This window comes from Cricetulus griseus, chromosome 4 (assembly GCF_003668045.3).
Source record: "Cricetulus griseus strain 17A/GY chromosome 4, alternate assembly CriGri-PICRH-1.0, whole genome shotgun sequence".
Classification (NCBI taxonomy): Eukaryota; Metazoa; Chordata; class Mammalia; order Rodentia; family Cricetidae; genus Cricetulus; species Cricetulus griseus.
Window position 1 is genome coordinate 85,700,461 of NC_048597.1, and position 144,179 is coordinate 85,844,639.

Genomic DNA, 144,179 nt, shown 5'->3' on the forward strand with positions numbered 1-144,179 from the left:
TCCCTGACTGGAGGAAGGCAGAAGTATGTAGCCTTCTGGGTTTTGCCTTTATAAGCATTAGACTAAAGTAATTCATGGCCATTCTATGGGAATCCCCTGGTATTTAAATACCTGGCCAGTATTTTTAAAAACTTGCTTTAAATTTGGTTCTTTTTCTCATCCAGTAGGACTAACACAGGGTTTTCTCATTTGAGATATTCCTAGAGACTGGTGGGTTGGAAAACCAAAATGCTGGCTCCTTGGTTGTGATCTTTTCACAATGATCTGTCCTCCGAGAATCCGTCTTTCCTTCCTGTGCCTCCACCAAGTGGATGCTGCTTTCCACCCTGTCCTTCCCACACCCAGTTTTGTAACTGGAAACAATTACCTATGGTGGTTTTGGTAGTGCCCGAAGTATTATGCTTTTAAGTTTGCCAGTAACCAAGACAATGTCTTACTTTCTACATTTCTAACTACCATGTCTTGTGAGCTGGCAAATTTGGGATGTGTGTCTGGAGACTGAGGTGTTAAGATTTGCTAACCCCAAAGCCTGAGTGCTCATCACTGAATAGAAGAGCACTGTCTGACCTCATCTTGCAAGATCCCTTCCTTTGGAGCATGAATGGAACCTGCCAAGTGCCTCTCATCAATGAACTTTGGGTGTCTGACTGAGAATGGTCTAGATTGGCTCACACATTTCAATGCTGGGTCTTTAGTTGGTGAAGGATTAGGAGGTGAAGGATTAGGATCTAGTCTGTTTGGGGAGGATTAGGAGGTGTGGCCTTGATGGAGGAGATGTGTCACGGGCTTCAAAGTTCCAGCCATTCCCAGTTAGCTTTCTCTCTGCCTCATGCTTGTGGATCAAGATGTAGGCTCCTCACTACTGCTCCAGTGCCATGCTTGCCTGCCTGCTGCTATGTCCCTCACTATGTTGGACTCTAATTTCTGGAACCGTGAGCCCAATAAAGCCTTTCTTCTATAAGTTCATTGGCACAGAAATAACTAAGACAGAACTGTAGCAAAGTTGGTGAGTTCTGTGTGATTTTTGTTACACCTTATATCATATACTCATCTTGATGAATTTTCTCTCATTCCTGGTTCTGTGAATGAGGTTCCCTTGTGAATTGCTTAGGTACCCACAGTGTGCCTCATATAGAGAATGGTTAGGAACCCATAGCATACCTCTGATAGACAGTGAAACACTGAAGTCCTCAATTTTTCCACTATAAGAAAGTAAATTATGCTTAAAAAACATGAATAAAACATAGCTCCCTCTCTCCATCTCAGTCTCAGGTGAGAGAACAGCTGTAGCCTACACCTTCATTTCAGACTCAAGGGTACGGACTGCCTGACCTAGATGCTGGAAGCCAGATTTGGGTCCTCTGTAAAAGCAGTATACACTGTTAGCCTCCGCGCCTCTCTCTATTGGTAAGATTGTGTGTGATGCAGGTGTGTGTGTGTGTGTGTGTGTGTGTGTGTGTGTGTGTGTGTGTGTCTGCTCATGGCAGAAGACAATTTTCAGGAGTTGATTTTCCACTTCACACCCTTGCGTGTGTTTGAACTTATGCAATGCAACAATGCTTCTAACTTCTGAGCCATCTCACTGGCTCCTTAAAAGAGTTTCAAATCAATATAACAGTTACACACATTTGTGAGGTATAGTGTGATGATCCAGTACATGCAAGCAGTGTGTGATGACTGCATCAGGATAATCTGCATTTCTGTCTTTCTCAAACATTCACCATGCATTTATATTGGGAATCTCCAAGCAACTCCCTCTGAGTGCTCAGTATAACATACGGTGGTTTTTGCAACTCCTGCTGTGTGTCAGACTCTGTATTTTTCCGAACACTGTGTTTGCTGAAAGACAGGGCAGTGAAACATTCCCCTTTCACTTTATCTTCTTTCTCCCGTATTGTTCATTTTCTACGGACATACATCATTTACTTTGTTGAATTATTAGTATTAGATGTAAATTATCAAATGTTTGTGTAACTCTTAGGTATTGCACTAGAGCTATAAAGAGAGAAATAGAAAAAAAAAACACAGCAGCGGACTAGGGAACTGCACCTTACTCTATGTACAGTTGGGGATCTGCCTTCAAAATGTGGGCAGCAGGGGTGTGAAGGCAGAGTTTGTGTCTGCCTGGTCCCACAGCTGTTTGTTCCCAAATAAACACACATAGGCTCATGTTAATTATAAACTGTTTGGCCAAGGGCTCAGGCTTCTTATTGGTTAGCTCTGTCTTAATTATTAACCCATTTCAATTAATCTATGTATCTCCACATGTTCTTGGCTTACTGTTGATTCCAGGACTTCTTGCTCCTTCAGCAGCTACATGGCATCTGTCTGGTGGCTCACTCTCTCCCTCCATCTCCCAGAATTCTTAGTCTGGCAGCCCCGTCTATACTTCCTGCCTGGCTACTGGTCAATCAGCATTTATTCATCAACCAATAAGAGAAACATACTTCACAGCAAACAGGACCTCCCTCATCAGAGGTGGGGTAAGTACCCTTATCCAATTCTCATGAGAACTATTCTACTTTAATTAAATGAAATATTTGGTTTTAAGATAAATGTAAAACATTTTTAGCTGGGCGTTGGGGGCACACGCCTTTAGTGCCAGCACTCGGGAGGCAGAGGCAGGTGGATTTCTGTGAGTTCGAGACCAGCCTGGTCTACAAGAGCTAGTTCCAGGACAGTCTCCAAAGCCACAAAGAAACCCTGTCTCAAAAAAACAAAAAAATGTAAAACATTTTTAGATTTATGTTACATTTTATTTTATGTGCCTGAGTATTTCCTCTGTGTGTAAGTATTGCACCATGATTTTTTTTTGCAGTGCCTATGGAGGCCAGAAGAGGGCATCAGATGTCCTGGAGTCAGAGTTATAAATGATTATGAGCCACCATGTGGGTTCTGGGCACCAAAGTGGGGTGCTCTGGAAGAGCAGCATGTGCTCATAACTGCTGAGCCAATCTCCAGCCCGGAATCAACTGTATTTAGCTTCTTCTGCAATCTGTCCTTGGCTCCTAGCACTTACTGTAGCATCCTGCCCTATAGTTTCATTTGTTCTGTGTTGTTTTAAGCTACCAGTGTGACCATTTGTCACACAGCCACACAAAGATAATACAACCACTGACTTCATTTTCTGATGAAGAAAGTTCTGCTTACTCAGTCTGAACAATACATTTGAGTTTGTGGTGCTGGTAAGGGGCGTAGGCCCTGGGCAATGCTGCCCATCCAAAGTAAGTTGTGAGAACAGTAGAATTTCAAAGAATTTGAAAGGCTTTTACAATTTTCTCTAGTAATACATTATCCTTGGGTTTAACATTGAATATATTTTGTTTAGTCTCCGATATGTTTGTATTTATTTGTTTACGGGCTTGGGCACTTTAATAATTTTTGTCATTTTACTTCCATAAGACAGTATTCATAATAAGATTCAATAACACTAAAACATTGCCTTTGTGTGCTGGGAGTATAGCTCTGTGATGGAGAGGTGTGTACAAGGTCCTGGGTTCAATTTCCAATCCCCACAAATGAGTAGCAATAATATGTTCATTGGACAACAAAATGAATGCTGCTCCCAAATCGAACAGCCAGAAGGTCTTGAGTAGACTCACTGTAACTCCAGAGGGAATAAAATTCTGATAGTGTTTCCATGCTAAAGAATGGAGGCTCAAAAGCCCGCAGTCGCTCCCCTTGCATACAGAGCCGTGCTGTCTGCTCATCTTCCACAGTATACATTTACAGCCTTTTTAACTACTCATCTTCACCAGCCACTCATGGTTCTCAAATGTCTACCACCCTGTGTATCTGTGCCTCTCACACCACATTCAAATGAGAGGATCTCTGGCCTCATCTTGGCCCTATGACTTGAACTCATTCCTCTAAGCAAGGCTATAGGTTTTCCACAAAGCTGTCGGCTAACACACATCCCTTGCCTTTGTCTGCACTGCTGTTTGCTATCCATGTAAATTCATCATGCATTTTGCAGAATTATTAATATTCAGCTTAACTCCTCAAGTAGCTGTGGAATTTTTATACACTGCACCAGCCTCTCAAGAGAAAGGCTGCCTAAAATACAGACCCTACCTTCAAAGAGTCATTTCTCAACCGGGTGATGGCTATTGGAGTGACGGACACCTCTCTAAGACACCCAAATACATTCGTGAAACTTAATAGACATTCTCAGCCTTTCAACATTTAGCATGAATAGTAAAGACTTACTTGAAAAACAAACATTAAATCTGAAACAAAAATGGAATTCTCTGCTACAAAGGCTCTCTCCACCACCCCTCTCCCCTTGCCAACACTAATGCTTTTCTTTTTCACTGGTGGCACCACCTCGTTTCAACCGTGTTGCTTTTGTAATAACTATTTCACACAGGCAGTAAAAGCTCTGCCACTCTCTACCCTCTTGCTCACTCTACTGCTGGCTCTGATACCCTGTTACCCACTTTCCTGGGGTTGCGTTTCTTTTGTGAGACACAGAAAAGTAATCTCAAAGAGAGATTTATGGAACCGAGCTCTGCACAGTGAACCTTTGCCTTCTGCAATTTCAAAGCTGCCTCCTAGCCGTGTGATTCTTAAAGGGAATTCTCCCTTTTGGAGAAGAGGTGCTTTTCTTGTGTCCAGAGCAGATGGCAGACTGCAAAGCAATTTCACTGCCACCCACTGACCATTACACATCTTAATTACTATCAAGATGAACAACGCTAGGCATGGTGACACACATTTACAGTCCCTTTAAGCAGAAGGCTGAGACAGGAGGATGACTTAAAGTTCAGCCTGGGTAACATAGTGAGATCTCCTCTCAAAAATGTTAGAACAAAACAAAACAAAACAAAACAAATTTCCTAAATATTGATGGTCCATCCAACAGCTTGTATAGTAAATATTTGTCATATACATGCATCTGTATACTCTTTTTCAGGGTTTACATAATTAAATTCTTACAAGCACTATCTCAAGTAAGTATTGATACATTGTTGATTTTTGTAGATGAAAAAAGTGGGGCCTGGGAAGGACACTAACAAAGTCATAGAGCTAAATGGTAGGTAGTGTGGGTATGACACCCAGTTAAAGCTCAAACGAATTTTATTCCAGAACATCCTACTGCTTCTTATTTATTTTCCTGCCCCATTACCATCAAATCCACCCAGTCATCAACTACACACAGGCTCCACATCCTGGAGTATCTTAGACCGTACTTTCTCTTTCCTCTTCCATTGCATCCATTCCCACATCCAGGGAAAGGAATTTCACATTAGTGGGCTTATACAGGTCTGTGATTGCATGCCTGGGCTACCCAAGACTCTGCCTCAAAAATAGGGAAAAATAAAATGACAAAGAAGAAAGGCCTTTAATTAGCTCCAAATCCAACTTGAAGCTGTTGGCTTTACTTTAGCATGATTTCATGTTACCTGGGATGCAGGCGTGTTTGTTCTCACGTTTCCCGACTGTATTCATATTTTGGTACTTTAACCATAAAAACCAAACCCACCAGGAAAGATATTCAGTCCTTTGAAAAGAAAAGATCCAAGACAAGGCAGAGAGCTTTGCTGGCTGTGGGATCGTATTAGATTTGACATTGCATTTGAAAGTCACCATAGGCTGCTGCGTACATTGCCCAAGTCACTATGCTTGACTACATTCCTCACTCCGGTAAAATAATAAGATTCATTTCATGTTGTTGTGAGCAACCTCTTTTAGCTATTACAGAAGGAAAAACGAGACAGAGTGATCCAAATTCATGATCTAAACTGATAGTACATGTAAAATCATGGTATTTTACATGAACTTGTTTCCATAAATTTTTTTTTTGGAGACAAGATCTCACTATGTGGATCTGAAACTCTCTGTGTAGACCAGACTGGCTTTGAACTCACAGAGATCTAGCTGCCTATGCCTCCTGAGTGCTGTGGTTATAGCTGTATGCTACCATTTCCTTATGACTCTTTACTGGGGTAGACATGACCACACAACTGTAAGATAGATGCTTAAAGTAGAATGGGTGTGTGGGACAGAGAATCTGTGTGTCCCTCTTTATTAAATAATATCAAATTGCTTTTCAAATTAGATGGACCAATTTATAGATTCATATTATTATTATTATTATTATTATTATTATTATTATATGTGTACAGGTGTTTGTCTGCATTGTTTGTGCACCATGTGGGTGCAGTGCCCCCAGAGCCCAGAAGAGGGTGTCATATCCCTTAGAACTAGAGTTTCAGATATTTTTGAGACAGTGTGCTGGGAACTGAACCTGGGTCTTCTGCAAGAGAAGTCAGTACTCTTAACCTCTGAGCCATCTCTCCAGCCCTGTGAGATGGACAAATTTATATCCCACACATTTCAGTAATACGTGAGGTCTCCTGTTATTCCAGCAATTGGTGTTGCCATTGGTGCTTGAAGGAGCCTCTCATTTAATGACAAACTGGTATTTATGGCACTCCCTTCCTGCATGCCTACTGGAAGACCAGCTTTTCATGCCTCTCCAGACAAAGTAGCCTGCGTTATAGCTTTATAGCTTTATAGCTTTATAGTGTCTACTCAGCTGACCTCTTGCAGCTTCACCTTTGCAGGTCACTTCTTGCCAGTGTCCATCTTCAAGGAACTTCAGAGCAAACACCCTAAATGACACTTTCCCAGTGGGGGTATTGGTGAGGATCTTGCGAGAGATAGGGCTATGGAGGTGTTCTAGTTGGCTTTCTCTTGTTGAGATAAACACCATGATTAAAAGCAACTTAAGGGAGGGAAGGGTTTATTCACCTTACACATCTAGGTCTTCTAGTCACAGTCAATCACTGAAGGAAGTAAGGACCAAAATTCAAGGCAAGAATCTGGAAGCAGGGACCTTGGAGGAATGCCACTTACTGGCTTGCATTCTGGATCTCCCAGCTAGCTTTCTTATATAATGCAGGATCACCTTCCTAAGGATGGTACCTCCACATCAATTAACAATCAGGGCAATGCACACAGACACAGGCTAATCTGATGGAGGCAATTCCTCAAAAGAGTTTACGTCTTCCCAGGTGATTCTAGGTTGTGTCAAGTTAACAGCAAAACTAACACAGTACAGTGGGTAAAGAATAATTGAATGAGATCTAAAAGTTGTGACATAGCCACAAATCACCAAGCAATGGAGGGTGATGTCTTAATCAATATACTATTGCTATGAAGAGGTATCATGATCATAGCAACTCTTTTTGTTTTGGTTTGGTTTTTTGTTTGTTTGTTTGTTTGTTTTTCCGAGACAGGGTTTCTCTGCGTAGCTTTGGAGCCTATCCTGGCACTCGCTCTGGAGACCAGGCTGGCCTCGAACTCACAGAGATCCGCCTGCCTCTGCCTCCCGAGTGCTGGGATTAAAGGTGTGCGCCACCAATGCCCGGCCAACCATAGCAGCTCTTATAAAGGAAAACATTTAGTTGGGGCTGCCTTACAGTTTCAGAGGTTTAGTCCATGATCGTCATGGTGGGACATGGCAGCCTGCAGGCAGACAGGGTGCTGGAGAAGAAGCTGAGTGTTCTACATCTGCATCTACATGCAGCAGGGAGAGAGAGACAGAGACAGAGAGACAGAGACAGAGACAGAGAGAATGGGCCTGGCTTGAACATTGAAATCTCAAAGCCCACCCCCAGTGACATACTTCCTACGACATGGCCACAATTGTTCCAACAAGGCCACACCTCCTCACACCTCCTAATAGCACCACTCTCTGGTGAGCAAGCATTCAAATCCATAAGCCCATGGGGGCCATTCCTATTCAAACCACCACAGATGATCAGCACTGAACTGAGTATCTTCGGTTGATGTATGTGGGACTTTTGCCTCCCATTTCCACACTCAGGTCCTCTGACTCGCTTAGGTTCTCTGGCAAGTGGGCATTCTTCTTGTCGTTGCTGCCATTGAATTTGGGTAACTGCCCCATTCCTAGCCCTAGTCTCCATATCCTGGCTCCCCTCAAGCTGTGCAAAGGAAGCTCAAGTTCCATATGACACAGCCCCTTCCAGAACATTCTCTAGGTCACGATTACCTTACCAAACAGGCTCAACTCCTCTTGGAAAGCATGTGCAGGTTCTTCTCGGGGCCTGCTGTCATGAAGATATTACCTGTGTGTGCATATGTGGGCCCAAATAGCCGTGTGGTTGCCTTGTGCATATGAGGGCATCAGGGTCCCCAGGCCTGTGTGAAATCTGTTTCTTCTTTTGGACGTAACAATGAGTGAGAACAGAGAAGGCAATTTAGAGGAACCAGGAGCTTGGACCAGCTCTCTGTACTACTGTGTGCTAGTTTAAGATTGAAAGAAGTTGAGTGTCATGCAAGTCACTAGTCAGGTAGAGGAATAAGACATCTTTTAGGCCAGGTAGTGGTGGCACACTCCTTTAATCCCAGCACTCAGGAAGCAGAAGCAGAAGCAGAAGCAGACAGATCTCTGTGAGTTCGAGATCAGCCTGGTCTACAAGAGCTAGTTCCAGGACAGCTTTCAAAGCCACAGAGAAATCCTGTCTTGAAACCCCTTCCACACACACAAAAAGACATCTTTTAGTCAGGTAAAGGGATAAAGCATCTTTTAGTTAATTGTTTTATTATTTTTGTTTGTTTACCATGCTTGCACTTGAATCCAAGGCTTGGCTCAGTCAATTGAAGTAACATTTCAAATGTTTCCCCTTGGGTGCCATTCTGACTCCCAGCTCCAGCATCTTCTTAAACCTTATGGGTGTTGGTTCTTTCCTGGAAGAGTTCCCAAATCCTTCTAGGATCTTCTTTGCTCCCACCTTGTCTAGGAGTCTAATGGTTGAGGTTGTAGCCCTGTACTTTAAGCCTCATAGACTCTAGCAACCATGGCTCTTGATAATAATAGAGAGGAATACTTGCTTCAGTCTCCTCCACTAACCACTGAGGATATCGCCATGGGCTTTCTGATTAAGCAAAGAATTATCTTAGATTGGAAGATGAAGAATTATTCACCTCTTTAATGACTTGGAGAAACTGGGACCAAGCAAATGCTTCTATTACCAGGAATCTTTCCCAGATAACACCCTACAATATATTCTCAAAATCTGGGCAGTCATTACTCAGTGAAACTGGTTATTAGAGAAAAAAATCTGTTGACTTTTAGGACAATTTAGACTTATGGAAGATATGGGACATTTCTATGCATAGAATTGGGGCTCTGTGATCTAATCTCACTACAAACAAATGATTGTCTACTGGCTTCAGGCACCTGAAAACTTCAGCAAAGTGGCTCTGAATCCACCGGCATTCACTGTGATGAGGGAAAGGCAAAGAATTCTCATGTGAAGGTGAAACAATGTTTGGGGGCTGATGACAAAATCTGTTGTGATCAGAAGGACACACAGAACACTGGTGACTTCTTTGTGCAGCTGGACGGTGGCTTGGGTCGGTGTTGGAATACATTGCTGGCTGGTTAGAGGTTTCAGTCTGCCATAGCTCAGCAGCTTTCTCTCTCTCTAAGCTCGGCAATATGAAAATTCCCTTCCTCCCCAGCAAGGCCTCCGGTTCTCTACCTGTCCTTATCTGGAGAATGTCCCTGGGCCTGGAGGGCTGACCTTACCTAAAACCAGATGCCTGGTTCATCCTTCACTTTACCCTTGTTACATATCCCTGCGCTGGGGGCTCTGCTATAGGACCCTGATGCCACATACTAAGCCTTGTGATAGGAGCATGACGCTTAATGCAAATTAGGGTTTGTCCCTAGTCTCCCTAATCCTATATATTCCTTATACTCTGGAATAAATTTGAGCGGATGCACGGAAGTCTGTCTCCAGGAGGCTCTCCCTCCGTCTGTGCTTATGGATCGCATTCAAAGCTTTCTGTGGCCCCTTCTGCCTCTTTCCCCTCTTGGACTGATGACTGATTGGTCAAGAGAAAGAGGACCCCCCACAGGTTGGGGTGAGGAAAATAGGATATTAAGCGAGAGGCAGCCTTTGAAGGGAGAATTGAAAATCCGAGGACAGCCATCTGCAGGGATCGTGGGAGGGATGAGAGATGATCAGGGCAGGATGGATGGGGATTGCCAAAGGCTGAGAATGGATTTCAAATGATGTCTGATTCCTTCCCTGCCTTGAAGAATGACGGGTTAGAACACCTGTACATAGAGTACCTCATAACAACAGTATTTGTGGCAATCAGGAAAGAGACACTGTGGGTGCTTGGGTCGGAATAAGACGAAAACCTATCATAAGAGAAATGCAAAGGAGATGGAAAATTCTACACAGGCAAGAAATAAGAATGCCGGACACAATCCCTGGAAACTGGTGATGATGTCATTTCATCTCACTTTCGGACAAGTAGATTTCAATGTAAACACGGAAGGTGAAAGATGTGGTTACAGTCACTTAATGGCACCAAGCCATCTTTTCATGGAAGGCTTTCACAAAATGCAGGATTTACAGAGTTGGTTAAAATCGTTTCATTCATTATTGAACACAAAGCTTCAAAGTTAATAGATGTGCAGACTGAAGGCTTTAAGCTACCAATGACGTTTATGTCCCCGACATAATACCTGTGCTGTGAGGATACCTGTGTCAGGCAGAGTTGCAGTTCTGCAGCGGGTGACAGAAACAAATCGTGATGCGTGACCGGGTCACTTGTTCAAGTTTGTAATGTGGCAACAGCTGAAATTCAGAGAGAGAGGTAACAGGGAAGATTTGGATACTCAAAATTCTTGCAGTAAGCTAGGCTGCAGGAGGAAGCTAGAACGATGCCCCAGTGTGTGCATCACACATATGTGGGGACTCTACATGCACAAAAGGGTGTCCTATTCTCATGAAATGAACTAGTTGTTCTGGGATCTTCCCCAGAGTGGCAGTTGGGTCTTGAGGTGCTTTTGTTCGTGGGGCAGGGGTGATAAAGAACACTTTGGAATATTGGATAAGGGTCTAGGGAAGTAGTGGGGAGCCACTGTATGATACATCGTAAAGGAAACTGAAGAAAGGGAATTCTTGGAAGACAGTCTGACAGCAGGCTGCAGGATGGCTACATAAATGAGAGACTGGAGGAGGTGACAAAAGAGTGGCTCTGATCCAGGCAGGAGTGGCATATGATGGGACCAAGATTATAGCTCAGTCAGAGGAGCAGGAGAGATTTTTCACACTTGCAGCCCAGTAGACTTTTAGCATCACACCTTTAAAATCTTCTGGGGACAAAAATAAAACATGAGACAGAGATGTGGCTGTCACTGCCGTCTTACAGAGCCAACATATTTTAAACTTCCTTCAGTTTGGACAAATCTTTCATTCAACTTTATGACAGAAGCCTATCTAGAAATGTCACCGTTCATTTTTGTTAACTTTCATGGTCACGCAGTTTTAGAAACTCAAAATGCCTCCTTCCTCCAGCTCTCCTGCATCGCAGGCCTTTGGTAGAGAAGACTGACAGGCAGTGCTTTATCTGTGTGGCTTCTGTGAGTGGTATCGATGGGTGTGCGGGGCTGACTTCGAGCTCTCTGTTGCATTAGAGTTGTGAGTGTCAGAGTTGGTGACCATTCTGTGGCTTTGTTGTGATATTTAAAGCTTGATGGATGGCCACAGAATGCCTGGCTGGCATTGTGTGAGTGATTATGGTGTAATTTATGCTCCAAATGTGAAACCCCAAATAAGCCAATAAATCCAGTGTCAGGGCAATCCCAGATGTCAGGCCACTCTGCAAAGTGAGTATACGGGCCTCCGTGAATTTATGAGCATTGGTTCTCACCCCTCCTCCCATTTGAAGATTGGTTCATCTTTTTAACTCTGTGCTCTGTGCTGCAAAGATGTGGAGGTTACAGTTGCCTTAGGACTTTCCTACTCATTAATCTTGGGATTCGCCTCTGCATTGAAAATGCTAAGATGCCAGAATGCAAAAAAAAAAAAAAAAAAAAAAAAAAAAAAAAAAAAAAGAGGCATCGCCGGCTATTTTGTTCATCACTCATATCTTTGTTCCTAGAGATAAGTGCAGCGTTCCTAAGAAATTCAGGCAAGACTTTCCCATGTTGATTGAAATGAGTTTCTGAAGTCATTTTTAAAAGTATAAGATGCTTGTTCATTATGGTGCATTTACTATTACCAGAGGATTATTTCTCAACTTATGATCTTGTAATTCAAGCTATCATTTTAGTCCTTAATTAAAAAGGAGTTAGGAAATAGGCAGATATTCACTATAGAAAAAAAGGCCTTAACTCTATTTACATGAAATTGTTTTTCCAAATGTGAACAGAATTTAGATGAAGGCAGAGAGCTAGAAACTACTTGACAATATGCCCAGAGCAACGGATATGTGGAATAACAGGCTCTTGGAGATGCTGGTCTGGCCCCTATGTGTTTTACGTCTAACAAAGCTAAGCCTCAGAGCGCTGGGTATTTTGTTTGTTTTTTTCAGCCATGAAGCTTGCAACTTAGTATTTGTGTCTGATGAATGACAAAGAAGCCAAGGTTTCCATAGGTGCCTTGGTTGGAGTAAAGATGATTTAACGGATATAATCTCACTCAAATAGCTCAGTGTAAGCAATTATCTCTAATTACTGATAGAGTTTCCCTCTCCTTCCTAATGAAGAGTGCCAAGGGAGGGAGTTTATCTCCAGGCACCAATTTCATTTCAGAGTTAATGGGAAGAGTTCATTCCGCCTGAAAGATTTTGATGAATTTTCATTTCCTCCAACCCCTTTCTAGCCAGGAACTGCTGATGTCATTAGGCTCCAGCTTTTCTGAGGCCCTGTCTTTCCTGAGGCTCTCTTCTGGGCATGTTTTAGTCCTTACTACTATATGCAGAGCTAAGTGGATCAGAAAGCTCTCGTAATCGGTGACAAGTGCCTGGCAGCAGGTTCTGGAAGACAGCAAGATTTAGCTTCTCAAGACTTCAATCAAGAATTCAGCACATCACCAATCTGAGGCACTGCTGCTGCTGCTGGTGGTGGTGGCGGTGGTGCTGGTGGTGGTGGTGGTGGTAGTGTGTGTGTGTGTGTGTGTGTGTGTCCCAGCACTCAAAACAAAGGCCTGTTAATGCTTAATGAGTTTCCTCAAAGAAGGGTCAATGTGAGGTTTTTTTTTTTTTCCTAACTTTTTTATTTGAATTAGAAACAGGATTGTCTTACCTGACAATCCCAGTTCCCTTCTCCCACACGTCCTCTCCAAACACCCCCCCCAACTAAAACCTTATCTGTCACATATCCTTTCTTCTCCCCTTGGATGGTGAGGCCTTCCATAGAGTGTCATCAGAGTCTATCGTATCCTTTGGGATAGGGCCTAGGCCCACACCCATGTGTCTTGGCTCAGGGAGTATTCCTCTATATGGAATGGGCTCCCAAAGTCCACACCTATGCTAGGGATAAATACTGGGCTTCTACAGGAGGTCCCATAGATTTCTGAGGTTTCCTTACAGAAACCCATGTTCCTGGGGTCTGGATCAGTCCCATGCTGGTATTCCAGCTATCAGACTGGGGAGCAAGAGTTCCCGGATGATCAGGTCAGCTGTTTCTGTGGGTTTCACCAGCCTGGTCTGGACCTCTGTGGTCTTCACTGGTCCTTCTCTGCATCTGGGTTCCAGTTCAGTTCGGTGATTAGTTATGGGTGTCTGCTTCTACTCCCACCAGCTATGGATGAAGGCATATAAGTCAGTCATAAATCTCATAATCAGGGGAGGGAATTTAAGGTAGCCTCTCCTCCATTTCTGAGATAGTTAGCTGGTGTCATCTTTGTAGATCTCCAGGCATTTCCCTAGTGCCTGCCTGATTTCTCTGTAAACCAAAAATGTCTCTCTCTATTATGCTATCTCCATTCTTGTTATCGTGTATTCTTCCCCTGACTCATATTTTCTGCTCCCTCATGTCCTCGGCATCCCTCCTCTTCTCCCCTTCTCATTCTCCTAGCTCCCTCCCCGCTCTTCCCGTGCTCCCAATTTGCTCAGCAGATCTTGAAGTCTCCCCTTCTCCAGGGGACCATGTATGTCTCTCTTAGGGACCTCCTTGTTTATTAGCTTCTTTGGCAGTGTGGATTGTAGGCTGGTAATCCTTACTCTATGTATGTCTAAAATCTGCATGTGAGTTCTTAATGTGTGTTTGGATTTGGGAATTTGGGTCATTTCTCCTCCTCCTCTCCTCCTCTCCTCTTTTCCTCCTCCTCCTTCTCCTCTTCCTTTTCTCCTTCTCCTCCTCCTCTTCTTCTTCTCCTCTTCTCTATCTCTTCCTCCTCTCCTCCTCTTCTTTCTGTTCACAGGAAGAAGAGGGTTTCTCCATGACTAGAATAATTTGACACATAAAAACTGGCTGAAAACAATGATATATAAAATTGTCTATGGCTCCACCCACCACCACCAAGGCCACCTCTGGCCACATGAAGGAGTGTTCCAAGTTCTGAGGCACCATCCATTCCTGCCCAAGGCCCCGGGGGGTTTGTGGTTAGATTCTTTATCTCCATAATTTTAATCTTCACTAACCTCCTGCCTGTAGCACAAGAAAAACCATCTTACAGTTTACTCACAAGCCAAGAGAAGTGGGAAGAAAGACGTTTCAGAGCCTTCTAGTTCTAATGATCTCCTTAGTGAAGGTGTGTGTGTGTGTGTGTGTGTGTGTGTGTGTGTGTGTGTGTGTGTGTAAGAGCACAGATCATGTCCCGCCAGAAGAGGGAGTGGCCCTAGCTAACGACCAGTGCCATTACAAGACGGTGCTGGGAGGAAGGTACAGAGGTGAGGCTTCAAGTGTTTACTAAGAAAAACAATTGGCTGCCCAAACTCACAGCAGATGAGGTCATCACACTAGCAGACCATGCCCAAGAGAGGATAGGACACTGGATACATAATAGGAATACCTTTAAAATTATTGGGTAATACTTTTCCCAACCTATGGTTTTTTACTTTAAGAGGGCTTTGCTGCTAAACAATAAATGAGATCTTGCTTGACTCGACTCCTTATTGCATCTGGTTGTCTCCAGGTTTCAGGGAGGCTGAGGGACAGGCAAACAGCACACTCTACTCTCTCCGACCTCGACCCAGGGGCCCCCTAGAGACTTCAACATGTGTGTGCCTGTGTGTGTGTGTGTGTGTGTGTGTGAGAGAGAGAGAGAGAGAGAGAGAGAGAGAGAGAGAGAGAGAGAGAGAGAGAGAGAGAGAGTGTGTGTCTCTGTGTATGTGCATGGGGTGTGTGTGTGTGTGCTTTGACAAAGTTGAAGAGAGACATACATACAGAGCAGGAGGGTCAGGAAAGCAAAGTCAAGGGCTTGAAGTAGTTTAGAGCACTGGCTGCTGTTTCAGAGAACCTGGGTTTGGCTTCCAGCACCCTAGAAGCTCACAACCGTCTGTAACTCTAGTTCCAGGGGATCTGATGCCGTTGCCTGGCTTCCTCTAGCACTGTATGCACATGGTGTGCAGTTATACATGCAAGCAAACACTCATACATGCAAAAGAAAAGTAAATAAATCTTTTTTTAAAAAAGCAAAACATAGTAAAGAAGAAAACAAAAAGAAAAAAGCCAAAACACAACAGAAAACTTGGAGACACAGCTGTTCTCTGAGACACAAGTGAGTTAAGTTCTCTGAGTTCCTCATTTGGCAATGCAGATGATAACCACTAAATTCCAAGACATCACAGAATGAAATGGATGCACGTAAAGTGCATAGATAACTCTTGGCACATGGTGTGTAAGTATCAGGCAGTGGGTGTCATAAGAGGAACAGATGCTGAGAGAGTAATTCATTCCCAAAGAACTGCAGAATATCAATGGACGTGGGTACACTGTTCTGGAAAATCATGCAGGAGACTGACGTTCAATAACATATGTTAGAAAAAGGAAGGAAAAACATTTTTAAAAGCTATAGTTACTGAATTTTAGTGTTCCCACATGAGAGAGAATGATAGCATGCTGAATTGAAGAAAAGAAGATTCAGGGAGAGTTAAAAAAAATACCAGGATTTAGGATGGCACTTTACAACCTTGGTTCATGAGAGAATGTAAGCGAAACTGATGAGGTTAAAATAAAAGGTCCTGTTTCCTGGGATCAGACCCCATATAAGTAGACATCAAGGTTTCCTCAAAACTTGATGATGAAAATGGAAATTCCTTTGTACAGAGAAACTAAGGATATTATGGAGGGAATTTGGCACAGGGCTTACTTTGTGAAATTTCGGAGAGAATGAGGGAGAGGGTGGGAAGAGCTGGGAGTTGAGGACCCTGGATCCTTTGGAATTTGCTCTTGTCAAATGCTCTCCAGGAAATGATGTTCTGGTGACTCCCCTGACTCCTCTAGGTCCTCAGTGCTTCCCGGCAAACCTCTATGTCATCCATTCATCCAACTAAAAACTCCACCACAAATCTTCAGCTAGCTTTTGTTCTTCTATACAAACAAGCTATGGAGATTTACATTGTTTATTAGAATTCACTTTACAGTTAGGCTATCCCTGGGTTATGTAATTTGTGACAGAGACTAATCTTTTGTATCAACATCTAGTTTGGAAATTGTATTTCTAGAGCACCTGGCAAGGCAATATCCCTGGCTCCCTCCTTTAAAAACTTCCTGGCTATGACACATCCTTGCAGACCCATCATTTCTTTACAAAGGCACTTGGAAACAATTTCCTTTTGAGATAGGTTCTCACTTGGCATCCCAGGTTGGCCTGGAACTCACAACCCTCCTTCTCAGCCTTCCGGGTGTTGGAAATAGGGCTCTATTCTCATGCCTGGCTGTTTCTCACTTATTTTATTTTGGTTGCAAGCCCAGCTGTTAAGGGGTGAGCCATCTCTCCAGCCCTATCACTTATTTTAAAAAATTTTGCTGATGCCTGGTGAATACACGAAAGTTGTACATTGTTTCGATGCAATTAATTTTTCATGCTCACAGTCAAAGAACATACACACCAACCAGTTTCTCAGACCTCTTCCTCAGCCAAACTAGAAATTCCATTTTCTTGTTATTTAGTGGTTACTTGGTGAGTTTTAGTATTAAAACAAGTAGAACTCTGTGTCATAACTGATGTAAATGAGCTCATCACCTAATGTACAACCATGCCATTTGGAAACAGTTGAAAAGATTTTTCCTATTAATCCATTTACTTCTGAATTTAGTTTTGTGTCAGTCATCAGTTGACTCTTCTAGAACATGCCAAATAGTAAGATTAGAGCAGTTACCTTGACTTTACACACAGTTTTTTTGACTGGCTCCAGGTGACTGAATCCTAAGACAATGACTTTACTGCACCTTCTGAACCACCCTTGAGCAAGAACATCCCTCTAAGCCACTCCTGGTTCTGTGGCCCATTAAAAACTCTATAAATTAGTAAAGGCCTGTTGTTTCAAACTGCTGATTTGGGTAGGGCAATTTGCTACACAGCAGTACACAAGGATCACACTCTCAAATTTGAATTCAGAGATTACATTGCAGTTATGCGGTTGAAGATGTAATTCCTATGTGCACAGGGCCCTGTACTCAGTCTCCAGAATCACTAGATAAACAGGTAAATAACCTTGTTTGACCATTAAGGCAGCTATCACATTGAACATAACACTTGGGATAGGACTTTTTCTCCATTTATCTGTCATGTGCATCATATGTTGCCCAGGCTTGTCTTGAACTAGTGACTCAAGCTCAAATAAGCTCTCAGCATCCTGAGTAGTTGGGATTGCAGCTATATGTCACTGCTCAAATCTGGTTAGATTGTTATTTTAATAAACTTCATGACTGTTGCCAGGCATGGTGGCACACTCCTTTAATCCTAACACTCAGGAGGCAAAGACAGGATGATCTCTGTGAGTTCAAGCCTAGCCTGCTCTATACAGAGAGTTTTAGGCCAGCCAGAGCTACACAGTGAGAACTTGTATCAAAAGAAGTAAAACAAAATTCTTTGATTTTATAGTCTAGGACTCTTTTTTGGACTTTTGTGTATGATAATCACCAAGATTGACTTGTGACTTTCAAGTTACTGAGACTATAGATAGCACTTTTACAAATTATGTGTTTTTTCCCTATACTTGGAATCCAGAAAGAATCATCTATCTCTTAGAAGCTAAAGGAACTTTTATCATGTGACCCTCTTAGCTAGGGCCTTTGGGTTGAGCTCTTGTTGACAATTTTCTTCAATCCCTTCACTGCCATCTAGTCTATCTAGATTTTCTGCTTGAATCAGCTTTTCAGGTCTGCTAGACCTTAAAGTCAATTAGGAGGTATTTATGAAATTATCATTCATATTATTAGCCTTTTGTTTTCCTTTTGTTGTGAGTTTAATTGTTTCACAAATCTAGTTGAAGTAAGATGAATTAGCAGAATTAAGCATATAGGGGAGGAATGGCTATTTAGTGTGTGTGTGTGTGTGTGTGTGTGTGTGTGTGTGTGTGTGTGTTCCACATGAGTGCAGTTCCCAAGGTGGCCAGAAGAGGGTGACAGATCCCTTGGGGCTGGGATTATAGCTATTGCTGAGCCACCGATGTGGGTGCTGGGAAATGAACACTGTTCCTTTGGGAAAGCAACAATCACTCTTAAGCACTAAGCCAGCTCTCCAGTCCCCGTGGAGGTGACAACTGCCTGATGCATGCTCTATAGTAAGGCCTAGTCCACTTTACCTAAATGATGATGTTGTCAATATATAGTAGAAAGACTTAATTTCTTAAATTGATCAGTAGAATGTTAGGAAAACCTTGAATCTAAGTTATTAAAGAAACATGCTCATACATTTTGCTTGTCATTCCCAAAGAAATAATGCTTTGTTACTGATAGTTAAACAAAGTTATATGGAAATATGGAGGCCCTGGCAATGGGAATATATGCATGATAGTTGTCATGCTTGCTAGCACGAGGTAGCAAAGTAAAAGGAAAGTTGAATGTATTAACAGGGACTTAGCAAGAATTTTCATTGTATGGTATTTCTTCTTATCCATGGGGAATTCTAAGAACCATATGAATGCCAGAAACCATAGAGGTACCAAATTCTGTAGTTATTTTATGTTCTTTATGTGCATGCTACAATAAATTTAACTTATAAGTTAGGCACAGTGAAACATTAATGATGGCTAATTATAGAATATACATGACAATTCATTGTAACAGAAGTTATGTGGAGGTGATCTATGTATGTATATATGCATGCACATATATAACTGTATGTTGTAATTTTAAAAAGCAGCCTACAAGAGAAAGTCACCATGCAACAGAGCTTGGGGTGAAGGTTTCTTTTTATTGGAGGAAAGTGAACAGGAAAAGGAAGGAGGGGAGGGGGACTGGCCTCTGGGGACAGGAACAGCAGAAGAGACGGGGGGGGGGGCAGGGCCTTTTAAAAGGGAACATAGTGAATGTGCACAGGTGGTGCTCTTACTGGCTGCAGCTAAGGGTATATCCTGTCAGAACCCCAAGGACAGGCCAGTACAGATGCCTGAATACAGATGCCCAAATACTGACACTGTATGTATAATCTTTTAGGTCCTCTTTGTGGTTTACACTCATCCTTCTTCTTGTGATGGTGTGTGTTAATACAATGTTTGTGTGATAAGATGAGGTAATGTGAAAGACACATTGTGATGTTAGGTGACTGTACAAGGGTTATATGGTCACAAGTACCATGAAACAGCAGTAGTCTCAGAGCAGAGATGACTAGAGTGATTAGCAAGAGGGCAACATATATAGTGTGGATGAACTGAGTAGAGGTATGCTTATACTTTGGGTGGAATAAGGCAGGATAGTGTGCAATTTCATCATTCTACTCTGAATACCATAAAATTTAAAACTTATAAACTATTTATCCATAGAATTTTCCACTTAGTGTTAGGATCACTGGACCACGAGTAGGGGACAATGTAAGCCATGCCTGCTAGAAGCTGGCTACAGGTGTGCCTGACCACACCTGTCAGGGCATGGTCTAGGTGATGTCAGTGTGATTCAGGATATGGTTTAAAGGGCCACAGAAGGTACAAATTAGAAAGGATTGTTATCAAACTCTTAATAGTCTTCAGAAGCTGCTAGGGGGAATTTCTCAAATACAGACGATTATTGGTGTAGAAGGATATGACTTAAAGTATTTAAAAATGGCCTTTAAAGGTGATAAGAACATAAACAGTCCATGAATATTATCTTCTGAGGCAGAAAAAAATTACAATGGGTAGAAAACAGAATATTGGATGTGCATGTAGATCGGATAAACCTTGATTTAGACTGTATTCTGGTTATCTTGCCATCCAGAGAATACCCTTTTGGGATTCTGATGTAGAGGGAAGGCACCATATTGGAGTGGATATTTCTGCCACATAAAAAGAATAAAAAGTTAAAGACATACATAGAAAAGATTTCTGATTTGATTTTAATGGGCAAATTAAGACTCCGTCAACTGACTGGAAAAGATCCAGCAGAAATTATAGTACCTTTAACTAATGAGGAAATTTCCTCATTATGGAATGATAATGAATATTGGCAAATAGCTCTTACTGAGTTTTTGGGAATGAATAGCAACAATTATCCCAAAACTGACACAGGAAAGACAGTCTGGATTCTTCCATGTATTGTAAGACAAACTCCCATTTCTGGAGTTCTTACCTTCTACACTGATGCCAACAAATCAGGTAAGGCTGGTTATAAAGCAGGTGATGTAAGTAAAGTAGTTCAAAATCCGTATACATCTGTTCAGAAGGCAGAATTATATACAATTCTCATGGTGCTTATGGATTATACAGAACCTCTTAATATAGTTGCTGATTCTCAGTATACAGAGAGAGAGTCATCTTACACATTGAGACTGCACAATTCGTTCCTGGTAGTACAGAATTAATTCACTGTTTACACAATTACAGGAAACAATCAGAAACAGAAGCAATCCTCTATACATTACACATATCAGATCCCATATGGGTCTGCCAGGCCCACTAGCATAAGGCAATGATGAGATTGATCATTTATTAATTGGAAGTGTGCTAGAAGCCTTAGAATTTCATAAGAAACATCATGTAAATAGCAAAGGTTTATAAAAGGACTTCTCCATCACTTGGCAACAAGCCAAGGAGATAGTGAGAAACTGTCCTACTTGTTCCTTTTATAACCAAACTCTATTGCCAGCAGGCTGTAATCCTAAGGGCATTTGGAGGAATGAGGTTTGGCAGGTGGATGTCTTTCACTTTGCAGAATTTGGAAATGTGAAATATGTGCATCATACTATAGACACATTCTCAGGGTTCCATTGGGCTACTGCTCTCAACTCTGAAAAAGTTGATTCTGTTATAACACACTTGCTAGAGGTGATGGCAGTTATGGGTGTACCTGCACAAATAAAAACTGACAATGCTCCAGCATATGTATCCACAAAAATGGAACAATTTTTCAAATATTATAACATAAAGCATGTCACTGGTATACCACACAATCCTATGGGACAAGCAGTGGTTGAGAGATCTAATAGAACACTTAAGGAGATGCTTCATAGACAGGCTGGGAAGACTAAACCCCCCAAATATAGGTTGCATAATGCTTTATTGACACTAAACTTTCTTAATGTCAATGAAAACGGACAAACAGCTGCAGAAAGACACTGGACTACGGAAAAAACTGCTGAACTAAATCAGCCAGTATACTTCAAAGATGTACTAACCTCTGTATGGAAGCCTGGACATGTGTTACGTTGGGGTAGGAGTTTTGCATTTGTTTCCACAGGAGAAGAAAAACTTTGGATACTATCAAAGCTGATCAAGATTCGAGTTGAAAAAGACAAACCTCTCGATAAGGACAAGTGACAGGTAATTTACTAAGGTATATCTCATAAACTAAATAGAAACCTCCCAAAGGAAAGGGAAGTGTTTTGCTTTTTATCTTCACAGGAAAGCTCATCTCCAGAAAGCAAAGGACACTGCATGGGTAGACACTTAAGAAAGGACGGTAGCTATAACCATCAAACAAAAGGAATGTGCCATACAGTAAACTTTACAGCTGTCTTTCAAAGAACTCTATTTCTCTTTATTTTCCTAGTCACCATTCAATTAAATCAATGCTGGATTTAGAGGTGGATTTGGCTTTCCTCCTCTAAAATCCAAGCACGTTGTTCAACTAAACTTTAGAGTTTCTATATTGTGTCAAGAAGCCAATTGATGTAATACAGAAGAGAGAAGAATTTGGGGACTGTCTTTGTCTTTTCTCGGCTCTTTCCTTCAAGGTATACACCATCTCATAATTGTTATTTTTCCATGGTTGCCTTTCCTAGTTAGCATACACATACAAGCAAACATTTCTCTGCTAACACTTATGTTTGAGTCTCACACAGCCAATGAAGACCCGCCTGACAGCAATCCCTGGACACTCCGGAAAGAAATTGGGTCATACCTCCTAGACTGTACTGGATCCAACTTACTCTGTTTCAACTGACATTCCGACCAGAGCTTTGGGTACTGACTTCAATCAACCTGAGGATTTCAACTTAGATCTTCAATCAAGCAAATCTCATCTAACATGGACTGGATATAATCCTTTCGAGACTTTCACTATACTAACATTTTCTTCCTACAGGATGCCACGAGGCTATCGCCATCCCATTTCAGCAGGCAGTAACTTGGAGAATGCTATGCCCCCTTCCCCCATTATTGTCAATTAGGGTAGTGTAAGCCTAGTTAGGGATAGCTTACTATTGTTTATGGTTGGGATTGGAAGGAGGTGTTCAGGCTTGGACACCTCTTTTCAGATGACTTTAGGGTTTAGCTGATGTAGACATAGTTAGGATGTGTCATAGCAGATTATTGTATCTTATTGTATTTCACCTTTATGATTACACTGTTAAGTTTTAATCCTCTTTTAGACTAAAAGGAGAGTTGTAGGGGACAATGTAAGCCATGCCTGCTAGAAGCTGCCTACAGGTGTGCCTGACCATGTCAAGGTGATGCGGGATAGGATTTAAAGGGACAGACAAAGCACATGGAGGCCCCTTCTCTGTGGCCTCCTTGCCTTGCTGCCCCTGGCATGCTCTGGCTTGCATTTGGCTGATGTTTATCTAATAAAAGATATCTTAACCTTGCAGATTACATATCTTCTCTTATTAACCACGGGCAACTGAAACTACAGAATGCCAAGGCATGGGTAAAGGGTGGTTACTGCATTCCTTCATTGGAATAGAGGCACTTGCCTTATTTCCTGTCCTAGTGGGATTCTACCCACAGCTCCATGCTGGCCACAGTTTCTCTTCCCACTCATTATTCTCTCTGACATCTCAGCTGATGTGAAATAAAGGCTTCCCTTGGCCTCTGACGTTTAGAGCTATTTTTTATGGGATGGCTTGAACTAACTGAACTCTGCTGCTTGCTCAGCACTTGCAGCTACATCCAGAGAGAGGGTTTTGATGGTCGGTCCAAGTTTTCCCTTTCTTAAGATGTCTCTTAAAAATTCTATCTAAGGAGAGGTTCAGTTTAGACATACGTTTTGACCCCACACTCTTGTAATTAATCAGCACTTGGAGAATCCTTAGCTTCACTGCTACACTTTATCCCAGCATGTGAAATTCCACATGAGCTTCCTGGTGGACTATACACTGCAAGGACTCCTGCAGGGGGAGGGTCTTCTCAATCATGTCCTGTGGCAACTCCTTCCCCTACCAAAATAGAAGTCAAGAGAGACTGTCACCTTCTCAGTGGCTGGGGATATTGAAGGATGCGCCACTGTTTCCCAGAGAGGTCAGAAATCCAGAGCCTGGACTTTCTGGGAAAATATGTTTTTGAAGATCTCTCTCTCTCTCTCTCTCTCTCTCTCTCTCTCTCTCTCTCTCTCTCTCTCCCTCCCTCCCTCCCTCCCTCCCTCTCTTCCTTCCTCTCCCCTCTCTTGAAGATTTTGTTGACACATTCAGCTTTCTGCTCACACCTGCAGAGGAACTGCAACACCTCCTCCTTTGCTGAGTGTTCTCCTAATCCCATGAGTCATGGCAATCTCTGCTCATGACTCCCAGGACCATATAACAATTCTCACCATTCTACATCAGTGGATGTTTTAAAAAAATATCACCGATGCACGGGACTCATCATAACCACATTAAACTAGAACTAAAAATGCAAGCCTCTTCCATCTAGAAGAACTTTCGATGCTGACACTTGGCATCAGATACGAGGTGGGGCTCAGGGCCTCTGTTTTCTTTATTGTCCTGTGACCATCAGACTGGCTGACATGGTTTTGGAGGAGCTGTCCTTTGTAAGGACAAACTGTGTCATGTAGTTTCTCTCTGCATTTCTTTGTTTGGGTTCAAATCACCTACCTCATTATGGGCTATTAACATATTTACTTGTCAATGAAGATGACCTTAGAGATGGCCCTGTGAAGGGCTCTCCAAGTTACAGGGAAACTAATCAGGAAGGGTAAGCTATATGTCACCAAAGCAGAGGTCAGGACTTTAACTCCTTTCCAGCCTCCATCACTGTAGGACAAGTGTCCTTGGGATTGTGGGGGTGGGGGTATTGACCTCCTCCTGGTTTCCATCGTGGTAAAATGGGATGGTAATTATAATACCTTCCCGGTTTGCTTTTTAAAATAGCAAATGGCATAACATCCTCAAATGTGTTTTATGAAGTAAAAATATAGGGTGTTGCAAAGTCTCTCACCCTCTGCCCTTGCAGAGGCGTGTGGAAGCATACAGCCATTGTTGATGGAGATTCTGCACCTGGAGAAGGCTCCAGAGATAAAGCAGCCTAGCCATCAGCATCACTGTTGTAACAGATACCACTGCTCCTATCCCGTGTTTAACTATCTTCTATTGCTGTGAACTTGCACTGTTACCTGTTGCTTAGAAAATGTAGTCCTAAGATGTTTTCTTTAGCTCTTGGCTTCCTGGCTGCTCTGAAGTGATGCTCCTGCTGTGAGGAACTGTGATGTCACAGACGCAAAATCTCCAGACATTGTGGCCTCCCCAAACCTCTGACACCATGAGCCCTAACAAGTCTTTCCCCATTTAAAGATGGTTTATCTTGGATTATTGTTAGGGAAACAGAAAGTCGACTAGCAGGGGACGATACCAGTAGGGGAGGAGAGAGGCTTCCTTTATCATGGGGACTTTTACTCCAAGACACCATGCTGCTGACCCAATTGCAAGTGGAGGGACCTCAGCAGCCTCGCGGGTTTCCTCACATTGTGCTTGTATCATTCTGCATGCTCCGACACCGACTAACCTTAGAACCCATAGCTGCATGAGCTCCCCCTTCCCCTCCCCACTCCCTCTCCCCCAAGCCCCGCTCCCCGACCCGGCCATAGGCACATCCCCTGTTTGCTTCCAGAATAGGGAAGCCTCTCAGATTCCTCCACCAAGAGAAGCTCCTGCAGTTGTTATTCTCCTGGGAAGCCGCTTCCACAGCTCCACCGGAGGAAAAAGACCATCTCAGATCCTGTACTGAGGTGTGAACATACCTGGGAACTCTGAACTGAACGGAGACTTTACTGTACCCGAATCGAGTAGCACAATGCGGTAGTTAAAATGATTCTACCATCGCTTGACCCCTGCCTGGAGACAGACAAGAGACCCAGAGTAAAAGCATTTCGGCGGGGGGAGGGGGGTGCATACAGAAGTTTGGAGCTCAGCTCCACCAGGCCGCTCATCGAGTTCACTAGTCACTTACTAATGATGTCTTTTCCATCCACTGTGTGTCAGGCAAGGGGCCTGACGATGGGGCTACCGCATTGAGTAACGGCTATGAAGATGACTATGGCAGCTTTGGGTGATGGAGAGAGATATCAGGTTTGATGGGCACGGGCTGCAGGGTGTGGGATATCTGGGTGGGTATGATGTGTATGGCCTGTGGACACTGTGTCAGCATGGGTGAGGCAGATTCGGTGCCATCTCATCTCACCCAGAAAAGACTTTCTGAACCCTGCGGTGTGGCTCCATAGCGATGCCTGACTGCGGCTTGCTTACTGAAGATCTGTGACTGGAAATGTCAATTCCGGCATGCCGGGAGTCTGGCTTCCTTTGTCACTGCCTCTTCTCAAGAAAGACCCCGAGTAGAGAGACAAAGCAGCCAGAAACGCTTCCTAGAGAGCACATCATTGCACAGTGTTAATTCTCCTCCAGCCACGAGACAAAAGCCCTTGGACTTCACCTGAATTAAAAAAATAAGTTCGAATAATACACTTGGTACAAACACAGAAGTGCCTGTTGGCAAAATTCACACCATGTTTCTAAATTAATTTCCAATCCACCTTTGCCTTAGAAAAAGGAAAAATGGCCTTCCTTTTCATTCTTTAATTTTATTTGACTATTATAGGAGGAAATTAGAGTGTATGGAATAGAGAAATTGAAATAGAATCCAGTAGAATGAACTTCTCTTTCCAGAAAGTCAAATGCTGTTTGCATTTAAGCTGACGTGTTCCTTTGGGATTTGTATAAAGATTTTACCCTTTCTTCCTCATATACTCCTCAAATTAAATTGTCGAGACTTAATTCGACTTCAGCCATTTTCTCTTTGTACTGACAGGGCTATTACAGTAATCAGGCTCTCCAAGACAAAAGTGGGTCATGCATTTCCAAAGACAGTTTAGAGTTCACAAAGAATGAGGAGAAGTTCCTGAAAAAATAACATCCAGGCATTTGATGATGGCGGCGAAAATCTGATTCTGCCTAAAGTGGTACACGAGCCATTGGGTTTAGAAGCCAGGGCCCATTGATTTATTACTTTAGAAAGGCCTCTGGCTGTTTAGTTAGCTTTATATCAATTTCTACTTTTTTCCTGATTACAATCATTATTCTAAATATGTATGGAGAGGGAGCTGGCTTACTATGCAGTAGGACTAAGGAGAGAAACCCAGCAGAATTCACTGCCTGGCCTGGTTGAGCCACAATGTCGTCTAAGACAGAGGTTTGAGCTACCAATAACCAATGTGTGTCAAATAGAAACACAGACAGCCATCAATGCAATGCAGGCATTTTGTGAGATGCTGTCACCATGGAGGTAAAACCACACTCAACTCCAAATGCAACAAAGATAGCTGTGGGTTTACATCAAAAACAAAACAAAAACAAAAACAAAAAAACAAAAAAACCCAGAGAATTCATGGGGCTGGAGGTTAAGGGCACTGCTGCTCTTAAAGAGGACCTGGGTTCAATTCCCAGCACCCACATGACAGCTCACTGCCATCTGTAACTCTAGTTCCAGGAGATCTGACCCTCTCTGTTGGGCTCCATGGGCATTGTATACACGTGGTGTGCCTATATGTGTATGATTCAGGCACACATTTGTGCACACAAATAATTTTATTAAGAATTAAATAAAATAGATGCCGATTTGAAACCCAAATTTGTGGCAGTTGTTCCTCTCATGAACTGGTCGGAGCTGTAGACCATAGAACATTACTTCTCTTGAGAAGGAGCAGGGCTGAGAGCCAAGCTCATGACTGCACAGAGAATTCTCCTGGCCGTCCTGGTAGACCTTGTAATGGGATTTGTCACTTATGAGCCATCAAAATAACAGTGAGGAAGGTCAAACTGCCCCAGTCAATTGTGTTGTCGAATTTGTGGATATTTTAAGCTCACCATGTCCAAATTTGCTGTCATTTTTCTCTCTTAGGCTAGATATTGAACTTAGTGATCTTAGGTTAAAAAAGAAAAACTGGATTGTTCCATTTACTGATTAAAAGCTGAAATTTTTGTCTAGGGGCAATTTCTATCATATTTAATAACTAGGCTGACAGATTTTTCTTCCTAAGCTAAACCTTAATGACTTAACCAACTAATTGTTATTATGAGTTTATCATGTTCTGGGTGCGAGGATTTAGTGTGTGTGTGTGTGTGTGTGTGTGTGTTTGGTATGTGGTGTGTGTGTGTGTGTACTGTGGGGAAATCTTTTGTGCTTGATGAGAATGAAATGACAGTGACAAAAGCTGTGAAGAGAAACAATGCATAAAGGAGTGCAGACCAGAGGAGGTGACCTTTGAACCAAGGCCTGAACAAGATGAAAGGTAAAGAGCCCAGGCACGGATGGCTACACTGATTTGCATATAGACTGTGTTATACTCTCTATTTGGACAGGTCTATGGATTTCTCAGTCCATTCTGCTCATATCCATCTCTTAGTCCTCAGGTCCTTCACAGAGCTCGTGACACACCAGCCATTTGGAACTGAAGACAATGTCAAAGAGGACAGTCAGTCTCAGCCTCAGTTTGTCACTTAGGCTTCTAACTTCCCTTTTTGTTCCCGCCTCTGGCTCTTCACTTTGCATTTCTGTTGATTGCTCTTTACCAACCAGACACAAGCCTATGCAAGTCTGGGAAGAGGGACTCCCAGTTGAGGAGCTGCCTCCATCAGACTATCCTATGGACATGTCTGTGAGATGTTTTTCTGGTTAATAATTGTTGTAGGAGGGCCCAGCATACTGTGGGTGGTACGACCCCTTGCAGGTGGTCCTGAAGCAGGATGATTAAAGCATGGGGAGCAAGCCAGTGACCACTGCTCCTCCATGGCCTCTGCTTCCAGGTTCCTGTCCTGATTCCCTTCATGATGGATTTTGGTCAGGGTGTGTAAGCCAAACAAACCCTTTCTCCCCAAGTTGATTTGGTCATGGTCTCTATCACAGCACCTGAAAACAAATAAGAGCAACAACTAAACAGATATTTTCCTATTTTATTCTTCGCTTTTAGATAGTATACCATGTGGCCTTTAAGCAACCCATAATATGCTAGGAATACTCCCTACCTTACTTAATCTTCCTATCCCCATTTTATAGATGAACAAACTCACATAGGGTAGTTCTGAGGCCCCTGCTTTATTTGAAGAAAATTAAAATTTTGGTCAACTAAACTATTAGTTACTCACATCTCTATTCTGTGAATAAAGTTTTTACTTTGGGTGTTGGAGGTCAAGCCTGGGGCCTAGCAAATATTCTACCCAGAAGTCACAAACAAGCACTTTGTAAATTATTTCTGCTGAGCCGGGCCGTGGTTGCGCACACCTTTAATCCCAGCAGAGGCAGGTGGATCTCTGTGAGTTCGAGACCGGCCTGGTCTACAAGAGCTAGTTCCAGGACAGCATCCAAAGCCCCAGAGAAACCCTGTCTCAAAAACAAACAAACAAACAAACAAACAAAAAATTCTTTCCACCATATTTTCTAACTCACCCTCCCTCTTCTGTCATTATTATATCCTTACCTCTTTTCATTGATCATCTGGGGATCAAGGGCTTCATTTCCATTCTATGGGTGGTTATCCTTAAAATTGAACACACTTTCAAAAACATCCAATGATACACAGCATTTCAACTCTACTCTTGAAATTTAGAATATTTTAACTCTCACATCCCCCTCACCATCTGCCAGGTTACAATTGTCTGGAAGTTCATATGGCCCCAGATTTCAGCTGTGAAATTAGTCTGTGTTGTCGTGTATTTATAGTCAGTGTTTACCCTGAAATATCAGGAAGTTTATCCTTCATTCTGGCTAAGTGCTTTCCCCTCACACTCTTGGCTGTTTCATGTTCTCCTTCTTTATGTGGGGACAGTGTCAGCAGCGTGTGTCATTAATCATCCCCATGTTTCTCATTTCCTATGATATCACTGCTCTGTGGTTATTGTGGAATGATATTTAGCATGCATATCTGTGTGCCATGTGCATGCAGTGTCTGTGAAAGCCAGAAGGTATCAGATCCCCCTGGGATAGGAGTTACAGATGGTTGTGAGCTGCTATGTGGGTACTGGAAATCCAATCTGGGCCTTCTTCAAGAACAGCCAGTACTCTTAACCACTGAGCTATCTCTCCAGTGCCCTCCTGTTATGTTCTTAACCATGTTTCCTGCCACTTTTCTGGGTCATGGACTGAGATGTCTCACATATTCATATTTAATGCCAAGGTTAGCTATTGCTACCTCCTCCTTGGTTTCTTATACTAACCCACCTGTATTCATTTTTTCAGCATGTTTATAACAAATTAACCTAGACTAAGTGATTTAGCAGACAGAGAGGTATTATCTCACAGTTCTAGAAGCCTCAAGCCTGAAACCAAGATTAAGTGGGTTTGATTTCTCCTGAAGTCTGTCTCCTTGCTTTTCAGGCCACCTTCTCGAGGTGTGCTTCTGATATTTAACACTGATTGTCAAGGCAACAGGATCTAGAATCACCTAGGAAACAACCTGAGGCATATCTGTGAAGGGTTTCTAGGTTGGGTTAATTAAGGGTTGGAGACCCACCTTAAACATAGGTTACATCATCCCATGGGCTGGGGTCCTGCCCTGAGTAAATAGGAGAATGTCAACTGAGCATCCAGAACTCCCCACTTCCTGTCTGCAGGCACGGGGTCACAGCTGCCTCAGGCTCATGCTATCATGCTTCCCCAACATGATGGACTGCACCCTCAAAACAGACTCTTCCTTAATTTGCTTTTGCTATTTTACTGCTGTTGCTGAAGCAACAAGGTAAGTAAGTATTGTCATAGTCAAATAGGTTTTCCTCTCCGAGTGCCTGTTTTGGTTGCTCGTCTTCTGAAGCCACTGGGCCTGTTGGGTTAGTGATCAGGGATGTCTTTCTGTATGCTGTGATATGTGTTGGTTTTATTGGTTGATGAATAAAGCTGTTTCGGCCAGCGGCCAGGCAGAATAGAGCCAGGTGGGAAATCCAGAGTTACAGAGAAAAAGAAGGTGGAGTCAGGGAGATGCCATGTAGCCAGCACTGGAGAGGCAAGATATGAGGTAACCGTCCACTAGCATTGTGGTAAAATATAGAGTATTAGAAATGGGTTAATTTATAGGTAGAGCTAGCAAATAAGAAGCCTGAGCCATTGGCCAAACAATGAAATTAATATTAAGTGGTTATTCGGGAACTGGTGGGCAGGACGAGAAACCTCCAACTACAGGTTAGAGAGTCCCTGACTGTCTTTCTTCAATTTCATCTCCTCTTTGAAGATCCTAACAGATTCTCCAGTCCCATTCTGAAGTAGTAGGAGTTAGGACTTCAAGATTTTCATCTTGGAATATTACTCAGCCCACTCCATGGTCCATTTCCTAGTTTTACTGTCTCCAAATCTATTCTTATTTTCTATGTAATGCACACATCTCTCCTGGTGGCAGCTATTCAGAATGTGTAGCCTTTAATCCCATCACATCCAGTGTTGACTGGACCATACTTTGACCAGCATTATCTCTAACACCATCTTCTTAAAATCCAAAGTATCATTATTTTCTAACTTCCTAGGTAGGGAAACTGAGTCGCAGGGGACCATTTAGTCACCCCAGACTGGTCACTCATAAAGGGCATGCTCACAGCCAGTAACCCAATCACCCTCATCCCAGCCACCACTGTCTCTGTGGAGGAAGAGCACCAGCAGAAGACAAGGAGACATGCCCTGGTGTAGAAAATATGTTCACTTTCCTGCCTGTTGTGATCATCAGCGGGCTCTGTCACACTCCCGTCAGTCTGGGAACCCATGTTTGTAAACCTCTTTGGAGAAATCATTGCATAATCATGGCCTCTGTTTTGCTTATCCAAATCATCACCGGAATTCCTTAGAACTCACCACAGTAGGAAGACCTGAGGGGTGCACGCATTCGTTTGCCCTCTGAAATGCTCTCTGAGCTGCAGTACTGAAAGACTTGGATTTATTGTCAGGAATTTCCAGTGAATACCTTTCTTTGGTGTCAACTACCACAAAGGCAATAGCAGACAGTGTGGTGGAAACTCCATAGAGTTGCAGGTATAGCTTGATAATTTTCTATCATGAAATACTATATATTTTCATCATCAGAGTCTCAACTGGTACACTGACATAGAAGCCATCATCTCAGGAGATTGCCTTGGCTCTGGTCTCCATAATGGACATTTCCTGCAGCCTTAAAAAGCCTTACCTTCACCACAGAAGAGGGAATTGAGAAACACTTTTTAAAACTCACCCTGCCTTCATCTATGGCTTCAGGAATATGAGAAATGATCAGAAGTGGAAATCACAGCTTTTCATATCACCTGAGAGCTGAAGTCTTTAAAGAAAAAGAAAGAAAAATGGATCAGAAGCATGGGGACTGTCATTGGATGGCTTCAAAGCCCCTTTCCGAGGCTCTTTTACGAAGGTGAAGCCTGGGTTTTCACCGCTGGGATTTATCAGGATAAAACTACTCTTTGGGCTTCAATGGGTCTGATGGACAGCTTGGGTGGATCCCTGTGAGCTTGGGCTTTGCCTGCTCTGCCTCTCAATATCCCATTCACTGCCACATTTAGCATCTTTAGGTCTGGAAACATTCAACCTGCCACTCCAGGGAATTCTAATTGTATTGCAGTTGAAACTCACTTAAAACTCACTTCAGTCACTGGCATGGGAAGAAAGGAAATAGATGATGCCTCTAATTTCTACCCAGAGTCAGGTGACCATCTGCTAGCTGATCCATCACTGTCTCAGAGTCAGGTGACCATCTGCTAGCTGCTCCATCACTGTCCTACAGATGGATTTTGTGGTGAAAGGAATTTTGGGAACATAAAATAATTTTAGTTAGAAAGAGTAAATCTCTCTCTCTCTCTCTCTCTCTCTCTCTCTCTCTCTCTCTGTGTGTGTGTGTGTGTGTGTGTGTGTGTGTGTGTGTGTGTGTGTACATGTGCCTTGTTGTACTTCCTGACTCTTCTGGAAGTAGCTATTTCACTTTCATGGGTTGCTAGAAATCTAATTTCAAAAAAGGACATTTGAGACATCTGAATTTTGTTGTGAATTTATTGTCCTCTTGTGCCTCTCCTGCCAGGGATTGTTGTCCCTCAGTCTTGGTGGAGGGTTGGTTCTAGCAAAGCCCCTTCTATCACAAAGTACTTAAACCTTCATATGGTCGAGGCTCCTTGGAAATGGTGTAGGTTTTTCACAGAGCATACAGGTACCCCCATAGATGTTAAATCATTTCAAGAGGACTCATAATACACATTGTGAATACTCCATACATTTGTTCTGCTATGCAGCTTAAAAATGCTTACAAGATTAAAAAAAAAAAGACTCAAGGTTTTCAGCACAGATACAATTTTTCTTTCAGCCTGTTTACTTGAATCTAAGGATATGGAGGTCTGGCTGCAAGCATCATATAACATATTTAGAAGAAGAATGTCCAATGCTGTATACTATTGCTGAGAGATTTGTTTTAATCCCCCAAAGAAAACAGCTGACACACATTCACAAAAATATTTTAAGCTTCAGTCACAAGAAAAATAAATCCCCTGCAGAAAGATGGAAGAAACCCACAAGAAACAAGAAATTGTACTTTAAAAGACAAATTAATTCAGGGATATTCGTTTGGAAGCATTCTGTGATTTCCACATGACTTAGCACAGAAGAAATGACTGAGTCAGAAGAGGATCTTGTGCGTACTAAAGCAAGCAGGATGCTCCTGGGCCGGCAGCCAGCTCTAACACCCATTACCTTCCTAAGTCCTTGGTTTATGAATTCCTCATGCTCCACATGATTTCTGCCCCTCCCATCCTGCTCAGAGCAGAACACCCAGGGCAGAATCCAAGTGCTCTGTGGCTGTGTCCAGCTGGGGATCTAGCCCTCTAAACTTTGCATCTCACTAACTAATCTTCAGTCAGGGAACTCAGCCTTGTTGATTCCAGAGAAGAGCTATTGATTGGTGAAACAATGCCACAGCGATGAATCATCAAATAATTATTCATGAGGCACCTTTAATTTGTCTTCTACTCCTTGGGACCCTGTGGAGTACCCTTTATCTGCCCTATAACTAATGCTATTGTGGTTGGGAAGTGCGCTGTTTAATATGTATTAGACATGAAACAATGAGCCCATCGTGCAAATCAATATTTTTAATACAAGATGTTGCAGAGATGAAACTTGCTCTTAGACTCACAGAATAGGAAGATCCATGAGGATATAAATTATTTAGGAGGGTTTCAATCTAAAAGGAGACTAAAAGAACGGAAGGTGAAAGTAGATGCATTGATGGTTTATTTAACCATGCACAAATCTACTGAGGCAAACAATATTTTTGAAATGTGTAGCAAAACAGAGTAGAAAAACTTTTTTATGGTATCCTAGTTTGCTTTCTGTTACTGTGATAAAACATTGACCAAAAGACACTTGAGAAGGAAAGGATTTATTTGGCTTATAGGTTACAATCTGCCATCAATGTGCACTAGGGCAGAACTCTAAGCAGGAACTAAGGCAGAGTGTATAGAGGAATGCTGCTTACTGGCTTGCTCCCCTTGGCTTGCTCAGCTGGCTCAGTAATGCAACCCACCACGCCCATCTGCCTCAAGGTAACAAAGCCCACAGTGGGTTTGGATCTTCTCCAATAATAAAAAAAAAAGTCCTATGGACATGTGATAGGAGAATCTGATGGAAGTTCCCTCAACTGATGTTCCCTCATGCCAGGTGTTTCTATTGGGCAACCAAAAGTAGCCATCATGTATGAGAAATGAGACAGAAGGAAAATATAGGGCCATCCTCCACTCTGGGAATGTGCCTTGTTGTACTTCCTGACTCTTTGGTAGGTTCTTACAGAGGTTTCTATTCATCCCACTCATTTTTCTTACTTCTCATTGTATTTACTCATTTCACATTCATCGCCAAAGAAACATTTGTAGAGTGCTCGTCTTGTGCTAATACTGTCCCCAGGGATGAAATTAGAAGAATGAATTTTGTAGTCAAATAAGCATCAAGTCAGTATCTTCCAAAGACTGACTGAGCAATTACTGACAGCCTTCTGCTTCCATGAGTAGTTGTACATCTACAGACTCAATCACTTATGAATCAAAAATAATTTTTAAAGCTTACACCTGTACTATGTGCAGAATTTAAAAAATGATTAGTCCTTAAGCCACACAGTGTAGCAGCTATTTGCATGGCATTTGCATTGTGTTAGCTTTTGTATGAATTGTCTAGAGGTGACTTAAGGCTTACAGGAGGCTGGGTACAGGCTCAAAGAAAATACTATAGCAGTTTATACAAGGACAAATAAATACCCATGCATTTTAGCATCCATGTGGGGGGCCTAGAACCAATCCCCCGCCAATACTGATACTGACAGATGGCTATATTAATTCCACAAACCATCAATTAAATCTTAATCATTGGTGGCAAAATTGTTTGGATTGCGATTAGTGTTTTGCCAGACTTCCTCCTTCCTCATCGATATTCCGTTATGGAATTATTCCTCTGTTTTCCATGAAGTTTTTGGAGAGTGTTTGAAATTTCAAATCACAGTGGTATTGTTCCCCTAGATGCTCGTGGGAGCTTCCCGATTCTTTGTTTGTTTGTTTTTGTTTTTTGTTTTTTTCTAGACAGGGTTTCTCTGTATTATTTTGGGAGCCTGTCCTGGAACTCTCTTGGTAGACCAGGCTGGCCTCGAACTCACAGAGACCCGCCTGCCTCTGCCTCCCGAGTGCTGGGATTAAAGGCGTGTGCCACCAATGCCCGGCAGCTTCCCGATTCTTACCTATCCTGCAGCATGGGTATTGAACTTGCCTTTGATTCCATGAACTATCCACATTTCCATACTCTTCCATATATAATTCTTGTTTGGCTATTTAAGTTAGTGGGTATCGGAGTGCATTGCCAATGGCTGTAGCCCCTATGATGTTCAAATAAGCTAAGCCCCATGGGACAGCCAGTGAAACAAATAACATGTGAGTTCAGGAGTGCTATTGTCATAATTTAGTTTATTAAGGTCTCATGACCTCACCTCTCATGTTCTTTATAGGCCAGCAGACGAAGGAGGGTGAAGCAGGGACATCATTCGACTAGTACTTGGGGACAAAGAGATTCTTGGTGCATAGAGGAAAGGGGATTTACCCAGGCTAGGGGATTGGGGAATGATCACATGAAAGGGACATGATTCAAGATGAAGGATGATAGAAACAGAAGGACTAGAATCTGGGAGGAAAGAGTACCACTGTAGAGTGGGGGAAAGAAAAGATGTTTTAACTAAGCAATGTACCTGGAGAGCTGGAAGGAAGGGTGTGGCGCACCCTGGTGGGATGGAAATAGGTTGGCTGTCACCTAACCTGATAAAGAATCTACAGAACTTCTTAAATTAGGCTGAGGAATTTGCAGTCTATATTGAAAGCCAGGGAGAATTACAGAAGAAATATTCTGTGATGCAGGGGGAAGAAAACAAGGCCTCGTGTTTAGCTTGAGTTACAGCTATGTACCTAGCAATCCCCTCTCAAATGCCAGCATTCATATGCGGAGGTCGCCAGGCTGGGTGGTCTGAAGTGCACCATCAAAGCAGCAAATTCACATGGAATTCGTGGGTTGAAATCAATTACAGAAGAAACCAGTACCAGCCGGTCTTTTTACAATGTGAGGAGAAGAACACAATCTTCTACAAGAAATACTATAGTGTAAGCTGCTAGCTGGTTCAGCTCTGTAACTCAGAAAACCATGTGCCACGGAAAGCCTCTGTAGGTCTGCAGATCCCCAGAAATAAAGGAAGACACTCTGTGAGAGTGATAGCAAGGAGATGTCAAATGATTTTAATCTTTAGAAATCAGACCTTACACACACACACACACACACACACACACACACACACACACACACACTGCCTTCCAGTGGTGCTTGTAACTTGTCCCTTTGACCACAGGAAAGGAAGCACCCCACGACCTCTTCCTTGTCATCCCTAGAAGAGTAATCTCAAGGCAGCACTAATAATCTGTTGTGTACATGTGTCCTCACTTCCTCTTTTCAGAAGGATCACAGGCTGTAGCACTGAGCTAGCCTTCATTGGCTTGCACAGTCCTTTAGAAGACCTAACACTTCTAAATCGGTCACATTAAGAATGGAGCTTGGGGATTCACAATCGGGGGTGCACAATTGAGTCCACAAGCATCACTACCCACAGCTCTCCTGAGACAATGCTCACCTGTTCTCCCGAGATGAAGGGTAGGAGATGAAAGACAGTAATCGGCTCCTTCTGGTGGTTAATTAACAGCTAAATTGATAACAATTAACTTAAATTGAGCATTTATTGTTCACTAGACACTAACTAGGCTAAGAAGCAGAATCTTATCTGTCAATATGGCAGACTGGAGCAACCCAGGGGGATGTTTTAGTAGCTGCCCAGAGTGATGTGGGCTCATGTCAGTGATGCATCTCAGAGGGTCCGACTCTTAGGAATCTTGAACTCTTGAAATCCTACCTTCTGGAGCTTTTTATTACAGGCATCTCAGGACCTCTCTAGGCAGAGAGCTCCCACCCTGTCTGTGAGCCCTGGTCTCTGAGAATAGAAGCCCTTTGCAGTGAACAGCAGACCAGACTGTGAGTCCCTGCAGATGCAATGCACGCCAGCTCCATAGTGTTTAGGGAGGGGTGCCTGCAGTCTCCAGAGAATTAGAAGAGGACCCTAAATACCACACGAGGAGGAAGGACTAGAGGACAGCACCAATGCATGTGTCTGACAGACAGATTAGTGGCAGAAACAATGGCTTTAGAATAGGGGTCATTTGAAGGAGGTGATTGAGGAGATTTGGAACCCTCAACCTACACCTTAACCTTTGATATTGTGGATGTGGAACAAAAGATTCAGATGACAGAGAAAATAATTGTCAAGCACAGCAACTTGTTTCTAAGAGAAATTATTACTAATAACTATAGTTAAGGAGCCACCTCTAGCTTTAAGGTCTTAGCATTTGTGGTGGTGTAAAACTTTTTTTCTAAGCAACACTGTCCACACAAATCCCAGTGGTCATACCCTCCTGTCAAGATCTTCGCCGTGAAACTGACATCAGGAGTTGTGTCTGGCTTGGCTGAATTGAAGGGAAGCTAACCCTTTTGAAAGGGCAGCACAAATGCTTCCCAGGTGGTTTCTTCATGCAATTGGTGCTCAGAGTTCTGGATTAAGTTCCCCAGGCCTTCAGTCCTGTTTTCTGCTTCGCAGCCCAAAGGAGTTACACACAGCAACCTCTCCCAAACATACCACCTGCAAATCAAAAGGACTTCTTAGTTCACGCCAAAACAGGGCTGTCTTCTTCACGGGATGTTTGTCGCTCTGATTTTATGGGATTTTGTTTTATTTTGGAGGAAGCTTAAATTACTTTGTTTGCTCATTAATTTAGAGGCTTATAACCTAAAGATCACAAATCCAATAGACTCAAAGCTTTCAGCCAATAACATCCATATTTCTTTTTACCAAGGGTCTCATTTGAGGAAATACTAACTAAAAAGAGACCTGTAACCACTATGATTTTATCTCAGGAATAGAGCATCCATTTAAGTGTAGTTAATACAGAATTTGAAACAATAAAATCTATATTTAAAAAAGCCATCTGGGTGTTAAGGCTCAAAACTACGGAGGCTAGAGCAAGAACAGGACATGGGTGTTAAGTTTTTGCTTAAATTAGAAGTTGAGAGACGGACACGAACTATAGAGAGCACATTAACCAGTTTATTATAGGGCGGGAGAGAGAGAAATGGAAGAACAGAGCAGGGCAGAGAGTAAGAGAGAAGAAGAAAGAGAGAAAAGAGTTAGTAGTAGTTGACCACTGGAAAGAGAGAGAGAGGGGAGAGAGAGGTACAGAGCTTTAAAGGGAAAGATGAGCATGCACACTGAAGCTTCATGCATGCACAGAGTCCTCACACAGGTCCTTAATGCCTGCCACACTGGTTGTCAGGGGGCGGGGGTCTGTCTCTTAAAGAGGTAGAGCAGGTCAGCATTAATGTCTGAACCTTTCAATGGGAAAATCTGGAACATTTAGAAGTGCATGCTGGGGTTGGGGATTGTCTGGTTGTTTGGGAGTTCTTTTAGTTTTTTTTTGTTTTTGTTTGTTTGTTTGTTTGTTTTTTGAGACAGAGTTTCTCTGTGGCTTTGGAGGCTGTCCTGGAACTAGCTTTTGTAGACCAGGCTGGTCTCTTCTCTATCATTCATTCTTGAGAGCTTTGTCACAGTCTGGGGAAGATCTGGCTGAGTTCAATGAGACTCACAGCCTTTGAGCTTCCTTCATTTCAATGTTTCTTATCTTGCTGTGGGTTAAGAGGTACCCTGCTGTCATCTCTTTAAATACGATGTTTGCAACTCAGTCATTCTCAAATATTTCCTAATATCACTCACCCAAACGTTTGTTTTTCAAAGAGTGTTTCAAAGTTCTTACAAGCTTCCATTACTTTTCTTTATTCTTGCTTACTTATTTGTCTCTGTGGGCAATATAGTTTTGAACAGACTGTATTTGATATCACTATTCTCCCTTTTGATCTTCTGTCATGTTTTTAATTTTGCTGGTTGTATTTTTCAGTTCAAGAATTTCTGTTTTTGCAAAAAGACAAACATGGTATGTACTCACTCATATGTGGATTTTAGACATAGAGTAAAGGATTACCAACCTACAATCCACACTGCCAGAGAAGCTAGGAAACAAGGAGGACTCTAAGAGAGACATACTTAGTCCCCTGGCGAAGGTGAAAGGGACAAGATCTCCTGAGCAAATTGGGAGCATGGGGGAGGGGAGAGGGAACTAGGAGAATGAGAAGGGGAGAAGTGGAGGGGTGAGGAAGACTTGATGAGGCAGGGAGGTTGAATTGGGGGAGGAACAGAAGAAAGCAAGACAAGAGATAATATAATAGAGGGAGACATTATAGGTTTAAAGAGAAATCAGACACTAGGGAAATGTCTGGATTGCTACAAAGATGACACCAACTAACAATCTAAGCAACAGAGGAGAGTCTACCTTAAATGCCCTCTACTGATAATGAGATTGATGACTAATTCAATGCCATCCTAGAGCTTTCATCCAGCAGCTGGTGGAAGTAGAAGCAGATACCCACAGCTAAACCTTGAACTGAACTAAAATCCAGTTGCAGAGAAGGAGGACTGATGAGCAAAGGGGTCCATACCAGGCTGATGAAACCCACAGAAACAGCTGACCTGAACAAGGGAGAGCTCTTAGTCCCCAGACTGATAGCTGGGAAACCAGCATGGGACTGATCCAGACCCCCTGAATGTGGGTGTCAGTGAGGAGACCTTGGAAATCTATGGGGCACCTTGTAGTGGATCAGTACTTATCCCTAGCATAGGAATGGACTCTGGGAGCCCATCCCACATGGAAGGATACTCCCTGAGCCTATACACAAGGGGGTTGGCCTAGGCCCTATCCCAAAGGATATGACAGACTTTGAAGACCCCTACAGAAGGCCCCACCCTCCCTGCGAAGCAGATAAGGTATGGGATAGGTAGGGTATTAGTTGGGAGGGGAGGGAGAGGGACCTGGGATTAACATGTAAAATAATCTTCTTTCTAATAAAAATAAAAAATAATAAAAAATAAATAAGCCAAAAAGAAAGAAAAAAGAATTTCTGCTTTTGTTTGTTTGTTTGTTTAAACATTGTTCCTACCAGTGCTAGGTGTGGTTTTAGTCAACTTGACATAAGCCAGAGCCATCTGGGAAGCTAGAACCACAACTAAGAAAATGTCCCGATCAGATTGGCCAGTGTACTTGTAGGTGGGGCAGTTTCTTGATTGATGTGGGAGGGCCCAGTCCACTGTGGGTGGTGCCTCCCCTGGGTACGTGTTCTTGTCTGGTATAAGGAAACAGGCAGAACAAACTATTGGGAGCCAGCTAGGAGGCAGTGCTTTTTCATGGTTCAGTTCCTGCCCCCAGATGCCTGCTTGAGTTTCTGTCTTGGCTTCCCTCAATGAGGGCCTGTGATGTGGATGTTAGACAAATAAACCCTTTCCTCCCCAGACTGTGTTTGGTAATGATTTTTATCACAGCCATAGAAACCTCTTTGTTCAGTTTCTCTGTAGGGATTATTGAATCATTTATTGACTATATATATACATATATATTCATTATATATAATTCATTATATATAATCTTGAAGCCCGTTTACAGCTCCAGAGGCTGAGGGACCCTAGAGAATGGAGCTGATGAATGAGGTGGAGTAAAGTCTCATGCAATGGCTAACCTTATTTAGAGCATCAAACAATTTATATAAGAAAGGTCCTATGAATAAAGTTCACGTGAGTTCAGGCTGTAAATGTTCTGAATAGCAATAGCATGCAGCCATGGGATATCTGAACCAAACCCACTCCTATCTGCTACACCTGGAAGGGCATGGAACACATTCCAAGAACCTTCCCATGTTTTTGAAGAAACGAAGGTCACAGGAGTTTCCTTGAAATATTCTCACAAGCACTCAGAACCCTCCTCATACAGCTCCATTCCTGGACCATGTTCTGACAGAAGCCTACCGAGCTTAAGACGTATATTTTAAACTCTTTAGCCCTGCATTTACTCATGCAATGACATCTACTCAGTTTTTGTTGTCTGATTTTGACCATTAGGTGAGGCTATTGTTTCCGGAAGTTGTAGATACCTGTTGCCATGTGATGCCTGGGAACCGAAGGAGTAGGTACTTATGCCAGACACGTCACGCCCATCTTTCCAGCAGGCACAAGTAGGCTGCTTGTTTTCTCTGATCCGTGACTGCTTCTCCCATCTTACCACCATGTGGTACTCTGTACTTGCTTCTGCCACCTTACCACTACATAGAACTCTGGGACAAGATTTTCTGTGAGTGTGATGTTGGTGTATTCCTATTATTTTAGTTGTACAGGGTGGCAGAAGCCTAGGTTTGTTCCAAATGGGGAGTAGATGTGTCTTATATGAAAAAAAAAAAAACAGTACCTAAAGGGCTTATCTTTCCCTTCAAGTACCGTCACTGAATTTCATACCCTCTAGCTCACGCTTTCATAGTCAGTTCTTATACCTCTGTCTCCCAGAGCACCTGCTACTGGTTACTTTTCACATTGCCCTGCAAAACGCCTGGCAGATAGAGTTGAAGGAGGGAGTTTAGTTGGTGGGGGTGGAGTCCAATGCGTAGTCACATGGTTAATCTATACTCTGGCATGACGTTGTAACAACAGGAGGATGTGGGAGAGGAAAACTTTCTCAGTCAGGACAGAGAAAGATAAATGCTAGATTCCAACTGCCTTTTTCCTTTTTCTCCTTCTATTCTATGTAGTTATCATCCCATGGGATAGTGCCACCATATTTTAGGTGTGACTCCCCTATCCGTTACTACTCTGTGGGAATGCCCCCACAGGCTCACCACAGGTATACTCTGACAGCCTCCAAGGTGATTTTAAATCCATCAAGTTAAGAGTAAAGGTCAACCATCATGTCTGATTTTAATGCTAGAAATTAGTTTTTACTTCTCCATACTTTTTGTGACCTCTTTTTTTTCTCCTTGCCCTAGAATTTTTTCCATGGGATTTTTTTTTGTCTATGTCGCTGCATGAATGGGATTTTTTTCATTGAGAAGCAAAATTCGTGTGTGTGTGTGTGTGTGTGTGTGTGTGTGTGTGTGTGTGTGTGTGCACGCGTGCGTGTGTATGTATGTATGTATGTATTATTCAACTGCTCACTCTCCTAGGGAAGATCATTTAGGTTGGTTTTCAGATGGGGGTTCCAACAAATAAAATGACTGAAAATTCATGAACATGTCATTATTAAATATATTTATAAGTACTGGGTGTAGAGATGGTTCAGCAGTTAAAAGCACTGGCTGTTCTTAAAGAGGACTTGAGTTCAATACCCAGAATCCACTTGGTAGCTCACAACCATCTGTAACTCCACTTCCAGAGGATCTGATGCCCTCTTCTGACCTCCATAATGTACAGAAAAATATGCAGGTGAAATAATCATACACATAAAACTTTAAATAAGAAACTACAATTATAAGTAAGTCTAGTGAATAATGAAAATAGCAAAACTTCAAATTGAACTATATCAAAAGCATTTCATAAAACTTCTGTGAATGTAGCAAAATCATGTTTTGATGGAGATTAATAGCCTACTCTGCTATCATTTATCATTGTAGCCACAAAAGAGAACTAAAAGAACAAACAAATTAGGACTTAGTACTTGCCACAGCCAAGTAATACCTAATTTATCTTTTGACCATATACCTTTCAACTTTAATAAAATATATGAAGCAGCCATTTTCAGCCAATGGACAATAGGCAACTCGAGGTTCTCATCTTTGAGAATAAAAACCTGGACAAAGTACACCCACATCTATCCTGGCCTTGTGTTTGGGAACTCCAAATTTCAGCACAAAAAAATCAGATCAAATCTTGTTACAGTTTGGATCCTCAGTGTCCCTCCAGAGCTCATGTCCCCCCAGACTAAGCTTCCCACTTAGTCTCTATCTGAAGGCACTATTGGGGAGGTGGTAGGATCAGGGAAGCCTATCGGGATGACGGAGATCACTTGGGCATGTGTTTGACCTTTATCCTCATCCTTGGTTCCTGCCTACCATGAAGGGTGCAGCCTTGTCATGCAGGGGGCAGGGCATGGGATGCTGTGCCCCACTTTGCCACAGGCCCACAATGATGGGATCAAGCAAACATGGAACCTCTGAAGCTATGAACCCAAGCAAATCTTTCCCCCTGTGGTGGTTTGGATGAGAATGTGTGTCTCCACCACACCCCACAAGCATCAGTATTTGATCAGTTGCTTCCCAGTTGGTGGAGCAGTTTGGAAGGTTCAGACAGTGCAGCCTTGCTGGAGAAGTGTGCCACTGAGGGAGGACTTGGGGAGCATATATCCTCACCCCACTTCCAATTCCCTGCCTCTCTACTTGGAGCTTATATTTGAATATGTGAGCCTGCAGCTTTTCTGCTTCCGTTGCCATGCCTGCCACTTGCTGCTGTGCCTTTCGGCTGCCATGATGGCTGGCCTCTTTATCCCTCTGGGCCCATAAGCCTAAACTCTCTCTTCTGTAACTTGCTTTCTGTCATGGTGTTTTCTCACAGCAACACAGAAATTGATTATAAAAAATACTTTGCTATAGTGATAGACAGCTGACATATTTGTCATATAATCAGAAGCAACAGTGTGGTAACAGGGAGGGAAAAAATCATCCAACTTCAGGAAAAAAAAAATCCATCCACCTTAAAAAAAAAATCCATCTGCCTTCAGTGCTACCAGTGTAACAGGTTACTTAAATTGGGAGTCACATTACACCTCAGAAATTAAGAATTTAAACTCACATCACCTTGAGTATACGCATTATGAGACTGGAGTTATGAACGGGTCTGTAAAGCTTTCGAAACCACCGTCATAATTTTATTCTCATAAAGCCCATTAGGATTTATCTAAATACTTTGCATCCTTTGTCTACTAGTCTGGCTTTGTTTTCCAGACTGTCCTTGTAGAATCATTGCCCCGTGGTTTGAAGGAAATAATTTAACAGTTCTTTCAGAAATAAGTCTTGTTAGTAAACACTCACATTTTCTAAATTTACAGAGCCAGGATGGAGGCTGGCTTCTTTTGCCTTCACATTTTCAAATTATGAAGTCCATCAGATTTTAAACACCTTTTTTATTTTTTTGTCACTGAGAAAGTTGCTCAGAAGTTGCCATAGTGTTTTCTTCCTCTGGGTCAGTTTGAACAAAAAAACAATATTTGTCTTTGGTTTGGTGTTTTGAAGTTCCTCTGCCATGTGTCCAAGCATAGCTGTCTTTTTTAGGATGCTATGCATGATAGAGCATGCTTCCCGGAAACAAGTAATGTTTTTAAGGCTTGAAAATTTCTCAGACATTATCATTTAAAACATTTCCTCTGATTTTTTTCTCAGTTTTAAGTCTTCATTCATTACCACATTAGAGTTTCTCCTTCAATCCCCTTGTTTTTTAGCCACTCCTGTTCCGCCCCACCCTTTTGCTCTTAATTAAATGCTGGTTAAATTTTCCTGACATTCCCTCTCTTTGACCAAGTATGATCTGCTATTGAGCACATTCATTGCATTTTGATGCAATTATAGTCTCCTGTCCCTGTTAATTCCTGGCATTTCCTATTGTAGCATTTATAGTCACTGCTCTGCCTTGATCTGATTGCTCCATCCAGACTTGCTGCCTCAAGTCACTGTCTAATGGTTCTGTGATTCCCAGCCACAGTTTATCTTCCCATCTATGTGGCTTTTCTGTTTCTAAGTCAGTCCCATTTTAGCCCTTTAGTCCTAAGTGGAAAACCTTCGTTCATTCTTTCGGTAGAGTGTGCCTTCTTCTGAAGACAATTCTTCCCTCTCCCTCTCCAGTGTTCCCATGAGACAGAAACACACTTCTCCAGATCTACATTCACCTTCACTCAGCTAGCATCTAATAGACAACTTTATGTGCCTTTAGCAATTCTAGATGCTTACATTGTGCTTGTAGCTGTATCATCCATGCCATCTGTATCATCTATCTATCTATCTATCTATCTATCTATCTATCTATCTATCATCTATCTCTATCATCTATCTATCTTTTTATTATCTATCTTGCTATCATCTATCTACCTATCTTTCTGTCAATCACCTATCTAATTATAATTTACTTTGAAAAAAATTAAAGCAAAATTAGTGGATTGAACTATGTATACTGCTCAGTAGGGTGTCTTAAGTTTTGGATAAAAGGCTCAAGGAAGCATTCACTGGGAAGATTGCAGTTGAACAAAGCCTTGAGAAAGAGGAGGAGCCAGGCACATGGAAGGGGAGGATGGACGCCAAGATAGGAGCAGCAGCAGATGTGATGGTCCTGATGTAGAAGCATGCTTGGCGCACACACACACACACACACACACACACACACACACACACACACACACACACACAAAATCAACACAGTTGGAGGGGAAGGAGCATGGAGGAGAGTGGCTGGAGATGAGGTCAGAAAAGAAAGGAATTGGAGCCTTAGGGCATTATGGGTAATTTAAGGATATTGAGTTTTACTTTGCATCAGGTGGGCAGGCATTGGAGATTCTGTGCTAAGATGTACCTTATCTGACTTAGGATCTTACAGGACCACTTTAGATTCTGTATTAGGACTAAATTACAAGCAGAGCATAGGGGCAGTATTCCAGGTGACACAGAACAGCTTCCTTGAGCACAATGGCACCAGTAGAACTCAGCAGAAGCAATCAGATTCTGGATGCAGTCTGAAGGCTGAGCTGACAGGATATGCTGATGGATGGGCTTTGAGATGAGACTTGGGAAAAAGGATCCAAGATGGCTCCAAGGTTCTGAGCAGTCAGCAGGATGGACTCTTTGGGATGCCAAGGTCTGCTGGAGAAGCAGATATTGTCATGGGGGAGGACAAGAAATGATAAATTTTGAGTATGAGTTTGAGACATTTATTAGACATCCAAATAGAGATGCCAAATAATTAGTCAGATATATGGATGTGAAGTTCAAGGAGAGGTCTGGTCTGAAGAAATGAACTGGGAGTCATCAGTACATTTTAGTATCTAAATGCCTGTGTGGCTGGTTGGAATTATCTTGGATTGGATGGATTAGCTGGTCGAGGGCTGTAAAGACTAAAGTCTTGGACTTTCCAACACAAAGGGATTGGGGGAACAGGAACAGGGCAAAGAGTATGAGAGAGAAATGTAAGAATCCCAACAAGCGAGTGGATCAAATAGGAGACAGTGTACAGCCCCAGTGAACGCAGCTGCATGGCCAAGTATAATGAGGGCTAAGATTTGGCTTGATTGAAAAGGGCTCAAGAGAGGAGGAAGTGTAAAACTCACTACAATTTAAAAGGAAGTAAAAAAATAAAACAAACAAACAAACAAACAAAAAACCCTAGTGTATTGTTTGGGGGAAATGTGAGAGGGAGAGACAGTAGGAGAAATTACAGAATGTTCTATGAGGATGAGAAGGGGGCATTTTTAAAGTGATATCACGGAAAGAGGTTGATCGAGTTGTCACTAGAAACACGGATGACTGATTCCTAACAAGAGGGTGAGCAGGTGTTCAGATAGATGCTCACAGAAGTCTAGAACTTGCCCTGCTGAGAGCTGTCCTCTGCAGCCCAGGAAGATGATAGTGCTTCCTGGCTTTGTCACAACCTAGGAAACCAGTCTCAGCAAGGGCTTGTCTAGATTAGGTTGGCTTGTGGGCTTGTGTATGTGGGATCTCCTTAATTGGTGGGAAGACCCACACTCTCTGGCTGGCACCATTCCCAGGGCAGAGAATCCCATATGGTATCACAGTAGAAGCAGCTGCCTGAGCAGCATGCATGTTATTTGCCTGTTGCTCTCTGCTCTTGCTGAGTTCTTTCAGGGTCCCTCGACTATGACTTCCCTGCCATGATGTAACCTGAAAGTATGGGTCCAACAAACCTTCAGTTGCTTTATTCCGAATATTTAGCACAGCAACAGAAAACAAAGAGGGTAACTAATCTCCTTCCCTCAATTATAAGAACTACTGACTCTATAAAAACTTACGTTATTGACCATAGGAAGAGAAATTTCTCTGAAACAGGTTCTGCAAATGCTTGGAACTTCCAGCGTAGTGTGTATAACTCTATGGTTGGGAGAAGGTGATATCACTGGGGTGAAATCCAGGAGGAAAGGACACACTTGACTACTTAGGGCGTGTGATGACACTGACTGGGTTCTGTGCCTTCGAAGGAAAAGATTGTTGGGAACGAAAGTCATTGTGGCCCTTAGGACCCTAGAAGAAGCAGGGTAATGAGCCAGTGATGAGTAATGCTGCTTTTGTTCTTAACACAAATTTAAGCTGTGTCTTTATTCCCAGAATATTTGCAGAAAGGGATTCTATGATCAGGATGTATGAGAGTGTAAGTGTTTTCATGGTTCGGAATTAGGTTTATTTCCCCCAAGTTCCCACAAGTTTCTTTAGGATGTTCAGAGTGTTGTGTGAGGCTGTACAAATGGGACATAAGATTATAATCTATTGTGAAAAGAAGTGAAATCACATCAGTTTCATGAGTATTGATTTTTTAGAAAAACTTCTAATACATAATTTTTCTAATGAAATACTTATTTTTCTCTTATGAAATATAATTGAAATGTGATTAAATTATTTCTGCCCTCATTTTATTCTTCATCTATTTGCTTTGTTATTTTTCATATGCACAGGTCTGTACATCATAGACATTCAATATATTTTTTAAATAACTGAGTCTATTCTAATATTAAGCTTTTAAGTTTTTTCCCCTTAATTCCCATTATTGCTTGGTGGTAATACATCATTTCCGGGTGTCTTCTAAAGATAAAGATTTTAAGATTAGCAACATAAAACCTAAATCTTGCTAGAACAAATTAAGTATTGAAAGTCCAAATCAATTTGCATGATTGAATTGATGCATAAATTCCATAAATTCAAGCTTTAGTTATAGGATAGTGAGTCTAAATAAGATATAGCAAGAGATTGGGGTGCAGTTCAGAGGTAGAGATTAGTCTAACATGCATAATGCCTGCGTTTAAGTTCAACACTGAGAAACTAAACAAAATAAGGTTGCATAAAATTCAATGGAGTTAGTGATGTCTAGGTAGCCCAGGGATGAAGGGAGTGGGGAAAGAATAAAGAAAAGACAGACTCAGGGTAGAAACTGGAAGATGTTATTTATAATTTTATGTGCAAGTGTGTGTGTGTGTGTGTGTGTGTGTGTGTGTGTGTGTGTGTGTGTGTGTACCACCAGTGTGCATGAACCTGTGGAGACCAGAAGAGGGCATCAAATCCTCTGGACCTGGAGTTACAGAAGGTTATGAGCTCCATGGGTGCTGGGCTCTGTAATAGCAACCAGCGCTCTTAATTGCTGAGCCATCTCTCCAGCCCCATACACTGGAGAAGTTCAGTTTAAATTATTTAGACTAGTTGTCAGAGTGTTTCCTAAATGCAGCTGTCTTCCATGCTTCCTTCCTTCCTTCCTTCCTTCCTTCTTTCCTTCCTTCCTGTCCTCCTTCCTTTCTCTTTCCTTTTTTTCTTTAATACTGACTGCTTTATTCAAATGAAGCCCCAACTTTTCTCCTGGACAGAGCAGTGCTGTACAGGCCGCTGCCGCACTCCTTGTGGTATATGCTCAGTCTGTTCCCCGCTCTTAGATGTGTTTAACACGTCTTCCTCTACTTCTCCATTCCTTCTGACCTAGCCTCCAAGGAAAGCTCTTTCTTGATGTGCAATCAAGAATGGAGATGACCTCCATTTTGGAATGCTAGTTAATAAATTATAGAAATAATTGAAAAAGCAACTGTCTCTGAAGCATAAACTGAGGAGGGTGGCTTTCCAGTTCAGTTCTTCAGTACGAGGTTAAGGGATCCTGCTCTAGAATGGCAGACTGAGGACGTGGGAAAAGTTGAGCCTCTAGAAAAGCAGCCAGAGCACTCACAAAACACAAAACCAGTAAACATTTATTTTTTCCAGAGTCTGGAATTAACCAAGAAGCTGCAAAAACCATTGGGGGCTTGCCGAGGAGTCAAGATCAGAGTGTGGGTGAGCTGGTGAGCCTGGTGGTTTTCACTTCCTTGTTCCCAGCGCCTTTCCCTGTTTCTCTGTAGCTTTGAAAGCCAAACTGTGATGGCTGAAAAGCATTTGCCTCAGCCACAGGAAGGCAGGGGATGCAGCTGAGCTCCAGAAGCCCCATCCCACAGGACTGTCTCCACTTGACCTGAATGGCAGCTCCCTTCAAAGCTCTCTCTTCCTCTGTCTTTATTTGATCTCTCTCAGAATTGGTTCTGTACAAACAATTTCATACCTGAGGCATTTTTCAAAAACAAACTCAGCCACCTGAGGGGAAAAGGAATTTGGAAAGAAGAAAGAACTTGGAAAGAAAAAAGAACTGGCAATCTCTATCTTTTTTTAAAAGGATTTATTTTCAGTTATGTGTACCCAGTATTTGTCTTTGTATGCAATGTGCTCATGAGTGCAGGTGCATGTAGGGTCCAAAAGGAAGCACTGGAAACCCTGGAGCTGGAGACACAGGTATTTGTGAGCCCCAACATGGGTGCTGAGAACTAAGTCAATTCCTCTGGAAGAGCAGACACTTGATCACTGAGCCATTTCTCTAGTCCCTGCATCAGAATCTTAAAAGGGAAAATTTGAATGATACAATCACTGTGTGGTGTGAAAAGCTCTGGTATATTCCTGAGGATTCAGAAAAGCATGTTCAATGGTAGGACAGTAAATGTCCCTAGGGATAACCTCGGGAGACCCCAATGTCTCCTCTGAATGGCTTTGCATCTTTGGGCAGGCAGTAAGTGATGGTTGGGTAGGTTCTGAAATGCTTGCTGGAATGTGGACACTCCTTAATGTCTATATGAGTCTCCACAAAGAGTGAGGTCAGTGTGTGTAAGGAACCAGCCTTTGAATTATTAGCTGGCCATCAAGCTAATGGAACAGAGATCTTGGTGGCCACATGAGACAGAACAAAGACTTTGAAGAACAACTCCATCACATAAACAACAAGCCACAACATGAAACCCCATGATGGGGGAAATCTCACATCCCAAGTTTATTGAATGTTTGTTTCTCCCTCTCACACACAAACATGAAACATACGAAGAAATGCAGAAAGATGATGCATGCACATGGGAAAAACAGGTATGACTAGAAGTCATGCCCAGAGCAGCCTAGACTTACTAAAAACATACTTTAAATAAATGATCACAAATGTATTCAAAGAACTAAAAGAAACCATATTTAAGGAATTAAAGAATCAGAGCAACATTTACCAACCACACAGTAAAAATCTACAGAGAATGTACCACATTTTCTCCATCCATTCTTTGGTTGAGGGGCATCTAGGCTGTTTCCAGTTTCTGGCTATTACAAATAGTGCTGCTATGAACATTGTTGAACAGATGCCTTTGTTGTATGAATGTGCTTCTTTTGGGTATATGCCTAGGAGTGGAATTGCTGGATCTTGTGGTAGACTCATTCCCATTTTCTTGAGGAGTCACTATACTGATTTCCAAGGTGGCTGTACAATGGAATCTTGAAATTTGCAGAAAAATGGATGGAACTCGAAGAAACCCAATCACAAAAAGACAAACATGATATGTACTCACTCATATGTGGATTTTAGACTTAGAGTAAGGGATTACCATCCTACAGTCCACACTGCCAGAGAAACTAGTAAACAAGGAAGACCCTAAAAGAGACAAACTTTGTCCCCTGGAGAAGGGGAAAGGGTCACCATACCCTGAGCAAATTGAGAACATGGGGAGAGGGAGGAGGAAGCTACGAGAGTGAGAAGGGAAGAAAAGGAAGGATGCAGAGGTCATGAGGAAGCAGAAATTTTGAGTCAGGTGTAGATTAGAAGAAAGGACATATGATAGGTAGGGTTTTAGTTGGCGGGGGGGTGGTAGGGGAGGAAGGGAGGGAGAAGGGAACTGGGATCATCATGTAATTCAATCTTGTTTGTAATTCAAATATATAAAAAAACAAAAAAATCTACAGAGAAATGGGGACTTGAGAAAGGAAACAAAGATACATTTCGGAGTTTATGGTACAATAACTGAAGTGAGAATGTCACGGGATGGGCTTCATAGCAGGGTGAGATGACAGAAAGGAAAAAATCAAAATGGAAAAAACAAAACAAAACAAAAACAAAAACCAACCAAACAGCACAAGGAGAGCATTTATTGTTTTATAAGTCACGTAGTCATCAGGGCTCAGAAGTTTCATGGTCTTCTATCTCCCAACTAGACCCCAGGAAAGTCAAGGTAAAATTCACTCAAGTCTGAGTCAGAGACTCCAAGGGGCCAGTGGATTGAATCCCAGAGACCAATGGAGGTAGAGACAAGCTCTAACATCCCAGAATAGAAAAGTTTCCGAGTTCTAGAAAGACAACCTCTGCTTCCATCTTTTTGTTCTATCTGTACTCTTGGAGGATTGAATTACTCCACCCTACCCCACCCCACAGCTCACCAGGTCATACCTTCTTTTGGAAGCCCACTTACAGGCACAACCAGAAATAATGTTTCACCAACTGTCTAGGTATCCATGAGTCCAGTCAAACTGGTGGATAAAATTAAACACCAGAAGTGGATACTATCAATTGCCTCCCAGCATCCTTCCCAATGTATGTTTGGATTTTCTCTCTCTTTACAGTGTACTGCATGTACTTCTTGGGGAGCTCTGAGACTCAGCTTAACAAGGTCCATGCTGTACATTAAAACTCATGTTGAGTGGCATTAAAATATACACATTTCCCAAGACCCTTGTCAAGACAGTGTAACTTAATTGGTATAGAAGAGAACCATGCATTTGCATTATGTAAAAGGTTTTTCAGATCACTGTATTGGGCATGTGTTATGGGTTGACTAGTGACCCTTCCCAGTTCATACACAGAAATCTGAAGCTCCAGCACCTTATTTGGAAATAGAATAGTTTTGGGTATGGCTAATTAGATGAGGTTCTATTGGAGTGGGATGTAACACAATACAAATGGCATCTTTATAAAAAGAAAAAAGAGGGCGGAGGTCTAGAAATTGCTCTGTGGTTAGAGCTGCTCTTGCAGAGGACTTGGATTCAATTTCCAGCCTCCCCATGGAGACTCACAACTTCAGTTTCAAGGTATCTAGTAGCTTCTTCAGGCTTCCACATGCAGTGCATACACATGGTGCTGACACATATATACAGGCAAAACTTGCATACACACAAAATAAGTAAATCTAAAAAGAGGAATAATAAGTATAGAAGGAAAGAAAGGGGGTGGGGCTGGTGAGATGGGTTAGTGGGTAAAGGGCTTATGTGTAATGAAGATCTGGATTTTAATCTCCAGAACTCAGGCAAAGCTGGGCATGGTTGCGTGATCCTGAAAGCCCAGTGCTCTTATGGCAAGATTGGGAGGTGGTAATGGGAGAATCCCTGGTATATATGCTCTATGGTAACAACTAAAAGATCCTTTCTCACACAAGTTTGAAGGCATGAGGAACAATGCCTGAGGCCTCCCTCTGTTGTCCTAACCTGCACTGTGGCATGCATGCCCTTGCACTGACACACATGAACTTAAACACACACACACACACACACACACACACACACACACACACACACACACCACTTGAGAAAGAAAGAGGGGGGAAAAAGGAGGAAGATGGGACTGTAGCATTAGTTCTAATAGGTCTTAATAATAAAAGCCTGCTTGGGTTAGACATGCCCAGGCAGGGAGGGGCTCCCTGAATCTGGAAACACCCCAATCTTCCTTCCTGTTCCACCAACTTGATCCATAACGAGGTGAGTGACCCTCTGTTCTTACCCAACTCCCGTCCAAAGCCCCATTCACCCCGATCTCTCTGGTCCTGCACCCACTTGGAGTAGACCTTCCCAGGCAGGGAGGAACTCCCTGAGTCTGGAAACACCCCACTCTTCCTTCCCATTCCGCTGACCTGACCCCTACGGTGGCCTAACTCCTTCAGAGTGAGGAGACTACCAGGAGAGGCAAGACCATCCAGAGCTGCGGACATTGAATCCCTGGCCCACACACACCACTGGGTCACAAGAGGAGATAGAGAGACCCCACCTGCACCCACTGGAAGAAGATATGGGAAGAAGACAGAATAAGAACCCACTCAACAACAGAAAGACCAATATGACACCACCAGAATCTAGGGACTCCACACCAGCAAGATCTGAAAAGCCCAACACAGAGCATGAAGAAGAGATGGACCTCAAAAATTATCTCAGCAAGATGATAGAGACCTTTAAAGAGGAAACAAGAAAATCCCTTAAAGAAATAGAAGAAAAAGCAAGCAAAAAATTACTCGAAATGGAGGAAAAGACAAACCAAAAAATTCAAGAAATAAATAAATCTCTTAAAGAATCTAAAGAAACCCAAGAAAAAACAACCAAACAAGTGAAGGAAGCTCTTGAAACAGTTCAAAGCATGAAAGCTGAAATAGACACAATAAAAAGAACACAGAATGAGGTGATGCTGGAAATGGAAAGGCTAGATAAATGATCAGGAACTAAAGATGTGAGTATAACTAATAGAATTCAAGAGATGGAAGAGAGAATCTCAGCTATTGAAGACTCGCTAGAAGATATACCTTCATCGACCAAAGAAAACCTCAAGTCCAACAAATCCCTAACACAAAATATCCAGGAAATATGGGACACTGTGAAAAGACCAAACCTAAGAATAATAGGTATAGAAGAAGGTGAAGAAACACTGCTCAAAGGTACAGAAAACATATTCAACAAAATCATAGAAGAAAACTTCCCCAACCTACAGAAAGATATACCTATGAAAGTACAAGAAGCTTACAGAACACCAAACAGACTGGACCACAAAAAGAAGTGTCCCCCCCCCACAACATAATAATCAAAACACCAAATCTACAGAATAAAGAGAAAATATTAAGAGCAGCAAAGGAAAAAGGCCAAGTAACATATAAAGGCAAACCAATCAGAATCACACCCGACTTCTCAATGGAAACTCTGAAAGCCAGAAGGTCTTGGATAGATACCCTACAAGCACTAAGGGAGCATGGATGTCAAGCCAGACTACTGTACCCAGCAAAACTTTCAATCACTATAGATGGAGAAAACAAGATATTCCATGACAAAAACAGATTTAAACAATATATATCCACAAATCCAGCACTGAAGGAGGTTCTGGAAGGAAAACTCCACCCCAACGAACATAACTACACTCACAAAAACACAGGCAATAGATAATCTAATCTTACCAAACACAAAAAGAAACAGGAGGGCGATATCCACACACAATGACACCACCAACAATAAATCCAAAACAAACAAGAACCAACAAACAATGGACATTAATATCCCTAAATGTCAATGGTCTTAACTTACCCATAAAAAGATATAGGCTAACAGAATGGATACGAAGACAGAATCCATCCTTCTGCTGTTTACAAGAAACACACCTCAACTTCAAAGACAGGTGTTACCTCAGAGTAAAAGGATGGGAAAAAACTTTCCAATCAAATGGGCCCAAGAAACAAGCTGGTGTAGCAATCCTAATATCTAACAAATTAGACTTCAAACTAAAATCAATCAAAAAAAGATGAAGAAGGGCATTTCATACTCATCACAGGAAAAGACCATCAGGATGAAGTCTCAATCCTGAACATCTATTCCCCAAATACAAAGGCACCCACATTTGTAAAAGAAACATTACTAAAGCTCAAACCACACATAAACCACACACACTTATAGTAGGAGACTTCAACACCCCCCTTACACCACTAGACAGGACTACTAGACAGAAACTTAACAAAGAAACAAAGCATCTGACAGAAGTTATTACCTAACTGGGTTTAACAGATATCCATAGAACATTCCATCCAAACACAAAAGAATATACCTTCTTCTCAGCGCCACATGGAACCTTCTCTAAAATTGACCACATAGTTGGCAGCACAGCAAACCTCCACAGTTACAAAAGAATTGAAATAACCCCCTGTATCTTATCAGATCACCATGTATTAAAGCTAGAATTCAACAGCAATACCAATTGCAGAAAACCTACATATTCATGGAAATTGAATAATACCCAATTGCACCAATCCTGGGTTGAGGAAGAAATAAAAAAAGAAATTAAAGACTTCCTAGAATTTAATGAGAACATAGACACAACATACTCAAACTTATGGGACACTATGAAAGCAGTGCTAAGAGGAAAGTTCATAGCACTAAGTGCCCACATGAAGAAACTGGAGAAAAGTCACACTAGAGAATGGACAGAACAACTGAAAGCTTTAGAGCAAAAAGAAGCAAACTCACCAAGGAGGAGTAGACGCCAGGAAATAATCAACCTGAAGGCTGAAATCAATAAAGTAGAAACTAGGAAAACAGTACAAAGAATCAATGAAACAAAGAGTTGGTTCTTTGAGAAGATCAACAAGATGGACAAACCTCTAGCCAAACTAACCAAAAGGCAGAGAGAGAGAGAGAGCATGCTAATTAGCAAAATCAGAAAAGAAAAGGGGGATATAACAACAGACACCGAGGAAATCCAGAGAATCTTCAGGTCATACATTGAAAACCTGTACTCCACAAAATTCAAAAATCTAAAGGAAATGGACAGTTTTCTGGAGAGCTATCACTTACCAAAATTAAATCAAGAACAGATAAGTAGATTAAATCAACCTATAACCCCTAATGAAATAGAAGCAGTCATCAAAAGCCTTCCAACCAAAAAAAGCCCAGGGCCAGATGGCTTCACTGCAGAATTCTAGAAATTCAAACAAGAGCTAATTCCAGTACTCTTCAAATTGTTCCGCACAATAGAAGCAGATGGGATATTTCCAAACTCTTTCTACAAGGCTACAATCACTCTGATACCCAAGCCACACAAAGATATGACTAACAAAGAGAACTACAGACCAATATCCCTCATGAAATCAATGCTAAAATACTCAATAAAATATTGGCGAACCGAATCCAAGAACATATCAGAAAAATCATCCACCATGATTAAGTAGGCTTCATCCCAGGGATGTAAGGATGGTTCAACATACAAAAATCCATCAATGTAATCCACCATATAAACAAACTGAAAAAGAAAAACCACACGCATGATCTTCTCACTAGACACTGAAAAGGCCTTTGACAAAATCCTTCGTCCCTTCATGATAAAGATCTTGGAGAGAACAGAAATAACAGGAACATATCTAAACACGATAAATGCAATATACACCAAATCAATAGCCAACATCAAACTAAATGGAGATAAACTCAAAGCGTTTCCTCTAAAATCAGGAACAAGACAAGGCTGTCCACTCTCTCCATATCTCTTCAATATTGTACTTGAAGTTCTAGCTAGAGCAATAAGACAAGAAAAGGGGATCAAAGGGATACAAATTGGAAAGGAAGAAGTCAAACTTTCACTATTTGCAGATGACATGATAGTCTACATTAGTGACCCGAAAAACTCTACCAGGGAACTCCTACAGCTGATAAACACCTTCAGCAAGGTAGCAGGATACAAAATTAACTCAAAAAAATCAGTAGCCCTACTATATACAGATGATAAATCCAATGAGAAAGAAATCAGGGAAACATCACCTTTCACAATATCCACAAGCAACATAAAATATCTTGGGGTAACACTAACCAAAAAAGTGAAAGACCTGTACAATAAGAACTTCGAGACTTTAAAAAAAGAAATTAAAGAAGATACCAGAAAATGGAACGATCTCCCATGCTCTTGGATAGGTAGAATCAACATAGTAAAAATGGCAATCCTGCCAAAAGCAATCTACAGATACAATGAAATCCCCATCAAACTCCCAACACAGTTTTTCATAGACATTGAAAGAACAATACTCAACTTTATATGGAAAAACAAAAAACCCAGGATAGCCAAAACAACTCTTTACAATAAAGGATCTTCTGGAGGCATCACCATCCCTGACTTCAAGCTCTACTATAGAGCCATAGTTCTGAAAACAGCTTGGTATTGGCACAAAAATAGACAGATAGACCAATGGAATCGAATTGAAAACCCTGATATTAACCCACGCACATACGAACACCTTATTTTTGACAAAGGTGCTAAATCTATACAATGGAAAAAAGATAGCATCTTCAACAAATGGTGCTGGCACAATTGGATTCGGACATGCAAAAGATTGCAGATTGATCCATACCTGTCACAATGCACAAAACTTAAGTGCAAATGGATCAAAGATCTCACCATAAATCCAGTCACACTGAATCTTCTAGAAGAGAAAGTGGGAATTACCCTTGAACAAATTGGCACAGGAGACTGCTTCCTGAACATTACGCCAGTAGCACAGACATTGAGGTCTGAAATTAATAAATGGGACCTCCTGAAACTGAGAAGTTTCTGCAAGGCAAAGGACACAGTCAGTAAGACAAAACGACCACCCACAGAATGGGAAAAGATATTCACCAATCCCACATCTGACAGAGGGCTGATTTCCAAAATACATAAGGAGCTCAAGAAGCTAGACACCAAAACACCAAACAATGAAATTAAAAAGTGGGGTGTAGAACTAAATAGAGAATTCTCAACAGAGGAATCTGAAATGGCTGAAAGACACTTAAGAAAGTGTTCAAAATCCTTGGCCATCAGAGAAATGCAACTCAAAACAACTCTGAGATACCACCTCACACCTGTCAGAATGGCTAAAATCAAAAATACCAATGACAACCTATGCTGGAGAGGATGCAGAGAAGAAGGAACACTCCTCCATTGCTGGTGGGAGTGTGAACTTGTAAGACCACTTTGGAAATCAGTATGGCAGTTGCTCAGAAAAATGGGAATCAGTCTACCTCAAGATCCAGCCATTCCTCTCTTGGGTATATACCCAAATAGTGCATGTTCATACAACAAGGACATATGTTCAACCATGTTCATAGCAGCATTGTTTGTAATAGCCAGAACCTGGAAACAACCTAGATGCCCCTCAACTGAAGAATGGATAGAGAAAATGTGGTACATTTATACAATGGAGTACTACTCAGCAGAAAAAAGCAATGGAATCTTGAAATTCACAGGCAAATGGATGGAACTAGAAGAAACCATCCTGAGTGAGGTAACCCAGTCACAAAAAGACAAACATGGTATGTACTCACTCATATATGAATTTTAGACATAGAGCAAAGGATTACCAGCCTATAATCCTCTTCACCAAAGAAACTAGGAAACATGAAGGACTCTAAGGGATAAATGGACCCCAGGAATGTGAAGTGGCATGAACTCCTGAACTAATTGGGAGCATGAGGGTAGGGGAGAGGGAGCTGCCACAAGAAGAGCAGGAGAAGAGGAGTAGAGGAGAGGAAATGGAGGAGCAGAAATATTGAGTCAGGGGAAGAATAGAGGAGAAAGAGCAGGATGAGAGACACCATATCAGAGGGAGCCACTATAGGTCTGAGAAGAGATCTGGAACTAGGGAGATCTCCAGAGACCTACAAGGATGACACAATCTGACATTCCAGGCAATGGTGGAGAGGATAACCTAAAAAACCTAAAAAGAGATTGATGACTACTCTCTATGCCATCCTAGAGCCCTCATCCAGTGCCTGATGGAAGCAGAGACAGACATCCACAGATATACACTGAGCTGAAATCTGGAATTTAGTTGGAGAGAGGGAGGAATGAAGATCAAAGGGGTCTGTACCAGGTTGGAGAAACCCACAGAAATAGTTGGCCTGAACAAGGGAGAGCACATCGAGCCCAGATGCTGTCTGGGAGGCCAGTACAAGACTGATCCAGACCCCTGAACATGGATGTCAATAAGGATGCCTCTGCACTCCAGGGAGCCTCTGGAAGTGGATTAGTATTTTTCCCTGGTGTGAGAAGGGACTTTGAGAGCCCATCCCACGTGAAGGGATACACTCTGGCCCTGGACACATGGGGAAGGGCCCAAGCCCAGCACAGGAAGATTTGGTGGATTTTGCAGTGCTCCCATTGGGGGCCCTACCCTGCTTGGGGAGTGGAGGGTGGATAGGGTGTGGGGGGGTAGGTCGGGGTGGGGGAGGAGAGGTGGGGGTGAGAGGAGGGAGAGGGAGAAGGGACTTACATGTGAAACAAGCTTGTTCCCTAACTTGAACTAATAAAAAAATTAAATAATAATAATAATAATAATAATAATAATAATAATAATAATAATAAAAACCCGGAGTCAGATATTAGGGTGTGAAAGCTGAAAGAGCAGAGAAGCAGAGCAGCCACTAGAGCTCTTACTTCTATGATGTCCTCAGACTGAAAAGAGAGCAATTTCCTGTCTCTTCCCACCATCTCTGCCCAGCCATCTCACTTCCTGTCTGTCCTCCAGACCTCTATGGTTAGCCAGTAGCTAGCTTTGCCTTCTGATATTCAGGCAAACTTTATTTGTTAGATTACAAACAAGATATCACCACATGGGACAAATCATGTTGACATCTCACTCTTGGATATACTGCATCTCCAGAAGTATGAAGCACTAATTGGTGTCATGCAGGTCACATGTCTGTGACACTTCATTACACAGACTTATAAGACAAAGACAGCCTCCACGGTGGTCAACCACTAGCTAAATTGGACTCTGAAGCCTAAGTACAAGCCAATGGACACATAACTAAACATTGTCCTAGCCAATAGAACACCAGGGTAGATAAGCCAAACTAATGTAAATGATGCTATCCTGACCAAATAACTCCACGCTTCCTTTCTAGGCAGTGTGTCACAATGGCATAAATCTCAGAGCTATGACAGCTGCCCTGACACTTGAGAATAAGAACAACAGAAGATGTAACAACAGCAAAAAACACTGGAGTGGGGTTACCAAGTCAGGCTCCAGCCATGCGAGTGATCCATGCATGTGCTGATTGAATACTTCAATTTCTTTCTCTCTCTTTCTTCTTGTGCCTGACAACCAACTTATTTACAAGTAGCTACAACTTCTGATAAAAAAAGTGTTCAGTTGATACCAAATCAGGAAGATTTTCTTATCCATCCCCATTTCCCACCTTCACAAAAGAGACACATTCCATTTGCAGGCTATTGGGTATTATTCCTTATGTTTAAAATCTGTCTACCTACATACAGTAAGGCATATCTAATTTTCTTCACCTCCATACTTTTTCTCATTTGGAATCATGCCACATACATTTATGTGATTAGGTTAAACAAACTCTTGATTTTGCTGTTGGATTTATCCCAGTTCTGGCAATGATCCCAAGGTAAGGGTTTTTGGTTCACGCTGCTGAATATTAATGGTTGGACTCATAACAACAGGTTAGCCTTATTTTAAAATCATAGCTTTGGGCCAGAGAAACAACCTTGTTGTGGTCTATAAGGCTAAATCTGAAAAGTGAGTCATGGTTTGAGACACAGCAGGCTTCTGAGATTTAAGATACATACAAATCACTGGAGGTCATTGTTAAAATGTAGATTGGGGTTCAGGAGGAACTTTGTATTTCTATATTTTAATAGGATCCCAGGTGATGCCTGGTCCATAGAGGATCTTATAACAGAGGGGAAGGGCTGCTTTATCATTAGAAACAGGTAAATACAAGAGTGAGTGGCAAGGTCAGGTGGTGGCGAGAGAGCCAGCCCCGCAGAGAGTGTTAGAGTTAAAATAACATGAGCTCTCACGTGGAGAGATGGATGGGTGGACAACAGCTTCCTGCTCCACTTGAACCACGGTGCAACCAAGCATGGACAACAAGCATCTAAGGGTGACTTCCCCAAACGAAAGTCTTTGTCCTGTTTCCCAGACCTGAGCCTGATGGGTGTTGTCTTTCTGTATAGATGTATCTCTTACTGGTTAATGAATAAAACACTGTTCAGCCAATGAGGCAGGAAGATAGGTGGGACTAAGAGACAAGGAGAATTCTGGGAAAGGCACCAAAGGAGTAACAGGTCCAGATCCTTCTCCGGGAAGACAAGACCACGTGGAAATGCATAAATAAATAGAAATGGGTTAATAATTAAGACAGAGCTAGCCAATAAGTAGCCCTAGCCACTGGCCAACACTTTTATAACTAATATAGCATCTGTGTGTTTATTTGGGGTTGAGTTGGCTGCAGGACCTGGCTGGCAGGCAAGAAAACTCAGTAACACCAGTCAGTTTTGAGACCTGGGACTCAAGGACAGAGAAGAGATGGCCTCCGAGAAAGGAAATGCCACTATGACAGCAAGTGGGGTGGTGTTTTGAACTGAGTTTCTGTCCCTTACACAAGAAAAATTCTACCCAATAAACAAATATGGATTTTCTTTTTCTTTCCTTTTTTTTTTTTTTTTTTTTTTTTGGTTTTTCGAGACTGGGTTTCTCTGTGGCTTTTGGAGGCTGTCCTGGAACTAGCTCTTGTAGACCAGGCTGGTCTTGAACTCACAGAGATCCATCTGCCTCTGCCTCCCAAGTGCTGGGATTAAAGGTGTGTGCCACCAACGCCCGGCCAAATATGGATTTTCTAAGTCCTGAAGTACTAAAACTTTCAGGATAATGTCCCTTTCTCTTGGGTTCCAAATTATGTTGAAAGTCAGGGCACAGCACACTTCTACATGCATACTTCATTTTTCAAACAGGAATTCTGTAGTTTTAAAAATAAGTTGGCAGGTGCTAGGCAGCACTGAAAAACAAAACAAATGTAGAAATAGCTAAATCGTGGAGAAACAGCTCCAAGCTGGATTGTAAAGTAACATGAGCAGAGCAAAGTCACAAAAGATCGATTTGGCTCTGGCAAACAAAAGGGGAAGTCATCCAGGCCACTTTGGGACTGAGCGGGGCTCCTTCAGCTGTACTTTTAAAAGGGAATTCTTGGTCCCATGCCTGTTGCTACACTCTGTTTCACTTCTTTCATATAATTGATTGTTTATGAACCCTTCAGCCTTCCTAACTTGGTAGTCAGACAGAATCCAGCCTGCCAGGTTATTTCTGGTTGATGGCTACCTGATGGCACATGCCAGGTAGGGGAAATCAGGTTCCAAGACTATGCCAAGATTTGGCTTTCAGCGGGTGCATAATTTCTGTACATCTCCACAATCTTGGGTATCGATAGGGAGACTCTCCCATTAGGATCTGTTGTAAATTCCACATGACATCCTTCTTCTCCACAGATGTTGTACGGCCAGAAGCACAACCCAGACCTGCTGGAGGATTCTTTCTTCTCCTTGGGGGACACACAAAGCTGAATGCCATCAAATGGCTCCAACCAGCATCTCCACATATATCTCACACAGCCGCTGCAGTTAAAGTTTAAAAAAAAGTTATTTTGCAAAGGTCTGCAGTTGCCCTCTGCTATACAACAGGGACCTATACAATAGGGACCCAAAGGGAGGTAGTGTCTCTTAGTTGTTTGAGGATGGTGTTAAATTTTGTCATATCCCCATGACTCACCATTTTTGCCTGAAAGGTAGCCTCCTCTACCAGTTCTTACTCACAGGCAAGTGAATACATTTTGAATGTGTATGTCCATTTTAATAACAATAGGTAGACTAGGGAAATGGCCAATGGGTCCTACTGTGAGTTGTACTTGAGGAAATGCTCCATTTGCTTCCTGGACTGCAGGTACCCTACTTCTTTGTAGGTAGGTCCAGCTCTAACAGTCTTTTGCCTGAACACTGCCCCTCCCACAAGTTGAGAGTGAGGAACAACTAGAGGCCTTCAGGGCCATTCAGCAATGATGGTGTGTTTCACCACCATCTTGAGAGCTAATCCCGAAGGAATGTTTTCAAAGCCCGAATCTTCTTGGGGACTCATAGACTGATTCTGGCTTTGCCAGGTCCACATTTGTCTGTTCTCTTCTGACCAGTGTGCAATACATACTCCCAGGTAAAATAATACACTCTTTCCAGACTATGCCATCCTAAGGACAGTGAAGGTAGACTTTGCTTGGTATTTAGCAGCAAAACAGACCACAATGCAGGCAGTTTGTTTAGTTTAGCTACCCACACTCTTGGGGCTAAATTCTACAAGCACTCAGATGACGTCTACAACTCACAAAAACGTGCTGAAATCTGCTGTGATGGGAGTTTTAGCTTGGTTAGGTTTGGTTTGGTTTGGTTTTTTGAGACGGTTTCTCTGTGTAGCTTTGGAGCCTGACCTGGAACTCACGCTATAGCCCAGGCTGGACTTGAACTCACAGAGAACTGCCTACCTTTGTCTCCAAAGTGCTGGGATTAAAGGCATGCACCACCACCTGGTTATGACAGGAGTTTTTAAAGCCATAATTTTTCTGTTACCTTTGGCTGTGAAGGCAATAGTGACCTCTGTTTGCTTATCCATCTATATTTGCCTTTAAGCTGTGAAAAGAATAGAAAACCTCTGCTCCCTCTACATGCTTCTGTGGAACAAAAGCAGAGCTTTGTGTATGCTAAGCACCCATTCTCTCGTCCAACCACATCTCCAGTGCCACCTGTGGCCTTTTAATGACATCAGGATACTACTGAAGCTATTGAAAGGACACTTCATTGTTTTGAGTTCATCCATGGTTTGGATTCATCTCTCCCTCTCCTGTGCTCATAAATACATGGATAGCATTGTTCCCAAAGAAGCTCACATCTAAGAGTTAGATTTGAAAGAAGGGCTAGGAATACTTTTGTAACTATTTCTTTTGTTTGTTCTTTGAGAACGAAGACTCTATGCTGGTGGAAAAGTTTGGAATTAACAGCTCATTGCTATGCTCCAGGGACCTACTGCTGAGGCCACTAGCTCTCTGGAAGGAAACGTTTGCCCTCAAAGATCCTGTAAGTGTAGTTCTTCAGGTGGGAACGCACTGACCACAGCTGGGTGGATGCAGATGGCTTCTGTCCATGAACATCCTGTCGTGGTGCTGGTGGAAGACTTGAGGGCAGAAAACAAAAATAAACTAAATAAATTAAGTTTCCAAATGGCCTAGGAATATTTTTATTGTCAGCCATATTTCTACTTTTTAAAAGACACTATTAAAATGAGTACAATGAGTTATTTCCTAGTTCTTCCATTAGTACCCATTTGCCATCACCCCTCGTGAATACAAGCATCTCTGGAGTTTTCTCTCTTTGTTTTGGGCTTTCTATTGCTGTTTTTTGCATGTGTGTGTATGGGGGTGGGGGTTACCTATGTGTGTGGGTGTGGGGTGGGGGGGATAGAAGCCAGAGGACACCTTAGGTGCCATCTATCTTGTTTTTTATACAAGGCAGGTGTTTTTTGTACTTTCCATTGGCCTGGAGCTTGTTAATTATGCTAGACTGGCTGGCCTGGGGACCTGCCTTATTTACTGCTACAGACTGAGGATGACAAGCATGTGACACTACCCCTGGCTCTTTTTTTATGTGGGTTCTGGGGATCAAAGTGATTTCCTCATGCTTGGGCGGCACACACTTTACCGATGGAGCCATCTCCTTCTTCTGCCCTTGATGTTATATGGCTCTGATGCCCCCATTGCTTTTAAACATAGCAAGTCATGTGCATCTGTTTTTGCATTATGACTTCTGTTGGAGTGTCAATCTAATGCATGCAATATGCCATGTTTAAAGTTTTCTGTGTTGGGTCATGGAGGGGCCTTCCAGGCCATGACTGTGAGAATAACAGGAAAGGCTAGTTCATATCTGACTATTGAAAAGTTTCCTAGCACATTAAAATCTATGCCCCAGTAGCTGTTGTCAACTTCCTTCATCTATCGGAGTGTAGGCCAAACAGAATTGGTTTGATTCCTTTTCACATCATTTGAAGTAGCTGTTGTGGCCCAAATCATCTTCTCAATAGGCCATGTCTTCCCTTGGTTTGGCAAACTCTCTTCATTGAAAAGAGTTGCAATTTTCCCTACTGACATCCCCATTTCTTTGGGATCCATTGTTTCAACCATCTGGTAGTGAGATTGAATGACACAAGTGTTTCTTTGGGATGTCTTCATTTCTGCCATGCGTGTTACAGTGGGTACACACACACACACACACACACACACACACACACACACACACACACAGAAAAGGTGCACACCAGATCACTCACACCAGGCTTTCACATCCTTAATGTTTGTTCAGCTCTTATGTGCCAGGCACAGCAGGAGATTTAAAAGCATGACCATGTGTAGCAGAACATTTCTAAAGTAGACATGATGCATAATGACTCACACAGTACAGATGCAAGACAGGTGATCTGTCTTCCTAAGGTCAATCAGGAAGAGATGAGCCAAGCCTTGGATGGGTCTTCTTGACCGCACATCCCAGTTATTTTTACTGAATGTTCTGTTTCTACTTGCTTTGAGCAACAGGGTTCTTCCAGGTCAGTTTTGCTCATGGAATCTGGGAGGGTCACAGCAAACTTGTGGAGACGGCCTAAAATACCTGTCTGGTCATTCTCAATGTCTTTATCTGACTCATGCACACCCACAGGCTTTAAGTATCGCAAGGTCCATAATTTCTGAGATCTGACCTAGACCTGACCTGAGGATTGCTTCTCCCAGTGGGGAGGTGTTGTGCTCTGGGCTAGGTGTTACCACACTCTTTCTAGCTTGGATGTCTTGGTATGTGTGGCCACTACCTTGATCACCAACAGCAAGTTGGCTCCACTCAGTAGGTTGCAAGAGCAAAAAAAAACAGGATCAATGTGTTTACCTGGGTTGAATGCCCAAGTACAGGTATAGTATCAGCTCTCAGGTTTCTCACGGAATATCTGTGTTGAAGAACAAAGTGTTCTTTTCCTAAGACAGGTATTCATTCTCACACTTGGCTTTTAGGAAGCAAAGCAACAAAACCCACTGATGAAAAAGGGAGCCAACAGTCCCAGCCACCCAGGAGACTATTCCCCTCCAGCCCTGACAAGCTTCCCTGTTTTCCAGGAGATGCTGAGGCTATCGTTTGCTTTTGGCCTACAGTTGTGCCTCTTTCCTTATAAAAAAATTTTAAAGATTACTTTATTATTTTAAATTATGTATATATGTATGGGAAGGGATGTGTACACATGAGGGCAGGTGCCCTGGGAGTCCAGAGGTGTTGGACCTCCTTCCTGTAACTAGAGTTACAGGAAGCTGTGAGCCACAGGATTAGGGTGCTGAGAACTGGACCCATGTCTTCTGGGAGAGCAATAGGTGTCCTTAACCACTGAGCCATCTTTCCAGTCCTTCAGACTCCACTCTTTTTTTTTTTTTCTTTTTTGTTTTTTCAAGACAGGGCTTCTCTGTGGCTTTGGAGGCTTTCCTGGAACTAGCTCTTGTAGACCAGGCTGGCCTCGAACTCACAGAGATCCGCCTGCCTCTGCCTCCCAAGTGCTGGGATTAAAGGCATGTGCCACCAACGCCTGGCCCAGACTCCACTCTTACATCATAGCCAAAGTGACTGTGGATTCTCAAGGCCTCCTTAACAGGAAAATGCCAAGAATTAAGGGAAAGAAGTGGCATCTTCCTTGGTTACAGTCAAGTAGCTTCCACATGCAGCGTGTGAAAGAAAGTCTAAGGTGTTTTGATCTTCCATCCTTCAGGCAGAGCCAGCGCTATCTTCAGCTATGACAAAGTAATGAACTGCCTTTTCCATATCAAGATTGAAAGCATACTGGAGCTGGAGAGATGGCTCAGTGGTCCAGAACACACACTGCCTTGTACGAGTTTGGTTCCCAGCACTCAAATTAGGCATCTCACAACCTCCCATTATTCTAGCTTCAGAGGAAAGCCTTCTGGCCTCTGTGGACATCTGCACTCAGATACACAAAATTTGAAACACACACACACAAAAAAAAAAAAAATAAATTAGTTAATTAAAAATTTAGTGTGGTGGCACAAGCATTTACTGCAGGTACTCAAGAGGCAGAGGCAAGAGGACCTCTGTGAGTTCAAGGCTGGCATGGTCTGCATGGTTAGTTCTAGGACAGCCAGGGCTACACAGTAAAACCCTATCTCAAAAAACGATTGAGACAAAAATATGTACACATTGAGATGAAGGAGTCACTTCTCTAGACCTGGTGGAAACAAGGGGCCATTGAGTGGCTTAAGCAACAGAAGCTCCGGAGTGACAAACCCAGTGTGTAGTGACAAGCCCAGTGTTGTCAGGTTAGTTCCCCTGGGGGCTGTGGACAGGATTTATCCCAGGATCCCTTCCATCCTCGCCTTGCCCATGGTCACCATCTCCCTGTCTATTCACATAGTTTTGCTTCTCTCATATATCTTTCTGTCCACATGTCCTCTTGCCATGAGGACACGAGTCGTACTGGTGCGAGTTCACACTAGAAATTACACTTTAACTATTCTTCCTCTAAGTACCCTGTCTCCATAAGGTGGGTTATTGGGTCTTCCCAATATGGAGGGAATAAATCTCCATATTGCAAACCATCGCACAATCTAATGATCCACATAAGTTATGATTTGTTTGTGACTTTGTTGGCATTTTTATTTTCCTTTTTTCTTGATTAGGGTTATAAGAAATCCATGACATTTTTTGCCTCTTTCCAAACAGCTGTTGATTTTATTAATAGATTCCACTAATTTTTACAGTCATTTTAGTATTTATCCAAGACTTTCTTATTACTTTTACCTCTCTCTCTCTCTCTCTCTCACTGTGTGTGTGTGTGTGTGTGTGTGTGTGTGTGTGTGTGTGTGTGTGTGTGTATACAATGTGCACAAGTTTGGTCTGAAGACCAAACCCAGGGCCTGTTGCATACTGGGTAAGTAAGGGCTCTCTCTACCACTGAATGCCACTTCTAGTCCTACTCTTTAGTTTCGTAATAGAAATGTTCAGGCCTATGAATTGACTTTAGATTCTGATTTAGATTATAAAGGACACAGTAACCACATGATCAGGAGAGTCAGACTATATGGGTTCAAATATTACCTCTGAGAGTAATCACTTGAGAATATGGTAAAAAGCAAAGTAGGATCATTTGACAATTCTTGGTCCAACACTTCAGTAATTTGCTTGTCAGGGGTAATTACAGTAGTTTAATTATTTTGCATTTATCTTTCACTTTATGAGTATGAGTGTTTTGTCTGCATGTATGTTTGTGTACCATGTGCATGCCTGGTGCCCACAGAGGTCAGAAGAGGGTATTGGATCCCTGGAACTGAAGTTACAGATGGTTGTTACAAAAACCCAAGTCCTCTGGAAGAGCCACAGTGCTCTCAACTGTCTTCCCAGCCCACTAAAATCATATTGAACTGGAGCTTTTCTAACAATGTATTTTTTCCATGGGACTCATAAGTCTCCCCCACAAACCTAGGAACCTAGTACAACCTTCAGCATCTTGCTTAGGCACCATGTTAAACATGAAATTATGGGCAAACTGTGAAAAACATGTCCCCACATAGACCATAGAAACGATACATTTACAGTATGAAAGCTAAAGCAGAAAAAATAAATCACAGCTATATGTTTCACCGAGGATTAATGCATCTCTCAACCCTCATCAGAAAAGTTCCTTTCTGCTGTAGATAGTGATTAACACAGAGACCTACAAATGACTAACATGCGATGAATAAGAGACTGTGGAATGTCAGCTCTAAATGTGACATCTGTATCACAACCCTGTCTCCTAAAACACAGGGATCACTGTGCATACACAGGTAAGAATTAATAACAAAGTCTTGGAAAGATAAATACTAATATGACTGTAAAAATTAAAACAGTGGAATCAATTAATAGAATCAGTAGCTCTTTAGAAACAGGAAAAAATGGCATGAATTTCTGATACACTGTACTGACTAATCTTATATGAACTTGACACACAAACTAGAATTGTCTGAAAGGAGGGACCTTCAGTTGAGAAAAATACCTCCATGATTGACATATTTTTGTTACTCTACATATCTATGAATCACCACGAGGAGTGCAGGGAGTTATAGGCAAATTTTGTAAGTCAGGTGACTAGCAAATTCGGGATCTGTGGATGAGGCGCAAATGTACACACAATGGAAAATTACCAAGTTTACAGCTCAGTAGAAGGGAATATACGCTATTCCAGGAACACATTGATGACTGATATGTGTTATTCCATGGATGGGCTGTGGAAGCATTATTCTAAGTGAAGCAAGTCAGAGAGTAAAGAACAAATTTATATGATTCCTCTTGCAGGAAATTTCTACAATAAGTAAGTTTATAGGACTAAAAGATGAAAACTAGATATCAGTATGTAACTAAGCAGCCGTTCTCAATCCGTGGGTCATGACCCTGTTGGGTCAATTTGTAACAATGAAAATACATCCTGTATATCAGATATTAACATCACAATTCATAACAGTAGCAAAATGACAGTTATGAAGTAGAAATGAAAGTAACTGTATGGTTGGGGGTCACCACAACGTGAGGTCACAACATTAGGAAGGTTGAGAACCACTGAGCTACTTTATCTCTCACTTTCACAAAAAGCAACTCCAAATGGAAGAAAAATCTTAACATAAGACATGACCACGGGAAAGCTGGAAGTACATTTCAAGATCTAGATATGGGCAAGGACTTTCTGAACCAGACTCCAGCTACCCGGGAAATGGGGACAATTGTCAACAAACAATACACCCCCCCCAAAAAAAAAAACCCTAAAAATCTTTTCAGTTAAGGGAATGGCTAATTGAGTGAATCTGTTTGAATGAGGAAAACTCTCTCCTGTCCGTACATCCTAGAATACACAAAGAACTACAAAAGCTGAGCAACAAGAAAATAATCCATTTGAAAAGTGGGCCCAGTTGCTGAACACAGAGTTCTCAAGAAAGGAAATGCAAACACCCAGTAAATATTTTAAAATGTGTTTCACATTCCTGCATTTCCATCATTCACCAAGAAAGCAAATGACAACCAATGCTGTAGGATGTGTAGGGAAAGAGGAACATTTACTCACTGCAAATGGGATGTAAACTGATGTGGCCATTGTGGAAGTCAGTGTGGAAGGTTCTCCATAAACTGAAACTAGAGTTATCAAATGACCCCACTGTGCCACCCCTAGCAGTCTAGCCAAAGAATGGTACATCCTTCCACAGAGACACTTGCTCATCCATGTTCATTGTTCACTGATGTTTGTTTCAAGGTAGCATGGAAATCAAACCAGCAGAGCTGTCCATATAATGATGAGTGGATAATGGAAATGTGGTACATATGCACAAAGGGATTTTTATCCAACCATAAAGAAAAATGAAATTATGCAATCTGCAGGGAAATGGATGGGGTGACTGAAAATATCATATTCAATGAGGTCACCCAGGTTCAGAAGGATAACCAATCCCCCTGCGGTCTCTCCTGTGCAGATCTCTAGATTTTATTTTTTATATATGAGTGTCTATGTGGGAGTGAGGGGGACAGTTGCTCAGAAACTGAGGGGGAGATGTTACGATAAATATTTCCTCCAAAAGCCACTTGAGCCCCACCGCCATGTGTGAGCTTTATACCACCGCCCACCCGAGTTAGGCCCAAATTAATACACAGAAACTTGTATTAGGTTCAAAGCTGCTTGGCCAATGACTAGGATTCTTCATCTGTTAGCTCAGTCTTAATTATCATAAATCTATATATTTTATAATACTTATCTTATTGGACGCCTTATTGGCGACCCTCCTTGCCGGTGGATCACATTGTGCTGCTGGAGCAGGAGCGAAGGGGAAAAAGGAGCCCTTCCTGTTTCTCCTTCGCTTAAATATGAGTCTCCTTGCTATGTCACTTCCTGCCTGGATCAGCACTTCTCTACTACATTTCCCAGAATCCTCTTTGACTCCTAGTCCTGTCTAACTTCCTGTCTCATTGGCCAAACAGTATTTTATTTAACAATCAATAAGACAAACATACACAGTACATTCCCCATCATTTCCTCTTTTCTGTCTAAACAAAAAGAAAGATAACTTATCTTTTATAATAACTGAGGAAAACTATAACCATAACTATCTGTCTTCAACTCTAACAGATCATAGAAGGATAATATATGAACTCTAGAATTGACAGAGACTTCTCGCTACCTGGACAGTCACCCAAAGTTCCTCTTTAACGTTGGGGCATCCATATTCAGCCTATAGGCCCCAGTGTGTCTAGAACACTTCTCCATTTTAACTTTACACATGTCTTCTTTCTCTGCTCTTCACCATTGGTCGGGGCAAGGGTGGGGAGGGCGAGGAACCTGTTGAGGCTTCCAGGAGCCAGGTTCTTTTTTTATTTTATTTTTTTGGAGAATGAACTTGTATTCAAACAAGCAGCTCACACAGCGTGAAAGCCTGAGAACATACAACAGCTATTAGTCTGAACATCAAACTCCTTATGGTTTACTTTTTCTAAAAAGCAGTTAAAGGGGTACCTGTTTTCCTTTTTTTAAATTTATTTATTAGTTCTAGTTAGGGAACAAGCTTGTTTCACATGTAAGTCCCTTCTCCCTCTCCCTCCCCTCACCCCCATCCTTCCTCCCCCACCCCCAGCCTACCCCCACCCCATCCACCCACCACTCCCCAGGCAGGGTAGGGCCCTCAACGGGGGCTCTGCAAAGTCCACCAAATCTTCCTGTGCTGGGCCTGGGCCCTTCCCCATGTGTCCAGGGCCAGAGTGTAACCCTTCACATGGGATGGACTCTCAAAGTCCCTTCTCACACCAGGAAAAAATACTAATCCACTACCAGAGGCTCCCTGGAGTGCAGAGGCCTCCTTATTGACATCCATGTTCAGGGGTCTGGATCAATCTTGTACTGGCCTCCCCAACAGCATCTGGAGTCGATGTGCTGTCCCTTGTTCAGGCCAATTGTTCCTGTGGGTTTCTCCAACCTGGTACAGACCCCTTCACTCTTCATTCCTCCCTCTCTCCAACTAAATTCCAGATTTCAGCTCAGTGTATATCTGTGGATGTCTGTCTCTGCTTCCATCAGCCACTGGATGAGGGCTCTAGGATGGCATAAAGAGAAGTCATCAATCTCATTTTAGGGGAAGGGCTTTTAGGTTATCCTCTCCACCATTGCCTGGATTGTCAGATCGTGTCATCCTTGTAGGTCTCTGGAGATCTCCCTGGTTCCAGATCTCTTCTCGGACCTATAGTGGCTCCCTCTGATATGGTATCTCTCATCTTGCTCTCTCTCCTTTATTCTTCCCCCAACTTAATATTTCTGCTCCTCCATTTCCTCTCCTCTACTCCTCTTCTCTTGCTCTTATTGTAGCAGCTCCCTCCCCCCTACCCTCATGCTCCCAATTAGTTCAGGAGTTCATGCCACTTCCATTCCTGGGGACCATTTATCCCTTAGAGTACTTCATGTTTCCTAGTTTGTTTGGTGAAGAGAATTATAGGCTGGTAATCCTTTGAGGAGCCAGGTTCTTAACCTAAAACTCCAGTCACAAAGTTACAAATAGGGCACAACCATTTAACTTGGTGGAAATAAGTAGTAGCATTCAAATAACATGAGCTTACTGGTGGCTTTGCATTGTCACTCTCTGCTCTGTCTTCAGCGTGTGTGAGCTAAGCCTCAGGATGCTGTTGAGACAATGGCCTCTCCTACCTGCCATTGAAAGATACTCTACGGAATCTGAATCACAGAAACAATGTGACACATGACAGTTAAATTCTCTACATGGGGATAGCAATGTACATTTAAGTGGAAAGTCTGAGTTTTATGGCCCACCTAGGGAGCTGTTAATAAGGTCCAATAAGCAAGTTACTGGAATTAACTGGTCCTGGGAGCATCCTGCTTCTCAACACACGATCACATCCACACCATGTCCCTTCATTTTGTATTGATCCAGTCCCCTGCCTTAGTTCTGACTCCTTCCTGCTACTTTCTCAGAGGTGAGGGGAGAACATATCGATCCTGGAAGGCTCGAAGAGGCCCTGCTTTATCTAAAAGTGATCGATGGCGACAATTTATATCTTTGTTACTCCCTCATTCTGAGAGACCCAGCTTCAAAAAGCTTTGCAGAAAAGAAACAGCCGGTAAGTGGAAACATAAGGTTCATACCTCAGGGGCAGGAGCTTGGAGGAGATTCCTGGATCTTGCAAGGAGACATTCAAAATACAACTGGGAAGATGCTGCACACATTTACCAGGAAAAGGATTTATAATGATGTTGGAACCAAAGCTGCTTCTTTCAGGTCAGATGTATATTCAGAAAGTGAGAGTGGCTCTTGAGTTCCAAATGCAAACAACTGTTTTTGCTATGTTTTCTGGGAAACCCAGTCATAGCCTTCTGTTCTTGGGAGACAGGTAGTCTGATTATATTTTTCCATTAAGGAAAGTAGAATGAGGCCTCTGGGGCACCTGATGTTCTTTTCATTCCCTACAGTTTCTCCTTCTTTTGTCCAGGTGAGGAAATATGCCCTTTGCTATTTACTGGTAAATCTTTTCCATCCTAATTCTACATTATATGTAGATCATATGTACATCATATGAAATATGTATTTAGATGTTTATAATGGACTGAATGTTCGTGTTGCCCTTCTCAACCAGATTCTTATGTTAGAATCCTATGCCCAGTCAATAATATTAGATGATGAAGTCCTATGAAGGAGAAGACAGTTTCTTGGGGTAGAAGCTACCGTGGATGAAGTTAGTTATCTAAGAGACCCTAGAGATTTACCTCACACTCTTTTTATTGTGTGAGACACAAGGAGGTAGTCCAAATGGTGCCTCTCAAAAACCTAGCCATCCAGGAACCCTCCATTTAAATTTTCAATATCAAGAACTGAGAATTTTTTGTTCTCTGTATGCCACCCAGCCTACAATAATGTGTTACAGTAACCCAGAAGACTAATGTAATATTGAAATGAACATCTTCACTCTTCATTCCAGTCCAGGGAAATAGCAATCTTAAGTCACGTTAAACTGCAGATTTGTATTGGAGAATTAGGTGTTAACTTTCAGCTTTCAATATCTTATAACACCAGTTCAAACCTCTCACTGGTGACAAAGGATGGCTCTATCACTACTGTAAGTCAGGCAGCAATATGGAGCTTTGCTCTCTGTAGCATTGAATCACAACCTTGTTAAGTGTTCATAAACGTGAATATCTTTTCTTTTTCTATTTATAAAACCAGACTCTGGAAGCCAGGCCATTTAGGGACCAATTAGCTGGAGCTCAGAAGTCATGTTCACTATGGTGACAGAGCCATGTTCCATCATGATAAACAGAAGCTCCCTTTACTCTATAGTTGTCTCCATTCTGGCTTTCTTCCACCCAAACTGACTTCACTTTCACACTTTAGAATTTCAAGCCACAAAGTGACACAATGCCTATAGATTTTCCGTCAAGATCTCTTTTTAAAAAACTGCTAAGTAGTGACATCTATTTCTTCAAAATTGGTGATAAGTTTTAGCTCAATATTTTTGAAGACGGTTATAAAACAGACACTGATAATTTTTTTTTTTTTTAGTGGTGTGCATGTCTTTTAGGCAATATTGTTCCACCCACAGTCCCTAACCCATCCACTTCCTGTTCACATCTGTGGAAAGGTCAGCCAAATGTCAGCAATGGAGACTCTGCAGAGCAGACTGGAGCCATGGGTGAACACCAGGAACAGAACCAATAAGAGGGGCACAAACTTAGATTTATGTGTGTATGTGCATAGTGCACCATATTGCATGCAATTTTATTATCAGCAATTGGTTCTTATAATTATGGAGGTCAAAGAGACCCAGGAGAGCTGACAGTCTAGTTTAAGCCTCAGACATTAAAATTTCAACTATGTAAACCCTAATTAGAAGGCTGATGGCCCAATTTGAATATAATCTGTCAGGGGAAGGAAAAATTTCCTTATTTTAGCATTTTACTTTAATTCAGTTCTTCAACAGACTGGATGGAGTCCACTCATACTGAAGAAGAAGGCGTTCTGCCTTACTCAATATTTTAGTTCCTGAAATACCCTCACAGATGCTGGAGAGATGGGCTCAGTGGTTAAGAGCACTGGCTACTCCTCCTACAGAGGATCTGGGTTCAGTTCCAAGCACCCATACAGTGGCTCACAACCATCTGTAACTCCAGTTCCAGGGGGATCTGATACCCTTTTCTGACTTCTGCTGGCACTGCATATACATACATGGTACACAGGCATATATGCAGGCAAATACTCCTGCGCATAAGATAAAAATAAATAAATCCTTAACAAGCATTTTACCTACATATAATATTAAACACACATTCTTCTTTTTTAAAAAAGGAAAGCCTCACAAACTCAATAAAGTTGACACAAACTGAACCATCCCATCACAGTTTCCTCTCCGCCCCTGGGACAGACTTTGGTAGCCCTCATAGCCTTCTGGTTTCACACCCTACACAGGTCCCTGTATCTAAGTTTGGCCAACAAGACATTAGTACGTGTGTCAAATGGAAAGCTTCTCTACTCACTTGCACGAGGGTTCTTGAACTCTTAGAATACACCATTCTGAAAGTCAGCACCGTGCTCTCCAGGAAACCCAAGTAGCCTTGTGGGGGGCATGCATATGGAGAACTGTGACATCTGGATGAAAGCACAAGCAGTTCCTGGCTAGTGGCCTGTGTCCATTACCAGCCATGTTAATAAAACAACTTTAACCTTCCGAGTATCCCTTAGTCCCATTTGATAGCATCACACAAAATGACCTGCCCATCACAAAAAAAAAAGAAAACAGCCAATTGTCGTTAGAAGCCATTGCATCTTAGGGAGTATTATGCCTTATTAGGTAACTAAAGCAAGCCCCTGAATTCTGCTTGTCCATCCAGATACTCATCAGCTTCTTCCTGGGCTACTGTCATGATCTTGTAAGTCACACTCTGTTTTCAGCCACTCTGGTGCACACTCAATAAAGAAAACTTTCTAAATACTATCAATTGCTGGCTCCCCAGGGCCAAGTAGAGAAAGTCTCCTTTACAACATGGTATGTAAATATTCTAATCTAGGCCTGATTCACCTGTCCAGTTTAGCCCATTGCTTCGTTCTTTGGGTGCCAACCATAGTGGGTTTCATTCAGCTTTGCCAAGGACCAGTTCTCTTGAATACTCCTACCCATGTTCTCCTTACCCTGCCAACTTCCCTTTGACCCTCAGGACCCTTCAGCACTCTGCCTTTCTCTACCACAGTACTCACCGCCCACAGTGACTGTGTCCATTTTCTCACCTCCCTCCTTGAGAGATTATAGATTCAGGACATAGAATAAATTATATGTTAGTTCTGAATCTAGTGTCATCCACAGAGCTCAGACCATTCATGTGCCCAGAATGTGTCTCCTCTGTGAATCTTGTTTATTCCTCTGTCATTGTCCCTATTTGACATTTAACTTTTGCCTGGAGCAGATGAGAAAATTACTGTTCCAAGATTGATTTGACCGAGTGTGACCTAGTGAGGCTGAATCATGGTGACCAAATAAGTTCCCTACAAAAACCACTTCAAGAAGGAGGGATGTATTTGGGTTCACTGTTTCAGAGACCTGGCTCCACATTTCTGGTCCTCTGTGAGACAGTGATCTTTGAGGTGACACAATATCCTGGCTGGTTTTATGTCAACTTGACACAAGCTGCAGTCATCTGAAAAGGAGGGAACCTGAACTGAGAAAATGTACCCATTAAATCCACTGTAAGGCATTTTCTTAATTAATGATTGATAGGGGAGGGTCCGGCTACTGTAGGTAGTGCCACCCTTGGGCTGGTGGTCCTGGGTTGTCTACAAAAGCAGGCTGAGCAAGTCATGATGAACAAGCCAGTAAGCGGCACTCCTCCGTGGCCTCTGCATCAGCTCCTGCCTCCAGGTTCCTGCCCTGTGTGGTGACTTCCCTCAGTGGTGGACTGTTGTTACCTGGAAGTGTAAGCTGAAATAAACCCCTTTCTCCCCCAAGTTGCTTTGGTCATAGTGTTTCATCTCAGCAATAGCAATTCTACCTAGGCCATTGGGTTTTAGTGTTACTATTTTGTGGATTTGGTTTTGATGGAAGGAAGCACGGATGCTTGATGATGGGAGCACAGAGGCTAATGACCTACTTTGCCATCTTATATAAAATTGTTCTGTCTAATCTCCATTCTTGCTTCATTTTATGTATCCCCTGCTCACCTTTCTCTTCAGCCATTACTGTGGCTACTGGCTTCATGCAAGTGTAGACAGGCCACATTTCCCTCTATTTTTTTCTGCCTCTAGGCAACTCAGTTGCCCCAGCTGGGCTGGTGGAGTGTAGACAACCATCATAGTACATGTCTAACCCTAGAACAAAATTGGAGAAACCCTTTGTCTATAGGGATGGGAGTGATGGGTGAATTCTGCAGTCTTCTATGACTTAAATGAACATTATAAATACATTCAATAAAGTTGCCATTATCCCATGATGGGGGAACCCACAGAGACAGCTGACCTGAGCTCAAGAGAGCTCAGGGATGTTAACCAACAGTCAGGGAGCCTGAATGGGGCTGACCTAGACCCTCTGCATATATGTGACAATCGTGTAGCTTGGTCTCTTAGTAAGGTTTCTAGTGAGAGTAGGATCTCTCCCTGGCACTTGGCTGGCTTTTGGTAGGTAACTTGTTCCCCATGCTGGATTATCTGGCTATGCCCCAATGTAAGGGGAGGAGCTTGGTCCTGCCTCAACTTGATGTGCTATACTTTGTGCAAGCCCATGGGAGGCCTGCAGCTTTCTGAATGGAGGAGGAGTAGAGAGAGAGGGTTAAATGGGAAAGGGGAAGGGATGGGAAGAAAGGAGGAAGGGGAAACTGGTATGTAAAATAAATGAAATTTATATTAAAGAATTAATTAAAAAAACAATGTAGTCTCTTGTAGAATGCAGGTCTCTCCTCACAATAGACAGAAGTATCAAAGTTCCACACCACAGTTCAGACATAGCTGCCCTGCCCCGTATCTGGCCCAATTAATTAGTGTCACAAAAGACGAGATACTTGGGATCAATTGTTCTGAACCAAACTTAGACAACGGGAATTGACTCCCGGTATTTGTAAGAAGGCATGACTGGCCACATGCTGAGCCTCCAGCCTCCTGTTCAAAGTGGAGTTGAGCAGGGGTCACAGTGCCTGGGCAGGTTGGGTTGGTTTCCATAGCATAAAGAAGGAGAGGTTTTTCTTTCAGGGGCATGGGTGCCAATAAGAGTATGACTGGACTCTGAAGGGGGATGTTTAGAGAGATAACAGTGGGGACAGTGAGAACATTACAGAACCCAACAGATGGGGACAGAGATGTTGCCTCTGAGCCTTACCCCCACATTCCAGCCAAGTGATTGAGTTGTAGTTTATACACTATCAAAAAAGACAGGAAATGGGTGGGATAAACCAGCTTCAAACACAGGTGTGAGGCAGCTGAAATACACAATACAGAAAATGACCAAGGCTTGTAGCCTAAGAAGGAATAGCAGATTATGGATGAAAGAGGGACACTACTGTGGGTCACCAGTTGTGCTGGGTCACTCTTTGCAAACTGTTTCCTGGAATGCTATACACTTTTATGTCTGTGAATTGCATTTGAAATTATTATTAATTACGCATGCATGTTTGATATACAGTGTGGGCACACATGCCGAACCGTGCCCTTGGAGGTCAGAGGACAACTTTGTGAAGCTGAGTCTCTCCTGCCACCTTTGCACAAGTCCTGGGGATCAATTTCAGGTCACTGGGCATGTGGAGCAAGTGCCTTTCCACCCATCTACCATCTCTCAGGCCCTGTGAACTGCTGGGTTTTTTTAATATAACATTTTTTATTTAGAAATAATCATTTTACATATCAATTCCCTCTCCCTCCCATCCTCCCATGCCCCCTACCAACCCTCCCAACCCACTCCCCACCTGCTCCTCAAGGACAGTAGGGCCTTCTGTGGGGATCATCAAAGTCTGTCACATCATTTGTGGGAGGGCCTAGGCCCTCCTCCGTGTATCTTGGCTGAAATAGTATCCCTCCATAGGGATAAATACTGGTTTGGGCTCCCAAAGTCCATTTGTGCACTAGGGATAAATACTGGTTCCACTGTTAGAGGTCCCATAGACTGTCCAGGCCTCCTAACTGGCACCCACATTCAGAGGGTTTGGTTTGGTTCAATGCTGGTTCCCCAGCTTTACCTCTGGGGTAGCTGTGCTCTCATTAGGTTAGGTCAGCTGTTTCTGTAGGTTTCTCCAGCACGGTCTTGACTCCTTTACTCGTCCCTCCTCTCTCTCTACAACTGGATTTCAGGAGTATGGCTCAGTGCTTAGCTGTGGGTGCCTGCTTCTGCTTCCATCAGCTACTGGATGAAGGCTCTAGAATGGCAATTAAGGTAGTCATCAATCTCATTATAGGGGAAGGGCATTTAAGGTAGCCTCTCCACTACTGCCTAGATTCTTAGCTGGGGTCATCTTTGTGGATCTCTGAACATTTCCCTAGTGCCAGATTTGTCTTTAAACCTATACTGGCTCCCTCTATTAAGGTATTTCTTTTCTTGCTCTCCTGTCTACTCTCCTTTCTCAGTCTTCCTGATCCCTCATGTTCTCCTCTCCTCTTCTCTTCTTCCCTTCTGTTTTTCCTACCTCCCCGCCCCCATGATCCCAATTCGCCCAGGAGTCTTGTCCCTTTCCCCTTCTTCAGGGGACCATGTATTTCTCTCTTAGGGTCCTCCTTGTTTCTCTGGAGGTGTGGACTGTAGGCTGGAAATCCTTTCCTCTATGTCTAATATCCATATATGAATGAGTGCACACCATGCTTGTCTTTCTGTGACTGGGTTACCTCACTCAGGATGGTTTCTTCCAGTTCTATCCATTTGTCTGCAGATTTCAAGATTTCATTGGTCCCCCCCCCCCACTGAGTAATACTCCATTGTGTAAATGCCGTTTTTAACACTCTGTTTAGAGAGACTTCCCAGCGAGTGGGTCACAAAATGCTGCCTCTTTATGGGTATTTACAATCATTTGGAAAGAAAATGCCACAAAACTGCCTGGAGAGCTTGCTAAAAAATGCAAATTCCAGAGCATCATCTCAGCAGCACCCTGATAAGCAGAGAATCAGCTGACAACCCAGCTCCCAGGGCCCTTTGATGCAGGCTGCTGAGTGCTCAGCTGAGGAACACTGATTAATATGCAGCGTGACTTCGCCACACAAGAGCTTTTCAAACGCATTGACATTTAAGAGGCATACAGCAGTAAACAACTCCATATTCTCAAGTCCCCAGACACCTTTCCTTTCATCATCAGGTGGAGTGACATGGCTTAACATTCACGGCTCACGCCAAACACTTCATTGATATTCCGAAACATACACGAAAGAGGGGCTTCGTTTTGTTTTTGCTTTGATCAACCGAGAATAAAAATCTGTAACTCTCCAGCTGCACCAAACCTCTCTAGAAAGCCTTGGAGGGTAGGGAAGTACAAACACACCTAAACAGATCAAACAAACAGACAAAAGTCATTAAAGGGTATTTCCAGAAAGTTTTTTCTTATGCTTTGAACTCTGAACCCAGGAAATTCCAGGAAGGCAAAGGTTACTCTTGTGGGCTGAAGAGATGGTTCTGCCATTGTGAGCACTTGTTGCTGTTTCAAATGACAAGGGTTCAATTCCCTGTACCCACATGGAGGCTGGCAATCACCTACAACTATATCACATCATCTTCCTTTTTCCATCCTGTCTGATGACTCATGGAATAAGACTTATCCTCTACCACTTAACCCAAAATAAAGTGTATTTTCTCCTCTGCCTGCATAGACTCTCTGTGGCTCAATACAGCCTGTTGATGTTGTTCTAGAAGGGTCCACTGTGTAATCCAAGGTCAGTGATGCAGGGCTTTACCCTCCAGTCAACTATACCATCATCACCGATTTCCTCCACCAGCTGGTACTGCACAGTGTGTGCTGCTTGGAGCAAAAGGGATGATGGTCAAGGATGTCTGTATTACAGTGGCATCACCGTACACAGTATGTACTCTGCCTATGGATGTATATGACTAGAAGCCCTCATCACTTTTAAAGGGATAGAGATGCCACTGTTTGGTTGGGAATCATGGCTTCTGGGGACTTGCTGTATTTAACAGCTACACCCCAGAACGTGTTGTTGTCCACAGAAAATGCTCCCAGAAAACTCAAAGCTTGTTTTTTGGGGGGTTTTGTTTGTTTGTTTTCTGTAATAGGCATTGCTTGGTTAGGACTGTGGCCTGCAGGTCAAGGGACCACCTCCTGAGCCTTGCTGCCTCTGACCTCAGTCTTCCTGCGATGCTCCCAATGTCTGTCACTGTAACACTCCATCTGGCTCTGGCTCTTCTGCCTGGGCCTGCAGTAAGCAGCCCACAAATGCCTGTCACTCCAGGTCCAGGAAAATCTGAAACCTCTGACCTCCATAGGCACCTGCTGGCACACATGTATGTATGCACTCAGAGACACACATGAACACATAAAATGATAATTTTTAAAACTTTAAAGACAACTCCGGAGAGTTGTTCTCCACAAATCATAGCAGGAAGTGAAGAAACAGGAAGAAGGAAAGCAAAAGCAGGCTCCAGAACCATCCGTGTAGACATAAGTGAGGAAGTTGCAGGGCCAGGCAGAGGTGGGGATGGAGGGACAAGGCACAGGTGGTACACTGGGATGCTTGCTACTCCTGTGTAAAAGGTGACATTGTCACTGCATCTCACATATCACTCAAATTAACTTCAGCTAGATTAAAATTTTGACTCTGAAAGAAAATAAGATAATTTTAAAGACAACATTGGGTTGTGCCATTTTGACTTTGGGGGTAGGGACATTGTTTTTGTTGAACCAGAAAATAAACAAGTAAATAACAAAAGCCCAAAGACTGATACATTTAGACTGCCTAATGATAGGAGTGATATCATAAAGAGAATTAAGAAAGCAACCCACAAAACTACACCCTCAAAGCACACATGATAGAAGGAATTCCATCCATAACCTATGAAATATTTCCTATGAACCTACTGGTTTTAACTTAGAATGATTAGTGTTATTTATATAAAGACAAAAATCACATATGGGAAGTAACCCACATGGTTTCAAAAATGGAAAACAGAAAAGATGGCATATTGCTTGTAATGGTTAATTGTAATGGCATCTTGCCTTGCCAGTGAACTTGTAGTAGTACCCACAACCTTTGGACGTGGTTTCGGGTGTTGACATGACCTCTTTAAGGTTGGCTGTCCCTATTCCTCTTTTTTGTTCCCATATATTTTATAATCAGCTTATCCTTTGGGCTTTTTTATTGGCAGTATTTCAAATTCATAGATCTATCTGAATGAAACCGACATTTTTATGGTATTGAATCTTTCTTCAGTGAACAAAGCATATTTCTTCATTTATTTGGGACTTCTTTAAATGCAGTCCTATCTGCATCTACACATGGTCCTACACAATTTTCATGAGATTCTTTTTATTATCATTTTAAAAACATTTTTGGCTATAATGAATTACATCCGCTGTGGTGGTTTGAGTGAGAGTAGCCCTCATAGGCCCTTATCTTTGAATAGGTGGTCTCCAGTTGGTAGAACTATTTGGGAAGGATTAGAAGGTATGGCCTCCTTGTTGGAGAACTTTGAGTTTTCAAAAGCCATGTGCCTTCCCTACTTGCTAACAGGAATATGAGCTCTTTGCTGTTCCTGCCACCATGCTGTCATTCCACCATCTGGACCCCAACACTCTGGAACTATAAGCCTAATTAAACACTGTATTTTATAAGTTGTCTAGGTCATGGTGTTTTATCACAGCAACAGAAAAATAATACAAACTGTAAGAAATCAGATTTTCTAGCAGTCTCTGCTTTATGAAAATTTAGCATGTAGATATATTCAGATATTTTGTTAAGCCCCACTATTAGATCTAGTAATAACTTATACTCATTATGGATTTTCTGCATATCAAAGTCTTCTAAGAATAATAAATCCCTTCTAGTTTTCTATTTTATATAAATGTCATTCTTTTTCAAAGATTTATTTATTTATGTATTTTATGTATATTGGTATTTTTGTCTGCATGTATGTCTGTATACATGAATAAGGCATTGGATTCCATTACTGATAGTTGTGAGTCACCATGTGAGTACTGGGAATTGAACTCGGGACCTCTGGAAGAGCAGCCAATGCTCTTAACCCCTGAGCCATCTCTCAGGCCCCATTTCTAACTTTGTAACCCTCATCAAAGAAGCCTCTTCTTCAGGTAGACAGTGGATAACAACTGATCAAGGCTCAGGGAATGAGAGAAGACTCAGTCCTAAATGGGATGTCTATATTACACCTCTTCCTCCTAAGGCTCAGGAATCATGTGGAAGGAGGCACAGAAAGATTGTAAGAGGTGGTGGATGACTACAAGGAAACAGTGTTTTCTGGACACATCTGGGCAGCTGTACTTATGAACTCACAGCAGTTGTAACAGCACGCGAAAGACCTGTGCGAGCTCAAGTCAGACAAATTCCACACGGAGAGGGGAGAGGGACACAAAGTCCCACCCACAACTAAGAGTTATTGGCCATTGATGGCTTCTGGGAAAGGGCAGTGCAGCCAATAGTAGTTTGACCACGTTCAGTGGAAGGCCACACACCCAGGAATAGATGAGCAACACAAAATGTACTTGATATAAACACGAAGTTGAGTGGATAGAGAGGGGAAGGGAGGAGATGGAGAAGGAGGTGAAGATGCTTGAAAACTTTGAGCAAAATTCTCAGACAACTGGTGCAAAAAGGGGAAGAAAGAATGTGTGTGTCTTTATTTTATTTTTCCTTGGTCCATCAGTTCATCATTGTAAAGATAGCAATAGCCTTAACTTGTTCCTAGTTATAAATGAAAAGGCTTCTAAAATTTTAGCAGTACCAATATTTGTGCTAGTGTTTGGAAATGAATTTTAGATGGAAGTTTTTTTATTTCTTGTGCAACTGTACCAATACTTTCTCTGAGTTATACTGAGCATGTTTAGGCCTCTGATGACACTGAGTTTTCTCTTAATGGATTGATTTGCAGAATTATATTATGCGGTCTTTAAAGCAACACTTAAATTTCTAGGGTGAACCTAAAATGATAACATGCATGTGTGTATAATTTCATCTTCTATTTATTTGTGTGGAGATGAGATGATGTCTTATGGCAGCAGATTCCCTCCTTCCTTTCTTCCACCATATGGGGCTCAAACTCAGGTTTTCAGGCTTGGCAGCAATCACCTTTACTGAGTCTACACACACACACACACACACACACACACACACACACACACACACACACAAATACACATACACACACACTACCACCACCACATGCACAAGACACACACCACATATACAACACACACACCATATAAACAATACACACTAGCTTCATTTGTTTTGTCTATTTTAGGATTTTTTCCCCTTCATCTTTCATAAATGATGTTAGCATTACATTTTCCTTGTTCAGGAAACTTGTGTGAACTTTTTAGCAGTTTTAGACAATGTATTGTGAAGAGGAACCTGCACCTGACTAGAAAGCTGTCTCTTAAATCCATGTTATAACTTCCTTTCAAGCCTCATGATTTAGCTCCAGACAGAGCTTTAGGTACCGTGTCTCATTTGTATCAACAATTTAAGGTAAGAGATCCCCAAAAAGGTTATTTAACTGTCCTAAGACTAAGTTTGACCCCTGGGATTCACATGGTAGATTGGAGAGAACCAACTCCTACAAGTTGTCTTCTGACCTCCACATGTGAACCGTGGCAACACATCTATGCACAGCAATGAATTTCTTTAAAAAAAAATTAAAGAACTGATTGGGGAGACAAAATGTAGTTAGCTGGGGGAAGGAAAACTTAAACAGGCTAGTGTATGACAGTGGTGCCTAATTTGCCATACCAAAGGCAACAAAGCTGGATTGATACCCAGGACGATAATGACAAGGCTGTTGCCAGGTGCACTCAGCCATGCTTTCAGTTCCTCACACACACGATACTCCTGAATCTACACTCCTCTGTGAGATAGATAGTGTAGCTATCCCTGTTTTCCAAATGAGACACAGGAAGATGCTGTGTGAGCTTTCCTCGGGAGATGTGAGATTTTTTTTGTCATCCTAGACAGATGTCAGACCTATGTCAGACCAAAGACAGTATTCTGCCCAAGTATAACCTGGTGAGAATTGGTGAACATTGGTGAGGGGATATTACAGGAACAAGAGTGACTCAAAGGTATCTGGATCACCAAAACGTTCCCCACCCACCCCCAAGCATAGCTGTCAGATGTGTGAGCCCCCTGTGAAGTATTCGGGCAGCTCCTCCAGAAAGCTTCCTCTTCCATAGCAACTGTCTGTGGCTTGTGGAGCCCTAAGGAAATTTTGTGAGTCTAGTGTCTCAAGCTTAGGGAACCCCCCCCCCCTTTCCTCCAGCAAGAAGTGCTTCAATTCAGAGGAAATAGTCACAAGACATTCCAACCCTTCATCTGGCCCTTAGACTCCTTCTCTTCAATGTCCTCTAAGCCTTTGAAGATATGATATTGACATCTGATTATTTTCCTTTGTTTATGACCAAACATGGAGACATTATACCATGGCAAGCTAGGCACAGAATCTGGGACTGGATCACAGAAACAAACATGGATTATCTCCTGTGACACAGGCCTTAAATCCATTTGGGAAGCAGTTGGATGCACCCGCTAACAGCCATACTACTGTTGCACAAGTAGACATATCTTGCCTGGCATGTTGGTAGGTAGTGCAGCACACAAGATCTGTGATTGAGTGAGACTGTCAGCTCTGGTTCTCACCCAGTCTGTATAATACATTTCTGCATGATTAAATCAAGCAGCAAGGAGGGAGCCTCCTGCTCTGTTACCAGCCCGATTTCTCCATGTTCTGCAACCAAACCTTGTGCTGGTTTCAGTATTTGTAACCGGTGCCAAAAACTATGTTATCTGTAAAATTATCTCATTTGTATAGGCTAGTGAATTTAAGTATAAATTCACAGAATAAAAGATGAGAAACAGGATATTGCTGGGATTACAGAGCATCTTTTTAACCATTCCCTTTGCTCATCTGTGAGCTGATTCTGTTTCACAAAACTATTTGCTTTGCATTCTGAGCTTGTCTTGTGAAACGGGCTTCATAGACCCTCGGGAGCCGTTCACCTCCCTTCTGTGGAATCCATGGTGTTTTATTTCACTCCAAACTCAAATAAAACCAGTGTCACCCTGGAGTCTGAATTTCCTCTTTTGCGTGCCCTGCAGGAAGCTTAGCTAGAAGGAAGTCTTGGTGGAAGCCAATTATTTCTATGGTAGCTATTTAAATGAAGTAATTTTAGTTCACACGATGAAGATTGAGAAAAGCCGAACCATCTGGAATGTAGAGAATTACAGAAACGCATTGTGTGCAAACAACCGGAAAGCAGAGAGGAAGAAGCCGTTGACTTTAACAAGGAGTGGCTTGGAAATAACTCCTCTGAGGGTCCAATCTTGCCACACACGTTCCAGAGAAGATGGTTTCTGATGAGCTCCGCAGACCTACTCATTAGTGAAGCAATTATAACTTCAAAAACGAAAGTAGAAAACAATTACTGTCGTCTCCATCCTGTTGACAAATAGAACAAAAGAGTAGATCCAAACAATCTACTGTGTCTGGATGAAAACAACAGAAGATGGTCACTTGATTCATACCCCTCTCAGCAGGATATAAAAGCCACTCTGGGTGGGCGTGACCAAGATGAGAGTCCTTCCCCTAGAGCCCTAAGTGAAGACTGGTATGTCTGCAGGAGGAACAGGGTCCCAGTACTTTTTCATTCAGTTTCATGTTGGCAGATGCTAAATCCAAAGAAATGTTTTAACAATGGCAACATAGAAACTGGCTTTGCACACACAATTCCCACTAGAAGATTTATTCTACTGGTAAGTCTCAAACCCTGGAATAGACAGCTGAGGTGTCTACTTAACATATCAAAGCGAAGCTGGCCACCAGGTTCTCCCAGCATCCCTCAGCCCCTACCTGTTACAGGGCTCTCCTGGCTAGCATACCCTAATCCCTACCCTGAACTCTCCAGTCCAGGAGTGGGGTTGCCTTTTCTATATAATCCAGCCATTCTGGTTACCCCTTCTCTTTTGGGGATCCTGGCTGCTGCACCTGGCTCCTATCTTTCTCCTCTCTCTCTCTCCCTCCCTTTATATGGTTCAGGATCATATCCACTCTGGACTCTCCTTGATGTCCCCGCCTCTGACTATGCTCTCTCTTTTATCTGCAATAAATTTTCCCCTCCACCATACCTAGGAGCAGCCATGTCCTTTCCTTTTTATTTATTTTTTCATTCACCACCACAAACGTATTAGAGAATCCTGAGGTACAACTGTCTGCGTGCCAACTTGTTCATAGTAAGACCAGCCTTAGGCTTCCAAGTCAGTAATTGGAATTCACTAAGTAAAGTACACACTTAGAATTGTGGGTATGTATTTTTCCATGTGGATTATGCCTTCTAAACATCCTAGTTGCTTATAATTGGCGATAAATGGTTTGATTGACACTAAATACTTGACAGCTGTCATTTATCCCTCACCCTTCACCCAAATGTTGCATTAAAAAAGTCAACCAGGACAGATCTCACCCTGTGACAAGGGACAATCGAAATCCAACCAGCAGATGGATAGTCAGCGTGTTGAGAGGCTGTGGTGGTTTAATAGGGAATTGTCTGTGCTTCCCTTAGTTTGACTTCTCAGAAGTCTACAGTTGCAATTTTTATCCTTACATGTATGATCAATCCACTTAGAGTTGACTTTCCATAACATGTGACTGAGGTTCTAACTTTGCTCTTTGGCCTATGGATGTCTAGTTTTCCCACCCCATTTACTGATATAAAGCTATTTTTTCTCCATTGAATTGTCCTAGTAGCCTTGTCAAACACGATTTGACCATAAGTCTCCAGGGCCATTTCTAAGCACTCTAATCTCTTCCTTGAGTCAATATGTCTATCTTTATGCCCATGACACTGTTTTGATTGCTCTGTCTTGTACTAAGTTTTGAACTCAAGAAGAATGAATACTTCAGTTATGGTCTTGATTTTCTCAGATTATTGGTCCTTTGAGATTCCTTACAAATTCTAAGTACATATTTTTATTTATGTAAAATTATCACGCTGATTTTGAAAACAATTTAATTAAATCTATAGATTTCGAGACAGTGTTGACATTGTATTACACTGTGCACACCTACCTGAGAACTTGGGCTGCCTTGTTATTTGGTAATCTCTTTTATCACTGTTTTTTTGTTTGTTTGTTTGTTTTTTATCTTTCATTGCATAAATCCTTCAGGTCTTGGCTAACTTAATCATTGGGTATGTCATTCTTTTTACAGCTACTATAGACAAAAGTGTTCACTTAGTCTTCCTTCCCTCTCATTCTTTGTTATTATATAGAAACACAAGTAACATTTGGGTGTTGATTTTGCCTCCTGGACAAATGCAATTTTAAAAAATTTACTTTTTTATGGGTATGAGTGTTTGCCTGAATATATGTATGTGCATACATGCCCACAGAGGTCAGAAGAGGGCATCCAATCCATTGGAACTGGAGTTATGGACAGTTGTAAGCTGCCACATGGGTACTAGGAACTGAACCCTGGCCCCCTGTAAGAACAGCAATAACTTATAACTACTGAGTCATCTCTCCAGGCCCTGGCAAATGCGTTTCCATGATTGTCTTTTGGTATATTTGTCTTTCAATAGTCCTACCATAAGGTGGATATTCTGCTGGTTTTATTTTAGTCCCTAGACCTAGTCTAGGAAAAGCTACTCATAGTCCCATTACACAGATGGTCATGAGCATTTGAGTAACCATTTTTGGTTCTTAGTGAGACAGCTGAGAATCAGAGACAGGGCTATGAAACCTAAAGTTGATGCTGTATTCTCTAAGCAATGTTTCCTTCCTAAGCATCAAGTTCACAATGAGAACCATCTCATGTATATGTGTTGATGTTCAAACAAATAACAGCCCTGGGATTCAAATGTTTAGATGTAGCTGGAAGTTTTTATTTGTTCCTCCCAGTCCCACAGCCTCTTATAAAATAATCACTCTGAGGCTTAATATTAATTATAATTGTTTGGCCAATGGCTCAGGCATATTACTAACTAGCTCTCACAACTAATTTAACCAATTTCTACTAACCTGGGTAATTAACACTTGGCCTGGCTTACTGGTAATGCTCTGGCATCTAATTCCTCCAGTAGCTACATGGAATCTTTTTCTCTGTAGCTCTTCTTGAATTTCCTGCCTGGCTATATTCTGTTGACCATTGGCCAGATCAGCTTCTTTATTAACCAATGGTAATAAAACATACTCATAGCATACAGAAGGGCATCCCACATGATTCAGATGTTACTAGCTCTTTTCACCTCCAGAGCTGGGGATGAAATGTCTGGACAGGTGTGTGTGAAGTAAACTCTTTCTCTGAAGTTCAATCAATAGAGCATGCTGGAGCAGAATTGGTGAAAACACACAGCTACTAACAAAGATCCTAAATTTAGAAACACATTCAATCTAGTCAGTCATCTAGTGACTACTTTTGATGAGATGTTGGTGACACTAAGAGCTCCCTAAGAGATCCAGACCTGGTTTTGCTGTCCCTGGAAGAGATATGGGGAATGACAAGATCTGTAGAGTTGATTTCTGATTGGCAACTGGCCTCTTCATCACACCTCCACTCCCCAAGATGTCTTCAAATTCATCCCCAAAGATAATGTGAGGCTCCCCAAATGTACTCTTAAATTAGACTTTCTTCAACCAACTCATTTGTTTCCTTGTATCTAAGAGACAAGTCATGTTCCCAAGGAGCACAAACAAGTGCTTTCTGGAAGCATTTTCCACAGCTGTTCAAACACTAGAAATGACAACATGAATAGAGTTCTTTCATGAGTACTATTTCTTAACTTAAAAGTGTGGAGTAGATATGTTTAATAATTTGAAAAAATATATAACATTAAATGAAGATGTGGTCTACAAAAGAAATATATACATACCACATGAACTCATCCACAAAACCAAGAATGGAGATGAAACTCCTCTCTGGATAATTAGGGTATCAACTCTACTCTTGCCAATCAGCATCATCTATGTTACCTGACAATTCCAAACCCCTGCCTTGTTTTTATTTTATTGGCCAAAGGACATGAACAGATCAGATGACAGTATCATCTTCCACTTAAAGATGGTGGGGAAAGTATGAGAAAAGTCCTGAACATATTGCCAAACCTGTTTGTATTAACCAAAAAATGAGGTTTCCCAACTATCAAAGCTCTAGGTATACATCCCAAAGAGTCATGGCAAAGCCGACATCACTGGAAAGCACAGGGAAGTGTTGTAAATGTATTTGGAGGTGGAAGGCTTAGAGAAAAGAAGGAAGGTTGATTGGGGGGTTGATTTTTAAGGTTGATTTAATGTGTCAGCTCAAGTGTATTGATTGGCCTTACTGCCTCAACAGCCTAGAGATTTCTGGAATCAATAATATGGGAATCTTACAAACCAAAGTGGCTTTGAACATGAACAGTGAATACAAAGGAAAACATTACTGGAACCAGTGTCAAATGTGTAACCTCTGCCATCATGGCCTCTTTGCTGGAAAGCCACTGAGAATGTCTTAGAAAGACCAGGAAACAGAACTGATTAACATTCACCAAGTCAGCCATTTGCCTCCCTGATTCCGAGCATCCCCTGGGTGCTCAGGGAAGCACATGTGTGGAACTCAATCTCAAGCTCTTACACTTTGACCTTTTCGAATATTCCATTCACATAACCATTCCAAAGCGCCCTTGTCGCCACACTTCCTACTTCATTCCACGTGTCGGTTTCCCAAAAGGGCCATTAGAAATAGAGTCACGATTCACTGGAGATCATTCGGGGCAAAATAATTTAAATTTCTGTGCACAGGAGGATTTGCACTTGCCATTGCCCTTCCGTGTCACCCCAATTAAGTCCAGTTCTACAGAAACCACTTCCTGGAGTTCACATATCATTTGGAGGTAATTCCTGGAGGGTCTACAATTAATGATAAATTTACTTTCAGCCCAGCTGGTGATAGATAATGCCCTAGGGTTCTCTGGGAATGGATTGATAAAGGAGTATAGGTCTCTGGGGTTTTCAGCGTGGATTCATAGGATATTATTACTGTATTATTTCTTTGCAGGCCCTGGTTCTCCTTTTTACTCAAGATAATTTAGATCTTTGAAATGACTAGAAATAGTTGTGACTACTCTGCTAGTTCAAGTTGGTCCTGCACAACCTAACTCAGGTGATTTTCCATGTTCAAATCCCCATTGGTTTACAAAATACTCAACTCCCTAATTCTAGAAACTCCCAAATCATCCCGGTACCCCTAAAACCAATCAATAGTCGTGAACTGACACATTGAATCATGCCTAAAATCTTGTTCTTTTCTTCCATGTAGGCAGAAGTTTCTACATCTGTCCCACATGCCACATCCAAGTAACCACACAGAGGCTTAATATTAATTATAAATTCCCAGCCAATAGCTCAGGCTTATTACTAGCTGATGCTTACATTTTAAGTTAACCCATATTTCTTATCTACTTTGCCATGAGGCTTGGTACCTTTTCTCAGTATGGCATGTCCATCTTGTTTCTCTCTGCATCTGTTCCTCAATCCACCTTACTACTTCCTGTCTCCTATCGGTCCTCAGTCCTCCAAGACCTCTATGGTTAATTTTGTTTGGCCAGTGACTAGCACCACCCTTCTGATTCAAAGCAAACTTTTTTTTTTTAAATGTGCTTTGCCATTTTGCCATAGATGTCCAGTCCCCTGGAACTGGAATTATAGGCAGTTGTGAACTGTCATGTGGGTGCTGGGAATTGAACCCAGGTCCTCTGGAAGAGCAGTCAGTGCTATTAACCACTGAGACATCTCTGGAGCCCATTCAAAGCAAATTTTATTGTCAGAATTCGATCAAAATATCACACAATATTTCCATTTCCAAATCCATCTCCAGTACTTTCTGTGTACTTTTTGGTGATTTATGAGCACATAAGCATTGTTCTCCCTAGCAAAATTTTGTTACATTCTCTCCATGACACATTGATGTTAAACTCTGGTGAGTGGTATAAAGGAACTCAAAACTCTGGCTTTGCATTCCAGAGTGTCACAGCTCTTTAAAATGCCCAGCTATAGCTTCAGTAGATGGAAACCTAGATTTCAGGTTCATACGAGTAAAAACTTGGGTGGTACATCTCTGGTCTCTGAAGGGACCAGCTCCCCCTCTCCCGTTGTGGCAGCCATGACAGGTTAACATGTGCTCACCTGACCTGAGCCTGCCCTGGTCACTAGGAGGTCAGATGCCTTCTTCGTGGCAAGGAACCAATCAGAAGTTAGCCAGCGGGGCAATACTTTATGGCTCTGGGTGTGCTTTACGGACAAGTGCACAACAGTGACGTGCAAAGCATAGTAACCACCCCCTGGGAGGGCCATAACAGCCAGTTGACCAATCAGCACTAGACACTCCCCTTACACTGCCCTATAAGACCCATGTCTCGTGGTTTCTCGGGGTCTTTCCCCAGCCATCTGCCATGGTGGATGGATGAAAGACCCGAGCTAATGGAATTAGCTCATTAAACAACTGCAATAAAAGACTCTGCTTTTGCATCGAAATGGGTCTCTTGGTGATTTGGGGGTTCAGAATTTGGGCACAACAGTCTCCCTCTTCCCCTCTCTCGTAGTCTCGGGTTCCGTTGTTCTTATTCAAATCTGAAGACAGAGTTTCTTTCCCACCTGGTCTGGTCTCACAACCGCTTTGTCCCAAACACAGAAAGACATATTAATTATAAAATGTTTGGCTAGCTCTCTCTTAATTATTAAACCATTTCTATTAAACTATGTATTGCCACAAGGTGGTGGCTTACCCATGATCCAGCATGTTACTCCTTCATTCTCTGCCTTCTTCTCCTCAGAATTCTCCTCATCTGGTAGTCCCGGCTATACTTCCTGCCTGGCTACTGTCCAATCAGTGTTTTATTCATCAACCAATAAGAGAAACATATATACAGAAGAACATCCCCCATTACAAAGCTTAGACCTTAATGATTCAGTAATGGCCTCATAGATTTTTCATCCCAGATTAACAGTTACAGATTTTTTTTTTAAAAAAATGTAGCTTCATGGTTAAAAAATATTCTATTGGCTGTTGTGTGTGGCAGGAACTATTTTTAGCATAGCTATAGGACTCCCGTGTTTTTAACTCAATGGTAGTTAGATACTTAGGAATAAGCCTGGAATTCTATTTCTTAAGTTATAGAGAAACTGAATATATAGATACAATGACCAAACCAATATAAAACTAGAACTCTCACCCAGAATCTATGTATTAGGTCTGAGAAATTAGATCATAACTTCTACAGCTACTGAGCCAAAGAAGACAGGATGTGTTCATAACTTACAGCTCCTGGGTTTGTTTGCTTGTTTGTTTGTTTCCTATTTGGGATTTGCTAGAAAAGGCCAAACCTGTTCTGCCTCTCAAATGCCCTCAAATGATTGAGAGGCTTCATGTCTTTCACACTCTTTCATCAATACAGATACTGATAATATTTTGTGTTTTGTCAATTATTATTTTTAAGGCTTATGGGTACTGTGCTTGCATGTATGCATGTGTACCATGTGTATGCCTGGTGCCTGCAGAGGCCAGAAGAGGACATAAAAATCTCCCAGAACTGGAGTTACAGATGGTTGTGGGTTGCTGGGTGGATGCTGGGAATCAAACCCAAGTCCTCAGGGAGAGTAGCCCGTGTTCTTAACATCTGAGCCACTTTTCTGGGATCAATATTTTGCTTTTTTGATTTTTGAGAGACTAGTAGTCAGATTTCCATCCCTTAATACTGGTTGGGATGATTCTGCCTTCAATCATAAACCAGCTAGATAATCTCAGATTGCATGATTTTCTTTAAAATGTAGTGCTAGCAACCATGTCTGTTACTGTGTATCTCCATCTCATTTGGGGAAGAGTGGGAGAATGTAAAGAGTCAAAAGGTGATGAAGATAGGGGAGACAGCAGAAAGGGGAGAAAAATAGAGAAAGGAAAAGAAAGAAGAAAGGGAATGAGAAAAGAGATGCTACCAAGAGGATATTGGCTGGGTGCTGGTGGCGCACGCCCTTAATCCCAGCACTTGGGAGGCAGAGGGAGGTAGATCTGTGAGTTCCAGGCCACCCTTGTCTACAAAGCAAGTTCCAAGACAGAGAAACCCTGTCTCCAAAAATCAAAAACCAAAACAAAACAAAAACAAAGAGGATATTGAATCACTGTCAGTAGACTAAAGAAAACAGGCTTGGAAAATGGACAAAACTGAGAAAAGCTCAAAGTAAACAAACCTCTCTTTCCAAGAAGGAGATGGTAAGCACACCATTCATTCCCACCAGTGGTAGACAGTGATGTCTCAGCACTGCTACATGTCCCGTGGTGGAAAACCCAGCATGATGATTACCTTTGCTTCCTGCCTCCAGAACGATGCTCCTGCCTCTTCATCTGTCTGAATCCTAATTCAACATTTGGAACTGATGCTTCTGATTGAAGAGTCAGCTTGAGGTCACCTACTCATGCCCAATCTACATGGCTGAAAAAAAAAATGTCAAAATGGGGCTTTCAGTTTCCACAGCAGGAGGCTAGCTTCTAATGGAAACTTAGGAAGTAACCAGAAAAATGAAAATCATGACAAATATCTATTAGAATGTGTGTCTATTGGGCATTTGACTTCTTGTGTTGGAAAAAACAAGGGATCGGGGCTACAAATGAATCCTGTCAACATCCGGTAGTTTGGGTCTGTACACACAGACATAGCTACCTTCGGAGAGGAGAGAAAGCTACCCAGGTACAGCTGAGGTTTTTTTTTTTAAGTATTTATTTATTTGCATATGTGTGGGTGCCACATGCATGCATGATACACACAGAGGCCAGGAAAAGGTGTCCCCTCAAAGTGGGCTTATAGACAGTTGTGAGCCATCACATGGGTTTTGTAAGCCAAACCTGGGTCCCCTGCAAGAGAAGCCAACTCTCTTAACCCCTGAGTCAGCTCTCCAGCAACTGCTGGTAGTTTTAAACAGTCGGGTTCCTTCCATACTGTGTAATGGTCATGGTTTCACAGATGTCTTCAGACCTTCCCACAGTGTTTCCCTGTTGATGGCAAAGATGAGACTCCCTGGCCTTTCTGTGTTAGTGTGACTTCAGATGACCTATCTGTCATTTCTCTCCTTGCATCTTTTGCTTTTGTTTTCGCTACAGAATGGAGTTATATCTTAAATTATCTTACATTTATTGCTTATGCCTTTAAAAGAACTCCACACTATTTGGTTTTACTTATGAGAAAAGGTGATGAACTCTCTAGGAATGTGCAAAATCTCTCTGACAGTTCAGAGGACCTGACTTTCATTTATCTTGCTGACAGCCAGTACTCCTTACAGAGACCCTTCCCTGGAGCTTTCTATTTCAGACTAGAGGACACTGGGGGACAGATTTCTAAATAGACTCTTCATTCAGAAAAACACAGGCATTGACTTCCTACTTCCACATCTCTGTTGTTCCTTATTATTCCGTGAGCTTGGTAACCATCTGTGCACAGATCCGGTTTTCTCATTACAATGCTTGCTTTTATGTAATATTCTACTTTGGTAGTTTTAAAGATAAAGAAGCAGACAGCCAGAAAGATCCAATGACTTGCTCTAGCCTGTGTATCTAGAGTGTGGTGGCATCAAGACTCATTCTTGTTACATGCCCCTACTCTTCCTGAGCTTACTAGAGTATTGTTAGATGCATGTTGTTTGCAAAAGTATCTTGAAAGTCAAATAAAGATGCACCAAAATGTGCCTTATAGTCTCTAGCTACTTGGTTATAAAGGCCTAAGATATGTAAATCAATTAATTAAAATTCACTATTGATAATTACAAAGTGCTAATTTAACACATTCATTGTCTTGAAGGTCTGATGCATTGGTAATTAACTCAGAGCCTTGAGAAAATTACCTTAAATTTCTCGGTGTGTTGCATGCTTGAAAAATGCAGATGTTGTTTTGTCTGTTGGTATTTAACATCAAATCTAGGGGTGTGAATGAATCTAAGCTCAGAGCAGATGTTCATTAAGTCTTATCTTGAATCCTAAGGAGGAGGATAACCTACAAATGGATTAATTTAGCAGATGTACCAGGTTTTCTTTTGGACCACCAAGCAGCTTCCAAATCATGAAATGGAGACTTATTATTAGTTTTTAAATGCTCAGCCTCGCTTAGTTCTTTTCTGGCTAGCTCTTTTAATTTAAATTAACCTGTTTCTCTTCATCTACCTTTTGCCTTGGGGCTTTTCACTTGTCTGGCTGGCTGACTGGTTGGCTGGCAATGGCTGCCTGGCTTCTTGGCTCAGATGTCTCCTCCTCCTCCTTCTCCCAAACCTTGGTTTCTCTTCCAATTTATTCTCTCCACCTGTCATCCTTCCTCCTGCCTAGCTATTGGCTGTTCAGCCCTTTATTAGGACAATCGGGTACCTTAGGCAGGCCAGGTGAAACAAATGCAACACATCTTTACATAATTAAACAAATGCAGCAGAAACAAAAGTAACATAACTTTACAGTTAAAGCAATATTCTGCAGCATAAACAAATGTAACACATCTTTGCCTAGTTAAAATAACATTCCACAAAGAGGAACACTCCTCCACTGCTGGTGGGAGTGCCAACTTGTACAGCCACTTTGGAAATCAGTATGGCGACTCCTCAAGAAAATGGGAATGAGTCTACCAATTTCCAAGATCCAGCAATTTCACTCCTAGGCATATATCCAAAAGAAGCACATTCATATAACAAGGACATCTGTTCAACCATGTTCATAGCAGCATTATTTGTAATAGCCAGAAACTAGAAGCAACCTAGATGCCCCTCAACTGAAGAATGGTTACAGAAAATGTGGTATATTTACACAATGGAGTAATACTCAGCAGAAAAAAAAAAAAAAAACAATGGAATCTTGAAATTTGCAGGAAAATGGATGGAACTAGAAGAAACCATTCTGAGCGAGGTAACCCAATCACAAAAAGACAAACATGATATGTACTCACTCATATGTGGACCTGCTTTATGATACATACTAGTGACCATGCTTTATCAGAGCTGTTTTTAATGATGTTGCTCAGAATGGTTTCCTTCCAGATGATGATTGAGAAGCTAATTTAAAAAAAAATGGTGCCAGGTACTACAAGGGTAACAGAACTGTGCTGTTTTTCTGGGATTTTGTTTTTTACTTTTTTTTTTTTTTAAATGGAGAGAGCTGGATGTCTACAATTTTGTTCAAATGACTGCAGAACCTGGAAAAGCTGTTGCTGCTATTGATGCATAACACATTGCCATTATTGGTCTTTTTATATAAATATAAATATATATATATATATATTCATATATAATTTGAATTTTTGGAAACTTTAGCTTTGCTGCCAACTTTGGGAAAAAATATCCCAGTTTACCATGTTCAGTTGGCATTGTACAAAAATTAACAGCCATATTGTTCTAGAAATGTTGAACTTAATTTTTTTCCATTTGGACAGGGGTAACACACTGTATTAAATATGTAAGGTCTTAAAAAAAAGAAGGGATTTTGAGAGCCCATCCCATATGAAGTGATGATCTCTTGACCTGGACACATGGGTAAGGGCCTAGGCCTGGCCCAGGATGATGTAGTAGACTTTGGGGAGCCCCTTTTGAGGGCCTTACCCTGCCTGGGGAGTGGAGGGGGGATGGCTAGGGGCAGGTGGGATGTTGGGGGGAGGGGAGGGAGAGGGAGAAGGGATTGACATCTGAAGCAAGCTTGTTCTAATTTGAACTAATAAAATAAAATAAAAATTTAAAAAAGTAACATTCCACAACAGTGTGATATATTCATTGAGTGACTGCCGCATTACACATCTCTGAACAAAACAGAAAATGGAAAGCAAGGGAGGATTGGTCGTAAAGGACACTGTAGGAAGTCAGAGGGAGGTGAATGCTACAGGAAAATTAAAACAGAACAAAGTGAAAGTGAACGGGTAGGAGCAAGATGTGACATCATTTTTAAATAGGTGACTAGGCCAGCTAAGGAGACCTTTGAACAAAAGGGACTTGACAATGCAAGCTTCCGACAAGAGGCTATGACAGAGCAACAACTCTGAGGTAGGTTATGTTTGTTAACCAGCCTAGTATGCCTGGATTACAGGAAGAGGAAGAGAAGTGTAGGAGAAAGCCAGGCATGGCGGCGCCCTCTTGTAATCCTAATAAACCGGAGGAGGCTAAGGCATGAGGATTAGTCATGAATTTGAGGTCCTGTGAACTACACAGTGGGATCAAGGCCAGCATGACCTAGAATACATGCTGAGATTTTGGGAGGGGGAAGTGTGAAAGGGACGGAGAAAGAATGAATGAATGAATAAATGAAAGAGCTAGTGTGTGCAATAACCAGGGTTACTCAGATCCTTCTGGAATGGGGGTTAACTCTCCATGACCAACTATGGTGATTTCTGAAGGCAGGGGAAATGCGGAATGGTTAGTGGAAGACGGACACTGAAAACACCAGCTATAACCTTGTGACCAGTTACAGTAGTGTGATTGTTACCTGGGACTGAGTCATTAGCATGTCTTCTATTTCATTATGAATATGCATAGATATAATATGTGGCGATGGGGACATACTAAATATTTTTGTTTTAGGTGTTCTCATTCCTTTACAATATTACATAAGATGAATTGACCTTATGTCATAGTGTTTAAATGTTGTTTTAAAATCACCTAAGGGCTTTACTTTGGGGAAGGTGTATTAATCAGGTTCTCTAGAATTGCAGAATTTATGGAATATATATATATATATGTGTGTGTATAAATTTATATATATATATAAATTCCAATAAATCTCATATATATGGAATAAATATAGATGCTATATATGTGGAATATATTCCAATAAATATAGATATGGAATTTATTGCAATGGCTTACAGGCTGCAGTCCAACAATGACCAACTGTGAATAGAAAGTTCAAGAATCTAGTAGTTGCTCAGTCCCATGAGGCTGGGTGTCTCAGCTGGTCTTCTGTATATGCTGGAATTCCAAAGAAGTAGGCTCCAATGCCAGCAAAGGAATGGATGTGTTGGCAAGGTAAGGGCAAGCAGAGGAAGACAATGCTTCCTTCTTCCACTGTCCTTACACAGGCTTCCAGCAGAAAGCATGGCCCAGATTAAAAGTGTGCCTTCCTGCCTCAAGATCTGGATTGAAGGTCTGTATCATCCTACCTCAGAATCCAGATCACAGGTTTGCTGTAGGAAGCCGGTTCCTGCATTATAATGTTGCCTGAAGACACCAAGGTGTGAATTACTTCACAGGCGCTGGGTAATCTCCATTCCTTTGATCTCTGCCTATCCCATGGCTCATTTTTGCCTGAGGAGCTGAAGCCATTCATAGGGTAATACGTCCCAGGCGGCTGGTCAGCCTTTTATAAGGGATGGTTTTCTTAGTTCAATGTCTCTGCTCAGTCTCTGCTCAGTCTCTGTTCAGTCTAATGCATTAAAGCTTGTCTGCAGAAGGATCCGAGTGTCCTGCGTGTATTTCTTGCTGGCGAGGAATACAGAGCGGGCGCGGGACAGTTTGCCCTCTATTTCTGGATTGTAGTTCATTCCAGATATAGTCAAGTTGACAACCAAGAACAGCCATCACAGAAAGGCATTAGTATACTTTGGGTTATAAATAAGATAGTTGTATCATGTTAGGCTGAATTATACTGTTGTTGTTATTGTCTTTATTTGGAGATAAAGTGTGATTTATAGATATGCATATAGGTACCAATATGGTAAGTAGTGTATTAATGATGAGTATTTTATGTGTCAACTTGACTGAGCCATGGCATTCTTACATTATGTCTGTGTGGGTTTTGAAATGGGTTTTGAAATGAGTATTTATGGAAGGTGTCACCACTTAAATTAGTTGGCTGGTTAAGTGGGTTTTCTCTCTAGTGCCAATGGTCATCATCCGTCTCAACAATGTCCTGACAGTGACAATAAGCTGGATGAAGCCTGGAGGTTTCCTTTTGCCAGCTGCGTGAGCTAGGATATCTGACTCATCCTGACTTGAATCAGGATTTAGCGGGCTGAGCTCTTGCTTCTCAGGTGTTTGGTCTCAGACTGGAATTCATTCCCTTTGGCTTTCCTGGGTCTCTAGTTTGCAAATAGGAGACGATGGAACTTCTAAGCCTTTGTAAAAAAAAAAAAGTGATAATTCCTCCCCATAAATCTTATCACACATCACACATCACACATCACACACACACACACACACACACACACACACACACACACACACACACACACGGTTCCTTTGGAAAGCCCTAATTAATAAAACAGTAGCAGCCCAAAGCTCTTTCCTTCATAACCCTTGTAGAATTAATTGTATCCACATTTTGCTAGAGGTAAAAATTAATGATAAAACAATGGGATCTTATATAATAAATGCTGCAACATGTTTTGAATTTTTCAAAAAAAAATCAATTGTACAGACTATACAACAACTATCTTTTGCTAGAACTTTTGTAATACTTGCTCGCCCTTCAAGCATTTCTGAATGTCTGTTTGAAACTTTGGTTAGGAAGATTTCAGATCTTTTAAACAGCGTAGAGGAGCCGGGGTAGACAGCATGGGTGTCTCACAGGGATTGGTGCCTTGAAAGCAGAGCAAAGCCCCAGGCATCCAGGAGACCCAGGTGGCAGAGGAGGAGTCTACAACAGAATCCCTCCCTTGGGAAGCAGGCTGGATAAAGTCTGCTCTGATAGTTCCCTACAGAAAGATGCTCTTGGGTCCCTCTGGTTCCCTGTGAGCTCTACAATCCACTGACAGCTAATATTGCTGCACAGGCTGCTCCTGTGGAATTCTCGGGTCTCAGTGATGCTGAGGGTCACTCTGCCACGGCCAGAACTGGTAGTTCGGCATACATGGCATGGATGAAGCTGGGTCCTTGGGCCAGGATTCACACTTTCTTTAAAATAGCCAAAATTAGTTGAGGTGGAGACAGAGTGACTGTGGTTCTATAGAAACAAAACACTTCGATTGTTTGAAATGGGAAAAAAAGCAATAATGTTTTGCTTATCCTTTGTTGGTGGTGATAGAATGGCTCTTTCTAGGCTATTCCATGCCTGTGCCTCACGGCACGTTTTAGCCATCTTTCCAATCTTAGAGAAACAAATTATTTGGAGGCAGCTGTATCCTTAGTGACTTAACAACAACAACAACAAAAAATCTGGTTGTTGTTTTAACTCTGCTTCTCCACCCAATGTGAAATAACTGAAATGGGGAACCCATTTGGAAGTATGTGGCCTTTCTTACTTTAAAAACAAGTAGGAAGCAAGCAGATGAGTGGGGGTTAGATACAAAGCCTAGTTCATTTACCAAACTGTGAAAACAGCTCAATTCAGACCCATGTTCCACAGTGCCACCCAGTGGTCTTGAGGGACAAGTTTCCGAACAGAGACTGCATGTGACATTCTCAGACATCTGATGGGCAGAAAGCAGCTTTCTCTGTTTAGTGAGGAGGAGATCAGTGGTGGGTGGCCTCAGGATGGGCTGGACTGTGAGGCTATACACCAGATGGCCTCTCAAGACTGGACTGCCTGAAGTCTGGGCTGTGGAACTGGATAACCTTCTGCCTGTTATAAAACTGCCTAGCTGATTTGGAGATTTTCCTGTCTGAGGACAAGATAGAGAAAACAACAGACCAATAGATACGTAGTTTTATGCACACGTGATTGCCAAGTCCGTGGACAGGATATGTGAAGAGCTGGCTTCGTTCTCAAATTATGCTTCGTGTTTCAAGTGTCCTTTGGTTATGATAACGTGACATTGCTGTTTGATTCACAAGTTGCCTGTAGTTTCCAGGACTGCCACATGCCCTTACCTAATTGCAGCCTGAACCCTTCAGAAACCACCCCTCACTGCTACCAGCCTGCATTCTAAAACAGTTAAAGAGCAGTCCTAACATAAATTATTTAGAGATTTCTCTTGGCCCTTGGCACAAAGTCCAGTGTCCCTCGAGATACATAAGGTTCCTTAGTGCCCATCTCTGTCTGTCTCCCACCCAGACCAACCTAGTGAGAGCAAACTGTCCACCTTGCTCCACCCTCCTACTGGAATATTCTTTGTACTGGTTTGATTTCATGGTCAACTTCACACAGCCCAGAGTCACCTGGGAAGAAGGGAACTTCACCTGAGGGATCTCTAGATTACATTGGCCGGAAGCCACATCTGGGAAAGATTGTCCTGGTTGATAATTGATTTGGGAGGGTCCAGCCTACTGGGATGGCACCAGCCCTGGGCAGGTAGGCTGCCTAAGAAAACAGGCTGAGGAGGAGTGGCCTGGGGTGGGTTAGGGGGAGGTAAGGGGAGTGGGAGGAGGGGTGGGAGGGAGAACTATAGTTGGAATGTAAAATGAAATCAAAAATTTTGAAAAGTGGAGAAAAAGAAAACAGGCTGAGCATGAATCGGTAGCCAGTTAGTAGCCTCCCATCACCGTTTCTTCTTCAGTTCCCGTCCTGACTTTGCCCAATGGTGAATTGTGACCTGGAAGTGAAAACTGAAATAAACCCTAAGTTGCTTTTGGTCATAGTGTTTATATCACAGCAACCGAAAGCCAACTGTTTCCATCTGTATCATTCCTGCTTGTGATGTCCCTATTGCCCCAGAGTGTGCCACAGAACCAAAATGTGTTGCTTAATATACTGTTTAATCATTGTCTGTATTTCTGCCCCAATTAGCCTGTTGACTCCTGGAAAATCTTGTGTCCTGCGTCTCAGCACCTCAAGCGGTGCCAGAGACACACTTCACCTTGATCAATATTTCAGAAAAAGAATGCATGAATGTAGTCAAGCCCCCTAACATAACCAGTCAAGCCACTTTGTTCCAAAGGTAAGTTTAGCATCAATCCTCCAGGGCCTTAGTCATGGCAATTAAACTGTAGAACCAAAGGAAGTGTGTTGTATTCCAAAAAAAAAAAAAAAAGCCCATAGCAGGGAACATATGCCCCAAGGCCTGGCACTAAGCAAGCTGTGGTCTGCAGACTGAGGAGTTTGGGACAATTTATCTAAAGGTTCTTAATTAGGGAAATTAGTAAGACTAAAATTCCTTAAATATTTTCCAGTAAACATGCCAGATGGATTTGCAAAGGAGTGAAGTAAAAATAAAAAATTAATTAGTTAAAATATTAACTCTAAACAGGCTGTGGTGGGGCACACCTTTAATCTCAGCACTCAGGAGGATCTTTGTGAATTCCAGGCCAGCCTGGTCTACAGAGTGAGTTCCATCAGGACAGCCAGGGCTACACAGAAAAACTCTGTCTCAAAAACCCAAACACCAAACACACACACACACACACACATACACACACACACACACACACACACACACACGCACACACCTTGTAAAAAGTTCTAAAATACCTTAAAATAAGTTGTTTCCCTTCTAAAAATTCTGTTTGAAATTGTTGTCAATATATTATGAACACAAAATGTACTACTCAGGCTTCTTTTTTGTTTGTTTGTTGTTTTTGAGACAGGCTCTCACTATGCAGTTTTGGCTATGCTGAAACTCAATCTGTAGACCAGGTTGGCCTCAAATTCACAAAGATCAACCGGCCTCTGCCCCTCAAGTGCTAGAATTAAAGTTGTGCACCACCACACCAGATCCAATTAAAAAAAAAAAGTTCTACTTTGTATAAATTAACTCAAATGTGGATCCCTTCCACATTTTTTGGGGGGAGGGAAAGATTTGTGGCTTTATTTTGCTTCATTTTTCACAGTAAAAAACAGCAACTTGTATCTGGAAAAGCTGCCACCCCATCCTTGATAAATACTAGCAATTTTCATTGGTTTAAATTGAAGTCATTTTGCTTTATTTCCAATCAAATACTGATACAGAAGTAAATTACATTATCATGGAAAAATCTCAGGAAGTAATTCAATGTATTTGGTGTTGAACAGATAAGACAAACTTTCATGTTCTTCTCAATTGTATCGAAATGGAGAAAGCCACAGAGTTCTACAATAAATATACAAAGTGTATTTCAGGTCTCATAGAAGACATTTGGAGGCAATCGAGTTTTATATTGTGCATCAGCATTTTTATTGGACTACTGACAAGTCTATTGCAGATGGAAGTTTTTGCACATTCAATGTGCCAAGCTTGAGAATTTCCTCCTTAGATGATTCCATGAAAAAATTGGGGTTTTTCTTTTCGTATTTCTATGAAACAGACTGAGTGGGCTCTTAAATACCTCGAGTGGTCTTTAAACCCACCTTTGTGGGAGTTCACATAGGAATATGCTTCCACTACTGATGTTTCAGACTCCTTGCTCGTGGCATCCTAAAGATGTTTTATGGCATCTAAAAAGATCCTGTTGTCTGTTGTTCAATCCCCAAGACAGCTAACTCCAGAAAGGCCCATGAGCTGGAGTCAAATGTGCTTTCCATTACCCCTACTGAACTGCTGAGCATGAATCACATGGATATCTACTTGATTTATCAAAGCATGTCTCAAATGCACAAATCTCAGTTGACATCAAGCTATTTGTTCTGTGAATACGGAGCCAGGGGACTAAGTCCTGTATTCTGGCCTCTCTCTTTTTAAGTAGCAATGTGATGTGGGTAGAAGCCTTGGGACCCACCTTTGTCACATAAATTGGACTAGATGATTTCTAAGGTCTCCTTGTTTGCATACATCATCAAACAAAGTTTGAAATGGCATCATGTAAAGATTATATTTCACAGTAGTCTTATAATTTCCTTTCTTGAGTCACCGAATAATTTTACATTTTAGCAATTCAGAATTCGCATGGATAGCTCTCTGCAGTGTTGAGGATCCTGATTTAACTAAAAAATATCATTGGAACCTATTAGGAGAAAGTACTGATCTCATTTTTTTTTCTGTGAAGTTATGACATGAAGAAATTTGCCCACCTGCTCATTGCCAAAAACTCCCGAGTTTTCTGACCACTGACCACTGGCTCTCTGGTGAGTTCATAAAAGTCTGCTCAAAGAAACAGTCCTGATGTCAATGGTTTGGCCAGGAATAGATCAACAAGACTAAAGGCATCTCATCACCACTTTCAGAACATTAAACATGCTGGTGTAAATAGGTTGGTTTCAGTATAGGAAGCAGGGATGCTGTCAGGGGTTGGCTTGCTGCCTGGTGGGTCTTATCCCATGGCTTCCACAGTGAGTGACCAGACCTGTGGCTAGAACAGTCATGTGTATATATGATAAACCAGACTCCAATTTGGTAAGAGAAATAGGGAGAGCTGACCTTCAGTTGGTCCAGAAGGATTTAAGTTAAGGGATCTTCTGATGAATGTAAAACAAACAAAAAACAAACCAACAAATAAATAAATAAACAAATAAACAAACAAAAACTTTGTAAATTAGAGATGAGCAGAATGGAAAGGACTTCTGGAGGTGGTGGGTTGTGATTCTAGGCAACCAGAGAGGCACTGGGAATTGAAGTAATAAAGCATTCTTTATATATGAAGGGCAGAAGGGCCCCTTCTTAGAAGGAATTTCATGGTTGCATCTGTTCACTTTTCTGAAAGAATAGGAAGTGGCACCTACCTACACAAGGCAAGAGAGGAAGTGAGATCAAGGGCATGGCCTCAGGGCCAAGTCTAAAGCAGAGGCCAGAAAAAGGGATTGCATTATCTAGCCCTATCATGGCCTGGCCTCTTGAAACTTCACAGAGCCAAGCTCATGAAGAAAGCAGCATAATGCAGAGATAGGAGCACACAAGGTCTTGGGGTCAGCTCCTGAGTGAGTCATCAACCGTAGGACAAATTTATGTGTGCCACTCAAACAGAGTCGTGCCTACATGGGGTCTTAAGGTCACATAAAATTATGACCTTAAGAGCTGTCATAGAATGTCCTCCTGAGAACTGAGTTGGCCCACACAAAGAAATTCATGGGCATTATAATAAGGAATATTTCGTATTATTACTGGGGCCAATTTAACTCTTGAAACATTTCCAAATCTACCCTTCTATTAGAATCTTGTAGAGTATTATGCTTGTGTTCTTGAGACCAAGAAACCAAATCACAGAGCATTTGAATAACCATAGCTAAAAGCTATAAGACCAGAGAGGCAAGGTTTTCAGTCATATTCCACCATGGACTAACCCTGTAATACTGAGTAACTCAACCTGCCCCTTCTCCGTTTCACATTTTTCTAAAATGGAAATGGTGTATATACCTCACAACTCCAGGGCGAATCAGAGAGCTCATCATAGAAAAGCCCTCAAGTTGGAGGAATCAGGGTTCTTGCCATTTCTCCTACACTCTCTCCCCCAACTAGTCCTATTTTTGACCTTACTGTTTGGGAGAGTTATTAGTCATCAGAGATGGCCAGTCATATTTCACTGAGCAAACACCCACTAGAAGAAAAGATGGAGGAGGGCCTTGAAGAAGCCTAGGAGATTCTGTGAAGGTGGTGGCACTTAGGTGGGTTTCATGAATGTTTAGAGCTTAAACACAGTGTTGAGGGGGCTGAAGAGATGCCTTGGAGTACAGCTCCCAGCAACCACATAAAAATCTGGGTGTGCCCTATGCAGTGCACCTGTAACCCCAGTGCTCTCCGCTGTGTGGACAGCAACAGAGGGCTTACTGGGCCTGGGGGTGGCTGCCTAGCTCTGGATTCGGCAAAAGGCCCTGTCTCTAAAGGATAAGCCAGGGAGTGGTAGAACAGGACACCCAGCCTCCTCCTCTGGCCTCTGTGCACACAAACCTGCACACACATGTGCACATACACCACACATGTATTCACATACATACCCACACACAGAATAAATATGTACACAGATACATATTCACATATCTAGAGATGAAAGGAGAAAACGTATGTATTATCCATATGTCCTGCAATTACTCCAGGATTTAGTCAATTCTGCATTCCACTACTCTGTTTTCTTTGTTCCTATTCAATTAATGGCAAAACCTGTTCAAAGTGCATTCTGGGATGTGAGAGCAATCTGGATGCAGCGTCTGTCACCCCATTGATTGCCAGGGTTGATGTGACTAATCTGACTGGCTTGGTGGGGGGGTGTCCCCCTCTTCCTCAACAACCCATGCACACCCTTCCAGAACTGAGACCTTTTTTTTGAGACATGGTTTCTCTGTAGCTTTGGAGGCTGTCCTGGAGCTCTGTAGACCAGGCTGACCTCAAACTCACAGAGATCCGCCTGCCTCTGCCTCCTGAGTGCTGGGATCAAAGGCGTGCAGCACTGCCCAGCCAGAACTGAGCCAACCATATACATGTAGCTTCACTTTCCAGCTAGAACCTCCAGACAAGTTCTCAGAATACAAGCTCTCTATTCTAAAATAGAGCCATCATCTTACACTTAGATTTTTGTGTGTTTCTTGCAAATTTTACTTTATGTAATCAGACATCAAACTGAATTCATCATCATTATAAGACATTATAAAAAAAATCAAAGCAAACAACCCTAGGGATACCGTTCAGCTGCAGCAAGGAAATGATGTACAATAATTTCATGGAGAACTCTCATTTCATCTCAGCTAAATGTTAGTTTTGCTAAGGGAGTCCAATTACAGATGTTTTGTTGTTGGTTTGGGTTTTTTTTCTCTATCATCAGGTTGGGACCTTTGTAATGGTCTTTAGACAAAATGGTTATGTCTCATTTACCTAGACTAAAACTCCCTCTTTAACTGTCAAACACTTCAGCTATATGAATGTTTTCAATTGCAATTTCCTCCCTCCCTTTGGAGTCTTGGTTTCTTCATTCTCCAAGTGTTTGCCATTGCCAGTGGGGACATATTCATCACCCTGTAGCCTACTTAACACCGGAAACATACCTAACAAAGAAAGTACAGGGGGGGGGCATTTTAAGTTTTCCTTTTAACTCCATGCTTGCAGCTTGTCCACTAAAGCCTGAACCCAATTGAAAGTTCACAAACACGAATGCCAGCTGAACATCAGCTTCTGTGGTAGTAGCCTCAGAGGAAGCACGCCTGCAGGTTTGACCTCCCCACACACGTGTGGGTGGCTGTCTCGCCTGTGATGCATGCACATGAGAAAGAGGTGGGAAGAGAGGGGGCTCCAGGTCAATGGCGTGCTTCCTCTGTTTTTCTCCATCTTGTTTTATAAGACAAGGTTTATCACAGGACCGGGAACTCACCATTCGGTTAGACTGCCCTGCAGGGAGACCCGAGCATCCCTGTCCCTGTATCCCTAGTGCTGGGTTTAAGAGATGTGCACTGCCACACCTGAACCTTATGTGGATGCTGGGAGCCTGAACTCCCACATTCTGGTTGTACAATAACCACCTTACTAGCTGAGCCGTCTCTCCAGCCCCTCTTGTCACTCTTAGCTCTTCTCCTCCTCTCAGATCTCTCCCTCTATGTGTCCTCGGAGTTTGACTTTATCAGCAAGAGCTCCTCCTTCTCCCACACCCTCCCTCTGCTAATATTCTTAACAAGCTCATCGTCCACACAGAGCATTGACTCAGCATCCGGTTGGCTTCTCAAAGGCTTGGGCTCTATGCTTCCAATGATCGGGCCCTTCCTCCCGGCTCAGCAAGGTGTCTGGAACCTTTAACAGTCCTCCTCCATGACACCCATGTTCTTTCCTTCTAGTTCAGCTCTCCTTCCGTGCACTGGAGAAATTCTTAACTACCAGTGCATCTAGACAATCACTTCCTGCTCCCACTCTTTCGCCCGGCACTCAGAAGACAACAAGTTAGCTTAGGATGGACCCATTTTGCAGTCTGTTATTTGCACCCTATTTGGTGTTCCAGGATGGACTCCAAAGCTACACAGAGAAACTCTGTCTCAAAAAACTAAACTAAATTAAATGAGATTATAAAAGGACTGTGGTTGCATGGCCTTTGCTATAGGCAATAAGACACGCTACTGCAGTTGAGCTGCCCTACCCCACTCCATCAGAAAGACCTTGCAATGAGGAAAAAGACATGCAGAAGTTGTTCTCTGCTCCAGCTTCAGAACTGGTAGGAAGGGTAAGGGGGTGGGGAGAGGGTAAGTGGTGAGGGAGGGGTGAGGGGTAGAGGGAAGGAATAGGGGAAGGAGGAGGTTGTGAGGGGAAAGAGAAAGAGGTTAGGAGGAAGGGAAAGGGGTGGGGAGGGCTAGGGGTGGGAGGAAGGGCAAGGGGTGGAGGAAGAGGTAGAAATGTTGGTTTATTGTTTCTTGTGGCAAAAGAAGGTGACGATATAGCAAAGGGTGGGGAGATGGAAGGGAACAACGGGGGCTTCTGCCTCTTCCTTCCTAGCCATTGCACATTCCACAGGCAGTTATATTGCCTTGATCTTGGAGGGCAAGAGCCCAGTCAGATTCTCAATGGTGGTGTTCTCCATTCTCCTTCATGACACAGGCCCCATTCCCTAACGTGCAAACCTAAGGGGCTTCCGTTATAGTCATTGTGCTGGGGCCAAGTTAGGATTAAGAGGCCCCTCCCCCATAACTACTGCCCTAAATGTTTAAGGAGCCCTAAAGATGGGAATTGCAAAGGTTTCTGCCTCCTACATCTGCCCAAGTTCAGATAACTGCTCCCTTCTCAGGACAGCGCCTGGCTATAGTGTCCTCACGTCGCTGTAAGATGATATTGCTCTAGTTAGCTTTTCTGTTGTTGTGATAAACACTATAAACATCATCTTAGGGAGGGAAATGTTTACTTCTTCTTTCAGGTCATAGCACATCACTGAAGGAAGCTAAGGCAGGAATCTGGAGCAGAAACTGAAGCAGAGACCTTGGAGGAACACTTCTTATGTGCTTGCTCTAGGTTGCTCAGCTACCTTTCTGATACGGCCCAGTTCAACTTGTCTAGGGATAACACCACCCACAGTAATCTGAAACTACCCACATCAATTAGCAATCAAGAAAATGTCCAATAGACATGTACAGAGGCCAATCTGATGGAGGTGATTCCTTGGCTGAGATTCCCTTTTCCAAGATATGTCAGACTGACTACTAACTAAAGCTATCTATGGCAGTCTGGCATCCCTTTCCAAAGCAAGGCTACCAGTTAGGTCTCACTTTAATGATCTAAATGGGCAGCAAGCTTGTAAGAACTGCAGAACTTTCCAGAAGACACTTTGTTGGGACTCTCGTTCCTGATCAGCCTTTCCTGCCAGAAGTATTCCCCCTCATCTAGCCATGGCATCACAGTAGCAAAGGACACACAGTCTGCTTCTCTTCCATCACTGTTGCCCAAAGTCTCTGAGTCCTCCACGGTTCCAGTTTCTCTTCTGCTGATGCTGTGTTTCCATGGTTACTCATCTCAAACTGTAGCTATACTCTACCTATCCCTTCTTTGCAAAGGTGATTGCTGGTGGATCCTTATTTTCCCATCTCAGCATACTTTGCTTTGGATGAGAACCAATGAATGCATTCATCACTAATAGGAATGCTAGGCAAGTCCTCTATTTATCTTCCCACAGGCTAGTATGGCCTCACTAAGCAAGAGCTATGAAAACATGTTTCTTCTTTATGCACTCATTGATCAAGGAGAATTCTTAATAAGATAATTAGCCTTTGTAAATTGAAGTAGGAGAAAGAAAAATGTGTTTAATTTTTTGTGGCCTCTAGGGAAGCGATCTATCCACTGCCAAAGCTCTTACCTTCTGAAAGTTTGGGCCATCATCTAGAAAACTGTGCTCTGCTTCCAAACACAGTCTTTGTCGTGTTCTCACCTCTGTTTTCCTCTTGACCTTTACCTCCTGACATCTACAAGTACATCTGAAATATATACCCTGAAAATAAGTCCAGGACTTATAGTTGCCTTGCCAGCACCTCAAAGAGTCTAGAAGAGCACTGTTCACTAGTCATTGCCAAGACTCATTCCCATGTGTATTGGCTGAGATGGAACATCTCATCCCAAGGGCCACACCTTGCATTTGAGGAAACAGCTACAGCAGCAGGGTCACTCTGTCCTTCTGCTTTCCCTTCACCCCTCTTCCCAGAGGTGGCCTGCCTGTGGTCACAGAGAAAGATTATCGTCATCCTCAGAGATACGAAGGCACCAAGATAAACCTGAACAAACCAGCTTACTTACTTCTCCCCAGTATGTCAGCATTATACTGAATCCCATCTGTCTAACTATCAAATTTTATCAAAGGGTCTCATGTTGTCCTGGTTCTCTTTGCTAAAGGCTGTCCCTCACAGCACTTATATGATGAATCAAAACTGATCATGTGGCTTAATGTAGACAAAGCCTTCTTATTTCTCAGCAGCCAGATATGTACCAATAGAGAGACATTAACCCTTGACAAAAAAAATTGTGGTAGTGTTTGAGTGGTATAAAATTTCTTTACCTTTTTTTCTAATCCTAGCTCTCAAACCCCTTTGCTTTGGTTTGACTCGTATTTATAAAATATACTTGCTACATTTATTATATTTAGTATGACTATTGATTCTCTACAGTGTACTGTGGCTTTTCATAAGATTCTTGAACCACATTTTCTATAAACAGAAATTGTCTGTATGTATACTGAAGAAAGTAATAGAAGTTCTGGGCATTTATTGTTAACTTGTGGAACCTTTAAAATTCATTTATTTGTTTTTATTTTATTTTGTATGAGTGTTTGCCTGCGTGTGTGTATGTGCACCATGTGCATGCAGTGCCCACAGAGTCCAGAAGAGAGCACTAGATACCCTTGAACTAACGCTAAAAGTGCTTGTGAGCCACCAGGTGGGCACTGGGAACCAAACCCAGGTCCTCAGGAAGCTAAGCAAGTGCTGTTAACCACTGAGCCATCTCTCCAGCCCTTAGTATTAATTTGTAATGACTGTGGCTGCTGAGATTTCTTAAAAATTAGGAAACCTTGAATGTTACGCCTTAAAAATCTACTTCCTCCCCTCTGAGTCATAATGACCAACAAGATGAACTTCCTCAAAGACACAACTAAGGACTTGACTGTGACAGATTCAATTTTTAGAATAAGATGATTTTCAAATTCTACAGAATGAGATTCAAAATTAAATGAAGAAATGTATGCCTAATCTTTCAAGCAAATGTCCTTGTGTTTTCCTTATAGCTTTGGTTATCTATAGAACTGTGTATGGGAAGAGATAAGAGTATTGATTACCAAGATAAATAAACTCAATTGTAGGAAATCTATTCTGCCATACCTAGAATGAGATTTGAAGTTCTGTTTCGTAGCTTGAAGCCATGTATGTAATAATATTCTGAAAGATTTATGGATCCTTCTAGGAGTAAGTAAATTTCCTGAGAAACTTATGTTTATTATGGATAAAGTGGCTGTTATTTGTAATGTTTTTATTTAATTCAGGAATCTTTAAGTGAACAACAACAAAAAACCATTAACAGGTAAGAAGCATCAGGCTACCAGTAGATTAACGAGAGATGGAGCAGAAAATACACAAAAGGAGGAAATGGCTATAGAAGTAGGAACAATAACAACAGCCACAACTGTAAAAGTTATTGGCAGAATTAATGCAGAGAAAACAGCATTTTGTTAAACACAGATGGACTAATGTTGCTCTTTGAAAGCTGCCCTTCAGGCATAGACAGGCTGGGTAAAAGGAGAGCTGGATGGGTTAGAAGAAGGCAAGGAGATGAGGGAGCCCAGCTCTAGAGAAGTGATGGGGTGGCCTCAGTGCCTCAGTGCACTGTTGTATCCAAGAAGAAAGGAGGTTAGTGAGAGTTTCAGGGAATAGTTGGCTAATGTTTTATTCTTATGTCATCATTTACCAAGCTGAGAGCTTCTTCTCCCATGACCTCTCCTTCTTGCCTCCTGGATCTAAAATGTTTAAGGGAAATAATGAAAAAAATCGGAAGGGCCCAGACCTCCACTGATCTAAGCAACAAGATCAAGAAACACCTAGGGGACAAATGTGTTGTGGAATAGAATATTTAGCTAAGGGTGTAAAGATGTGTTGCTGTTTTACCTTGCTTGCCTAAGGTACCTGATTGCTCAAATAAAAAGCTGAATGGCCAATAGCTAGGCAGAGGAGGGATAGGCATGACTGATGGGCAGAAAAAAAGGGCCAGCCTCCCAGGGGCCAGCCAGCCAAGCATGAAGGAAGCAGTAAAACAGGATGGACAGCACATAGATGAGTTAAGTGAGCCTCGGGGCAACACATAGATTTACAGAAATGGGTTAATTTAAGTTTAAAAATTTTTTAAAGCTAGCTAGAAACAACAATAAATTAAAGGCCAAGCTTTCATAATCAATAAGAAGTCTCCATGTCATGATTTGGGAGCTGGCTGGTGGGACAGAAAAACCCTATTACACAAATGAGCACCCCCAGGTGTCTGAAAGTAGACTCAGGATAGTGTGTTTCCAACACCCAAATGGACTGAAACAATTTTGATTTAAATTAGGTGGATCCAGGTGAATTCTGTTCATTTGAGAAATCTCAACACTCTACAGTATGAGCATAGCCTTAGAAAAATAATAAAACTATTCAAATTAAAACAATGATGTATCAGGTGCTATTTAGTCCCCAGGTCAGAGAAAAAAGGTAGAGGCTGGGTGGTCTTGCCCTTTAGAACACTCATACATTATTAAAGCAGGCAAGTTTGGGGCTGGAGAGATGGCTCAGTGGTTAAGAGCTCTGGATGTGCTTGCAGAGGACTCGGGTTCAGTTCCCAGTACCCACCCACAGGCTCACAACCATCTGTAACTCCAGTTCTGGAGGAACCCAGTGCCCTCTCCTGGTCTCTATGGGTACTACATACGTAGTACTCATACATACTTCAGACAAAACACCCGTACACATAAAAAGTTTATTTTAAAGAAAAAAGAATTTAGTCTGCTCCAACTTTTAGAAAAATGAGTTACAATTATATACCAAGATCAAAAGTCCTGTTAAATAAATCAGTCTCTCCATAAGCCTGCAATGCCACTGTTGAACAGGATTCTAAACAGTCCAAACAGGCGAACAGCAGCAGCATCTGTACAAGCTAAAATGAACTGGGAATGACACATTTGAGACAACTGTTTCTTTCTTGTGTCCCCAGAATCCCATAGCAATTTCTAGGCATTTAACAGCAACAATCAACTCTGAAGAGTTTACTATAAACAAGGAAAAAAGCATAGTAATTGCCAGACTGTGCAGAACTAAGAAAAGCAGACCCATGTTAGCAGGACCTGGAAATTGATAGACAGGAGCTCCATGGAGCCCCACAAACAAGCTCTGAACAAACCCCAAGAGTGGAAGAGAAAGGACCTCTGGAGAGGTCTGTCAGTGGCTGTGGATCTGGACATGCAGGCACCTGTGTTCCCATGCCTCCACTCCTAATCCCACTCTCATCTGAAGCACACAGATGAACTCATCGTAAGAGGCATCCACAGGCATCATTACATCACTACACTCAGATGCGATGGCCAGACAGACCAGGTGGTCGTCCGTGATGAGTGATGGGTGGGTCTTGACACCATCTTGGGTAGAAACCAGTGACAACAATGTGGGATTTCCTGCATGCACTGTGGACTGAGTGTTGCTGATGAGAGACTGAGACAGGAGCGATTTATAGAGAAAATGCAGACTCCATTATGCACAAAACAGAACAGACAAAAGCTGATGTGTGTTTAGTAACTATCCTAGCTCTCTTTCTGTTGCTGTGGTAAACAGTGGGACCAAAGGCAACTTGGGAAGGATAGGGTTCATTCAGCTTATGGTCAGCCCATCATTGAGGAAAGTCAAGGCAGGAATTCAGGCAGAGGCCATGGGGAATGCTACTTACTGGATTGCTCTCTCTGTCTTCCTCAGCCTGTTTTGTTTGTTTGTTTGTTTGTTTGTTTGTTGTTTTATATTCAACCCAAACCATCAGTCCACGGTTGGCATAGCCCACAGTTGGCTACTCTATACCCTAATTAATCACTAATCAAAAAATGCCCCCACAGGCTTGCTCACAAGCAAATTTGATAGAGGCATGTTTTCAACTGATTCCCTCTCCCAGATGGCTGGAGTACAAACAAAATACTCCCCAGGCAGAGGCAGGGACACAGCTGAAGTGAATGGGTTACTCTGAGACAGGACTGTGTTTCATCATGTATGCACAGGTCACACAATGAGGCTTGTTTGTTTCAGGGAAGTGACTCATTTGTACAATGAAGAGTGTCACATTGTGTCATGCTTCACAGATTGGAATATGAACCCCGTGAAGACAGCTCAAGGAAAGGCAATTCTAAGATAATGAGGGAGAGAGCCCTTTCTCATCATACTTAATTAGGACACAACTGGTTTTGATTCATACCATGTGTTTCGAATAGGGATATTTTCCTAAGCAATTTCTCTCTCTTTGAAAGCTAAAAATTTTTAAATGATTGATGATTTTTTCTAGGCAGAGTTGTAATAAATTCTTCTCATAAAAATATTAACTGAAAAGCCATCAGAGACAGAAAAAGAGGAAATGATATTTCTTAGTAAACTCCAATGGCATTTGCAGTAGTTTTCTAGCAAAGTTAAGCATTCTAGAATTTTATGACTTTACCTGCCTACCATTCCTTAGTTCTTCTTTACAGAGTTGCCAGTTGTGAACATGGACTTGACCTCAAACAAAACCCTGAATTTGAGTTCACATGCAAGAGTTCAAATTCTACCTTAATGGTATAGTTTTAATTAAAAATACTTGCTTGGGATAAAAATGACAAACACAAATGGCTATTTCTGCCATGTTGGAGACAAACTCCATAATGAGTTTCTTCAATGCCCATCTTCCTCTCTGACATAATTGGTGTTGCCAGGAGCAGTTGTGTCTCATTGTCATGAAAAAGCCTAATAAAACATTTTAAATGCCATATTCTATAGGTCTTTGAAAGGTTTTGAAGAATACTTATCCATTTGAACTATATCTCTACGTATCTAGAAAACCTAACATAAGTTTTGACTACTATAGGTGACTATCTATAATCTGTATTTAATTATACATTACATGTTTATAAGAGCTGGATAAACACAACACCTAAACAAGAGAAGAAATATACAAGTTACAAAATTGACATTAAATATGTGTCAATAAACCAAAATCCATACCAATGCAAAGTCTTCATTTCTATATCAGTACCTGTTTCCCACAACTGCACTACCAACTACCAACAAAGGCAAGAGGACATTCAAAGCAGTGGTGCTGAATTCGGCATCCCATTTAGGAAAAGTGTGTCTAATTCAACAGTGCTGAGAAATTGTGCCTGGACACAAAAGTGCTGGAACAAAAAGATATATAAGGCAAGCTGGATTACAAAGCCACAGTGGGGACTGGAGGGATGGATCAACAGTTAAGAGCACTGGCTGATCTTATAGAAAACCCAAGTTCAAACCCTAATTTTCACAGGGTGGCTCACAACCATCTGTAACTCCAGTTCCAGGGAATCCGACACCCTATTCTGACCTCCTTGGGCACTATAAGCTTGTGTTGCACAGACTTATATGCAAGCAAGCCACCCATACAAAATTTTTAAAAATCTTAAAAAAAAATACAGCCATATTGCACCATTAAAAAATCTTGAAAAGTGCACATTATATTTTGCAGTTTCAAAGAAAACATTCATTTATTGAACAAGGCTAGAAGGAATTTTGAAAGTTACTTATCATAATTTATTATATAATAAATCCATATCAACGTAGCAATTTATATACATATATAAGCATGCATTTCTGTGTAATTGATTTATTTGACAAGCTTATCAGTTAGGTTTTATGCTTTTGTGGATCTGAAATTTGTGGGAATGGAGAAAAAATACTTTTTACTACAATGTTCCATTTCCCTACAAACTAAGAAAGCCACATTTATTCTAGGAAGAGCTGGGTATACCCTCACCCCTCAAAGACTTCCTTCTGGAATTCTCCTTCAAGGGAGCAAAGAAACAAAGTTAATGGAATTCTAGCTTGTTGCTGTTAGTGTCACTTTGGCAATTGTTTCAACAAACAATTATATTTCACTGTTTACACTAACTGGTGCAACATTTTAACAAGGGACAATAAGCTCTTCTGTGACTGATGAAAATGGAACCAAACCAAACAAAAAAAAAAAATCTAGTGGCCTACTCTAACTCTATGCAAAGCTTGAATTTCACATTTCAAAATATATTAGAGGAAGAGTACCTTCAGGGTCCATGACTCTATCAAAATCAGACTATCACTAAAGGGGAGGATGTATATGAAAAGCTGCAACAAAACATTTGGCTTATGTTTTTCCTAAAAAAAAATACGTGTATCTGACTTTCCATTAAATTTAACATTTTTTCTGTTTGCTGGCAAATTTTTAAGCAAATTAGCATATAATGTTATATAATGGAAGAGCATTTATCAGATTTAGTGAATAAAACAAAGATATGCTTTTAAAAGAATTTTTGAAAATGTAAATGGCCACGCGTCTTCTGTTGGCAGAAATACACACACAGTCTACATTACATCAACGTCTATATAAATGGACACAGATAAAGGCTTGAAATACTAATCTTGATGTGATGGTTAGGTTTGGTTGACTTGGAACAACTCAAATCACCTCAAAACGTGGGTAAGGGATCCTGAGCTGAGGAATTACCTTCATCTGACTGGCCTGTGAACAAATCTGTGGGACATTTTCTTGGTTGATGACTGATATGGGTCACTAAGGGTATTACAGACTATAGGCGGGCTGTCTTAGGTTATTTAAGAAAACTAGCCGAGAAAACTATGGAGAGCAGCCAATATGCAGCGCTCCTCCATGGCCTCTGCTTCAGTTTCTGCCTTGAATTCTTACCTTGGCTTCTCTCATGATGGACTGTAACAACATGCAAGCAAAACAAACTCTTTCCTCCCCATGTTGCTTTTGTTTTGTGGAAGTGACAGAGATGCAAACTATGACAGGCAGATTGTTTAAGGCCTTCCCGTAACAATTTGAAGCAGAAAACAATTAGATGGATACTTCTCAGTGCTCATAATTGAAGCTTCCAGGATAGAGTAAGCTCAAAGGGCAAGATCATGTGGTACAGTTTTCTTGTGTTCTCCTATTGTCTTAGGGTTTCTATTGCTTGAAGACACACCATGACCACGGCAACTCTTATAAAGGAAAACATTTAATTGGGACTGATTTACAGTTCAGAGGTTCAGTCCATTATCATCATGGGGCACATGGGGGCATACAGACAGACACAGTGCTGGAGACGGAGCTGAGAGTCCTACATCTTGACTTGCAGTCAACAAGAGGTGGTCTGAAACACTGGGCATGGCTTGAGCATATAAGAGAGCTCAAAGCCCATCTCCACAGTGACACACTTCCTCCATCAATGCCACACCTACTCCAACAAAGCCACACCTCCTAATTATGCCACTCCCTATGAGCTGGAGGCCGGCAGTTAGAATCAAATTATTACACTAATGTAAGCTAAACAGTTACATTCCCTGTAAAGCCTGGCCATGTAAGCTTGGTATGTGACCACTGCCTCTAGACAGAGTGAGCAATTACTTGTCAGACTCGTGTCTGTAACTACTGAGGAGAGGCAATTCCCTCTCACAAGGGTTCCAGGACATGGTCCCCTCCATTCAGCTCTCTCATCTTTCTTTGAAGTACATACATACATACATACATACATACATACATACATACATACATATAAAACCTCCCAAGAAACTACATCAGACACAGCCTCTGAGATCTCTATGAGCTGGTTAGAGGCCAAATTCAATTCCACCACAGTGGTCCCAGCTCCAAACTCCAAAGAATCAGAATGAAGCAATTGTCCTTCATAGCTGGCTTCCTTTATACTTTCACTTGAGGGAAAATATTGCCGACTCAATTGTGCTCCTGTTCAGCAGGAATAGAAAGTGAAAAACAGATGGATTACTGACTGGGTCTAACTAGAGCAGCTCTAGCTAAGGTCAAACCGTTTAGTTTTAAAGACTAGATTAAGTAGAAGTGCCAGTGTTCTCTAAATTTACTCTTAAGTACCTCGTACGTTGTTATTATCTGAGCATCATATGTCAGCACAAGCCACAGTTACGGAACAGGCTTTCTCTATTGTCTGAGTGGGTGGTGGCTCACCATGCTAAAGTCAAGGCTGGTCATCTGTATACAGTTTCCAGTCTCCTTGGCAAGGGTTCCCTGTGGATGGTGAGCTACATCCAGCATAATGGGTGACAACATGCTCCAATGCCAGCAGTTAGTTCTCTGATTTTGTTCCCTGGGACGCCAAGCATGAACTTTGACAAGTTGCTTTCGTGAGTTTCCACAGTTGGTGTACAATTAAAGTCAATGTAGAGAGTGAAGGTGTGGCGGGCACAGCACTGAAGGGGTTTTTCAGTTTGTTCTCCTGTAAATTAAGACGTGGGTTCTTTGATTATCAGGAAAGTCAAGCTGGTCAGTGAATTTTCATTTGCAGTGGAGGTTGAGCAGACACTGGCCAGTCCTCTGCTGGGAGGCAGGGCACACTGTTACAGCGCAAGCAAAGCTCTGTTAACTGAGCCAGCTTGCTGGGGGACACAGGTTCAGACATCTAAACACAGTGAATTCCCCACCTGGCATGTGAGCTCTGAGTTAGTCATGGCATTCCTTGAGATTGCACAGTCCAGGTGCTGGGTTTGGCCCCTTGATGGGACTGTCAACAAAAAGCCATCCCTGCACTTGGCCACTTGGCAGTAACGGAATCCTCGCCTCCATCGTTGACATCTTGCCCTTCGGATTTAGGACCAAGCTCTGCTTTCTTTCCCCGAACTCTCTGAAGCTTTGCATCCTGTTCTCTCTAATCCCTGGATGATGCTTTAACATCTTTCCCTTTGGAGCCATTTTCCTTTGCAAATTCACCACTCACAATGACTCAAGCTTTGTATGAAAACAACGATGTGAACTTTGATTTCCATGAAATCTGGATTCAACCACTGGGGTCCTACATGGACAGGAAGTTACTGGCATGAAAAGATAATACTCACGGGGTATCATCCATCTGCTCCACGGTGAATTTACAGGCACCACACCCTTTCCTGGTAACCAGTTCTTCCTGATAAAATGGTGCTGGCTAATCAGAGATTAGTTAGTGTTCTCTTGGAGCTGGATTTCCCTCATCCTCATTGATCCCCAAATACTGTTAATGTTGAATATAATGCTCACTTTATATGTTTGTGCGTTACATGTGTGCAGGGCCTTTGGAGACCCAAAGAGGGCATCAGAACCCCTGGAACTGGAGTTACAAATGGTTGTGCACTGCCATGAGGGTGTTGGAAACTGAAACCAGTTCCTCTGCAAGAGTAGCCAGTGCTTTTAACCACTGACCCATCTCTCCAGCTCCCTTTTGGTACTTTTAAATTAATACTATTAACTGATTATTATAAGGGAACTAAAACAAATGTTTCTCTTCACTTAATTATAAGGAATAAAAAAATATTTTCTACCACAGTCTTTAAATATTAAAGAGAATAATTAATCAAGAATTAAAAATAGGCAATTTCCTCAGAACTTTTACTTTTTTGTTGTTGTTGTTTGTTTTTTGAGACAGGGTTTCTCTGTATAGCTTCGGAGCCTGTCCTGGAACTACCTCTGTAGACCAGGCTGGCCTCTAACCCTGGAACTCATAGAGATCCACATGCCTCTGCCTCCCGAGCGCTGGGATTAAAGGCATACGCCACCACAAGCCTGGCTTTCCTGAGAACTTTAAGACATTAAATTTCTCAATTTACTTGTGGACTAGCAAAGATTTATGAATATTTTTTATTAATTAAGCTTTTTGAGTTTAAACTAGTTGTGTCATATGGTTTATTCATTTCAATATGGGAAAAGCAAAATATAAAGAATATGAAAAAATATAAGATGTGAACAGAAATAAAGAATGAAAAAGGAAAGTAAACCACACATCCACTCAGCTAGCAGATGCTTATTGAGGGTGTTCCACATCCTCAGCATAGTGCTAGAAGGAAGAAAGAAAAAGCAAAAGTAGGGAAAGGCCCATTTTGACCCAGAAGAGGTCGGAGGTTAAGTGCGGTCTGTCATAGCTGTGGAACTTCAGGTGGTTTATCACCTGGAGGTTGTCAACATCAGCCTTCGCCGAATCCCCACAGCGAACCCTTAATCCTTCTTCAAATGCAATAATCCCAGAAATAAAATCACAATGGCAGCTGCAGAAGCTTTTGTCAAACCCACACTCATATAGAGGACACTGGTCAAGAACCAGTCGGACCAGGACCAGGAGGGAGGGTCAAGTTTTGTCCATGGACTGGAGAACTGTCAAAGTCCAAAATGCTCCAATACGTTCTTCCAACAAATATTCTGAAATGTGTGGTCTTATCCTGAGTTAACAGTTTGATGTCCTGGAAAGAAATGAATCATAAGCCCCAGAAAGGGCCTGAAAACACAGACAAGGACCCAAAGAGGTACTCGGTATCCTCTGCTCAGGGCACTGGGGAAACTTTTCTTGTTGACTTGGCAACTGTATTCAGTCAACTTATTCTGAATTCAGACCTTTAAGCTAAAATGAGGGGAGAAATTATAAATGTAGTTTTCTCATGTTTCTTCAAATCCTATTTGCAGTTTATGAAATTATTTTACTGGAATTGCAAAAATATGTATATGTAAAATATTTAAAGGCTTCGCTCTATCACCAAACATGGTTTTTATGATGTCTTAGGGCCATATGAATTCTGGAGAAAGACAATCCTGGCTCATAATGCAAATCAGTTGGCTTGTAAAACTCAATGGGAAGATTATTTTACAAATGCTCTGGTGGTGACTATTTCAATATTCTGTTACGTATTGCAAATTCTGGCAAGATTTTTAGACAAGGCAACTACTGCTGAAATTCTGCAGTGTGAGATCTCTGTAATGAGATGGGAACCCAGCACCAGGTGTAATAGCACATAGGGCGATTCCAGCATTTAGGTTGTCGAAGCAAGATCTTGAGTCTGAGGCCAGCCTGAGAGGCAGAGGGAGTCCTTCCAAATGGAGCAACCCCTCCCCTCACTTTCTAATTCATTTTGGGGACTGCAATTTCCAGCAATAAAACACAGCACAGGTGGAAATGGTGGCAGAAGACCAATTGATGTCATTCAGTGTCTGAATGTGGTCGGAATACAGGGAGCTGAACACAGACAGCAATACACAAAAATTCTAATATAATGGGTCCCAGAAATGCTCTTCACAGGGCTGAATGCTACCTAAGGGATGCTCACCTATTGCAGATAGACGCTGCAACAGTGCTTCTCCCTCCAAGCAACTGACTCCAGATTTGCAGTCCTGCAACCAATAAGGAAGGCTCTGCTGCCCTCCTCCTCTTGAGGAGTTAATCCCTGGTGGCACGTGTGGCTACTGGTCCAGCCCTAGACAATCATCTCTTTGAATTGTTTTATGTGAGAAAAGAATACATTTTCTTTTACACTGTTATTGGAAACTCATCAAGTGAGGCCAAATCAAACTGATCCTGGGGGCTAGAAGGAATAGATAAAAGAGGAAGTGGCTGGCTGAGAAGATGAAAGCAAAGGTGTGGAATCCTGAGAACAGAGTCCTCCCGGCGGCAGCAGCTCAAGCCACTACTGCCTCTGTAGCTCTTTATGCCACGGGCCCAGCCAAGGAAGCATCCCATATCCTGCTTCAGAATTACAGGGCAGGCTCCTCAGCCAGGCTGAATCACAACAGATAAATGCAGCTGTGACCCCTTAGCAGTCGCTTGCATGGGTCAGTGTTCCCTGTGGGGATGCTCTCAGAGTAGGCGAGTGTTCCTAAAGAAATCACCAGTGGTGGAGATACACATTAGCGCTCACGATGTTCAGTCGAAGAGAAAAATACCACTCATTCTCTTGATAATATTCCGTCATTCTCGTTTGCTTTGGTTGATGGCGGTGTGTTCTGGTTGTAATGGGCGCACTTTAGGGTGTTTTCCATGGTCCCCACCCCATTGTATCATGTGGTCTTTCTGCATCTCAGTCCCATTCATCTCCCCACCCCTCCATATCCACCCTCTGCCCTTAGAACCTCTCCCCCAAGATAAAAGAAGATAAAATTTAAAAGAAAATTAAAAAGAAAGAAAAAGAAAGATGTTGTTATGGAAACTGTAGTGTTATCCAGTGAGTCACACACTACACCCTTTAGTCCGTGCATCTTTACTTGCTGGTGTCCGTTGCAATGAGTCATTGGTCTAGTTCAAGGCCTCTGGTTTCTGCTACACTGTCTATGCTGGCCCCTCACTGGGGCTCCTCTTTGATATCCTGTTGTTGTCCCGTGTCGTGGAGATCGTTCAGCTTTGGGTCTGCAGGATCAGCCCCTTCACGTGCTCCAGCAGATCTTAGATGGGGTGGATGGTGGGATGGATCAACTCAGCCCTGGTTCTGAGTCTGAATGGTTGGGTTGATCAGCTTGCCAGCTCTTCTTCATCCTCATCACCGTGCTAATCTCTCCAGCATCGCCCAGGCTAGGTCACCCTATGCAGTAAGCAGCAAGAAGCGGGGCCGTTCTTCTGCTCTCGTGCCCTCAGTGCCAGTTCATCTGCACCTATACCAACAGGGCCAGCTCTACTGTGTTGCCCAGGAAAGGTGCAGGGGCTACTGCCCCAAGTGCTGCAGCTGGTGAGGGGCAGGGCCAGCTCTCCCACTGCTACAGGCTTGGGGTGAGGGTATCTTCCTCGACCACACCACTGTATGGCGGATGAATGGGTGGAGCCAGATTTCCCAAGATTGCATTCTGGGCTGCCTCACTGGAGCCCCAACCAACAGAGCTCTATGGTGCTTCCCGGATGTGCAGGACCAGTGTGCTCTCCCGAGTGCTGCAGTTGGGGAGGGGCTAGGCCCCTAGTGCTGCAGCCAGTGAGAGGCAGGGCCAACACTCTGTGTAGCCCTATCCTATCCGCCTTTGGTGGGAACAAGAGCCACGGACATCAACACAAACTGTCATGGCAGGGCCATGGACCCAGACATAGCCCTTGGCAGTAAGCCAGGCCCCAAACTTCACCAAACATCACCATAGCCCTGGGTGGCAAGCAGGCCACCCACCTCAGCCCGCTCCTCACCGCCTTTACCCATTCAGATCTGCCTCTCTCCACAGGACGCGGACCCTTCTGTCTTTCTCTCTTCCATTCCCCACCATAGATTTGCTCACCATAACAGTGCCCAATCACTGGTCACTGGGCGGGGCACTGGGCAGGCTATGTTTTCTCCTCCCTGCCCAGGGCCAACAGCCCAGGGTGCCAGGGTGGGTTTGTGAATCTTCTCCTGCTCAGTCTTAATCAGATTTTTTTTTTTTTTTTTAGCCTGTCAGCTTTGGAAGAAAAACAGATAGTCTAAAGGAATTTTAGACAGCAAGAACAAAGTACAAGACCCTTTTATCTTGATATAAAAAGCATATGTTTTTTTAAAAAACTGTCTAACATTTATTGAAGATATTTGTTAAAGCTTTTAACAGAGTTGATGTGAAAGTAAACCCTTTACCCAACAAAGGGCACTGACAAAAATCTCACAACAGCATTTGTGGTGCAGGGTGAATGCTGCCCCGGTGGGTAAGAACAGTCACACCTGCCCACTCTCATCACTACTGTGGTACAGGGTGAATGCCTGCCCCTGTGGATAAAGGAGGAATGCCTGCCCACCCTTGTCACTCAGTTCAGCAGGGCACTGTGCCTCAGCCATGTGACAAGACAAGAAAAATATAAATGCTTGACAAAGAGGTATTGCTGTCTTTGCAGACTGATGCTTTACCATTAGAATCTATAAGGGCTACAAAAAGCCACCCCAGTTGCCGAATGTTTAGCAAAGTGTCTACATGTGGCATCAGTATGCAATTTCAATATTCCAGAAATAAGAACTCAGAAATAAATTTAAAAATACATATAACTGGGCCAGTGAGATGGTGGAGCAGACATAGGCACTTACTCCTGAGCCTGACAGTCTGAATTGGGTCCCCAGAACCCACATGATGGAAGTAGGCAGTTGGCTCCTAAAGATTGTCCTCTGAAATCCATACCCACAGCACACCGATGCTCACATGAACACCGTCACACACAATAATAATACATTAACTTTACTTTAAATTTATAAAACTCATAATATCTTAAAGAATGCCACATTTAAGGATAATTTTCAACAAATATGTACAAGGTCTGTGAGGTGCAAACCACAGAGCACTGTGGGAAAAAAATTAAAAAGGGGAGGTGAATGGGCATTAGTATCAGGCCTGTCTGTCAATTGAAAGAGCCTACATCAAAATAAACCCTCAGATTTGTTTCTCCATAGATGCCACGCTTGGGAAGAAGAACATCAGAGGTAGAATTTGTGCTAATCTTGAGGAAATGCAAACAGCCCAGACAGTTTGGACCATGAAGCAACCTTCAGGTCTTGGAGCAGGGGACTTAGAGACTTCCCATGAAGCTACAGTGATAAACACAATGTAATAGTGTCTAAAGGACAGATGGGAAATCAATGGCACAGAGCACAAAGTCAGGAGATAGACTTACACACACACACACACACACACACACACACACACACACACACACACACTTGATTTTGTAGCGAAGCTCTCAGGATAATTCGATAAGGCAATGACAGCCTTTTCAACAACAGTTGCTGGAGTGATTGCATATTCAGATGCAGGAAATTAGCCTTGATTCATCTGGCCAAAAACAAAAACAAAATGCAAAATCGAACATTATGCAAATAAACGTCTAGTTGTATATAATCCATAATTCAATAAACTTGTTTAAATGTATATATAAACCCCATTATTCTATAGAATGTATTTTTTTGCTATATTCAATACATTAACTGGTGGGGCTGCAGAGATGGCTCTGTGGGGGACCGGAAGTCAATATCTGTTCAATTCAAATTCTGCAAAACCAGCTAAGAGCAATCTTGCTCTTGCAGAGGACCCAAACTCAGGTCCCTATATACTTAAAAACAAAACAAAACAAAACAAAAAAGCCAGTGGGAAAAAACAATGACAAACTCAAAGTCACCAGTTGTTGGTGGCAGGAAATATTCTCAGAAGCCTTACTTTGAGGTCAACATTCTGGAGCATCCGATGCACTCTGGCTATGTACAGTTAGTATCAAGCTACTGTTTAACAAGTATTTATTATGTGGGATTGGCACACATGGGCTCCATTCAGGCACAACTAAGAAAATGAGTTGAGGAAAGAACACTTAAGATGCTGTGCATTGAAGATGAAGTCACTTCAATAATTTCATGCTAGAGTTTAGGTAGCTACTGCAGTTTTACACATTGAAAGTTGACATTTTTGGGGGGCTTCGATAACTAGCAGATGAATAGCAAAAAAACATGAAATGTTAAAAAATGCAGTGTGGCTGGGAGTTGGTGGCACACACCTTTAATCCCAGAACTCTGGAGGCAGGGGCAGGTGGATCTCTGTGAGTTCAAGGCTAGCCTGGTCTACAGAGAGAATTCCAAGACAGGCTCCAAAGCTACACAGAGAAACCCTGTCTCAAAACACAAAACCAAAAACAAACAAACAAAAAATGCCGTGTGTTTTCAGGGGCGATGGGGCAGTGGCTGGAGCAGAGAGCTGACACTTTCAACACAGAGCTGGAAGGAACCTGGAACCCTCCACTCATCACAGCCCTGTCTCCTAGGCTCATATGTATGAGTGAAGGCAGCTTCGCTAGCTCTTTGGTTTAGGAGTCCCCTGAGTTCCAGGAAGGACCGGAAACAGAAAAGGTGGAGCACAAACTTGTGTTTTGACTCAAGCAAAAGGTAGTATATGATACAGGGGGCTTGGTGACAGTCTTGAGCATTCAGCCTGAGCCAACAGATTCTGGGGGTTCAACCAAACTTCTGGTTTTCATCATGTTATACAAAGGAAGGACTGGCATAGTGAATTTAAAAAGAATATAGATTAAAAAACTGCTCTGTGACTTTAAATCAAAGATCACTGCCTCACCATGCTCATGTTGGGACTCGATTAAGGCAAATTCAGTCAGTGCTAACTCAGCACTGGCTAGGGTGGGGTGAGGGGTTTGGGGGGAGGGGGTAAACAGCCCACTAATAAACATCAGATTCATTTTGTTACCTGATGCTTTAAAATGAATGAGTCACCCAGAGACTGAAAATGTGTGCACCAGGGGACAGCGGCTGCCCACTAGGACTGTATTTACATTCAGTTAATATTTATGTAATTCCCAAAGAGGAAGAAGTTAGTTAATATTTCAGGAATCCTTTTGTGAATAACAAAAGGAGTGCTAGCTCTCAGATTAACTCTTGAATAATTTATTTCCAGAAATTTGGGTATAACGCATCCTATAGTGGCTAATAGGAGAAAATTCTGAATCATACACTAGTTCTATTTTCTGAGGAATCATCACAACTTCCACCCCAGTTTACATTTGCATAGCAAAGACTATGTCTTCCTCTTCCCCACATCCTTGCCAGCATTTATCGTTGTTTACAACCCTAATAACAGTCTTTTTGACTGAGGGTAACATGGACTCTTAATGAAGTTTTGATTTGTTATTGAATATTTTTTCATACATTTATTGAACACTCATACTTATTCATTTCTCCACTTATTGATTAAGTTATTTGATTTTGGCTTTACTTTAATATTTACATGTTCTAGAAGTTATCACTCTATTGGATTGCAGCAGGCACATTTTTTACAAGAATGTATGCTAATTGTCTCACTGGCTGGTCGGAATATTTTTAATTTAGTACAATCCCATTTGTCAAAAAATAAGAGAAGAAAATGCCTATAAGGAAAATTAAATGTATATATTAACTGATTCCATTTACGTAGCATACATTAGTTACTTTTCTGGTACTGTGACAAAATGCCTGACAGACTCAGCTTAAGGAAGGAAAGCAGGCTTGTTTTGGCTCACAGTTTCAGAGTGCAGTCCTTCAGAGGAGAGAAAACATGGCGGCCAGGTATGAGGCAGCTGACCTCATTATGCCCACTGTAAGTCAGTGAAGGTGAATTCTCAGGCTCTTCCTTCTTTTACTATTTGGGACTGCAATCTGTGGAATGGGATACCCATGTTCAGAATAGTGTTTCCACCTCAGTAAAAGCTTTGTAGAAACCCTCACAGGCATACCCAGAGCTTTGCCTCCTAGATGATTCTAAATGTGATCAATCTAGTAAAGAAGGCTCGTCAGCACAAGCCCCCTCCCTTCCTTTGTTGTCTTGACAACCAAGCATCTCACTTTAAATCATGGCATTCTACCTCTGGTCCTCGAAGGTCCACGACTATCTCATAATGCAAAATGTGTTTGGTTCAACTACAGAAAGTCCCCCAGAGTCTTTCATAGTCCCAACACTGCTTTAAAAAAAAATCCAAAAAGTATTTTCTGTATTGAAAACAAAGGGCTCCCAACGGTGGGTCTTTATACAATCAAACAAGTTACATCCTATATATAATGGGGCCACAGTAAATATTCCCATCCCCAAAGGAATGAACAGGAAAAATATGAACAGGGAAAAAAACATGATCAAAGCAATATCAAAACTCACCAGGCAAAACACCAAACCCTACTGCATCATGTCTAATACCAGCAGCCTGTGGCCACACAATATGGACCTCAACTGCCTTGCATGGCCCTCCAGTTCTCATGCAGCACATGCAGGCTGTCTCCTGGACTGACTTGACACTGCCTGCAGATTACCTTAGAGGATGTCCTGTGTCCTGGCATCTCTAACACCCTGGCCTTTATCTTCATAGTTAAGCTCCTCTAGAAATGTCCTCACCCGACACCCCAGAGGCGTGTCTCCTGTGTGACTGTAACTTGAAACCAGTTAACTGTGAAAATTAGCCATCACATGGCACACTCTTCTAAGTGAGGTGATCGTCTGTGTTTCCCCTGAAACACTAAAGATGGATTGGACCAATGATTTCCAGATCTGAGCCATTACCAGGCTTTTTATAGCAGTCACAACCACAGTGACATTGAATTCTTAGTAGCTTTAGGACAACAGACAGATCTGCCTTGCTGGCGACTCTACAGGTCATCTTTCATCCATCCAGGATGACTAGATTCAAGTTCAGGAATGTTCTCTGGGACTTTAGTGTGTTCCTGTGTCATAGTCACTAATGTTCAGTGTGACTTTGTATGTGTCCTGAGACATGTTCAGTGTGACTTTGTGTATGTCCTGAGACACTGAAAATGCTTAATCTTCAGCCCTCAGTGAAGTCAGACAGGACTCAGGACTTACATATTGGTCCACACAATTCAGATTGCTCCTTCCTTGGCAGTTTCATTGGAGGTCCTGTCTGTATATGTATCTTGTGATTAATTGTACTTAGACTTTTTTTTAGAGATAGTGCTGAGAGGGACTGGAGAGAGGGCTCAGTGGTTAAGAGTGCACAGTGCTCTTCCAGAGGACTCAAGCTGGTCTTCCAGCACCCGTGTTGGGTGGCTCTCAACCACCTGTAACTCTAGCTCTAGAGGGTCTGCTGCCCTCTTCTGGCCTCCCAATTACCTGCGTTCACATGCACAGACATACATATACACAACACTAAAAACAAAAATAAATTTAATAAAAACAATTCTAGCCATACAATTTTTAGTTCCCTGTTACTTTTTCTCATAACTTTGAATACTACCACATTTATTCTGATGTCCAATAGAGTTATCAACAAGTCTGCACACATTAGACTTTGGGCCGTCCTAAACATCTATCATTTTATAAAGACTTAACTTCAAACCCAAATGTCTACTGGTTTATTTGACCTACCTAGTTGCTTGCATATTCACAAACCCTTGTATTTTATTGGTTCTAGATACTCTAAGCTTCTCCAATACTATCTCTTCTTCGTCATAATTGATTTCTCCCTTAGGTACTTTGATTAGCTATCTATTGAAAATTTACATTGTTCTCTCCAAACTGCATGGTCTGTAGATTGAGTTCTTAAGTCTCAGAACTATACTGTCCATTTAACATCTCTGTGGTTCTTTTTAAAAGATTTGCTTATTTTTACTTTTGTGTATTACTTTTTGCCTGTCTGTATCTGTTCACAGTACCCACAGAGGTTAGCAGGGGCCATAGGATTCCCTAGAACTGCAGTTACAGTTATGAGCCATCAAGTGGGTGCTGGAAATTGAACCTGCATCCTCTGGAAGAGCAGCCAGTGTTCTTCACTGCCGAGCCACCTCCCCGAACTCTCTGGTTCTTTTGGATGGTTGGTTATTTCTTACTCTTCCTGTGAATCCATCTAGGCCTCCTTTTAAGGCATTTAATATTCCAAACCTGATCATCTAAAAAACTGACATGTTTAGAGCTCAGCTCTATTATTGTTTTTGTTGATTCTTACCCACGTGTGTTTAATTGGCTTTTGATAATGAGCTAATATTTGGCTGACATTTAAACATAAGTAAAATGTGGAAAGCTAACTTGAGAGTGTTTTCCTAGAGTTTGTATTTCTTGTGGGCGCTGCACTAGTCTCCAAAAAGTCTATGGGTCAGATCTCAGAACCTGCCAGAGGGCTAGAAAACACAACACTAATGCCCACATGTACTTACCACACAACCTAATCTTTTACATTTGTTTACTACACTCTGTTAACATTGCAGCATTTTTGTCTTTCTTTCCCTTTAGAGTTAAATTCCTTATTTTGAAGTCTCCAGAAAGGCAATCCAATTTCCTTAATGTAGATGCTATTATCTTAAAGTACAAAGACCTTTTAGAATACCTAACCTACAGCTGGGCAGTGATAGTGCACACCTTTAATCCCAGTGCTCGGGAGGCAGAGACAGATGGATCTCTGTGAGTTACGGTCAGCCTGATCTACTTACAGATCGAGTTCCAGGACAGCCAGGGCTACACAGAGAAGCCCTGTTTCAAAAAACAAGCAAGCCAACCAAAAATGAATATCTAATCTACCATTTGCCAGTGGTAGATGCCTGGTTGACACTTTTTGCTCTGGCTTCTGATAGCAGATCTTGCCGAGGGTGACAATTCTTGACAAATGGTGACTTAAATTATTTTAGATTTGGGACAGCTTGGTAAGAATGTATAGTCTTCTTGACTATACAAGAGTAGGTGACTGGTTTGCTCAACTAAGGGGCACAAAAGGCTGACAGGGGTTGTGTAATTTGGCATTTCTTCTGCCTCTGGGATGCCAATGAGTCTGTGGTCACTTCAAATAGGGTTATATAAAACACCAGTTTAGTGACTAATGAGTTAATTCATGACCCCATACTGAGAAGCTAACATATAATTATGGTCACACATACAGTGCTTCTACAGCAGAATTACTTAGGTTTTTCCCATAACAGCTTATGCTAAGCAAATTACCCGGGTGAATACTGTCACTGTTGGCTTGCTACAGTAAGCTTCAATTTCTAAAGTTTGTTATTATATAAATTCATCTTTGTGAGGAAGAGTCTTGCCTATTTATGTAATTATGCATGACTATCAGGATGCCCTTTACCCTACAAACAGAAAATGATATTAAACTGGTAATAGATTGAATTTTTGAATAAAAGGCAGTTGAATCTTATAGTAGGTCTTTCTCGTTGGACTTTTTTGGACTGCCAGCCCCCAGATAATGATTATTATTAATTATTAATTATGAAAGCTTGGCATTAGCTTAGGTTTGCTCCCAACTAGCTCTTAACATTTAAGTTAACCTGTTTATATTAATCTACATTCTGCCATGTGGCTTGTTACCTTCCTCCATACTGTATGTCTGACTTCCTCATTGTCTCACTGGCATCTCCTGCATGCCTAGATTCATCCCTTGAGTTCCTCTCTCTGCCAGGAAGTCCCACCTAACCTCTCCTGCCTAGCCATTGGCCGTTCAGCTTTTTATTAAACCAATCACAATGATAGGTCTTCATACAGTGTACAAATATCCCACAACAGAACCTGTAGAGATGAAAGTGCTTCCGTGTCTGTACCATCCTTAGGTATAGTGAGAGTGTGGTGGTTTGAATAAGAACGTCCCTCACAGGATCCTATATTTGAATGCTTGGTCACTAGGGAGTGGAGCTGTTTGAAGGGTTTAGAAGAAGTAGGTGTGGCCTTGTTGGAATAAGTGGATCCCTGGGGCTGGGCTTTCAGGTTTCCACTGCCCATGGTAGACCCAGTTTCCCTCCCCCTCTGTCTCTCTGTCTGTCTCTGTTTCTTTGTCTTTCTGTCTCTCTCCCCAAGCACCACTCACACTGCCAAGTTCCCCACCATGAAGACAATGGACTAAACGTCTTTTTTTTTTTTTCTTTCAAGACAGGGTTTCTCTTCATAGTGCTGGCTTTCCAGCACTCTTTTGGTGGACCAGGCTGGCTTTGAACCCACAGAGATCCACCTGCCTCTGCCCCCCCCCGCCCCAGTTCTGGAAATAAAGGTGTGTGCCATCACTGTCTTGCTTAACAAACAAACTTTTAATTAAATGCCCAATTAAATGCTTTCTTTTATAAAAATTGCTTTGGTCACATTGTCTCTTCATGGCCATAGAACAGTAACTACAATGGGGAATTTGGTAAATGCCTTGATTGAAAACACAGTTTGGCAAGATAGCAATTATTATAGCCACAAAACAAAGCCATCAAACTATTCTGAAATGGTATTAAAATCAAGGTTTTCTGAGCATAGTTAAGAAAGTTATATTCTTGATTTTACATTTTTTAATTTAGATGCAGGGGGAGATGTTTTCTCTTTTTGTTTTTTATTTGGTTTTGATTTACTTATTTATTTTATGTATGTGAGCATTTTTCCTGTATTTATGTGTGCACACCATGTGTGTGCCTGGTGCATGCAGAGGTTAGAGACAATATCAGATCCCCTGGTACTGGAGTGAGCTGCCATGTGGATGCTGGGAACCAAACCCAGGTCCTCTGTAAGAGCAGCCAGTGCTCTTAACTGCTGAGCCAGCTCTCCAGGCTGAAAAGTTATCTTCTAATAGGACAGAGCATTGCAGTTTCAGTCTCTCTATAATGGACATTTGTACTATGTGGAACTCCCTGCTAGCAGACAAAAGAGAAAAGCAGCCTGTGTGCTTGCATTTTTCACAAAATTAAACTAAGATTTAGTTAATTTAAAACGAAAGCAACAAATAGTATATTTGATGGTCATAAATATCTGAGAAAGGGCTCAATATATTTTAGCTCCAGAAAGATGCAAATCAAAACCACACTGAGGTCCTGAACTACCCATGTCACCAAGAAAGAAAATGCTAGGCCAGGTGTGGTGATGCACACCTTTAATCCTAGCACTTGGGAGGCAGAAGCAGGTGTATTCTGAGTTCGAGGCCAGCCTGGTCTATAGGGCAACTTCCGGGACAGCCAGGACTATGCAGAGCAACTCTGTAAGCAAATCCAGAGTTGGGCTTTAAGTAGAGGAGGGAGGTGCATCTTGTAGGAGTTCATGTAAGGGAATGAATATCATCAAAATATAATGCCCAAATTCTCAAACTAATAAAAAGTGAAATGAAGGGAAAGGATAGTGAAGTGGTGCTGACGGTGATCAAAAGGCATTTGTGTGTGTGCGAATGTCACAGTGCCATTCATTTGTCTCATTAGTAAAATGTTCTCAAGGAAAAAGGATGGAATTTTATATTCTCAGTCATCTCTACGAAGTATACAAAGTAGAGACAGGCAGCCTGCACCCCTTATCCCAATAGAATCAGGTTCCTAAGTTTTCATCACACAAACTCCCCTCAATTAGTAAGAACCTAGTTGAGTTGCACTGGATCAGAAGTCCAGTATTTACATGAACTCTTGCGGTATTCTTAGCAAAAGGATGTTACTTACAGGAGGTAGTAAGGGGGAGGTGAGTTGATTGGAATGAAGATCACTAAGGCACATGTGTACCTCTCTGAAGCAATTTGACACGTTCCATCCTAGCTCTGCATGAAGCACCCCCTGGGACCTCCTTGTGGATGGGCCTTTAAGGAGAAACTGGATTCCTTCACCCCTGCTTACACACATATATCATATCCCTGTGCATTTCAACCTCTCCTCTTTCAGGTCATGCACCCAGAACACATCAAAGATAAAATTCATTGACTGCCTTCAAATGTCAGTAATGAGCTGAAGGTGTTCTTAATTATTATTTATAATCACTGCATTCTGGATCTTTCTGTGTTAACATTTCAAAGATTAACTTGGAGCAGCTGGATACAGATGAATTGGCTTTTGCAAATTCGGTTAATATTAAGCTTGAGCTTTAGCATTAATGCAGAATTCTAAACTAAATTCTTTGAAGTCTAGACACCTTTTTCTTTCCTCAAAGATAGGTGTGTGTGTGTGTGTGTGTGTGTGTGTGTGTGTGTGTGTGTGTAGAATATATTCAAACTTCAAATAGCCTTGTGATGGCCAATTAATGGTACTTAATTGCATTTTGAAAATTTATGCTTTAAATTTTAACACCAGAATCTCAGCCTCCCTCATCCTGGCTGCACACAAATACGAGGTTATCTGATTAGCATAGTGGGAGGTTTTGTTTTTTTTAAGTGACAGGGGTTTTATATTGTTGTTTTCTCTTTTATTTTGTTTTGTTGTATCTTAAAAGACCTCAAGTTCAGTGAACAACAGCAAAAAAAAAGTTTCTTTAAGCATAAGAAAAACCTTCATATTTCTATTCCTGCTTGACTCTCTGTTGCTTTTTCCTTTGGCTTGAAAGTCAGAGGAGCCTGGACTTCAATATATTGAGAGTGTCTGAAGGAATTTAGCTCACTGCTTAAAAGGCACAAGAACTATCTTCATTATGTGATAAATAAAATATCTTGTATCTCAAATTCCATTTGGGTTCTTAGTCTTTCAAAGGCTGGAAGGACAGAGAGAGAGGCTGGCTCCACCAGCCAAGGGCCAGCCACTAAAAGCAGGGTTCCCATCCCTTACCAAACCCTCTGCTCTGATCCACACTACAGCCCTTCTCCACAGACAGTTCCCAGTTAGTAAAAATAAATAAAGAAAGAAAGAATCCATACTCTGCCAAGGAAATCCTGCTTGTCTTTTTGGAACAGTCTTTAAGATTACACTCAGATCGACTGAAGTCCCTATGGTAGCTTACATGAAGCCTGCTGTTTAACACGATGTCTTTGGGTGTGGGTGAGAAAGAAGCCCTCAGTGGCTTTGAGTAAGTGTATGAGCCAGAATTGAGTGTGAGCCGGGAGCTCTGTACTTCTGTGGTTATGAGGGAACTAAGCAAAGTTTACAGTAATAGTTGAATATTCACCTGTTGAACACAAGGCCACACTTGGAACCCTTGCCAACTGTCTGAATGTCACTTGAAAATCTCTCAATATGGTCCCTAGTGTCCTTCATGTATGTGCTAACGAGGAACTTTTTTCTCATTTGCATCTTGCTTGAAAACTGCTTCTAAAGAGTTGCCAGTGCTTTTTGGTAGATCTACATTCCTTTACACTTTTGGATTTGTACATGTGTTCACATTAAGAATGGTGCAAGTTGCTCCAAGGGCTTTGAAGAAAAGCATTGAGCTATGAAAATATTAGTTATCTAATAAGGCTAAAGTGCAATTTACATCACTCTTCTCACACCAGAATGAATGCAATGGCCAGGAACACAAGTCTACGTTTAAAATAAAGTGAAGAAAACAAAATATAAGGGCAGAAGAAAAAAAGAAAAGCAGGTTCCCTGGTGACAAGCGTCGGTGTCCCTTCATGCCAGGGAAGTTTCAGCTGAGCATGCTCAGACACATGGGAGGCACCAGACTCTATCAGAACTCCTTCCGAGGAGGGGAGCAAGGAGAACACGTCTAAGAAAGCTATTGCTGCAAGCCTACCGCTCTGTCCTCTGATACTGGACACCTCTCTAGCTCAGATTGATTGCAATGTGGCTCCTACTTCATGTCATCGTCCTGACAGAGGTCAAAGGTAAGGCTGCTGCTTTCTCGCTTTAAATGACTAGGATCCACAAAGATTAGAAAACGTGTCTGTGGTTCTTTGGTGTTTATAACAGAGTCAATGCAGGGTTTGAAAACTAGACACCCCGGTGTGCATCTCACAGAGATGGTCATTAAGAGCTTGAAGCACTATAGCCTTGCAATTTCCAGATGCAACATGCCTCTCCCAGAAACTTGACTTCTCATGTTGTCAGAACTAAAGATGAGCTGTGTTTTAAAAATCAAGCTTGACATACCAATTATAGCAGAGAAAACTGTTTTAGTATTTCCTTCTGAGAGCAGGGTACGTTCACAAACAGAAAGATGGTTTTGTGTAGATTCAACCTGTGGAAAGATGCCTATAAAATGCATGCCATCAATTGTTAGTGGCTGTTTTGGGTTTGGTTGGTTGGTTTGGTTTTTCTGTGTGTATTTGTTTGTTTGTGTTCATCTAAGCCGGGGACTGCAAACCAGAAGCAAATCCAAAAAAACAGGATCTCAGAGTTTACCTATGTAAAACAGTTATTAAAATATAAAAATGCTCACTTATGTATAACTTTCTTACCTCCTCTGAGCTTTGGAAAACTGATGTAAAGTGTTCCATTCCCAATCAGTGCCTTTCATGCTTTTAGAGCTTGGACAGCTAAACTGTTTGAAGTTAAAGTAAAAATCTGATTTTTGCCATAAGTTTATACATGTAACATCCACTCCCATGACATGCGAACCCGTTGTTACTTAGGTTCAAGAATGTATTCAGCTATTCACAGTTTTTCTTTAAAACTTTTGAGAATAAATATTAGTATTGGAAACTATCTATCATTTGCTCCTGAAGAAAATCTTTTTTTTTTTTTTTTTTTTTTTTTTTTTTTTTACTACTCAATTTAATCAAACAAGTTCTGAGTGACTAGTTTTCATCCTTAAGTAAAATGTACGGCTTACAAGCACAAAGAGATTTAATTTCCGAGTATAAAATTCAGTATTTAAGAACAACTGCCAAAAGATTTTTAAGTATTTCAATCTTATTTTGAATTTGCAATGACAGTACAACTTTGTTTTGAATTATGTGTAAAAGGACTTACCCCAGTGCACATGGCGCAGGTTTGGGTTTTGTGTTTTAACCTCTCTTACATGGAAATCTGTTCTCGAAAGAGAAACGGTAAATTTATCTTTCAGGAAACTACAGCTTTAGAAGCACAGGGGTCTGACTTGGTTTAAGATCTTGGAAGTCTGTGCTCTGTCTCCATCCCTAACACTGGATTTTGGAGGATGATTACGAATGGAGGAGTAAAAAGAGGTCCTTGCTCTCTTTAAAAAGCCCTTGATGCTCAGGCAGTAATCAACTTTTTCATTTTAGTGTGATTGGACGTGCTTGCGCTAACCTCTTTGACCGCCAATTCACTCTGTCGCTACAGCTAATGGTTTACTATAGCAATCGGCTCAGAAAGAGGAGGGGGGATTTAAAACTGATTATTTTGGATTTTTTTCTGAGAGCATTATTTTAGCCTTATACCTCAAACCTAATAAGTGTTTATCAATTAATTACAATTTGCTAATAAATTTTGCTTTCTAAGTTTGCATTGCTTTTCCTCATTGTAAACCTTCATGTTTACAGTGAGGAGCTTTTAGAAGTGTTAGGCAATGCTGGCATCTTATGAAATTGTAATTATTTGTTCTATAATTACTAAAGCTTTTGTATTTTCTCATACAATTCTTGACATTTGAAATAGTAAGGCTCTTTGTCATGACCAAACAAAGGCCATTATTTTTCTTTCTCAGACTAAAAATTGCTTCTGAAGTTAAATTTGTGATCAGTTTTTAGGGCAGTTTGAGCTACACGATTGTTTTCTCTTTGGGCCACACTCACTCGAGTGCTCAAAAAGTAAATTATATTTACTGTCTTAACCAACCACTTAAGTTGTCTTAGCCAGCAGCCTCCAGGCCTCTATCACGATGTATACTTTATCGTTAATTAATTAATTCACTCTGGATTATTGCTAACCTGGCACAAACCACCTTAAAAAGGATTTTAATGAATAGAGACAGTGTTACAAACCCAAACAGTGCACCCTTTAGAAAATTAAAGTATCAATTTGAGAGAAGCCTACTTGCTAGCTACCAACTGCCAATGTCCTCATATCTCTACTCTTCAATAAATGTGATCACAGCACTGGCAGTATTTTGCTGTGAGTAGTGTTTGAGTGCCCCCTAGTGGCCAAGTTGCAGCTAGGCTTGAGGGCTGCTTTCCAAACCATGGGTTCTTTAACTTTGTCACTGAGACTACAGACAAGCTTTCCCAAGAACATTTTAATTTCACACAATTGCACCCATGCTGTGCCTAGCTGTGAAAATCAATTGTACTTCAAGCCAAGCCTCTTGAAATTCTTTCTCGCCATTAATGAAAAAATAAATTTGTCTGCTTGAGGCAAAAACAGAGCTTGCTCGGTGTGGGTAAGCTGGAACCCCAAAGTCAAAGTCCTGTCAGGAGTGTAACCTCCAGAGGTACTAGCTTGCATAGCCCACTGTAGGTGCTTCCTCGCTGTGAAGAAGAAGGTTGGCAAGCTGTTAGCAAAGACTTCCAAAACACCTTCCACCTGGATCCAAAACACAAAACTGAGAGAGAGCTAATGCGGGGTGGGGGCTGGAGTGGGGGGAGCCGTATGCTTTTCAAATCGTGAAAAATGCTGTCTTAGGTAAAATTCAACTAATAACAAATTATTATTTGGGGGTAAAGTAGTTATGTAAAAATAGAGGCGTGGAGCTTTTAGAGTGAGCTAGCGTTGCCAAATTTCATGTTTTACTTATCCGGTAAATGTGTAACTTGCTAATTAAGCAGAATCAATGTGTTTGTTTTACACAAGAAATACTAGTGGAGGTACGGGGATAATTATGTGGAAACAAAAGAAAATTTTTTTCTCTGTGTGTTTAATTTACAGTGCATTAATTTCTCATGGCCATGCTTCCAGGGGAGGGGAACTCGGAGGGTCTTTGTATAAAATGTCCTCCAAAAACAATTGATTTTGCATTCTCCAGATAAATAGGTGTTTGAAAGCTAACACTGGAAAGAAACTGCAGTTGAGAAATTAGCCATGTTGCGAAGATGTAAAGGGCCATGAAAATATGTCGATGATAACTGATAGAATTCTAGCCTTCCTTTCTTCTCTGGCCCTCCTGCTCACTGATCCGTGGCATGGCTCTCTGCCTCCGTCCCTGGTGATGCTCTGCTCCCTTCTCTCCCACTCTTAAGTAGGCATGTTCTGATTTTTGTTGTGTTTTGCTTTCATTTATATTTCACCTTTTAATTGGCTTGTGAAACTTGTAACCATTTAAGGTGTGTGGGGGGGGGGTAATTATGTGATATATTTGTACATGCCCACCATGCAATGTTCAGTTCAGAATAAACAAATACTTCGCACATACTTTTCATTTCTTTACAGCCAAATCTTCCAGAAGCCTTTTGCTTTTTACTGTCAGGTACTAATTGTGCACATCAGTAGGACTCGGTGAGGAGTCCAGGGTGCACCGACCAAAGCAGGGTAATTTGAATTTCCCTGTCTTTCACGCACGGCTCCTGGTGTTTGGGGTGAGTGAGCACCTCCCATCCACACACAGAGGAAAAATAATGTGCATTCCCCAATGCGGAAGTTAAGAGAATTCTTCCTTGAATGCAGAACACCGGTTGCTAAAGGCCAAGGAGAAGCGAGGAAGCGAGACTGATAGAAGTCTCCAAAAGAGAAGGGGCACATTCCTTCCGCTGGCCGCAGCACAGTGGCCTGATCACAGGTCACCATGGCCTGTTAGGTATTTGAGGAATCCCTGCTTCATGGACTTACTTCCTGTGTATTTCCCCTTCACTCACCTTTGTACCCCCTTCCTATCATGTCTAGACCCCAGCTGAGATCTCTGTTTTCTTCCTGGTCTCCTTCCTCTTAAGTCTTCCTGGTTTCCCGTGTCTGTGTTTCCCAGACCTCTTGTTCCGCCGGCTCCTATTTCTCTGCTCTCTGGCAACCCTGCCGCATCCCATCCTGATTCTCGGGGCTCCTCCATCAAGGCTGTTCACATCTGCCTCTCCTCGTGGGAATCCATCCCTTTTAGCAAGACCCTTCTTCAAATATCCCTGGCCTCTCATCACCTCTGTCTTTGCTGGGCTTCCTCCCTAAGGCCTTCCTGTAGCTCTCTGCTCCTGGTTTAACTATACTTCCTTCCCAGTGTTTGTGGCTATCCCCTGGCGTCCTGGCCGATCAGCAGTCATCACTCAGATTGTGTGGGCTAAGATTACAGCACAAAACCCAAACAGAGCCAAATGGTCATTATATTTCAGCTCTTACTCCTTCAATGCCGGCATGCTCTCTTAAGGTCCATAGCGATTCGTCCACAATTCTGAAATATTGGAAGCACTGAAAAACGAAGTTTGATCAAGTTTGTCTATAAACTGACTCTAAATCAACCAGAGTCGAGCTAGAATCCTTCTTTATATGTGTATTGTAAAAATGCATTAATTTGTGCTATAGAAAATTAATTCAGTTGACTGAAAAATGTGCCTTAATCAGCAGGAAATAGCATGCAATCATTAGCTTTCTTTTTTTGGGGGGGGGGGGCGGTGTTTCGAGACAGGGTTTCTCCATGTAGCCTTGGAGCCCATCCTGGCACTTGCTCTGCAGACAAACCAGGCTGGCCTCAAACTCACAGAGATCTGCCTATCTCTGTCTCCCAAGTGCTGGGATCACAGGCATGTGGCACCAACGCCTGGCCCAGCAATCGTTAGCTTTGTAAAATTAGTACATAAATTTGTATGTGTGTACATTGGAGCTAGAGAGAGTGCTCAGCCATTAAGAGCACAGGTTGCTCTGTTGAGGACCTGGATTCAGGTTCCCACACCCCCCATGGAGACTCATAGCCATCTGTAACTCCAGTTCCAGGGGATCTGGTGCTCACTTTTGCCATCTTTGGGTCCTGGGTGTCTGTTTTTGCCTGAATGTATGAATGTATACCATGTGTGCAGTGCCCATGGAGGCCAGAAAAGGGAATCATATTCTCTGGAACTGGAGTTACAGATGGTTGTGAGCTGCCATTCAGGTGCTGGGAATCGAACTCATGTCCTCTGGAAGAGCAGCCAGTGCTGTAAACCACTGTCCCATCTCCCCAGCCTCTATTCATTGAGGATTTTTGAGGATGCAGATTTTAAACTTGTTAAAGCTGTTTTATACCCTGCTTCTCCAATATAAATTCTCCCTGTGCTTGGCCTTGGATTTGCTTGTAAGGCTGGAGAAATTTTCTTCCAGCTGTTAACCTACAAGTGGGCTCATGGGTGTATCCACATAGGCAACTCATTCAGATACTGTAGGCATTTTGTCTCGTGAATGATCCAGCCCAACCCCATGTCCTATTTACAAAGGCTCCCCATTGCTTTCCTGTTGACCCTGAGCCAAGTGTTTTATTGAGATCACACTTTGGATGGCCAGTCAGAGCAGTTCTCTCTTGGCCTACTCAGGGGCCCAGTATCAGCCTCTCCTGGCCCAGCTGCACTCAGCCTTCTCAAGCTATCACTGAAGCAGACTCTGGTTTTATGAACAATGGCAGACTTTCATGGGGAGAGGGGATATGGAAGCATATGTGAGATTTGCCCACAGTGGGGTGGGGTGCTTTTCCGGAAGTTGGAAGACACCACATGCCTGCAGTGCCAACAAAAGCCAGAAGGGGGCAGAAGGTCCCCTGGAACTAGTGGTTGTGAGCCACCACAGGGGTGTTGAGACCTGAACTCAGTTATCTTAACTTTGATTGCTAAGTCTGTGCTGTATCAAGAAGGAAACATGAGAGGGCTCAACTAGAATGTCACTGAGTAAAGGTTGTTCCTGGGACAAGGGACTGGATAGACGAGGTGGCACTCAGATGCACAGGGTGACTTAGGGTCAGGTCAGCTGATCAATGTGCGGTCATAGCCCTGACTCTTACTTTGGCTCTCGGCTACCAAGTGTCAAATGCTCTGTATCCACAGCACTGGCATCATCACTAAGGTTCTACTAACTACCAGTGATTATGTTAAAGAAACAGACCCCAGGGTGCCAGAGCCAGAAGATAAAATAGGTATGGGAGGGGCCTGAGATCTGCACAGTGAAAAAGCACACCAGGTGGTTCTGATGTGTATGAGCACATACACATGTGTATGGGCATATCAAATATATTAGTTTGAAATTTTAAGATTTATATATATATATATATATATATATATATACACACACACACACACACACACATATACATACATACACACACACCTACATATATGGGTGTTCTGACTCTGTGTGCCAATGCGTGCAATGCCCACAGAGGCCAGAAGATGGCACCAGATCTCACATATTTGGAGTTACAGATGGTTGTGTGGGTGCTGGGACTCAAACCCAGGTCCTCTGGAAGAGCAGTCAATGCCCTTAACTACTGAGTCATCTCAGTAGTTACATCAAAACTCTGTCATCTCCTTTGCTGAGTCCCCAAGTCATTTTTCAAAAATAAAAATATGATCATTTTCATTATCATAAACTGTGTGTATCTGGATGGCTAATTGAATACACCTGGATCATTTATCATGTTAATTCTATTTGTAAAGCTTTTTTTATTTTTTCATTTGGAGATGACAGGGACAAATCAAATATTTGGCAAAGTAATTATTAATCCCACACTAGCAATAAACGTACAGCCTCTTAGCAGATATTGTAACTCAAAATTTGAATATGCAAGCTCAGCTACACGATAATCTTAGTATTAATTACCCTCCCATCCCATAGAAGAAATTAATTATGTCATAACAAATTGCAGCAAAAAAAAAAAGGGATTTCTGCTTTGGGACCAGAGTATCTTTGTCATTCACCTGTCATTCCTTATCTACATTTTGCTTGATTGTGATTGAGATCAGAACACCTGGTTGGTCACTGCTTTTACTCTGGCTCTTATTTTATACGGGGAAGAGGGGCTGGATTTGAACCCAGGGCTTTGTCCACTCTATCACTGAGCTACATCTCCAACTCATTTCTTCTGCTCACAGTTTCTCTGGGTCATTCTGTCTCAACCACATAAACTGAAAACAGTGTATCTCCTGCTGTAGATATTTCTATGCCCAATTCCCTCTTGTGCAAGTGGTGAGACAGTTTTAAAATACAGAAGCCCTAGGTTCTCTTCCATTCTTTTGGAGGGACTCAAGGAGTGACTTCCGGAAGCAAAGGAGATGACAGAGTCTTGATGTAAACCTCCTCACAGGCAGGAAGAGATCCCGGGTCCCTGCAGAGTTCACTGAAAGCCGGACTTCCTTATTGAAGCCATTTCCCTGATGGTCATTTCCTCTTTTCCACTTTCAAATGCTGCTCTCACTGTAATAAAAGCTAAAATCATCTCCCGGGAAAGATAAGGTGTCTCCCTAACAATGCAGGGGTTCACTAACACTGGAGTGAACCGGCCTCCTTGTGTGTGGGGGTTGTGTGTATTTGTTCCTCGCTTGCATAAATACCTCCTGAATATTCCATGTGTAGATGGAAACTTGTGAGACACGTGCCACATGCTAGAAATTGAAATGTTTCCTTGCCACGGGAACAGTCAAAATGAATAATTAATTTCTTTCCACCAAACGAGGCATGGTGAACTGTGTGGAAAACAAAACAATTAGAATCCAATGCTGTAAGGGTCATTACGGAAGGATGCACAAGGTGGTTTGTGAGGGAAGCTCAAGCTCTGGAGCAGTCTTGAAGGCTTTGGGAGGTTTTCCCAGAAATAACTTCAGAAATGAGTGTCAAATAAAGAGGAAATGGAAAAGGAAAACAAAGTGTATTTCCAATGCAAAGAACAGTGCTTGCTAAAATCGCAGTATCTTTCCACCATAAAAGGCACACTTCCAGGAATGTTTGCTTGCAAGAGACAAGATAGCCAGAAAAAGTGAAGGAGGTTTGGCCAGTGCTCCTACTGGACCTGAAATCATTTTTGACACTTTCACTGGTTCCTTTCCCAGCCTGTATATGTCATTGAAGGATCCTGCTCCTATCTTCTACACATCTCTTTCAAAGACATTTAGGTGTTGCCAGTTGGGACTCTGGTGAGTGATGCTTCTGAGAATGTCCTAGTGACAGGGGCATGGGTGTCCAGGAACACAATTCTGCAGACTCAAGAAAGGGTCTGATGATTCATACAGTTTGCCAAGCTTCGAGATCAGTAGATGGTGAGGCACTGTTTTCCAAAGCAGGTGTTCTCATGAGAATTCCCAGAAGTGTAGTAGAGCTTTCATGACTTCATAGCTTCCCCAAATCATTTATCATTGCTTTTAAAATTATAGGGAGGGCTGGAGAAAAGGCTTGGGTGTTAAGAGCTCTTGCTACTCTTCCAGAGGCCCTAGGCTCTTCTTCCAACACCTACATATGGCTAACAACCATCTGTAACTCCAGTTCCAGGGATCTGATGCCCTCCTTCCTTTCTGCAGGTCCCTTTATCACTTTCATGCGTTTTACTTTTGTCTCATGGCCACTAATTTTAACCCATCGACCTTGTAACCATACATTTGAAACTGTCTGTTGGAGCCTGGTGGACTCAGATTGAGTACATAACTGGAAACAATGACCCTCCCTGCCCCAGAATCTATCCATAACCAACAGTTCAGCGGGATGAGGAAGGGCCCCCAGGAGCCCCACTCCA